This window comes from Carassius gibelio, chromosome A3, assembly GCF_023724105.1.
Source record: "Carassius gibelio isolate Cgi1373 ecotype wild population from Czech Republic chromosome A3, carGib1.2-hapl.c, whole genome shotgun sequence".
Lineage (NCBI taxonomy): Eukaryota > Metazoa > Chordata > Actinopteri > Cypriniformes > Cyprinidae > Carassius > Carassius gibelio.
In genome coordinates this window covers 23216123-23360301 of record NC_068373.1, presented here as the reverse complement: position 1 = coordinate 23360301, position 144179 = coordinate 23216123, and the positions used below count along the sequence as shown (strand labels likewise).

General features: G+C 36.9%; 7 protein-coding genes and 1 long non-coding RNA gene across 13 annotated transcripts in view; 6 read left to right on the top strand and 2 right to left on the bottom strand.

The window, feature by feature from the left end:
* Nucleotides 1–28269: 28269 nt before the first annotated feature.
* Nucleotides 28270–78395, bottom strand: LOC127952418 (BAI1-associated protein 3-like). Of its 2 annotated transcripts, none has more exons than XM_052550850.1 (34): nucleotides 77994–78395; nucleotides 68521–68682; nucleotides 51545–51632; nucleotides 47277–47354; nucleotides 47039–47146; nucleotides 43625–43684; nucleotides 42964–43030; nucleotides 42232–42445; nucleotides 42109–42153; nucleotides 41943–42020; nucleotides 41699–41804; nucleotides 41492–41599; nucleotides 41006–41098; nucleotides 40817–40920; nucleotides 40475–40592; nucleotides 39348–39472; nucleotides 38883–38973; nucleotides 38159–38215; nucleotides 37798–37895; nucleotides 37430–37481; nucleotides 37166–37317; nucleotides 36861–36984; nucleotides 35626–35769; nucleotides 35377–35472; nucleotides 34873–35088; nucleotides 34518–34586; nucleotides 34356–34435; nucleotides 34061–34169; nucleotides 32813–32884; nucleotides 32650–32733; nucleotides 31856–31976; nucleotides 30968–31091; nucleotides 30691–30896; nucleotides 28270–30180 (listed from the first exon to the last, which is right to left on the bottom strand). In XM_052550850.1, exons 2-34 carry the CDS (start codon nucleotides 68673–68675, stop codon nucleotides 30077–30079), a joined length of 3546 nt encoding a protein of 1181 aa, XP_052406810.1. In that variant the 5' UTR covers nucleotides 68676–68682; nucleotides 77994–78395; the 3' UTR covers nucleotides 28270–30076. The 2 variants fall into 2 exon arrangements, with proteins under 2 accessions (XP_052406810.1, XP_052406802.1); XM_052550842.1 differs by lacking the exon at nucleotides 77994–78395 and adding an exon at nucleotides 71401–71549 and having other exon boundaries at nucleotides 29571–30180.
* LOC127952426 (uncharacterized) lies at nucleotides 53287–56373 on the top strand. Its single transcript, XR_008152939.1, has 3 exons — nucleotides 53287–53388; nucleotides 54193–54253; nucleotides 55613–56373. It is a non-coding gene; the product is annotated as an uncharacterized LOC127952426 (long non-coding RNA).
* Nucleotides 78396–85825: 7430 nt separating the features above from the next.
* Nucleotides 85826–90674, bottom strand: ube2ia (ubiquitin-conjugating enzyme E2Ia). 2 transcript variants are annotated; one of them, XM_052550821.1, is made up of 7 exons: nucleotides 90501–90674; nucleotides 88189–88283; nucleotides 87676–87759; nucleotides 87364–87436; nucleotides 87162–87271; nucleotides 86789–86868; nucleotides 85826–86697 (listed from the first exon to the last, which is right to left on the bottom strand). In XM_052550821.1, the coding sequence occupies exons 2-7, from the start codon at nucleotides 88252–88254 to the stop codon at nucleotides 86637–86639; spliced, it is 474 nt and encodes a 157-aa protein (XP_052406781.1). In that variant the 5' UTR covers nucleotides 88255–88283; nucleotides 90501–90674; the 3' UTR covers nucleotides 85826–86636. The 2 variants fall into 2 exon arrangements, with proteins under 2 accessions (XP_052406781.1, XP_052406790.1); XM_052550830.1 differs by having other exon boundaries at nucleotides 90614–90658.
* A 545-nt stretch (nucleotides 90675–91219) lies between these two features.
* il21r.1 (interleukin 21 receptor, tandem duplicate 1) lies at nucleotides 91220–99291 on the top strand. Of its 2 annotated transcripts, none has more exons than XM_052550807.1 (8): nucleotides 91220–91491; nucleotides 91820–91943; nucleotides 92076–92259; nucleotides 92371–92567; nucleotides 93192–93337; nucleotides 93437–93693; nucleotides 94570–94663; nucleotides 96613–99291. In XM_052550807.1, the coding sequence occupies exons 2-8, from the start codon at nucleotides 91841–91843 to the stop codon at nucleotides 97282–97284; spliced, it is 1653 nt and encodes a 550-aa protein (XP_052406767.1). In that variant the 5' UTR covers nucleotides 91220–91491; nucleotides 91820–91840; the 3' UTR covers nucleotides 97285–99291. The 2 variants fall into 2 exon arrangements, with proteins under 2 accessions (XP_052406767.1, XP_052406775.1); XM_052550815.1 differs by having other exon boundaries at nucleotides 91224–91491; nucleotides 92151–92259.
* A 4482-nt stretch (nucleotides 99292–103773) lies between these two features.
* LOC127943075 (interleukin-21 receptor) lies at nucleotides 103774–110067 on the top strand. Its single transcript, XM_052539214.1, has 9 exons — nucleotides 103774–104025; nucleotides 104884–105034; nucleotides 105124–105232; nucleotides 105373–105530; nucleotides 105623–105774; nucleotides 105958–106123; nucleotides 106254–106341; nucleotides 106485–106569; nucleotides 108769–110067. Exons 2-9 carry the CDS (start codon nucleotides 104965–104967, stop codon nucleotides 109246–109248), a joined length of 1308 nt encoding a protein of 435 aa, XP_052395174.1. The 5' UTR covers nucleotides 103774–104025; nucleotides 104884–104964; the 3' UTR covers nucleotides 109249–110067.
* A 1992-nt stretch (nucleotides 110068–112059) lies between these two features.
* Nucleotides 112060–124435, top strand: LOC127952379 (3-phosphoinositide-dependent protein kinase 1). 2 transcript variants are annotated; one of them, XM_052550793.1, is made up of 14 exons: nucleotides 112060–112189; nucleotides 117930–118154; nucleotides 118326–118368; nucleotides 118458–118595; nucleotides 118716–118860; nucleotides 118952–119049; nucleotides 119334–119409; nucleotides 119501–119569; nucleotides 120010–120106; nucleotides 120194–120367; nucleotides 121131–121327; nucleotides 121632–121689; nucleotides 121888–122040; nucleotides 122895–124435. In XM_052550793.1, the coding sequence occupies exons 1-14, from the start codon at nucleotides 112166–112168 to the stop codon at nucleotides 122985–122987; spliced, it is 1590 nt and encodes a 529-aa protein (XP_052406753.1). In that variant the 5' UTR covers nucleotides 112060–112165; the 3' UTR covers nucleotides 122988–124435. The 2 variants fall into 2 exon arrangements, with proteins under 2 accessions (XP_052406753.1, XP_052406745.1); XM_052550785.1 differs by lacking the exon at nucleotides 112060–112189 and having other exon boundaries at nucleotides 116446–118154.
* Nucleotides 124436–126156: 1721 nt separating this feature from the next.
* Nucleotides 126157–138024, top strand: LOC127952372 (BTB/POZ domain-containing protein KCTD5-like). The gene is made up of 6 exons (XM_052550773.1): nucleotides 126157–126465; nucleotides 128261–128369; nucleotides 128560–128651; nucleotides 129453–129548; nucleotides 134049–134174; nucleotides 135751–138024. The coding sequence occupies exons 1-6, from the start codon at nucleotides 126244–126246 to the stop codon at nucleotides 135778–135780; spliced, it is 675 nt and encodes a 224-aa protein (XP_052406733.1). The 5' UTR covers nucleotides 126157–126243; the 3' UTR covers nucleotides 135781–138024.
* A 2345-nt stretch (nucleotides 138025–140369) lies between these two features.
* Nucleotides 140370–144179, top strand: part of LOC127952363 (ubiquitin carboxyl-terminal hydrolase 31) — a 19704-nt gene continuing 15894 nt past the window's right edge. For both annotated transcript variants that reach the window (XM_052550760.1, XM_052550749.1), the window contains exons 1-2: nucleotides 140370–142130; nucleotides 142980–143117. In XM_052550760.1, the coding sequence (XP_052406720.1) occupies nucleotides 141603–142130; nucleotides 142980–143117 (666 nt within the window). In that variant the 5' untranslated portion in view covers nucleotides 140370–141602. The remainder of the gene's footprint in view (nucleotides 142131–142979; nucleotides 143118–144179) is intronic.

Sequence of the window (144179 nt, the reverse complement as noted above, 5' to 3'; positions counted from 1 at the left end):
CTGTGGCACAACAGTGGGAGACTGTCCAGAAACAGCTGTGTGTCTCCATGTTTCATAATGTCCATTCTCCTCCTCTGATCCCTTCACCCTAGAGCAGTCGCGCAGCAGGATCTCCCAAACTCTCAGAGCAGCATGGAAGCTCTTGAGGAAATCGAACTCTCCCTGAAATAACCTCAGTGGTGCTTTCCCTGCGGAGAAATGGCACTCTAATGAAATGCCTGGAAGCAGATGTTCTGGATTGTGCACCAGGCCATCCCAGATGAGGGGGGGCATCTGTCTGTGGTATGTTTGTTAATTAATTCATGACACAACCAACCCCCAAATCAAAGCAGTCTGAGGGGATGTGTAGAATTTAGAACGCCACTCACAATCAGAGCTTTGTGGTGATGTTACCAATGTTGCATACGAACCTTCTTGTGACAATTGCAGTATCCGAATTGAAACTAATAACAGATGTCTGAATAAGATCAATGCAATGTTGTTGGAATGGCTGAACAAGCAACCCTTGTTCTGGCACCATTAGCAGGTGAGATCTAATGTCATGCCACCATAACATGCTTCCGTCAGCTCACGGTAACTGTTACTGGCAACAAAAGCCGAGAAACAAAGAGTCCCTCCAATGGAAAATACATCATGGCATTATGTAAGGTAGCCAAAGTTGGGTAATTCCAGTCATTTTGTAAAAGATAAAAGTTTTGCAACGTGGCACCGGTTTATATGGCTTAAGGCCTGGATACACCAAGAGAAATGTTCATGTCTGATAAATATTATGAATTGAAAGTTGATGCTGACGTGAACATCCACATGATATCAATGCATCCTATTTTTTATGGATAGGTGTTAATCCCTTTTCCTTCACACTGTAAATAATGCTGTTAAAACAATAAGGTTTGTGCTTTTAGTCATATGTGTACCAGGGGTTTATAGTAGTATAGAATATATACCACCCATTGCCAGAGAGTCATTTCATTTAGCCTTTCTACCATTTTTTTTTTGGATTGATTTGAATGTGAAAATTGGGCTGAATTTTCATACCAAACATTCTTGTTAGTGTTAATAGATCTTTAGTTGGGTATGTTTGTTTTCTGTCTTGAATATTCAATTCAATTTTTATCATAAAAAAAGAACAAAACAAAAAAACAATTAAGAGAATTAAGAAAGCCTGCTTTGGTTGAAAACCAAAGAGCTCAGAGAAAATATGTCAAAAGTTGATGAAGACCAAAGAGCTGCGAACTCCATAATGTGCCTTTAAAGATTATATATATATATATATATATATATATATATATATATATATATATATATATATATATATATATATATATATATATATATATATATATATTTTTTTTTTTTTTTTTTATGTCAAATGCATGCTCAGCTGTTATTGCATATAATTAAGCCTATATTCTGGAGTGTTGTGCTCTGGTCTGGGTCTCATTTAAGATATTCAGTGCTGTGAGGTTACTCTGTCATAAAGCCCATTCCTTGTGGCCCGCTATCCGCAGAAGAGTTTGCCAAAGGGTGTGTGTGCTTGTATTTGTGTCCATAATGTGTAAGAACTGGAGAAAGTAAAAGTTATAAGCTTCAAATTTCAAATAATTACTGTTTATAATCATTTGTGGTTTTCAGTGCATTTAGTTATAGGACACTGATTGAGCTTTGTTCAATCAGCTGATAAAAGTGGTGCACTAGAGCCAAGCAGAGCAGTGATTTTCTTAAATCATAATCATGCTGATCAATATGGAGGCTGAAAAATACAGAAATTAAAAATAGATAGAGAGACAGAGAGAGATCCAGTCCTTGCGGAGCTCCAGTGATTCATTGGTTGAGAGCTCACGCAGAAGCATCAGCTCAAACTAACGATAGAGATCTGAGTTTGCTATTGGATGAATCAGATCAAATGGAGAGTTCCAAGATATTTTCACAGATTCACATTATTATGTCAAATTATTTCTTAGCGACTGAATTCAGCTCTGACCTACATAGGCAAAAGTCAGAACTCACTGGAGTGTGGAACTGAAAAAAAAAAAATACTTTAAAGATTTTGATTTGTCCAGCCAAATTAATTATAGTTAGGGCACTGGAACTCTGGTAATTAAATGTTTTAGTAATTACAATTATCTACATTAAAAAAAAAAAATTATGAGCTTAAACTTTTTTTACATCTATTTTGAAGTTACTGTACTCTGCCTTTGAATTGTCTGCAAAAAGTGAGAAGTCACACCAAGGCAAAAGGCAGTATCTTCCACATTATCAATATCTAGTTGCTGATCACCATTTAAAAAAATCATTATAGTAACACCTGTATAAAATCTAGTGATCATGGGCTACAACATTTAGTAATGTGACTTTTCTGACTGTAAAAACAAGACAAGTTAAACATGTAAGTGGAGACCGTTTGGCAACTAATTTATTTGCAATGTTCACTAACGTAAAAGGATGAAAAACTTAGCCTAATTGCCTAATTACATGGAAATTATTTAAAATAACCTGACCTAAAATAACAATATATGGATTGATGTGAATGCCAGCAAGTGGGAATAATTCTCAGGATGATTGTGGATTAAAAGGTATGATATGGATTAATTGTGAACTGTTACTAAATTTATGTGTGATACATGTTACACTGTCAGGGCATTCAAGTCCACACGCATGCTACTAAAATTGGGCTGCCCAAGACTAACAGACTGGCACTGAGTGAATAATCTACATTATAAAAAAAAACATACATATTTACATATTACAACCTATTATTTTCTCAAAAAATATACATTTTCAACCAAAAACAAAGTTATGGCCTTCTGCCTTTGCACGGCAGAGTTCCTTGTCCTCACAGTTTTCTCATTAAGCCCAGAACCATCAGCGTTGTTGATGAGATTCTAGGTTGATGGCACCTAGACACAATGGGTGGAGGTTTCAAAGCTGTGTTCATTTTGTAATCACAGAGAAAATCTTGACTCCCAAAAGCAATGCTTTTTGGAAACACGGCCCAATCACAGATGGTTTGTTCACAGACGTGGAGCATAACAGATGTTTTGTTCCGTCCATTACTTCATCACTATCAATCACAGAAATGACTCGCGGCACAATTTAGGGAATTCACTCACGTAAGTTTTCACACTCATGTTTGTTATTCATGAAACAGTATACGTGGACGTTTGGTCCTTTCAGACAAACAAAACTTTTCTTCAAATTGTGAATGGATTATGTAGAAAAACCGAGAAACCGTCACTCCCCTTATAGCACAGCTGAATGTGACAGTTGACCGGAAATGACTGAGTTGGCTTATCTAAAACCAGGAAGTACCCATGCATATACATAGACAATTCAGTTGCTATAAAATAATTTGACATAAAAATGTGAATCTGTGAAAATATCTATGAAAATTGGAACTCTCCAGTTGATCTTGACACATCCCGTAGCAAACTCAGATCTCTATCGTTACTTTGATCTGATGCTTCTGTCAGAGCTCTGCAAGGACCGCCTCCCTCATTTCCATGTTGCACACAGAAAAGTAAAAAATTAAATAAAAACAATAAATAAATAAATTTGGAAATAAATACATGTGGGAATAAATAAATACATTTAAGAATTAAATCAATGAATAAATATGTATCAAAATAAATGAATAGTTGAAATAAATATAAAATAAAAATGAAAGAATAAGAAAATACATTTTTAAAAGAATAGAAATAAATGTAGAAATAAATACAGAAAAAATAATAATAATTCAGGATTACATTTTATTATGAACTATGTTTTATCAAGGCATGTATTTCTTTCTTTCTTTCTTTCTTTCTTTCTTTCTTTCTTTCTTTCTTTCTTTCTGCAGGTTTGGTTCTCCCTAGATCAACTCCTCACAAGACTGTCTTATGATGTGTGGGCTCACCTCAGGAAGCTCTGTGCACTGAACATGTCTATTGTTTGTTTTATTGATGGCTTTTGGGCATTAATATCCTACGTCAAAATGCACTGTAAATCCACCACCACAACTGGGAGCTGCAAATGAGTCGTATGACTGCACTTTTTCTGATGATCTTCAAACAATCTGATGATGCAAACGTTGTTCTAAAAGCTAGGCAAATTATACTGCCTCATTAAGGTGTGGTCATATTGGCAACATTTTGGTAAAATGTCATTGGGGAAAAAAAGGCCATTGTAAATAGTGTAGCAATCTATGAAGCAAATGCATCAGAAATGTACTTATACAACTGTTGATATAAATATATTTTTAAAATGTTATGTTTATGACCATTATCGTATTCACTTGTGAGTTGAGTCTCTTTTGCTTTTTCCTAATTCCTGAAGTTGCTTCTCATGTAGAGTGTTTCAAATTAAGAGTTTTAAGTTTAGTTTTTTGCTTAATATAGTGGTCAACTATTGAATTTGACCCCATCAGTTTAAAAAGTTGACTGTTGTTCAACTCATGTTGTTGAGGTTTGCATATGAGGAGGTTGGCTAAGAATCTGATGGTTGTTTTGTCCAGCACTTGTCTTCTCCAAATTTAATAGTCAGATTCAATATGCAGAGATGCTTATGTTATATGTTGTTTTTTTCTCACATTTGTGGTTAGAATGGTATTGTTTGTGATGGATAAAAAGCTTATTTGAAAGAAAGTATCCCAACTGTCTATTGTCAAGTGTCTCTGTTTTAAAATCAGGGATGACATCAACTGACCACATCCTTCTTAAGAAACCATTGCAAAATTCTTGCATAAAAGAAAAAAGGAACATCTTAATTAGAACCTTGAAAAACAGTCCTGGAGGTCTTTTTTTCCTCAAACAAAGACTCCTTGGTGAGGCATATGAGACATTAAAACAGCCAATGCCTTTGGCTGCCTAAACTCAGCCTGTAAACAAAAAAAAAAAAACAAACAAAAAAAATCAAGTGAAGTTAAGTGAATTCGATCCGTGAGCTTTGACTAGAGAGCCATTTACTTTCAGTGTGCTTGTGGTGATTTATCTTGCTAAATTGGAGGCTTGGTTGGTCGCTGTGAGAAAGGCGACTCTTAACAGGAGTATCTCAACAGGTACTCCATATTGATTTTCCCAGAAGCCTCTGAAATCATAGTACTTTAAAAATCTGAAAACATGAGCAACAAGAGAGCAAAATACCTTATAGTGTAGATCTCACAGCTTATTTTATACTACCAATAAACATGAAATACAAGAATGTGTGTAACTGTGTATGGAACATGATCTGACCTCTATAACACATCCAACCAGGGGAAAGGAACAATCTGAAAAGTGGGGGCCACACATTCTAAAAACTAGATAGTTAGGCCCCGATCAGACAGAATGCATTTTTTTGCTGAGAGAGGCACCTTTTTAAAATTGTTTTCTATTTGCAGTGAACGTTTTGCACGCTGTTTATGCACCCAGAGCGCGATGCGTTTTAGCATTATTTTCAGGAGTACTCTAAGCGCCTGAAATTGAAAAAAAGCAACTCTAAGCAGAAAGTGCCTGACGTCATTCACGTTTTTTTCCCATTGTCCATTCAAATGAATGGATAGGCAGGCCTTCGGGTTGTGACTACGGAAGCTAGAGTTGATGGGAACGTCCGTAGACTGCAATGATGGAGGAGAAACTTGTGGTAGCTGTTGAGGGTATTATTATTTATTTATTTTTAGTTTCTGATAATATAAGTTTACTTAACAGCAAACCAAAGATTTGCTATATAATCATTGATTAGACTGACCGGACAGCTGACTTGGTGGTTGCTTAACAACATTAAAAGAAAACCTGCAGCGCATGGCTCTTTTCTGAATTAAAAAAGTAAAAAAAAAAAAAAAACATATTTTAAAAATAAAAAGGCAGTGTGGTACTCTTTGTGTTTTCAAACCTGAAGAACACATTCTGTGTGATTGCGCCCTTACGGATTCTAAATCAGCTTGGCTCATGAATATTAATTAGACGACCTGATGTTCATCTTTTGCTGATTTGCTGAAAAGCAAATTTAATGAAGCTCTTAAACATAATTGTTGTGTTTATCTAAACAGCCTAAATACACCATCCAATGCAAGATGGATAAAGTGTTTGGGAAACCTGTTTGAAAACAAATATATTATATATATTTTGCCATACAAAAATGTTATGATCAAATTATTTGTATACACTGTATTCATTTACTAAAATGTACCATGGTGTTATAATGTGTGTGTGTTCATTTTATTATTACCTTGCTGTTTTTTTTACCCAAATACCCAAAAGCACCATGTACATGCTATATGCAACATAGCATATAGCAAAGTACCATGATAACATCACTTGCTACCACTTTTATACCATGAAACCACCAGTACTTATATGTAAGGATTGAAAGACTGATTCTGCATGTATAAATGTTATTTTATTTAGCTGGTATGTGCACGTATGGAGGAAAGGAGTTGGTGCAACTGGCTGTAACAGCTGTAAAGGCAACATAAATCTACTGGTTACAGTCTCTGCTGTGCATTTACTCATTCGTCAGAGTGTTCTCAGACAGATCAGTGGTTTTATGATTTTACAGGGTGCTTAGGCTGAAGTGAACCAACACTGTGAAAACATTCTCATGTTCTTTGTTCTTTTGCCTGAGAAGGTTCGTTGCATAACCCCAAAAGACTTTATGCTTTAGATTGGTTCTGTTCAGGCTTTTTGGTAGAAATGGATTTCATTTCCAAGCCCTACCAGTGTCGTATCCAGTTTTAGCCAACATTAGCTTTAAATGCATGTCACTGTTAGTCCTGAACTCATCCAGCGGTAATGGAGGAGCCACCCTGGCACAGCATAAAAGACACTGGTAACTTGAACAGACTTGTGACGCTACCCCATTTATGTTCACTTCTGTCGACATCATGTCTTTAGTCTGCTTCCAGTGTAAAGACTTTATTAGTTTGGGATTGATCTGAACCGCCTAAAAGTGTATTGGGTATCTGAGTCTCATGCGTGTTTGTGTTGTACCGGGTGATCCGAGATGAAAGGCTCTAAAAAAGCTATTTGCAAGTGAAGCCCCCTTGGTGCGGAGTTGCATAGGGCCTCCTGCGTTCAATCTTAATGGAGCAGAAATTTAACCCCCCTTCTCCACCCCAGTTCCACAAGCTGGACCAGCCCCAAGTTGCCATGGGGCCCCTTGATCAGATAACACCAACACTGTTCTGCTCACTGGCCCAAACTGCATTGAAAGCAACCTTTGGCTCCAGAGCAGCACGCAGGCGTCTGAACATCTGTGTGCTGCACACCGTCTAAGCAGATTTTTAAAGGCGTGATGTTTATCTTAGAGATATTCCACCCTCAGCATCCATCAGATAAGACTGTAATCCGTGTCTCTGACACAAATTGTTTTAACTGCCATGGCTGTGTTCCCATTTCAGTGCAACAGCAAAGAAGTGCAGCATGTCAACCCCCATTAAAAAAAATTAAAATTAAATTTAAAAACTCCACCTGGCCATCCATTCAGAAGTGTTGCTTTCTGGAATACAATGGTGACAATTTTTTTCACAACATGTTTCCTTGTGCGAACTACCTTATATGCTCTTACCACAATGTGCGGTAACACTTTAGAATAAGGTTCCATTAGTTAATGTTAGTTAATGTATTAATTAACATGAACAAACAATGAATAATACATTTATTACTGTATTTATTCATCTTCGTTAATGTTAGTTAATGAAAATACAGTTATTCATTGTTAGTTCATGGTAATTCACAGTGCATTAACTAATGTTAACAAGCACAACTTTTGATTTAAATAATTCATTAGTAAATGTTGAAATTAACATGAACTAAGACTTATAAATGCTGTAGAAGGATTGTTCTTGCTTAGTTCATGTTAACGAAAGTAGTTAACTAACATTAACTAATGGAACCTTATTCTAAAGTGTTACTCAATGTGCATTTTCTGCTAGGTGCCTGCCATTCATTATGGATGTCAGTGACTTTGCCGGCAAAGAAACAAAGATAAATAAATTAATTAATAAACAAATAAATAAAAATATGGTTGTTGTCATGTTATATTTTATGACTATACGCAAAGCACGCATACAGAGGATGTGATCTTTGCAATGCCCAGATGTACAAAACAGACCTTCCATCTTTGTAATACACTACAGATGTTAGTCCCGTCCAAGTCCATACGTGGACTCACAGACGTCGAATAATAAGAGCTGTAACTCAAACGTTGTTTAGAAAATAAGTCCCATCCGAATAGGGATTAACGGTGGAACACATCCTCTATCTTATCAGCATGGCTCATGAATATTAATCACTGTACACCAACAAAATAATGCTAAATATTAAATAATACATTTCCATACATGGTAACTAGTGCTTATATTTTGCAATTTAATGCAATGTATGCAGGTACCATGTATGGGTATAGTAAAAAATATAGTAATAAAGACAAACTGCACTACATTTTCACATTTGTGAATTGAAACATATTCAAAAAGTTTTATTTCACTTTTACGCATTTCTTATATGAAAAATTATTATAAAAATTATATTAAAAAATTATTAAAATGTTGTGGTTTTTTTACTATTTTTGTACAATTGATGTCTTGTTAAAACATAGCAACATGGTGGGTTCATATAGTATGTACTGTATATACACACACACACACACACACACACACACACACACACACAGTACATGTTTATTTTTGGACATGCCAACGCAACATATTCCCTCTCATTACCACAAGTTGGACTTCCCAGGAACCTCATTTTCTAGGATTAGGAAAACATTGTGTTCAGCTTTATTCCAGAAACACATCTATGTCACAGATTGTTAAATTTGCTGAGCTTTGTTCATACACTGGATGTCATCATTACAGCCTCAACTTTCCCTCCCAATTTCCTCACCAGATCAAATGCATCAGTAGTTGTTTTATGTGGGACATGCTTCTGTATTAACATGCTTGGATATTGCGGTGCACCAAAAGAGTGCAGTTAAATAACCAACATTTATTACCCATTAACATGGTACCCGAAAGCAGGGAACTTCCATATGCTTCAGTCTTCTCACATATCATGTTTGGCTACAAAATGTGTTTACATAGTCTAGCTCAAAGTCATCAGTGTGATATGGGTCAATGCAAAACACAGAGGAAGTAGACATGCTGAAAAAAACAGCAAACAAGTCAACTTTGATACGGTCTCGCTTCGACTCCAGTATTTTTGGCATGTTGAATTTTTGATTTTCAGTTAGGGCTACACAAATATAAATAATTCCTTCTTTTAAGTACTTAAACATTAATCCGAGATTGAAAAATAAAAGGAGGAACAATAAGAAATTCAACCATGGCTATAGATATATTTGGTGCAGTAAAGTGATCAAGGGTTGCTGTGGTTCTATTTAAACCAGGTACACTTCAGAACCTAAGATGTTTTCTGTTTGGCAGCAGCTGCTTTGAAGACAGGCACAACTGGAGGAAAAGATTCAGTGGCTTGCAACAGCGCTGTTTTCTGGCATCCGCGCCTTTGCTTGCTCAAAGCTGCTCTGACTTTTCTGACATTGACCTGTTCTTTTTTATTAATAAACTCTGTGATCAGATGGCAGATTTACAGAAGTGAGAAAGTTAATCTATCTGTTTTGTTGGATTTGAAAGTTCAGGGAGTATTTATGAAATAAGTGCCGTCGGAAATGTTTAGGTTCAGTAATTTCACTTTAAGTACAATGTATAGGTATTTTCTATGCCATTGAAGTGAAATAACTGAACATAAATATAAGAGCCTGATAAAAAAATTCTAATTTTAGATTAACATTTCAGATGGCACTTCGGCTTTTGCATCTGAAGTCTTTATATATCAAATGGGTTTGGAACAATATGCGGAAAAGTAAATAATGAATCAATTTTGGGTGAAATGTCCCTTTAAGGGTCCTTTATGAGAGCTGTGCTAGAAGAAGTGAAGTCACCTTTATTTATATGGCGATTTAAACAAAATACATTGCGTCAAAGCAACTGAACAACATTCATTAGGAAAACAATGTGTCAATAATGCAAATGACAGTTAAAGGCAGTTCATCATTGAATTCAGCTATGTCATCTCTGTTCAGTTTAAATAGTGACTGTGCATTTATTTTTAATCAAGTCAATGATATCGCTGTAGATGAAGTGACCCCAACTAAGCAAGCCAGAGGTGACAGCGGCAAGGAACCGAAACTCCATCGGTGACAGAATGAAGAAAAAAACCTTGGGAGAAACCAGGCTCAGTCGGGGGCCAGTTCTCCTCTGACCAGACGAAACCAGTAGTTCAATTCCAGCTGCAGCAAAGTCAGATTGTGCAGAAGAATCATCTGTTTCCTGTGGTCTTGTCCTGGTGGTCCTCTGAGACAAGGTCTTTACAGGGGATCTTTATCTGGGGCTCTAGCTGTCCTGGTCTCCGCTGTCTTTCAGGTATGTAAAGGTCCTTTCTAGGTGCCGATCCACCATCTGGTCCAGATACTGTACATACTGGATCCAGGTGACTGCAGTGACCCTCTGATCTGGATACAGACTGGATCTGGTGGCTACAGTGACCTTGGACTAAGAGAGAAACAGACAAATATTAGCATAGATGCCATTCTTCTAATGATGTAGCAAGTACATCGGGTGTTATGGGAAGTGTTTCCGGTTCCTGTTTACCTAATTAATGCACCTTAAAAATCCTTTAACAGATTTGTATTAGCATATTAGTATGTTATGTGAAAACCAGGTTAAAGAAATGGGTCTTTAATCTAGATTTAAACTGCAAGAGTGTGTCTGCCTCCCGAACAATGTTAGGTAGGTTATTCCAGAGTTTAGGTGCCTTAGAGTTTAAGTGGTTTATAACATGTGAATGTGGAACATGTATCAAATTTCAACCATGTTGTAAAGAGTTTTTACATATAGTAGTTTGATTTTCAGTCTGTTGAACCGTTTTGCTGTTGAGCATATTGTAAAGGGTTTTTACATACAGTGGTTTGATTTTCAGCCTGTTGAACAAAGAGGGATCATGCCTAAGATCTTAGTTTAATCTTCTAAAGGTTTGAGATGTTTGTATTGTGATCAGGTTGTCCTCGTGCTGTGTGGCCTGTATGTGCTGGAGCCCTTGCGTGGGCCTCTTCTGCAATGAAGTCCTGCTAATCTCTATTGTTATCTTGGTGGGTGTGTTCAAAGAGAGCTGTCAATATCAATAGAATTTGGCTCCACCCCAAACCCAAACCCACCCACACCCACACACACAAGGACCTCTCCTTGTAGCATGAGGCTACTCTGCTCTGATTGGTCCGATGACCCAGCCAGTTGTGATTGGTCCAGTACTGCATTACGGCTTATTAATAACTGGAGAGAGAGCACAATGTATAGACCAAGAAGATGGCATCTGTTTTACACTTATGTTAACGAACCAGACCCACAGCTTGGTAGTAAAGACCCAAACAATCAATGGTGGTATATGCAATAGCCGAAAAGACAGGGAGCACTGATAAATCCTTGCAGTTTCATAACCAAAGTATTGCTCAATGCTTTTTCATGACTCTAAGTAATAAAAATGACAGACATTCTATATTAATCGACACATTTCCAAACAAAAGAGGGCCAAAGCTGATTAGCAGAACCGTTTAACGAATCCCGAGTTGAACTCACAGAGATTGGAGGTTCGCAGGTTTTTCAAAAACATTTAAAACATTTATCCCAAACATTTGACCTTTATTTTTTTTCCAAAACAATTTAAATCCCCAGGTTCTTGACAGATTTAGATAACTTCTGCAGACTACTTTTCCTATAAAGTATAGTTAAGTAAACCCATGCACACACAGCTTTTCACATAAACACTATCAGACACACAATTGTGACATACAAGACCAACCAATTCAATCTTAAGCACAAACACACACTCATATGTATGTGCTTCATACATCCTACAGCTAGATTATCCACTCGGCCTGTCCCTCAGGAACAAATAAACTAGCAGATGGCTTAACCCTCAGCCCATAAAAGAGTTTTGTTAGCTGTACACTGTTCGCTCTCTGTAGAGATTAGTCCTAAACCTTGTTTTCTTTTTGGGAACCAGGATGATTTCATGTTGAGTTTGCAGAACTGGCTGCAGTCCATGTGCACAACATATTTGATAAAAGAACGGTCAAAGCTCTGAATTACTGAGAGCTTTTTGAATTTGGACCAATGCCCAAATCAGACTCTTACATGTTGAAATGTATCAGATTGCTGTCTTATTGAGTTTTGTATTAAGTTTGGTTTTGAACTTGGGTTAGGGTTAGGGTTAGGGTTTCAAATATTTCATGTCATTTGAAAGATGTACAGTAGTCACTCAATACATTTTGTGCCAAAGCAATGATAAACGATCTGCAGTTTAGCCCACATTGAGAAATTCTTCCTTTCAATTGTACAAATCTCTAAACAGCACATAACCTGTCCAATATGCCTCATCTTACCTTATTTAATGTGGTTTGTTGAAGTTGCTTTGATCAATGTTAAGATTTTTACTGGGCAGATGATAAAAGTTGGACTCTTTTGACTTGGGGCAGTAAGTAACTGTATAGCAATACAGCAAATGCCACACAGGAACATCCTGACAACCCCCCACAAAACCCTAGAAAAGCTATGAAAGGTTCTATAAGCTCCACCAAGACAGAGAGGGTCTCCAGTACTGTGAGGTCATAGCTGAGGTGGGGCCCATAGAGAGGGAGAGGATCATTAAAGGAGTTTCTGTTTTTCACTCTGCTCGTCGAGTCTGCCAAGAGCGTGTCTCAAGAATGGAATTCTGGTTTTGTCCACACTGTAACATCTGAGAGAGGCAACACCATCTGAGCAGCAAACCGTTCTAGTGCTGCTGTTATCTTGTGATCTTTTTGGCACTACAGTTATAGCAGCTTTATAATTTTGATTTTTCTTCCGGTCATGCAATTTTCTTGAATTTTACATGATGACTGAAATCATTTAAAGACATCTGTGGAGGGAGTTCTGTTGTATTCAATAAATAAATAATGACTTTAAATAAATAATCAAGCAGAGAAATACAATCAGAGTGTGTAGTTTTATGCACACATTACCATTCAAATATTTGGGGTCAAAATATGTTTCTTTTTTTTTTTTTTTTTTTTTTTTATGGTTACCAAGGCTGTATTTATTTGATAAAAATTCAGTGCAAAGTCATATTGTGCAATATTATTACACTTGAATATAACAGTTTTCTATTATATTTGAAACTGTAATTTCCTCCTACGATGCAAAGCTGAGGCATCATTACTCCAGACTTCAGTGTCACGTGATCCTTCAGAAATTATCCTAAGATGCTGATTTGCTGCTCTTGTGTTCTTAATTTAATGTTAAAAACAGTTATGCTGCTTAATAGTTTTGTGGAAACCAAAATACATTATTTTCTCAGGCTTCTTTGATGAATAGAAAGTTCATTTGAAATAGAAAACCTTTGTAGCATAAATGTCTTTACTATTACTTCTCATCAGTTTAATGCATCCTTGTTGAAAAGTATTTTAAACGGAATTGTATAATATATAATATAAAGTGAAACGTAATGTGTATATTTAACATAAAGTTATATATTGTATACACTTTATATATAAATATTTACACAGCCCTTTATTGATTTGTAGTTTGTCTGCATTAATTGAAAACAGTAAATTGAGAATTTTGAGACTTGCCATCAGTCAGGCTGTGTGTGATACTGTATCAGTGAGACAGCAGTGTGCACTTATCCCTGGAGCCGAGGTGTCCCCTTTCAAGCAGGCACAGTCAGCCTGTTTAAGAGCTGGAACAATGGCAAAGCCTGAACCTCTCCTCACAATGCATCAGATAAGAACAAGCTCTGAAAACAGACACAGAGTAAGTCGAGCATTCCTCTCGGCCCCACACAAGGAGCTCTTTGTGTGCGCTGTCATATTTGTGTCCTAGATCAGACAGTGTTGCAGCGATGCATGTTATTTATTAGATTGCAGAAGGCAGTGATCTCCTGCCCCTAATTGGATCCTCTCAGGAAGGGGATTTGATTAAAGCCCATATATTCAGTCATTAATAAGAGTTTTCCCCCTGGGCTGGGAGGACCACCCACCAGGGATGCACTAGAATGGTGTTCTTGCAAGCACCTACAAAGCTGCATTTTCCACAATCCCTACATAGGCTGTTAGGAGAATTTTATACATGTTCATAAAATACAGTGGTTGGAGGAGTGTATGCATGAGGTGAACATTATCTTGGTCATTACTTAATGTTAACTTATTAAGATAGCTTTAGTAAAGCTGAAGTTTTTCCCTGTGGAATATTGGGAGAGGTTAGGAAAAAATGGTTCACACTGTTACACGTTTATTCCAGTTTTAAAACCAACATTTCAAACTTTCTTAAGTTGACTTAGATTTAAAACTGGAAAACCACATTTTTAATTTCTGTTTGACAGAGGGTTAGGACAGTGACAGTTCATGACCTGGTCCTTGCTGTTTTGGTACATGACGTTATGATCACTGTAACATTTGTTTCAGACTATCTTGAGTTGCTCAGCATGAAGCAACATCTCTGTTTTCCCGATGGAGACGTGCTTTCAACAGAGTGTGTAATACTTTCTGCATCATTCGACAGAAGGGAGTACCATAGACGCACATAATAACTATGACTACACAGCATTCCTATGTCACTGATTATAACTTGTTAGCAAAATTATTGCGTCCACCCTGTAGTGCCTGTTTTCTGTCAGAATGCTGAAAGCATAGAAAGACCAGACCAGAAAATATGGATTTGATTTGAAATGCCTTTTAAATTGTGATTTAATGGTGATTAATGGTGATTTAAATTTTCATGGTGCCATCTAAATATCCAAAATATATGTTGGGGTAATGAGAAGACCTTAAACAAGGTTGACCATTTTACAATTTATTATGATTTATCATAGTGTTAACGGTCATTTGCTAATTAGAAAATGAATTTAATGCCTGTATTTCTACAAATAATCATCTTTCAATAATAATAAAAAAAACATGATTTGTACTTTAGTCTGAAAAACAAGGCTAAATAGTCTTTATTCAATTGGATGTGGACGGAAGTAAAGCTGTGAGGAATATCAGTACAGTTGCTTTAGTCATTCAGTTTCAGTAATTCCAAAAATGAAACATTGATTACACAACTTATTTTCCACTGGAAATTCCTTGAAAACGTATCAAAGTTTTGTGTGCGCAATGATCGACATCCAACATAGTTACTGAAGTATGGAACAGACTGTACTTCCATACCTCACAGCTTTTTCTTTTTTTGTTGTCACATTAAATATGCTGTCTTCTCTGACTAGATGAAACCGTTCAGGGTGGAACATAAAGTTCTGTTGCTGTCATCATCAGAACTCTTCCTACAGTGAATGGCGGATGGCAAACCTTCAAAGACATCTTGAAGTATTCGCAAATTATTTTTCTCCTTTGTGGTGTAATAATCGCGAAGCAGGCTATTTTTGTCTATCTCTGCATTGTGAGCATAATCCGAATGTGGACATCGTTATTGTTTATGGCAAGCAGGGGGAAAATTCAATCATTTTGTTGAAAGACTTCTCGCCAAGTGATGCAGAATGTTTTGGCAGCGTATGCAGCAGCACTAACTGCTGGAGCGCAGCCAGAGTTTGCACGAATAACTACATGGTTACATGTAACGAATACAGTCTTATAGCAGCCATGATCCAGAGTCATGTGTGACCCCTGCTTATTAAATATTATCCACTTCTTGTGCAAGTCCATGCTGTGTACTGTTTCAAAGTGCAAAACCTCCAGTTTGCTGGGAAAGTGCTGTCACATTTATGTGCACAATAATGATCTTGCAGCATCTTTACGCTCATAATCTTCCTTAATGGCTTTCCTTTAAAACGGCCACATGTTTAGGACAATTAAAAAGAAACAGACGGGGCCGTGCAATGAGCCAAAGCAGCATTTTTTTGCTTTTTCTTTCTCTTTGTGCAGTTGGAAGACAGCAATTTTTACTTTGCCAAAGCAGAACTGATTAATGAGCAATACAATAAGTCAGTGAAGTCATCTGCCTATGTGCATTTGTGCGCGCATGAGACAGTCTGTGGTTGTAATCTGCTGTAGAGTATGTCAGAGATGTCATAGCACCTCTGCTTCAGGGAAAGCAAATAAACCGTGGAGGCAGACCTTGGCACTTTTTTACTTCCCTGGAAAGCTTTTAGCCTGCGGCCTGCTTTTTCATGGAGTGATTCCAGAGAAGCAGAGCATCTAATGTGTTTTTCTGTAACGTTTCCCATTAGGTGAATCATCCCTGCTGGGACTTCCTCATCTAAAAGTCCCCCATTGAGGAATAAAAATAGTTAATTCTACACTTTATTTTTATGCATTTAATTGTTTGATAAAAAAAAAAAAAAGAAAAAAAAAGTTTGATTTATTACACTACCATCAAAATTTTCAGTGGGTCCAAAAGTATGAGATCACTTTGAAAATCATGTCATGTGTTGCTCTCATTAAAATCAAAAGGGGGACAAAATAAAATAAAATTCAAATTTTCACTACTGCTTCTTTCATTAATGCAAAACATTTTTTTTTTATAGAAAAATGAAATAAGACGACATATTTTCTCACATTTAATTATTAACTAAAAAGTGTTGTTATGCCATATTTTATACTGCCATCAAATTTAGAGTGAGGTTCAAAAATATGAGATCACTTTGAAAACCATGTCAGTTTTGATTTTAAAATTTACATTTACGCTGAATACATTTTGTTAAAAATGAGAAAAAACTTGACTTCCTCTATTTCACTATAGTGCTTTCATACTTTTGAACCACACTGTATACTCTAACACATTGTTTGTTCCTCCAGCTGCACTGAATAGTGTGTCTGGATGAGTAATTGCTATTTACAAAGTGTGCAGTAATGAAAGAGAGAAGTGGAACCACGAGGAGCAGAGCACGTAAAACAGGAGAGGAACAAAAGGGAGGAACGAAAGAGACCATCTGAGGGTTGTATCCAGACTGTGATGTGCTTTCTGACAGCCATTGAAGTGCAAAGGGACAGTGCAGGCTGGTGTTATCCATTAACAGTCATCTGGATCCAGTTGCTCTCCCGGCTGGGCTACATCTTCCGCAGGCGGTGCACCAAACAAACATCTCCCCTTTGATAAGAACCAAACTTGAACACATACAAGCTAATTCCATGTGTGCTTGTCAGAATCACAGGTTTAACAGAGGTTACATCAGGAGTGGCCTCAGCTGGAGTTGACCGATGCCACTCTGGGACTTTCATCCATTAGTGAAACTTATGGCTAAGTTTAACCTCTGCTCTGTGGTTTCTGGATGCTGATTGGACGTGAGTAGAGAGCTGTTAGTGTAACCTTGAGCGTGTCTGAACATGATGGATGGAGTGACAATGTCTCTTACTGATCTGAATTTGCTATTAATGGAAGATTGCTCGGAGTCATTGTATTAATTTCACAGAGAGCTGCCTTTCTGACAAAGCTCCTATTTTTGATAGATGGTGGTGTGTAAACAGGTCTATTAAAGAAAATTGTTTGCTAAAGCTCCTGTTTGTCAGCAAGAACACATTAGGGGAGCGAAACAAAAATCCTTTTAAGCAAGCAATGACAGTAAATGAGAGCTTGAGTTGAATGAGTCATAATTTCCCTCCAGTTTTACAGAGGGTTATCGTCTAAACAAATGCTGTGCCAGAGAGGGGACAGAGCGTTGCTGTTTGGTTGCTAGAGTGTTCTGAGTGGTTGTCAAGGGGTTGTTATGTGGTTGCTAAGGCATAACCAATATAGAGTGCAGCAGTCGGGTTCGGTCGGGAAGTTTCTTTCACTCTTCCATTTGTCAGCAGATCCAAGCACTTTGAGAATATCAGAAACCGAATGTGCTTCTGTGTAATGTATCCAGTGCAAACAGCATCAGTGTTTATAGTTTCTTGCGACACGACGCTCGTCTTTGGTGTAAACAAGTCGTTAAGCGACTGAATGCCAGTGGGCAGGGCCTGTGGTGAGACAGTGTATAACTATTTGTCGATGTCTTGGAGGCAGTGTATGAGCAAATGTTTGTGCGCTTGTGACGTCACATGCCACCCCATTTCTAAATGAGCTATTTTTGGAGCTTGATTAAACAAATGCTTTGTTTATAATGAGGAGGACGTTTTAAGCTATGAAATTTGCAAGATGTTTTAATGGTACAAAGGCCTCTTATATATCAAAAGATCAAACCAAATGTGATTACTCATGTCCTGACCTCTTTAAAGATCCATTGTGAGCTCAGAGGTTGTTAATCGGGGTTATATGCTTTTGTTGGAGCCATCACTTTGTATTATTTCAACTTAAGTTTTAAATAATCATATTTAACACCAGGATTCCTTGTGAAAACTACATTACCCATGATACTGTGCAGAAAATTCCACCAATTAAACTTATAATATATTATTTCTGAATATATAGACATTCAACAACTTCAAATGGATAGTTTTAGATTTTGCCATAGTTTTTAAATTGATTATGTCATACACAGTGAAAGTGGTTCATGGGACTAAAAGCCGTAAAGTACACTGTTTTGCACCCTTGCCTTTAATTTTTTTGACTAACTTCGCAGCTTGTTGGTTTGTTTCTTTGATCATAACGATATAATGAAGTCTTTTTTAAATTCCTTTGGTAACAATAATGGAAAAGAATACTTCTGGAACCAGCGACGCTGAAAAAGTTGGAGGGCGCTAATGCACTCTGTGGCTTTTAGCGAGTTGCTAGTAGGGTGTTCTGGGTGGTTACTTACTGACCCGAATCAAAGGAGCCTACCTTCAAGCCTCTTGATATCCAGGTCCCTTCTTCAGTACACTTCAGTACACAGTACTGATCACTTAAAAAAAGCTTCTGTATTTGAGGTATCATTCATGATGTGGGATGAATTAAATTCTTGAGTTTAATATTTAGGATTAGGGGTTTTGGATAATCCAGTAGTAAAAGTGATGCTTGCATGAACAAACACCACTACAAATGAGAAGGAGACAATAAAGACATAAGAGTTAAAGAGAAAAACACATGCTCCCCGTGAGGTTCACAGAATCTAAGCTGGGGAGGAGGAACAGCTGAGACAATGCCACATGTTGTTGAAATGGTATGTTTCTATGCATTTTGAAAAAAAACGTTAAGATAACATTTTAACAGCTGCTCAGTACCCATCAAAACACTCCACTTGCTCACCTCCTGTAGTGGAGCATAGGCTAGATTGCCTCCCTCAGACTGTTGGGGCCAATGGCAGCAGGGCGGTTTAGAGGCCTTTGTGAGTGGTGAGGAGGGCAAATGCCATGAACTGGACCCTTTCTGTGCGGTTGGACACACAGGGTCTGAGAGAGTTGCTGACGTCCTGGCTAACCCCTAATATACAAGAACACTGTACCCACAAGCCCTCATGACCAGCAACCCTTGAGGAATTTGTGTTTCTCATACTCTAACATCCCAAGTGGGAAGTCTCCCTACAAGCATTCCCACAGTTACTCAGCAACTGGCTGACCAGGAGATAAAGAGGTCAGAGGGAAAGAAGAAAGATGGTTTATCTGAGCCTGCGCCTCACACCAGGGGACAATTTATGGCACTTCTAATGAAGTCGTAGGGAAGTACAGTAATTTCATGGTTGCCCTTGAAAAATATCCTAATAAGCACACTTATTTCAGCATTTTGATTTGCAGGAACTTTCAAGCAAATTCTACTGACTAGTCTGGCTATTGTGGTCTACTCACTGTACTGTGTACTCTGTAGTGTGTAGTGTGCTTCACTGGAGATATAAAGTCACTATGAATGTGTGTATATCTGTGTGTGTTTTAGCTCTGTAATAGACTGGTCATCCGTCTAGGGTGTTTTCCTGCCTTTGACCCGAGACAATAGACTCCAGCATCGTGCGACCTTACACAGTTTGCTTTGGAGAATGGATGGATGGATGGATGGATGGATGGTTGAATGTGATATCACTCACATACACTTTTTTTTCCAGTGGACATGACAGACTGTCACCCAGTGTTACATCTTCACATACAGTTCTCTTAAAAGCTTTAGCTTTTAATCAAGATGTCACTTAATCTTGAAGATGTCAAATTTAAAAAATAAATTAAATTCCAGCAATGTATCAACCATTAAAGTTAAGATAAAGTAAAAAAAAAAAAAGAGGGGAAAAAAAGAGGGGAAAATACTGTATACAGCATTTACAGTTTCATGTGTGCAAAGCGTATAAGCTAAAGATTCAAAAAGAGAGATTACACAAATGACATTTTTTTTTTCAAACCTTATTTTAAATGATTGACTTATTTATATTTGAAAATGTGTGTTTTTTCAATGACAACTGAAATTTATGTAATTCTGAGGCATTTAGTTGCATCAGACCTGTATAAATCAGGTATGTAAACCTGGGGAGGAGAGGTGTTCAGAATCTTAACAATATCATAAAAACTCTATTGTATTGTGTACTGAAGTTAAATTAGGTCAAGGCTATTGTGCAGAATATCAGCACCAGTTATTTCATTTAGTTTATTTAGTTATTTCAGTGCTCCCTCCCACTGCTTCACTTAACAATATAGGTATATAGCTTTTACGTTCAATAGCACAAGGTCAAGTCTGATAATCATTGTGAGTGATTAAACATAGGTGCGATCCATGAACTAGCACCACTGTACCATTGAGCAACACAATAAGCCTCAGTTTGCTCAAGAGAGACTATCTCTGTAATAAGTAAACTGTAAGACTTGGTTAATTTGTCTGTGATGATAAAGGTCAACTGTACTTGTTATTAGGGAGCATTGAAGGAGGCTTTGAAACTAAAGGTGTAAGTGTTTATTCATTAAAATGTGCCGAGTTGTGCATTGCACACAGAGAAGTGGAGGAGCTCCAGTGACCTTCGAATGAACCAGGAGACTGCATCCATGGCTACCGGGGTCATTCTTTTTCTTGCTCTGCTGGTGGTCATGGCTACCATGGTCTTTGTTACTTCACTGGTCATGAAAGACATCAAAGGGAAGGAGCTGTGGACACTTTGGCTTGGCGACTGACCACTTGAACGGCAAATGCCCAGTTTTGGGGAGTCATGATAGGAAATTAAGTATACTGCAATGCGGTGTCACAGGATTCAGGGGGGCACTTCTGTATTAGTTAAGCCTCTGATGGTATTAGTGCATGGCAGGAGAGAGAACAGCCGGAGGGGTGCACACATAAGCAAACAAGTGCGGTGGACCTTTACTTTCAATTAAACCTTGTGCTGAGTAAACCTGTGCTTCTTTTTGCTTACCCTTGTCCTTACTTTAGATTGATAACCTATGAAAGGTGAACTAACTGCATTTAGAGGTCTTTAAATTATGAGAGACAAGTTCAAAAATGTATACTGAGACCTTGATGTATGTCTATGGTTCGAGTTATGTTACATTAGCTATGGTTGATTTTTGTTACCTACAATTTGAAGGAATTTCATATTTGAAATCTGGATTTAGATTTGCTATGAGAAATTCTTTTTCATCTAATGAATGAGGGCAGAGCTTTTCAAGCTTCAACAAAAAATAGAGAGAGAAAATCATACCCGTATGATTTGTGTACTCTATGATTCAGACTAGTCTCAAAAGAACACTCTTTAATGAACAGTGTTGAAGTACTTGAGACTGGTCTTGAGTCCAAGACCAAATTTTCAGGTTTAGCACACAAGCTGAATGGACTACTTTATGCTGCTTTTGCGTCATTTCATTTTTGAAGTCTGAATACCTCATTCATTATTCCTGCACATAAATCTTTTGTGTTCCACAGAAGAAAGAATGATCGAAATAGCTATTTAGGTAAATAAATGATGATAGAATCTTCATTTTTGTGTGGACTAAACCTTCAATATGAAGTTAATAGGAAAGTTCTGGTCCACTTGCTGTCATTTGAGTCCATGTGTGAGGCTTGCTCATTGGAGCATTGATGTGTGTGTGAGGAGACTGCAGAAGAAGGAGGCAGAATGTCTCAGTATGCAGAGCTGTAGGCATAAACAGATGGTTGATGTGGCCCAGCCGCACCACAATAATGGGTACTGTGCAGTTCCCCCTCTGCTCCACCCAGCAGAACAAACATCCACCGCATTAGAGCGCTCCCAAAATGAACATCTCAGGCCTCAGAAAATGCTCCCAGAGTGGGTTAACGTCACTCCCCGACTGTCCCCCTCTTTTGTTGGGAAGGCCTTTCTGCTTTTATCCACATACAAAATTGCAAGCGGTGCTCAAATTTGGCTGAGGGCAGGGAAAACAAATGAGTCCGCCAATCTGATGTTTTTTGATTGCACTGAAGGGAAGTGAGCCAACCTAAGCTAATTAATTGCCCAAGCTAAAGGCCCATGAGACTATGAAACGTATGGACTGTTTGGCTCCTCTCTACAATGCTGGCTTAATGCCATTCTGTTTCAGAGAACAATATCAACAGCAGAAACACTAGGACAAGGGAAAGAAATCAGATTAGGCTCATGTGATTCCCTGCCAGTGTATTTATGGAGTCAACGGTTCCAGAAATGTTGTCTCCTAGCATTATAATCGCTAACAGTTCTTCATATATGTAAACCCCTTCCAGTGAGGCAACATATAGAAATGCCCTGATCTTAGTGCATAGAATGTATCGTTTATATTCAGGATTGACCTTTTCCCACTTCCCAACCCTGAAGCTCTCCACTGGTGTCAGCTGCTCTTTGTAATTCTTATCATGCGTTTTGTAGAATGCTGTTTGTGACTAGATGTTACTGTGACACACAGTGTTTAAAGGGTGTTTACGTTCCATACAATAGTCCTGGGGTGTTCAGTCTCTAAAGTTCCTTTCCAACAAAGGTCCCAACATAAACAGTTTCACACAGCGGTATTTCTAGCCTTTCAACAGAGGACAGAGGCCTCACATCAAGAAAGTGGCCCGTATAGTTTTTTATACTATTTTGGACATTTGGGTATAACAAGCTGTACATGCAATGATCATGGAAAATTATTTTCAGGTTGGTATACAGTACATTTCATTGAAAGACAAGACTTTATCAGTAAAAGTAATTTGATGGGTCTCACACCCGTTAAAATCTAGAAATGCCCCTGCATTCACAAGCCAGTATGAATGGCCATGAAATTAAATGTGCAATGTGAAATACTCATTGTGAAATTTCAAGTTTGCAGTGATAATACCTATAAAGGCAAGAAAGCATAAATCCTAACTGGTCAGTACCTGAGCAGTGTCTGAGACACTGTAGCATCCCTGTGACCCTACACAAGTGGCATGGAAATGGGTGGTTGGAGAAAAGATGAAGATGATCTACAGTACTTCTGTTTACCCAATTCATCAGCATCATGTTGTTGCTGATTCTGTTTTCCGCAGTTATGATCGCTGTGTAAATAATGCACATTTACAAGGTATAAATGCTTTTTCTTGGTATGGACAGAACAATGCTATATTTTTTGGTAATTTATGCTAAAATATCTTGGGTGTGGATCTGGGAAACCATGTGCTGCTCAACGATGGTCTGCTAACATGGTGTGATTAGAATATCTTCCTTCTTCATTTTGCCCACTCATTGTATTTCCCTTCTCTTCAGTGGAGATAACAAGAATGACTCTGCACTTTCAGAAGTCCTCTGAGGCGAGAGGGACAGGGACAGAGGAAGGGGTAGAGCTAAGCCCCCATTGCCGGTCCAGCTGCATTCCTCAGGGGCGAGCTGTCCAATATAATTTCTGCTCCCTTTGACTGGAGCTCTGGCAGCCACAAAGGAGTCGCTGTGCCGGTCTATCCTCACCCCAGCTCTCCCAACCTTATTTTCTGAAATGCTTAATTACCCCGACGCCACTTCCAATCTGCAGTCCACCTGTGGTTTTCTGCCAAAGGGCATTTCAACAGGTGCCTCTTTTCAGCTTTTATCTGTGGGAATCTAATTATGTGCTCTCAAACAAAGCAAAAGATTTAACACAACCTTTTTTTTCTAGAAGTGTTTGCCAGGAACTTTCTTTTCGGTTATTGGTTTGACTTTCATGGGATATTCCAATTATTTTGATACTGTAGATCTGATGAGCTGTGCAAAATATATACATATATATATATATTTTTTTTTAAGAGCAGATCAGTTTTCTGTGCCTTTGATGTCATTTTCTTTGACTTGCTGGAAGTCTGGAAGTTCCCCGTGAGAGGATTTTGGCTTTCAGACAACATGTTTTAACATGAAAGTAATAACGCGAACCCTGAGGTTAATGACAGCCCAGCATGCATAAATCTCAAATGGAAACATATCCCATCTGATATTATTACTAATCCTGAAATGCGGGCTGCTCAGGTGAAACAGAGGAACATGCACGTGTAACTCTACGGTGGGGCCTTGGAGGGGTTGGCCTGCTATTGATGAAACTCTTCACTTCTACATTTCTGTGGGAAGATTAAGGCTGTGAGAGAACAGATAAGGGATGTGAGATCAGAGAGCTGTTAAATGTACCTGACTGAGCCAGATCTAAACTGAGACCCACCCCTAAGCACAGCCCTCTGCCAGCATTCCTCTCTTTCTTTCTCTTAGACACTCTCCACACACCTAGATGTGTGTATATATATATATAGAGAGAGAGAGAGAGAGAGAGACTGCAGGAGTTTCAGGCCCTTGTCTTGCTTTTAGAAACAAGACAAACTCTTGTTTATACAGGTGGAGTGTTTAATTTCTGTGCTACATAAAATGGAATTGCAAAAACAAAGACTGCTTTTGAACAGGTGTCCCTATTTGTTATTAGTTGGTCCAACAGAAAGCCCCACCCCAAACTCACACTATTGGTTGAGCCAGTGATCCTGTGTAGGCTTAAGAGCAGCTCAATTTGGAATAGCATGATGGCTGATTCCAAATATGCATTCTTCCTTTATATATAGTAATCACAAAACAGTATGTGAACAGAGTAGTATGTCAGAATTCACGATGTTCATTAAACAGAAAGCAGAAAGTACACAGATGACCAACCTGTAGTACTTCTGGCGAAATGCTGAAGTGCACACCTGATGGATACTTAAGTCCTAGAGAGGATTTATGAAGGGCAGGAATGTGATGAAACTGATGCTGGTTGGTCATATGCAAATGACAACATGTCAGCTGTAGTACATCCAGATCATATTTATAATAAACGCATTTATACTAGGACATATGTTTTTATTGTCAAAGTGTATGTACTTATTCAAAAGCAGTATGATATTTTGGAATAAGCCAAAGTTTGTTAGCAGCATAGGAGTTAGGAGTGGTATGCTAAAAGTAATATGTTTGTATGCTTTTATTTGTATGGTTAATTTTTTATTTTATATTATTTTTCTGTTGAAGCACTTACATTGATTCCTAAAATTTGAGCTGCTAAATTGAATAATGCATCCTTTTAGAGGGGACTACTTTTCTAAGTGGATGAACTTCTCATAATATCATTGGAGTTGGCTTCGAAGCAGGCAATGCTTTGTGGATACACTCAATGTATTATGCAAATACATTCTAAAGCACATTTTAAGTGTTATCATTTCGAAACAATAACAAAAAATTGCCTAACAGTTGCATAACATTTACTGCATTGCTAGAGCATTAAAAAAAAAGAGTAAATGTGTTTTCACTACTGAAGGATGGAGCTTTTTTTTTCTGTGCTAATCATTATCGCTATTCAACCCGGAATAATCCTTTAAGGCATAAAATCCAACTTTCTAAATGAGTTGAAACAAAACAAAAAAGTGCTGATATTATGGTAGTTCAGAGAATTACCTCGTGTTTGTGAAGACGCAGTACTGCAAGTCCCCTGAATAATTCACGAAGTTCAGCAGGACGTGGGCGTTCATATCAGCACATTCTATCTTATCAAACATGCTCTCGTTCTGTGCCCTTCATCAGTCATTCTATGTAATATTTATAAAGGATTGACAGTGGATCTGCACTTCTCTCCTCATCTACCCCTGTCATTCAGGACAGTTCCCCACTAAGCCGTTACTCTGAGGCAGGCATCCCAAGCACCATGTGGCCCTCACACATGCACTCAGAAGAGGGTCTCGCTCCCAGGATGAGTGCTAAGGGGGATACAGAGGCCTGCAGCATCTGTCTCTTTTAACAACACTAGGTCTAGGACGTCCAGGCTGGATGAGGACCATGTGTAAGGAGATGTCCATCACGGCTAACGTGTGATAAGTGGAATGGGAATGCAATTAGCCCTCCCCCCAACACCAGACACAGCTAGGCCTGTTATATGTTATTAATAATGCAATGTAATGGTCATACAGATAAAACAGTTCCTGTTCGTGACATCAGGAGATCTCACTTGAGTCCATTGCTCTTTCACAAATCATAGTTGGCTTCCTAGTGAGGCCAAATTTGAAGGAATCATTACTTCTTGTTCCATACATGAAATATTTTTGAAAAATTCTTTATTACTCTGATTTACAAGATACCAGATTTTAGTCCAATTGTTTGCATATGCAGCAGCAGTACATATATTCTTTATAGGGATTGCCTACAATGTATTGCCATGAGCTCCTTAGTGGAGGAAGTGCACTTAATCATATTATTACTTCACATCATTTATATATATATATACACACACACACACACACACACACACACACACACTATTTAAACACACTGAAGAATATTATTTACATAATTACCCTCTTGTACTTTTTTATATGTTTATTTTTTACATGGGCTGACTGGAAAACAAAAATCCAAGATGCTGGAAAAAACAAGCAAATGCATATACCATCATCCATTTATCTGTAAATAATGTTGCAGTGTAATTCAAATAGATTTACCTGTTGTATATATTTGTATATTTATTCTATATTTTTCAATTTATTTAGCAACGTGTAAACAGCAAACTCTATTTCAGTCAACTGCAAGTCTAGTCTCCCATGTAGAGTGCTGTATCTGTCCAAACAGAGCGTTCCAAATCACTAACCTGTGAAGTGCCATTACAGCTGCTGTCTTAAAAGACAACTGACTAGTAGTCAGTGAAGTGGTTTATTTGGAACAGAGACCAGTCTGTTGGGTCCAATCAGGCCCACACACCAGGTATAACAGTCCACAGAGCCTGACCATCAGCAGGAGCCACTTAGAGCTTAACAGCCCATGGTTGGCTTTATGAGATGCTGCCAGGACACAAACATGTGCAAGGAGGCTCGAAGCGGACATTTCAGGTCACTTTCCAGCTGAAGGCATAAGCAGGAGTAAAAAAAAAAAAAAAAAAAATGGTACCTTGACAAATACCATTTGACTACACATGTAATGTGTGAAATATCTGCTAATATTTTCATGATGTAATAAATACTAGTATGCAATGCATTTTTTTTTAATAAAATGGGTAAGCTGCTATATATATATATAATAATACATTTTAAGAGTGAGATATGACTCAAGACATGACATTTAAGAAGATATCTGAGGTTCACTCACATCATCTATGAAATACCTCTATCGCTCGTTTCTATTATTATTATTATATGCATGCAAAAAGGTTTCACAATAGCCTAAAAGCCAAAGCAGTATTAAAACACATTTAATTTTAGCAGTCTAATAATACATTGCAAACAATATGAGGCAGTGTTTCCATGCTAGTTTTGAACTAGGACTGGTCAATTATAAGTATACCAACTATATGTAATAAGTGGAGTTAATAAGTAGGTGTCTTCTCAGTGCTTTAATGGTGTGTTCGTAATTACGATGCTGCAACGCAACACAGATCAGCTTCCCACCTCTTCCAGAGGGCGTGATACACTTTCGACTTTTATGATACTGTTCTTTGTCCTTTAAAGAGGCCTGTCAGTTATTAGTAATGATGGGGGTTAATAACGGACTATTTAGTTTGAACCCGTCTCACCTCTTAATACGTGCCATCTATTGTCCAGACAAGGAACTAAAGGAAGTAATACTGAAATCTGTGAGGACACCTAGGGGTGGACGTGCAGAGCTTCTCCTTTACCTTCCAGCTATTTTACAAAAAAAAAAAAAAAAAAAAAGAAAAAGAAAAAAGAAAAAAAGCTATTTTTGATATTTTTACCATTTACTGCACTTCGTTATTCTTCTAGTTATTTACCTAAAGGCTAATTAATCGTAAGTCTCGGATATATATATATATATATATATATATATATATATATATATATATATATATATATATATATATATATATATATATATATATATATATATATAATACGTATGTATATATATGTAAATTAATTTAAAATTATATTAAAATTATTTTTTATAATTTAAAAATTATCAAATAGAGAATTAGGCTATATAATAAAACAAGGGTATACAACTGCTGTACTGTTAAACTCTGTTGTAATTGTTATGAATTGTAACTTAATAAACACGTCTCTTTAGTTGTTATCATCTCTTTATTGAATTAAAAGTGCACGCAGCCACACAACGTGCATGCACACACACACCATATAACCTACACCATTACTGGAGTCACAAAAGAGACAGAGTTGCTGACAGTATCACATTCTCGAGCGTGTTTCAAGTGGAGCAATAATATCAGTGTTGCTGGGTGCTATGGTATGTTTCAGCAGGCTTGGCCTTCATTTGTTTGCCAGTGGCTTATTTCGGGTGGTTTTAACTCACTGGGAGGTGAATAGCACATGATAAGTGTGAAGGTCAGAGGAAGAGAGATGCTGCTGAGGAAAAGTAACAGGCTGTAGTTATAATAGCTGAACAGGAAGTGGCCTGCTGAGTGCTATTGGTAATGTACAGATGGGAAAGAATGTAAAAGAAGAGTTCATAAATCCAATAAACCCCCATATACTGCACCTGCTTCAGTCACAAAAGTAGCCAGACATTCAAAACATTGTGGTGAAAAGCCTTTGCGGTGTGAAAAAGTCCTACGTTTTACCCTAATCATTTACTGGCAATAGAAACAAGTAATTTGGCAGAGAAAATACGAGAGAAGAGAACCATCTGAACATTAAACCCGTAAATTGATAGACCACTTGGCATAAACGAATACATTCTTTAGGAAAGACAACATCTTACAGAAATGCTACGATAAAATCTCAACACAATGCAGTGCGATTCAAGGACAAATACTGAACGTTCACAGTTTAAGATAAAGGACTTTTCAGAAAGTATTTTCCTTGATAAGAGTGAACAGAGAACCCTTTCGATCACTGATAAGGTAAACATTATCATATCGGCACTGCTGTATGATTACATGAAAAAGTCATCAACATTCTGTTGCCTTTTATGCTACATGTAGGCCACGTACACACTACAAAGTTTTGGGAGTGACAGTGAATCCCTTCTCTGTGTGTGTGTGTGTGTGTGTGTAATGCAGGAGTTGCTGTATAAAAAAAAAAAGAAAAAAAAAGAAAATCAACATTATCCATCTCAAACATTTTCTGGGGAAATATTAAAGGCCAGTTGAAAATGACATTTGATTTATGTGTTTGGAGCAAATATAAACTTATGAATCTCTCTTGCAGGCTGGTAGCTTGAAAAACTCAGTTAAGCCATTTTTTTTTTATAATTTTAATATCTGTAGACATACACTACCATTCAAAATGTTTGGAAAAAAGTTTTTCCTGTATATATATATATATATATATATATATATAACACCTATGAGGTAAGAAAAAGAACCTTAATTTGATATATTCTCTGAAAACAAATTTTATTTGTTATTTTGGACATGTTGACTTAAAAACAAGTAAAAATATTGATCAAGAAAGGATATCTTTGCAGTGAACCATATTTATCTGCAGTGTGTATGTGGCCTTGCAGAACTGCTGCATGGACAGAAATTCTGTTACTCTTATAGTGCTTGTTGAAAATCCTCAAGTAAACATCTGTGTTTATTTCAAAGTTCAAGTCACAATCTATAGCTCAGGTAAGCATTTGAATTCAATTCAACTGATAAATGTTTCTTTCAAAATAGACCCTTCTACTACTAAATGCATACAATTCTATCAACAGTAAGCTCCATCAGAGGGCTTCGACATCAAAACAGCACACATTAAGTGCTGAACAGTGATAAAATACTGATCTTCAAACATGATCATTTACCTTACCTTTTTATCTGGACAACAGTGAAAAATACATTTCAAAGAGTTTGCTTTTAAAGAGTAAACATAGTACAACATGTAAAAAAGACCACCATCAGAAATACATGCACTGCAAGGGACACATTACTCTTCCTCCATTGACTTCTCGATCTCTTTCAGCTTTCGCACGAACTCTTGAGCCTCTCTGTTTCCTGTTCTTGCCTCCAGCATCTTCATGATGGGCTTCTCTGTATCAAAAGAAGCAACTCAGTCAGAAATGGATCCATTAGACCAGACACGACAATATTGTTGAGGTGGCGGTCTTCTCAATAGACAATGACACTTGTAATGGGAAATCTTTTCAAGAGGACAGGCTGCAACAGATACTAAACACCAAGCAATGCAATCGAACCAGTAATACTTTCCCTTTTCTCTCTGAATCTAGAAATAATCAGCAGTCTTGAAATAATATGTCATATTTGCTGAAAATAATTACACATTATTCCACTGGACTCAACCCTGTTTCTATAAAAGAGTTGATTTTGTATGTGCTAGCTTAAATCAAGTCAAAATAAAGCTCTTCAGCATTACTAGACAATTACCGGCATGTTTTTAAGATCTAAACTAGATCTAAACTCTACAGGAAGGTTCAGTAGTTCTTCCAAAGTAGAGTGGAGTACCCCTGATTTAAGATTTGTATGGTTACTCTTATGGAGAAATGTTACGGGTCAGTGGATAAAATGGATAGATTAGCATACCGCTTGGTTTTTGGCGGGACAAGTGCAGGATAATGGGTTGAAGGGTCTTTCCAGCAGGTGTGGCACTCGGCCTGCCCGGCCAGCAGAAGTCACTCAGTGGGGCAACAGCCTCGCCAGCGAAATCATTAGTGGACAACCAATCATAGTCCATCACAGTGAAGGTCAGACAGGCACACCTGTGCCTGTACTGCTCAGGGCTGACATGGCTGTGAAGAAGCAAATGGGATCAAAGAGCTGTTTCGGGTGCTGCGACCCAAGCAGTTGGTGTGGTACTCACAAGTAAAAAAGCTCATCAAAAACAGGATGCAGGGTTTTGAGCTTCACTTGGGTGCGCTGACTCCGAGCCGTGGGGAACAGATGGTGAGGACACAGTTCCACGATGACAAACGGGTCGCTGAGGCCTAGGAAAGAACGAGTTTGGAGACAAATCCAGTAACAGATAACAACAGAAAATATCAGTAAGTAGTTAGTTTGGGAAGAAATACCAGTGCTTGGCCAGCAGCAAAGAAATAGTGCCAAAGTTTTAGGTAAACTTTCCCGTCAGAATCAACACACAATGAAATACTGTATTTGCAGTGTGAAATTGGCTATGAATGGTTGAAATATGCAGGAAAGCCCAGATGTAAGGAACACCAATAAAAATTCAGGACGCAAATGTTATGAAATCATCTCTCTTGATGCTGAACAATGTCAATGTTAGTCAACAGGATATTTTAATTTATAAAAAAATGTAATCTTAAAATTCTCTCTCTCTCTCTACAAATATGTAAATACATGGAGTCTGTAAGTTTAAATAAATTGTGTTTTACATGCAATGTATTTAAATTAGTAGGCCTAAGGGTTCACAGTAGAGATATTTGTAGAATATGGATGCACCAATTTGAAATCTGTCAGATATTAAAATTCATACCATTCTGTCTGAATAAATGAAATTCCAAAGAAAAAAAAATTAGTTCTGAATGCTATTAAAAATTTAGGCATCTCAACATTATAATGCATCATTTTAAGATATGCTAAATATTACATTTGATAGTGTTTTTACATTACTATTATATATATATATATATATATATATATATATATATATATATATATATATATATATATATATATATATATATATATATATATATATATATATATATATTAGTAGATATATATTTACCGTTAGCATCCAGGGCAATGAGGTCAGCTGCATGCAGTATCTCCACAGTGAGTCTTTGCTCAGGGGCATCATAGTAACACTTCACACTGACGCGACCAAAACGACTGTGCTTTAAGATTCTCTGTAAAGCAAATGTGCATCTGTTAAAGATTACTATCTCAAGCTTATACATTTGCTTCTAGTTAAGAACTAATAACACATTAGGGAGTGCAGAGACCCTACAATTGCTTTTAGTGAAAATGTTTGGAACATTATTTATTTTGTGTGCATTTGCTGTGCTATTCGTGAAGTAAAGCTAAACAGAAACACCACTCATCTAACTAAATTATGAGGCTACACATGAAAAAGGAGTTTTTCAGACACAACGTTTTCATATTCTAAGCAAAAACACCTGAATGCACAAATCAAGAAATTTTTAAATTCATAAGAACATAAGAAGATCTGAAGGCACAATTATACGTTATTAAACACTAAAGTAAAGTTGCTGCCTGTGAAAAGCAGTTCAGATCAGACATTAAAGTTGGGTTTGGTTTTGTAGCATGCTGGTTATGCAGACATCTGCCCCCATAGGCAGCAGACATCAAGTCAGCTTAGCAGGATTTGAGACACAGTCAGAGACTGCGAAATCTTACTCAGTGCAAAGAAAGCTTAGTCAAAGAGGAAATGACTGATGTAAACTTTTAATCATCAGAGGAGGGAATGGTATTTGTGATGTCTTAGCTCCTAATCAACACCTCCTCTCTCTGCAGGGCTGGAGCTAAAAGTTGTGGAGGCCCCGCGGGACTCCTACCCACCTGCTGGGAGATTTTCTCCAGGAAATACTGTTCGATCAGCTCAAAGGAGGAGCATTTGTTCAGACGCAGCTCCTCGTCCAGGGCCTGATGTGAAGGAAGAGGGAAGGTGGATGAAGCCATGCTTATTCATTTCGTCAGCCATATTGATTAAAGGTGAGAATACCTTATAATCTCCACTTTTAAGATCTTCCAAAAGCAGCCCTTCTCCATCAGCATGGAAGAACCGCACCAGTGTCTGCACAAAAAGAGCTGGTTATTAAGGTGTCTGATCACTTCCCAACTGACAGTCAATACAAGTCACTGTACTTCATGCCTTGTGCTCTTTCTTTGACTGTATGGACTCCAGCAGACATGCAGAGAGTCTCGTAACACACTCTTGTGACTTGTTATGCTAACAGATCAACTATATGGTGAAGGACATGTTCAGCTCACACGCTTCGCTCAGCACTTCATGAGATTTCATGTAAATCTGTAGTGAGTTCCTGCTAGTTCCTCTCCGTTGAAATACTGGATCTTACATATTGATATGCTACTGAGCACTGGCGAATATCTGATGTGCTTCTGACGGTTTCAGGCATGATGTAAAACCGTGACTGTGAATACAGGCTGAGCGATACCGGACATGAGGATCGCTGCCCTCTGCAGTCACAGAGTTCTTCTAATAAACCACCAGCTAGCAAAACTCATCGTTGGCTTTCAGGAGCATTTCTAACTAATCTAGTACTCATTTTCCCTCAAAATGCTGGAGCTGGAGCTCAGGCAAGACACCTGCCAACCTCTCTCAAAACAGACTCTGATTTTTTTATCTTTAGATTATGATTCCATCCAGTCATAGGATATTAAATATTTTTGATCTATGAGTGGTTTGCATGAGTGGAATGGCTGCCAGGAGGTGTTGCAAATAGGGTCATAGAGTGAATTGATTTTATTTGAAAGGGAATTTGTGATGTTCATTTGCCACTTTTAAACTGTCGGCCCGAACAGTTCTAAGAATGATAAGGAACAGTTACAGTTATATTTCCACTTGAGCTTGGTTCTGGACGGCACGCTACTCAGCCTGTAACCATGCTGGTTGACTATGTGTAATGATATCGATACTCAGGATTGGTCACTGGTCTGTTGTCTGGCTACCAGTTTCTCTCTCTAGCTGGCCAGATGTTATTTGAGCATTGTAAACAGAATTATCTGATCATCCTCCATATCGCAGTCACTATTTACATCTCAAACTGTTTGTAAAAACTTGCATTACCAAGGCAGTGACTGATGCATTGTATTACGAGCTCTGTTAACAGCCCCACAGTGGAAAATGAAACCATATCTGTACTGGCTGAGCTGGAATTGGCACGGAATGGAACGAGAATGTTTTTGCCCAACTGTGGAAAAGCAGCAGTTGTGACTCATCCGTACTGACCTCTACGGTGTACTGGAACCTTGTGTAGAATTCCACCTGGACGCCCCTGTTTTCCGCCACAGTGTCCATGATCATCTGCAGGAGCAGCTCCCACAGACTCTGCAGAACCCTGGGGTGCACAACAACCAGAAAGATCACGCTCACAGACACAGCGACTTCCTCCACACACAGTCAGTCGATTACCACTTTACAGAGCCCAGTCTACTTGGAAAACATGCTTCAAAGGATAAATCTGTGTCATTACTGTTATCGCTACAGTATGTCCCTCTTATCACTAAATGAAGCAAGTAATTACCTTGTTAGATTCTCTTTAACCAGTGACTCATTGAGGATGACTACAGTGTCATCTAGGTACTTCATCAGGGGAGCCACAGCCTGGAGCCGTTCATCGAAGAAGACATAAGTTGAAAAACACATTAGGCCATACTTTATTTATACTTATTTTATTCATACTTGCCTCATCGTTGTTAATGGAGTCTGGGGATAGGCTGATGTGTTGAATGCATCTTCTGAGTTCAGGAAGCATCTGAGTAGGACAGATTTTCATGTGATTGACTTATTACTCCAGAAACTGTGGAAAGCTAACCAATCAGGGGTGTTATTGCTCCAATACTTTTGTGACGTCATTAATGACAGTCTATTACTGTTAAACCAATGCGGTTCAAACAACGGATGAGTGACAAAGTTAATATATTTCCGTGAAACAGACATGACTAGCTTTTACAGAAATAATCTGCCATTAATTTATTTCTTTTTAATCTGACATAAGGTCTATTAGCAGTTGAACTGTGCTTTTGGATGCATGCCATTACCCTATCAGTAAGGTGTGCAATTATACGTTTGGCCTCCCTTTGCAGGTCGATATCAGCATTGTAGAGCTGCCCATTGAGGGACTTGTTGACCTGGTCCTTCCCTTCCAATCCGCAAGACTCCTCCATGGCCTGTTCGACCCCCCGCCAGTCCAGCTCCCGCGGTAGACCTCCCAGGTAAACACGCACATGCTCCGAGCTGTTCAGAGCGACACAAACCTGCGCCAAAGCAGCAGCCAGGAAGAAGAGGAAGGGAGATCGGAAATGAAGCAAGGATAGGTAAAGAGTGGAAAGAACAAAACGGTAGAAAATAAGGAGGTCTAAATGGGGTGGAGGGAGAGAGAGAAAGCATATAGTGCAAAATGAAAAGGGGGGCGCTAACGAGGTCAGACACACCGTGACACAGATGCACCGCTGAGACGTCAGTGTTGTCAGGGAGAAACACTCAACGCTGACATTTACTTCGCTTGTAAAGAAAGCCAACCCTCCCTTGACCAAAAGCAGTACCTGCATGATGAAACTCTTGTGGTCTCGTCCCAGCTGGTCCCTCTCAATCTTGCGCTTGATCAACTCAGCGTAACACACCGCCTCACTGCAGAAATTCTGCCACACATCAAGAAAAAATCAATTCACATAAATTCTCCTTTCCATTACGAGAATGCTTTTTATTTTCAGTGTTTTTGACCGCCGGTCCCCAGCAGTGCAAGCTTAAACTGTATGCTTTTAAAGTGGAGCTTAGAGCTAAGAGGCGCTCACATCCGTCAGGCGTGTGATGAAAATGAAGGCTCCTGCTGAATCAGGCCATGCCAGCTGGGCCCAGAACTCCTGCACCTGGCTAAAGCATGTAGTAACGTCCACCGCCGAGGAGCTGTGTTTGGTCTGTCTCTGGATCGGCTCCAGCTGTGTAATTAAAACAGACACGTTACACTATGCAGCCAACACACACCGACTAACACACTCTCAATACTCAATACAGTAACTAGATTTTTGTAGGTCTTCTCAATAAACACTTAAAAATAAAGGGGGGTTTTGTAGCGATGCCATAGAAGAACAATTTGGTGTTCCACAAAGAACCTTTCTGTGAACAGATCTTAAAATAATTATTTCTTTCTTAACATAAAGAGAATTATCTGCAATAAAAAAGAACTGTGAGTAGATTATAGAAATTATTAACAAATTCTTTAAATTATAGGCTGAAGTTGATCCCAAAAGCATTGTAACAAGTACTAGAAAGTCTGGAAACTGGAAAAGTTGTGCAGGAAATCTCTAAAAATATCTCTAAACTTAATACAGTTGATGCTACTATTGTTATATATGTTTCTTTTTTCCATTTAAACAAAAACATTAATATTTAAATTCGAAAAATAAAAACTAATCTATAATTAAAGTGAAATAATAAAATAAAATAAAATAAAAAAATTGGTGTGGTCAACCAATGTTGGTAAAAATAATGGCGTGACTATTGCAGACAACTATATGAATAATATTTAGCGGGAGTGGACATGCTGTCTTTAGAGTAGAAACGGTTCAGTCAATAACTCACTGGCAGGCATGTAAACCATTACACATGTCTTGACTTGTCATCATGTCGCCCCACACCATCTTCCTCACTTTCCATAAGCTATTTCTTTCTGTCTACTCATCTGCGGCATTGCTATATTGATGTACAACACTTTAAATACGTTTTTAAAATGATTCTGCCTAAAACACAGCTTCCACCTTATTGTTCGCCCCACACCTAGAAAAAGAAGTGGACCAGGGTCGTGATGACACAGCCTCAATGTTATTCAGTTAGGTTACAATGCAGATATTGATAAGAAGAGCTTGTATGTTCATGTCAAGTCAATGTTCAGGAGCTCTATTTGGGGTAACTGGCCCAGGCCAATAATCTGTTGCATTTCATGCTATTCTTCACTACATCACTATTGAAGAACTCTGATTGACTGGGCACGTATTGTATTGGTAGCTATAATATATGCTATAATGCTCACCTGATCCATTTCCACAGCTTTGCGGATCCTTTCAGTGGACTTTTCATGTACAATCTCCAGCCATTTATGAATAGAAGTCTTGAACCAGTTATGAAATCCAGTTAGAGCCAACATCTTAGTGTCTCTGAAAAGAAACGACCACATGTGAATCACAAAGTCATATTCAGGATCACTCAAGAGTAGATTAACCTTTTCACTTATTGGTAAAATCATTTATCTATCAACCCTCATGTAAAATCCCTCTTTATATAATTAGCCTAGCCAATGAATTAGCTCTCTTGCAGAATAGGAACCCAATTACTAACTTGAGAGGCAGAAACTCCCTGAAGCGCTTGAGGGACTTAAGAGACATGAAGAGCTCAAAAAGGGTCTCTCCCATGGTTTGGGTAAGCCGTGAACTCTCCTGTTCCAGGTTCCCACACACTCTCTCCATTGCTACATTCACGTCATCTGCCACCTAGAGACACAGCAAAACATTAAAGCTCCCTCGCGATTGCCTGACTCTTGTTTATCGAGGCAAACCTTATTTTTAGAGATCTGTAAGCATTGCCAGGGGTGCTCAAACTTACAAGCTTCTCTAACTGCCGGTAGGAGATGCTGAAGAAGTCAACCTTCACAGAGCTAAAAGACAAGACACAAAAACAAGTTTTTTTCTATGTTTTGTTTTAAGCTTGTTTAATTGTTGTTGTGCCCCAATCCATCACATTAAAAATGAAGTGTGTTTTAAATAAACTATTCATTGGTCGGTTTTCCCAAAATGTGTAAATGCTGTATCTCTGCGAGGCAATGAATCAAACCATTGTTCTGTTTGTTGTCTGACTTGCCGTGAGTTTGTATTGGGACTGACTGACTAATGGTAGGCAGGGAGCATGCTTTGAAAACCTGTTTGAAAATAGTCATTATTTTTGCAATTCTGAAATTACATGTCAGAAGTTACCTGTAATAAAGTGTGTTGTAGACATTTTGTCCTTTCTGCACATCAACACATACCGCATCCACCACCATAACCAAACGCCTCAGCTGCTCCTCTAGAGTCTGTAGAGATGTGCAGACAACAGATACATCGGCTTCAGTAATGCTTGACCAGTGCTTTCCTGTTCAGTTATGAGCAACAGAAAATCTACAGATGCTTTGGACAGTACAACATGCTCTGTTTGTTCCTGTTTTATACTACAGTATATGCTAATATAAATCATAATATAAAGGGCCACTGAAACTAGGTATTTATTTTAGTTTCCGAGCTGTCTTTGTGCTGTAGCTAAATGGTTGGAGCTACATTTGAAAACATCAATACTTACGCCTTCATCTGGTTTAATGTTTGATATTATTCCTTCATACCACTCAACTGTGCCTTTCTAAAGTCAGGAATAAACAAAGAAACCCACAATTACAGACGGTAATAATATACAAATGCATCCATAATGAAATAGAATATTAACTATTTGAAATCACTGTGTAGAGTGGACCAAAAAATATTTGGACAATTTTGCACACAAAAACCCAACAGAATTTTCTGAATGTCACATTCAATACAAAATATAACATCAAGTAGCATCTGCTATAGCATTTCTCAGAACTAACTTAGGTTTTTGTGAGCTGTGACTTACATTTAACCATCTGGGCTCTCAAGATGAAACGTGCATGTATGAAGTCATACAATTAATGTAATAAAAATGATCCATCACAGGAACTATATTCTGTTGAAAACAGCCGTGCTCCTAAATACTTTTGAGAAAACTGTGATCAACCACCATCCAACCCCACCCCCCAGGATTTTCTGATGAAACTAAAAATGTGAAAAATAACAGCATTTCTTTGAAATTGTAAAGCCATATATGATATTACAACACATTTCTGACAAATTTGGTCAATTTAATGTTTCCTTACTAGATAAAATTCTTAGTTACCCCAAACTTTTGAACAGTTGTATGTGAATATTTTTGACAAGTCTGGCTTCAGTGTCCAAATACCTTTTGGGACCAATATATGTCTCACTGTTGTATGTCTTTATCACTTTATTACCTTTATAACTGTTGCTATTTCCAAGTGCAGTTCACTGCGGTTTGAGCACACTGCTCTAAAGGCTGCCATTGCCTGCATGTGACCAATGCTCCTAAAGCACACATACACAGAAGATCAATATCCAAAGAACGGTTTCAACAACACCATGTGGAAACTGCATGAACTGTTTGTGTGTATCTGAGCTCAGTATACAGTACTACATTGTAGTAGCAACACTAGAAATGCCCACAAGATGTCAATTTTTGAGTGCTGCGCTCCCCATAACAGATCTACCCATAGAAGTTTGAAAGGGCAGATCACCATGAGTTCCCAGACACAGCTGCTGCAGTTGATTGCAGAAATATCTGAATCGCAATGGTTTTATTTTGGTCCTTTGGCCAGGGAATCGAACTCATGAATGTGGGTTTCTGTGGACATATGTGTGAGTTTATGAGTGAACCTGTGTGTGTGTGTGTATGAATTCACCTCAGCATAAGCTCGCAGCGTATGATGGCAGCAGAATTGTTGCAGGGGAATACTTGACGCATACTCTTGATTTGAGACAGGCAGTAATCACAGTAAAGTCTGAAGCTCTCTGCCAAGAGACACTCCTGCACTCAGAAACACATAATTACAGACTGGACCCAGATGAAAAGAATTAGTTCCAAACTAGAGCCTTAGTGGGGAATTCACAGAGAATTAATTACATCCGCTGATAGCGCCGTTTATTTGCACACGCTAACTGCGTTGTTTTAGCACCCGATTCGCTAAAAGAATTATGCAGTAAATTAGCACAAATTAGAATATGCAATATGCCTACCAATCATGTATTTTTCTCTCTGTAGTTTAACAGAACATGTAAATGTGACCAGCTCTGTTGAGTTAAATAAACGACAGAGATATTGAATTTATGATCCATTGTTAGATTTTTTTATTACTTGGGTTTTTGCATAGGTCTTATATAGAACTTTCAAATCATGTTAACTTTTGGAACCTTATAAAAAGGATTCTATTTGGCATTATATGGTTCGGTTATTGTTACAAATGAAGAATCCCAATTTAGTTCTGTTTAGAAACATTTTACTTAAGAGTGTACTTTTTTGGTCACTAAGTATGCCTACATATGATTTTATCTCCCCAAAATTGTAAACACCGGCCAACTCAGATTTTCTTTTCACTTCAACCAATAGCGAGAGTTTAGGGCAAGGCTACTGACAGACAATGGGTAACAAAATGGGTGAATTGTGCCAGTGCTTTTACAAGATGAATTGAATTTGATGGATTGCTTGGGTTTCAGTCGGGACACCAAACTTGTGGAGCTTCTTCTTGACAGGTAAGCTAAACTCAAGTTTAATTCAAATTCTTTATTGTCAAACCCAGATCAAACAGCAAAATATTTTAGGGATAAGAATAACTGTTGGAAAACGTTGTTTGAAAATATGACAGCAGTAGCACTTACTTTACCTTTAAGCAAACATTTTAAAGGATATTCATACATTTTACTGAAAAAAAAATGAGTAAAACTCCAAAAAGCGCTGAACCCCAGACCGAATTCTGGTCTCTGTGCTATGTGCCCAGATATTCAGGGTCAGCGAGCTGTTGTAAAAACTCACCAGCTCCCCGTGAACAGCGGTATCCTCCCACTCTGCCTCCACAGTTTTCAGCAGCCTGAGGAGCAGAGCGTAGCTCATCCTCTGAGAGCGGTGATGGCTGCTGTAACACTGCCAACGGCTGCAAACACATGCAAAAACATCCGTTTTACACACTAGTGTCAGTCTCACTGTTGGCAGGCGTGTGGAGCTGAAGCATGCAGCGATTATCAGGATGGGTCTTGGTGTTATAAGCATTTGCTGTATTCATGCTGTTGTGCTCATCCTGTCAATAAACACACCGACTGCGTGGTCGCTTCGCATTTGAGACATGATCTCACTACAGGTTTGATGTTTAATACGCACATGATGGCCTGCTGCAGAGGGGAGAGGTCGGCCTGCACTGCATGATGGGACAGCACAGTCCATGCAGCCGCACACACTTGTCCATTCCAGTTATAAGGCTCTTTCTGAAATTAAAATGCAACGATAATTATTTATGAAAAGCTCTAAGCTTAATGCAGATGCATGCAAGGCAGATAAAAAAAGCACAACCTGAATTTGATTATGCTCATAGTCCAGAATCTGACTTAACATCTTCTTGTGAATGGATACATTGGAGGCCATTTTACTCAGTGCTGTGTCTCTCTGTTGAGCAGAAGGAGGAGTGATTAATAAATACTATGAAGATTTTTATGTAGCGTTATAAATGTCTTTACAGTCACCTTTGAACTATTTAATGCATCTTTGCTGGAAATCAAGTCCTAATTTACTGATCCCAAACATTTGAACAGTAGAGTACTAGCTGCTCTTTTTCCATTTAACGCATGCAAATATGGATCTGTGTTTTCGAGTTTCAAAATTATTGAACAGCATGCATCCCCCATTGAATAAGTAGATGGAAGAGTGAAGCCAACATATTCTTCAACATTGTACTTTTGTGTTCTAATAGTAGAATGCAGGTCATGTATCATATGGGGGTGAATTAAAAAAAATGATAATAGAATTTTATTTTGGGGGGTTACAGGTGAGCAGCAGTACCTGAGTGGTGAAGAGGCGAAGAATCAGGTGACATTCTCCTTGAACTTTAGAGGCACTGGATCTGGGCTCTAGCTTAAACCATTTATCATAACCAACGACCGGGATCTCCTAGTGAGAGACAGAAAGTGATCCAAAAGTAGATTCAATGACAAGCACAATGAGTTGCCTCACTGTTACAGAAACTTAGTGTGCGGAATTAGAACTCACATTCAGCGGAATGTTGATACAACCCAGGAAGTCATCAGCATTCTCCTCACTTCCTGATGCAGCGGCCCCGTTAGCCCTCACCGATTTGGCAATTTGCTTGAAATATCTAATAATATGATGCAACAGTTTGAGTCACACATTCAGCATGCATTTGAGCCAGTATTTGCAGAGAATATGTCAGATGTCCTGTATCACAGGCTCATTTGCTTTAGCTTAGATAACAGATGGCCAGTGTGTGATCTACCTGCCCATTCCTCTGAATCCACTGATTTCATTCAGCTTCTTACAGGCTTCCGCAACAGAAACATCGTCATCATGATCCCTAGGGTGGAAAATAACAAACAATTTTTCAGTGAGAAAAGCAGAGATGACTGTTCTCGTTCTGAGGGACATATGTTGATTAATTTTACCATATGTCCAGATGGAGTAGGTCATTGTGAACATCATCAATGTCACTGTGGAAAACAAAACACATTTTAAAAAGCACAGATAATCTAATATTATCTATTCATTTCTAACAGTAGGATACTCACAAAACAAAGTGTTCATTCCACACGGGGTTAAGAGTCTCCGGTTTGACTTCGGTCACCTGGATATCTCTACCTGCCAGCACTTCCTTAACACTGGAGCGCTTCTCTAACTTTTCGCGTCTCTTGCGAAAACTGAACTTCCTCTCTTTCTTCTCCTCAGTGTCTTTGGGCGACTGTCCCAAGAGGATTCCCAACATGCAGTAGGGGTCACTGTAGCCTATACAGCACCAATAAAAAACAAATACACAAATTAATTCAATAAAGGTCAGTATGAATAGTTTCAAAGCAGATAAACAAATGGTCTGTTTCACTGGAAGGTTGTTGGTTTTTGTGTTGTCTTATTGTTTGATCATTTATGCACTCGCAGAAAGAAAATTACAAAACTGTCACTTTAGTAGGTAAATAAGGTACAAAAATGTACCTTTTAGATTTTGTACCTTAGGGTACCGAGTTAAAGTTTTGTACCTTTTTTTTCTTCCTGAGTGTGTGATGTGAATTTTGGCTCAACAAAAAAGGCGAAAAAACTTTGCAAAAAGTTTAAAGTCTAAAACTAATACATTTCTATGATTCTTTAATATATAAAGATTTTTGAAGATTTTCAAAGGGTATTATGTCTAGATGTGAATGTTTTGCCTTTTTGTTCTTTTCTCCACAACGAAAGTCAATGCCACTGATAAAATCAAAAAGTCATGATACTAGAAGCGAAACACAGAAATAATTCGCAAAACATCTTACCATTGGCATCTTTTGCCATGAGATTCTTGCCTTTCATCACAGAGACCCTGAGAGAAAAGCTGGCTTTCTACAAAGGAATGTTTCAGACATGGATTAGAACGCATCACGCCGGTAATAAAAACTGAGCATGTTTCATTGGCTGTTTGACATGGTGGCAGCACCTCGAGTGAGTGCACAGTAAAATAAATGCAAGCATGACATGCTGTAGTGCCAAGGCCTGTCGAGAGGAAAGAAATCAATAGAGGTTTTCAGATGTTAGAGGTGAGTATATTATGTATGACAGGCAGTGGGAGACAGCTGTTCCAATGAAGGTTCGGATCATTGTGGTGCACATTCAGATAACATAACATTTTTCTGTTCTCTTCAAAGACTTTTAAGAGGTTACAAGAGGTAACCAGGGCTTCTTTCATTGTCTTGCAAAAATAAAACTGCTTTAAATTGTTCAGAGAGGCTTTCTACTAGATATCAGTATTTTCCACTTGTTAAAGAATTATTTTACCTTTACCTTGAAATCTGTCTATAAAGAAATAAGTTGGCTCTTGGTATGAAGCTGGCGGCAGATACCACTATTGCTGTGATTGTCAGAACAAAACATTGAGAAGAAGAGAGACATGTTTGTAGTATCAGACAAAAGTTCACAAACTCTATGTGTGTCCCTCACCTTTGATTCTCTGACTCGCTGGAGGATGATGTCATGCTCCTCTTGACCCATATCAAAGACCTGAGCGAGAGTGATCAAATAAAAGATTTATAGAAAATTTGCATTTTGTATTTATTTCTTGTCTCATCATCAGTTTTTGTTCAGTTGTCATTGCTAGAAAACGCTTGTTTTGTTTACTGTGTTGAGACAAGCTGAAGTGGTGTTTGGTATCGCACTGTATCACGTGCCTTGTCAGTTTTGTATGCATTCTTATTCTTATAAAAAGGTTAGTATACCGCGGCAGCCCTTGAGTGAAGCTCTCCATGTGTGAAAACAATGTAAAGACCAGCAACCCTACCTATGTGACTTCACTGAGCAAGAACAAAGCCAATGGACTGAAGTATTGCTTCTTATTCATCCTCTTTCGTACAACTTGTTTCACACCTATTTCAGTTTATATGACCATTCTTTACTATATACTTTCAAATACCTACTATTATTAACATTTGCAAACAACATGTCACACACTGTGTAGGCAATGCAATCCTGACAACCTGCTCAGTACAGGTTATGCAGGTAATGATAGAAATGTCAGTGGTGGGGGGAGGGGGGGGGGAGGGTGAATGTACAGAGCTCTCTTCCACTCAATACCACGACTGAGGTGAGACCCTTGAGCAAGGCACTGAACCCCCAACTGCTCCCCAGGCACTGCAGAAATATGGCTGCCCAGTGCTCTGTGTGTATGTCCACTACTGTGTGTGTGCACTTGGATGTGTTAAATGCAAAGCACGAAACACTTCACTTTGCCTATGTCCGCTAATATTCTACTTTCTTTTCCTATTGGTCTCTGGAACTGCCAGCATGTAGTTAAAAAAATAAAATAGATAGTAGAAAAAAGTAGATTTCATTACATCTATTACTAGTCATTCAAGGCTCAGCTTCATGACCCTGACTGAAACCTGGATCAAATCAGAGGACACTGCTAAACCTAGCCTTTTTCAATAGTTTCTAATTTGTTTTATCAAAACAAATATTTGTTATTCACATATTCTTATTCTGTGACAACTTATTTACATTATGTTATGTTTTTTTTAAAAACAAATATATTCTATCTATAAAATATTTGAAATGCAAATACTTTGAAGCTCAATAATTTATAATTTATAAATTTATAATTACACGGTGGTTAACTGTCAAACACATCTTGTAGACATCATCATCATCAAGATCAGCAGATGATTAATGCGCATCTTGTCAGTATAGCCGGTTCTCTAATCAGCAGTAAATTCCATCAGGTGCGTGATTTCACATAGAGCAGCTGTTACTACACAGAGTCGTTGTTAACTGACTAACTTCGCAAATAAACACTGAAAATGAACGTGGACTTGCACAGCTAGTCAGTTAATAACGGATCTGTGTAGTAACAGCTGCTCTATGTGAAATCACGCACCTGATGGGATTTACCGCTGATTAGAGAACCAGCTTTACTGACGAGATGCGCATTTGATCGGCCGAAATCTAGCTTCTGGGGTGCCTCAGGGCTCAGTTCTTGGACCACTTCTCTTCTCTATCTACATGGCATCACTAGGTTATGTCATTCAGAAACATGTCTTTTCATATCACTGCTAGGCTGATGACACTCAACTCTACCTCTCATTCCTTCCTGATGATCCAACGATAGCTGCTCGCATCTCAGCAAGTCTAACATATATATTTTTTTTTCTGGTTGAAAAACCATCACCTTAAAATCAACTTTGCCAAGACAGAACTGCTTTTCGAAAAGTGTAGAGGTGTGACCTCGGCATTCTGGCCAAATTCACCCATTGGCCTTTAACCATCATGGCCTCCTAACAATCTCCATACTGATTGGCTTCATTACTCGGTCTCCTCTTCACCAATAAGCTAATGTGTGGTTTTGGTTAGTTTTGACTCCTGTCGTATCATCCAGGTGGATGCTGCACACTGGTGGTGGTGAAGATACCCCCTGACGATGTGAAGCGCTTTGACTGCTTAGAAAAGCGCTATATAAATATAAGGAATTATTATTATTATTAGTTTCAGCGAACCCAACACTTCATCACAATTTCTCAATCCATCAAGGACAGCCAGGAACCTTGGAGTTGTGAGTGTGCTCTGTGAAATTTACCTGATCATTATTGCTAAAACTGTTTTCTACTTGTTTTCTTTTTAATTATATAAAATAATTTAATAATTATAAAAATAATGACAACATTAACTCTTTTTATTCTTTATATATATATATATATATATATATATATATATATATATATATATATATATATATATATATATATATATAAAACTTGCCATGTGTACTGCGTTAGACTAACCAGGACTTGTCTCACCACTTAAATATTGTTTTGTTTGCATCTATTACAGTCATTTCTAAATTGCTTTGGATAAAAGTGTCTGCTAAATGATTTAATGCAAATGTAAATGGGTTAGACCCTACACTGAAATAGTAGCTAATGTATTCCCCCCAAGAGGCTTTCCCATAACTAAATTCGTTCCCAGTTATTGCGGTGCGAACAAGCCAGAAAGGAGGTACTTTCACCAATAGTTATAGGAATTATAAAAACATTCGGAGCAAAAGTCCCTTATGTGGTTCATGGGTCCCTAATTTGGAGTCCAAGTGAAGTATCAAATAATTACTTATGAGCACAACTTGTTTCAGAAGCTCTGGTTCTTAGTGTCTTTCTCAACTTTCAAAAACTGCTAAAGAAAACAATTTAACTGCATATATATGTCTTTGTTCTCTTTTAAACTCTTTAAGAAATAATTTAAAGGTTATGAGTGCTGACAAACATGATTCTTGAGTATTGAGAAAAGGGTCTTTGCCTTTTGAAGCAGTGATAGGAATCATGGTTATGTCAGTGGTTAGGGGAAACATTTTTTTTTAAGAAAAAACATTACAGATGAGAAACTTCAAACGTAAGACCTGCTGCACCTCTGTGTTAGAGGTCTCAGAATGGAATCAGATTCCTCTGGAGTGATGGGTTTCATGGGTGTGATATAAGCACCAAACATCAATCCCCATTGGGAAAGGGCTTTGATGTTAAATCATGTCTAAGTCAGTGTAAACAAACCCCCACCAGCACCTAAGCACAACCCTCTATTCCCCCACAATCCCTCCAAAGATTATCTTTTTTTTTTTTTTTCAAAAATGCAAGCATTCAATCTTTAAATTCAAAAGATCAAAATATCTATATCTATATATATTTATTTATGATATATATTTCTGTATATTTCATTTTTATTTAGAAATCAATCAGAGTATGATATTTATTTAGGTCTTGGTGGATTTGAAGTGCCAGAGGTACAATATGCATTGTGATATTTGTGTTGTTATGGAGGGATGCGGGAGTGTTTGAAACATGTACTATACAATTTATTGAGAAAACAACAAAGTTGCACCTTCTGCAGGTAATTGAAAATGTCCCCTTCGTTGGTTACATATTCTGGCGACGGCACCCCAACGCGATTGACCATGGTGTAGATTGCCTCCTCATACAACAAATCCAGCTAAAACAGAACGATTTATTTCAAAATCGTGTAAGGAGAAAAGCTTAGGAGAAAAACTGCAATGTACCACAAAACGGAATCATGCTATCTGAATCACTGCTGCTTTTGAAAGGATGACCTGGAGACTCACCTCATCCCTGGTGGATCTCTCAGGAACAAAAGCCTGGTCTTTGCACTCCGGGGGTGGAGGAGCACAGCTGCTCTCCTCCTGTAAATGCATGAGGATGGAGAACCAATAGAAACAAAGATGACAGGTGAGGTGATCAATGAAGAGTGGGGAGATCATTAACTGTGTTTAACAAAGAGCTCAAAGCATCTCTCTAACTGTGTAGACTCAAGGGCTTCACTGGCTGAGAGCAATGAGCTGGCAAGAGCAGAGTTTATGAGCCCCTCAGAACGATCCTTTATAAGAAACTGATAATTTGATCCAAAATATGAGCTTATTTTCATTTGAGTTGGGCTAATAGTTTAAGAGGATCTTGACAATGGCACAGCAATTAACTCCCACTTTTGTCGATGAATTTCATTTACTTTATAGTTACAACGCAATCAGTTCTCAGAGAGAAGTGATTTGATTCAGATGTTCTAATCAATGTCTCCACACTCAGCTATTTCAGGGAGAATTTGAAACAAAGAATAGAAAATAAAACTCAGACACAGAGGTTTTCCTACCATGGATTATTACTAATAGTAGTACCACTGTATTCTTTAGAGCACTTTGTGATAGTTACCATAAATACCATGGGCCATGAATAAAGCACTCAATCGGTATCAAACTGTTATTAATGAATAGCCTCACTGTGCTATGTTTGTGTTCTATTCATAATTAATTCAAGATTTTAAAATAAAATAAAAAATTCCATTGGAATTAAATATTGATTTTGAATCGAAATAGCACAAAGAATGCAGAATTGCAATTAAAATTTACCTTCACCTACAGTAAATATAGTTGTACTTAATTTATATATACTTGTGTATATTTAACACATTTATTGACAAGTGTGGAAAAACACTTTATTTCCCAGAATGCCATGCCTGTTAAATTTTCCACTTTTTCAGCAGCCTTGTTTCTGGAAGTTTTTTCATCAAAAAGTTGATTTATTTCACTAATTCCATTCAAAAAGTGAAACTTTTATAATATATTCATTCATTACTTACGGACTGATATATTTCAAATGTTTATTTCTTTTCATTTTGATGATTATAACCAACAAATACGGATAATTCAATATCTCAGTATCTCAGAAAATTAGAATATTACTTATATTCTTAGAATATAAGACCAATACAAAGAAAGGATTTTTAGAAATCTTGGCAAACTGAAAAGTATGAACATTAAAAGTATTAGCATGTACAGCACTCAACACTTAGTTGGGACTCCTTTTGCCTGAATTACTGCAGCAATGCGGCGTGGCATGGAGTGGATCAGTCTGTGGCACTGCTCAGGTGTTATGAGAGCCCGGGTTGCTCTGATAGTGGCCTTCAGCTCTTCTGTATTGTTGGGTCTGGCATATCGCATCTTCCTCTTCACAATACCCCATAGATTTTTTTATGGGGTTAAGGTCAGGCGAGTTTGCTGGTCAATTAAGAACAGGCATACCATGGTCCTTAAACCAGGTACTGGTAGCTTTGGCACTGTGTGCAGGTGCCAAGTCCTGTTGGAAAATGAAATCTGCCTCTCCATAAAGTTGGTCAGCAGCAGGAAGCATGAAATGCTCTAAAACTTCCTGGTATACGGCTGCGTTGACCTTGGACCTCAGAAAACACAGTGGACCAACACCAGCAGATGACATGGCACCCCAAACCATCACTGACTGTGGAAACTCTACACTGGGCCTCAAGCAATGTGGATTGTTTGCCTCTCATCTCTTCCTCCTGACTCTGGGACCCTGATTTCCAAAGGAAATGCTAAATTTACTTTCATCAGAGAACATAACTTTGGACCACTCAGCAGCAAAAAACCAGTCCTTTTTGAAGCGAGACGCTTCTGACGCTGTCTGTTGTTCAAGAGTGGCTTGACACAAGGAATGTGACAGCTGAAACCCGTGTCTTGCATACGTCTGTGCCTAATGGTTCATGAAGTACTGACTCTAGCTGCAGTCCACTCTTTTTGAATCTCCCCCACATTTTTGAATGGGTTTTGTTTCACAATCTTTTCCAGGGTGCAATTATCCTTATAGCTTGTACAATTTTTTCTATCACTTTTCCTTCCCTTCACCTCTCTATTAATGTGCTTGGATACAGAGATCTGTGAACAGCCAGCCTCTTTTGCAATGACCTTTTGTGTCTTGACCTCTTTGTGAAAGGTTATAGTCATCAAAATTAAAAGAAATAAACATTTGAAATATGTCAGTCTGTGTGTAATGAATGAATATAATATACAAGTTTCACTTTTTGAATGGAATTAGTAAAAAAAATCAACTTTTTGATGATATTCTAATTAATATGACCAGCACCTGTGTGTATATATATATATATATATGTGTGTGTGTGTGTGTGTGTGTGTGTGTGTGTGTGTGTGTGTGATACAGTCTTTCATTCACTGCTAGATAATTTTACCCAACTACAACAAACCCAGAAATGTGAAACAGGTCCATTTAGTGCAATTCTCCCACTTTGATTTGGTGGAGATTTCTGGTAAACTGTAATCTGCTGTTAAACACAATTATTAAAAAAAATAATAATACAAGTGAAATCAATTAAAATGTTCATCTTACAGTACGTTTGTTTTTAAAAATGTATAAGTAATTCAAATCAATTACGCATAGGAGAAAAGAATGGGATTTTTATTTCCAGGATATTGACTGTTAAACTCATATTGTGATACAGTAAATTACAATTCCTGTAATTCCAATTCAACTTCCTGTGGGTGTGGCCAATTCAATTAAAATTTCATAAACATCACTTGATCATAAAATCCCAGGAAAACAGCCATCAATTTGCTAGCAATAACTCTAGCACTGAACGCCGTCAATAGCTCATGAATCCACTGTAAGGAAAACACTGAGCCAGAGATGTGCGTGTGGGAAGTTATTAAGGAGGGATTCGCTGCTCGCCAAAAGAACAGTGCTGCCTGTTTCATCTTTGTTAAAGACCACCAGAATGGTCTACCAGGGTGAAGAGATAAAATTTGAACTTTACAACATAAATGGGAAAGTTATTTTCGTCCACAGCAAAATGGTGAATTCCGATATCAGACCCTCACAGCAGACGTGCCATATGGTGGTGGGAGTGTCATGAATTACAGCCTAAGAACTGGATAGCTTGCAGTCTTTGTGGGCATAATGAATCCTAATTGTACTCTTCATCTCCACAGCAGTACCGCCGGCTAATGTTTGTGAATTTCTCTGTCTGCTTTGTATCCAATCTCACTAGACATTGTATTTCATTCTGCACTGCATTTAGTCTCTTTGCTTGCATTATTATTTGTCTGTCAATTACGTTAGCTGACATTTATTACCATTATTATGTGACATTTCCTCCTATCATTTCCATTGTCGCTGTAAGGTTGTGGAGGAATTGCATTTAGTTTTTCCTTACAGATGGACTATAATGAGAAGAATGGCACTAAACCTGACTTGACTTTTACAGAAAAATATACTAGTGAATGTCAGGATATCCGCCCTCGAGGTGAAGTGCAGTGTGTAGGTCGTGCATTGCAATGCTAATGATCTTAAACACACAGGTAAATCAATAACAGAGAACAACCAGAGAAATTCTGTGTTTCCCAATGGTCAAGTTCTGACCTTTAGCTGAATGAAATGTTGTGGCATGGCCTGTTCAAGCAAGACAGCACCAAAATCTCAATGACATAACGTGAAGGAAGGATTTGCTTAAGTGCATGCAGCCTTTGTTCAGACCTTCTTAATATCTATATAAAATGTCAATATTATCTCATTTTCCAAGTAAAAATTTAAGTTTGCACAATTTTCCCCGCAAAGATGGTGAATGTTGAAACACTGTGATCAATAACAAAGTGAAAAAGCATACTTTCATGCATTAATTGCATGATTAGATCTTAAGTATGCCATTTCTATAGGATTCTTCAATAGTGAGTATACAGTACTACCCATTTTAAGTGTTAATGATGTTTTTATTACCCAGAACCACTTGAAGGCAAAGTCTACTCAGGCAGCATTGATTGCTGTCCTTTTCAACATACTGCTAGAACAGTGGGAGAGGAACACTCTTCAATAAACATCTAATTCAAGCACATTAACTCTGGTGCTGTCTTTATATGAGGGGAAGAGGGAGGGTGAATTTCTGAATCCCACAGCAATGCTCAGGAGAAAGAACTACTTTAATATGACCTGATTCTTCAGCACACTTGGGAATGTGGTGACAGGGATACACCTTGGTAAAAAGCCGGGATGCAGTCTTTTTGAAGAACGTGGTTACCTCAGTTTGGCCAGCAGACAGCAGACTATCCTGTTTCTGGAGGATTTTATTCATTTGGTCAAAGAACTCCCCGTTTCCCCTGGCAACCCTGGAAAAAAGAGATGGATTAGTTCAGATGTGGAACATTTCACCCTTGTTTACATTTAATTACACAGTGGGGCTTCAAAAAGGGTTTCCCGTCCAGCCGAGTCTGGGACATTTTTTTTTTCTCTGCTCTGCTTCACTGTAATCACTATCACATATATGCTGAAAAGCTCATCTGGACCTCTAGAGTGCTGCTCATTCACACTAATAAAATAAGATGAGCAACATTGAGAGAGCTATGACAGGAATCCAGCAAACGCTTGTGTTGGGTTGACATGTAATTACTTGAGCATAGATAAATGGAGAAGTGGTAATAAACTGTCAGATTTAGACTGAAACCGAGAGTGGTGTTGACATACGACAGGACAAGGACAAATCAGCATGAAGCTTTTACTTTCAGATAATGCTTAGATTTAAGAGAAGTAAAAAAACATTTTGTAATGACAGTAAAGTTATACTTCTCTATTCCATGTGAAAATTAATATAAACAATAACACTTAAAGGAGCACTCCACTTTTTTGAAAATAAGTTCAAATTCCAACTCCCCTAGGGTTAATCAGTTGAGTTTTACCCTTTTCGAATCCATTCAGATGATCTCCGGGTCTGGTGGTAGCACTTTTAGCTTTGCTTAGCATAGATCATCGAATCTGATTAGACTGTTAGCATCTCACTCAAAAATGACCAAAGAGTTTCTATATTTTTCCAATTTAGTAGGTACACTGTGTACTATGACTGACGGAAAATGAAAAGTTAAGATTTTCAAGGCCGATATGGGTAGGAACTATACTCTCACTCCGGCGAAATAATCACGGAACTTTCACTTTGCTGCCATACCATGGATGCAGCAGGCACAGTGATATTAGAGCCAGGGCCGCATTAATGCACGGGCTTACCTGGGCTGGGGTGGGCCCCCATTAATGCCGAAAAAAAAAAACAACAACAACAACCGCATTTTAAAATAAGTTGATAGTCCCTTTAAAATTAGTTTCATCGCTTTGCTTCGAGAGTCCGTGCATGATTGCAGTTCCCTGCGCAAGAAAATCTCTCACTTACTGAACCCTGCTGAATGGATTCGAAAACAGTTAAACTCAACTGTTTAACTCGAGGGGAGTGGGAAAATTAGCCTATTTTCACAAATAGTGGAGTGTTCCTTTAATTGCAGTTGATACGAGGGATGTGCCAATTCTAAATACAGTACCACAAATAATGACTTATAACAGAAACAATAATAAAAAGAAAATATTAACTGAACCGATTATCCAACGAGCATCATAAATAAGCACCCTTTTTTTCTTCAAAAAAATAAAAATAAAATAATGTCTATTAAGCCTAAAGGTTTTAAACCTTCTAAGCAACACTGTAAATTGTAATAGCTTTCCTGACTCACATATACTTAGTTAACTTTACTCAGTAATATAAAATACATACTTCTTACTAGGTTTTGTTGAGTTACAGTCAATTGCAGGTTGAAAATAACAATTTACTTAATTGTTTGAGTGACGCTTACTTGAAACAAGCAAGTAGCAACAAAGGATGCTATGACGTTATTACACCAGTGAGAGGCAGCAGTGCAATAAAGCGTGCCTAAGGTGCAGAAAAAAAAGACGAAGAAAAAGAAGCGGCACTGCAAGAGCATGCGTAATTTGTAGGTCTCGGGCTCTCGGCGCCAATTCTCCAGATGTGGAAAGACGTTGACAGGCCACCTACGTTTTTATCCGGAGCTTCGTTACTTTTTTTGAAAGAAAAAGAATAATAATAAGGTAAGTAATCAAGCATGCAACATTTGAGTGAATGTTTTTTTACTGTCTGTTGCTAATTGTGGCTGAGCTTCTTAATGTGTAACAGTTACCAAATAATTTTGATTTTATTCAGATCTTGAAGATGGTTTGGCCTGTTTTTTTTTTTTTTTTACATATAAAACTATCAGGTACCACAACGGTTCCTGGATTGACTAAAAATTAGTTTTAATTGTTCCAAATACAATTATGGTTTTCTATTTTACCATTTTCCCTGATGCATTCCCATCTGTTGGCTTTGGTTTATAAACGATTAACGTTACAAAGCTGTTGAAATGGCGACATTTACTGTTATATTTAACAGTTCATGCAGAGATGACGTCTGTGATTATTTTTTATATGTTTTGTGATTTCACATTAACATTATACTATTATTTTTAAATTCAGTAAATTAAGAATATAATACAAGCACTGTAAAATGTTTCTTTACTCAAACTCAACTGTTTTATATCACTGCTGATATAATGAGCCGTCTTCTAACATAAGACACATAGTAATGTTAAAAGTGATGTTAAACTAAGAAATCTTAATATCACATGAAAGTTTTTTTTTTTTTTTTTTTTTTTTGTACTAGCACAACATTACTGAAAGTTATCAGAGGAAACGCTGTTTTAAAATGGTCTGTACTGAAGTCACACATGCATATTTATAGAACTGCGTATTTAAAGGTATATTTTCTGTAATGCTTGTAGAACATGCACATATCAAGGAATGTGTCTTTAACTTTGCAAAGCAGAACCTGTTAAATAAATTTTGTTCTTTTTTTAGAAGAAGTCCTTCTGGCAGCTGCCTCCTGATTGGTCTTCAACACACAGGTCTTGATACACTGGTGAGGAGTTTATATTTTGTTAATATTTTGTTGACTAAACCAACTTAAAATATATGTCCACTTCAAATAATCTCTTGCAGATGCAGTGGAACTGTAAGCACTGTATTTTTTCTGCAAACAAAAGAGGACTTTTGTTAAAACATTATCGTCTAAAACATGGAGGCTTGGTCTATGGTGTTAAAGCATTTACAAATTGACAAACCTCCAGCAATTAGTTTAAAGACTGTTAAATAGAAGGACAAAATAGCATTCATATGCAGCCTTGCATCACAAATAATCAAATAAAATGATGACAAAAGGACAAATTATAGGAAAATGCAAGGTAATTATTATCAACTTTATAATAAACTTAAATAAATAACAATATAGACAGCGATAGATAGATAGATAGATAGATAGATAGATAGATAGATAGATAGATGAAATGTTCATGTTCTAATTTGTTACACTGTTAATTTATGTTATAACATTTGATAGTGTTTAATATTTGATAATTTTTTCTTCTATTATACACATGTTTTTTATTATTGTCTTATGTATATATGCTTTGCCAATATTGTATTATTTACAGTCATGCCAATAAAGCAAATTTGAATTTGATAGATAGATAGATATATTGATAGATAGAGACAGGCAGATAGACAGATAGACAGATAGATAGATAGATAGATAGATAGATAGATAGATAGATAGATAGATAGATAGATAGAGACAGACAGATAGATTGATAGAGACAGACAGATAGATGGATAGATTGATAGAGACAGACAGATAGATGGATAGAGACAGACAGATAGATGGATAGAGACAGACAGATAGATGGATAGAGATAGACAGATAGATAGAGACAGACAGATAGATAGAGATAGACAGATAGATAGAGACAGACAGATAGATTGAGATAGATAGATAGATAGATAGATAGATAGGTAGGTAGGTAGATAGAGACAGATAGATAGATAGAGACAGACAGATAGATAGAGACAGACAGATAGATAGAGACAGACAGATAGATTGAGATAGATAGATAGATAGATAGATAGATAGATAGATAGAGACAGACAGATTGATAGAGACAGACAGATAGATGGATAGATTGATAGAGACAGACAGATAGATTGATAGAGACAGACAGATAGATGGATAGATAGATAGATGGATAGAGACAGACAGACAGATAGATGGACAGATAGATAGAGACAGATAGATTGATAGATAGATAGATAGATAGATAGATAGATAGATAGATAGATAGATAGATAGATAGATAGATAGATAGATAGATAGATAGATATGATGTAAAACTGTGGATTTTAACGTTTCCCTGTTGTAATATTTTTATTGTTTGGTTTTATTCAGGCATGTGATGTTGATGGCTGGCCACAAGTGTCCGTTGGGGTGCTGACTGTTATTGATGAAGAAGAACCTCTCATTCCAAATAAACTGTACCTTGACCCAGTGTCTACTGCAGTCATTGTGGAGGGAGGTATAGTACTGGATAATCAGCAGAATCTGCCTCAGGCAATTTGCATCTTGTTTGGTCTGTCTTATGCTTTAAATTTGAAGTACCCAAAAGGCATTATCAACAATTTCAACTTCATTCAGAAAGTGATGCTTGGTTTGGGACAGAACAAACTGCCACCAAAACTACAATCTCTAAAAAATCTCCTGTTGAGCTGAGATGTAATCAAATGTGCAAGAGTGATGATATTTGACATTTGATAAAAAAAAAAAAAATGTTCTGACAGTGGAATAAGAGTAGTTGATAGAAAAAAAAGGAAAACTAAGGCACTTGTTTAAACTTGAGCAAGTTAAGAGGCTGCCAGTGTAATCGACGTGTGTCAGAGACATTGCTTTTGGCACTTGTCAGCTTGTTGGTTCTATCAAGTTTGGTCTCTGAAATGTTGTTGATTTAAAGTTGTTATGATTCAAGGTATGGCCCATTTACTTATATAGATTTTATATACATGTATTTAGATTTTTGTATTGTAAAATATTTTTGTTTTAAACATTTTAAAAACCTGACTATTTGCATTTTCTTTTTACCCCAGTGCAAACTTGTGTGTACCATCCTTGTGTCAGTTGTTAAGAAAAATAAATATATTTACCTTTGAATTGTATCATTGTCTTTAATTTGTTTGTCCAGTTGCAAAATTTATCTTTGAAAAATTGTGAACCTATTCTCTGTGATTTATAAAAGATGATTGTTAGCACTTAAGTTATTTGAGTAACGCTTACTTGGTTTTTTTAAGGCAATCGGTTTGCATGGTTTTAACAAGTAAACTGGATTGCCTTTGAAGTAAAGTAAACTCGGTAATTCCAAGTTGTATGCAGAAAACATCACCTTAGCACAACTTGCATAAATAAGTTAGGAATACTCACAAAGTGAATTTTACTTGAAATTATTTAGTTGTTTAAAATAGTAATTCTGAGTAGTCTATACTAAGACAAGTACATCTAAAGTAAATGATTAAGTATACTATACAAATTTGTTTTAAGTTTCTGGAACTCTCTTGTAAGTGTACAATACTAGACAGGCACTTGTTAGTTCTACATACTATTCCTATTTCACCTTACTTGGTTTTTTCAAGGCAATCGGTTTGCATGCTTTTTTTAAGTAAGGTTTACTTATTGGATTTTACAGTGAAGTTACATTCTTATGTGTCTCACTTTTTTTTAGCTTTATTTTTAAGGCTGTAATAAAAAAGGAATAAATACATTTTAATTAACTTTTAATCCTTGCCTACATTCTGTTCTCTCTGAATACATAGTAAGATAATTTTGTCATTCCAACAGATCAACACTCTAAACGCAATTTGTAACTATTTTATGTTTTGGCTAATTTTATTTTGTATGAATTTGATGAATCTTATTTGTATGTTTTCATATAATCTGCACACACTCCACTGGTGATTAGGTTAGGGCAAGCTTAATATTTTCTATAAAAATAAATAAATAAATCATATTGTACAAATTCATATGAAATCAGCATCTTAAAATAAAACAGTTACTTTTTTCCCATTATATCAGGTTACAGGAGAAAAATGCACAGATAAATACTGTTGTACCTTTGCTGGTTTGTTATTATAATCAAATGACTTGACCAGCCTCTTTATATAAATTCCACTGATAAACATTTTATTTTATTTTTTCACTAGTTGGCTAGTACCAAACTAGCACTAACCTGTGGTGTGCTTCCCAAACAATAGCTGGATTTCCATCACCCTGCTTTTATGCACATTTTGAAGTATCGCATCAGAATTGAGTGATTGAAACGTTACATTTCGAATAAAATGCCTTAATGCGCCAAAAAAGTTTTTACGCTCGCTTGAGGTGTTTTTTTACTTGTGCAAAAAAGGGTTAATGCAAATAATGAGAGATGGAAACTAATTTTGCAAAGACATGTGACTTTGCACTATGGGACGGTAAATGCAGACTAACCAGCGGACCGATCTCATTCCACAGCATCTAAAATGTTGTTATGGTCATTCGGAAATGCCAGAGCAAATCTGCCATCAAAGTATTTCTGTATAATTGCCTCCCAGAACTGTTAAACGACTACCTCTCAAACAGCAGCATCCACCTCCGAAAGCAACAAATGCATTTATTGTGTTTCGTCTGCTCATTCTGAGGTGCAAGTAATTTATTATATAGGAAAATTATTATATTCAGTACTTTTCTTAGTGATGTATAGTGGCAGTTTATCAGGAAGTGACGATCTTGTTCTCTTTGACTCTTTGGATGGAAATGGTGCTTGTCCGCAAATGCGATATTCCAATTTTGCGCATAAGTTCAATTTGCAATTTTGATGGAAACCCAGCTAATGACATTACCAGCAGCTTAACTACCATAGTACAATACATTGATGGAGAAACTAAAAAGCTAGTCACAATTAGTTTTCAAACCACGTTGGTTGAAACACTGGTTAAGCTGGTGGAACAAGAGTCAAACAAACATGTATACTCCTCAAAAATGGCACTTTAGTTCTCCTAAAAAATACCAGAAATAGATTCAAATTTGTAAATGTATGGAATTACAGACATAGATTGTACTGCATATTAAACGGATAATTTTGCTCAAGAAATTATGTTTCTAACCACAGGTCGAGAGCTGTAGTTTTAATCACACAAGTTTGTGATGCTGTTTGCAAACGTTCTTTGGACCTATGGATTCACGAAACACCAATTATGTTTGAAACGACAGATCTTACAATCATAGTTAGCTACACACTTTTGGAAAAAGCACCCCAGTCTGGTGCATAATGGAAATTAATGCTAGTCTTTTCAGTGAGGCAGATAATCCGTTACTTTACACATCTGAAAGAATGGGATCAGATAGCAGATGTGGCTCTTGCAAACAGAGCCAATCCTCCCTTCATGCAAAATATGCAAGTTGTGTAGGGCCCCCGAAACACCAAGGGGCCCACTTGCTCTCGAAGAAAATGTAATTTTAGTTTTGTTTTTTAATTTGGCCAGCGGTTATGAAAACATTAATTATCATTTATTTTATTGCGGTGTGCTGTCGCCTTTATGTAAAAATCAGTTAAATCATGTTATGTGAATGTCGTAGAGTCTTGCTCGAGACTAAAAAAATAATTTCAAAGCGTATCGAGTGGTGGAATGGATACTGTTTCTCAAGCGCTTTCCACGATTTAAGATGGCGTGAAACACTGACAAATGCATTTCATTCATTTCATCCCCCTGGCCAACACAGTTTTGAGTAGGGCCCCCTGAAGTCTAGGACACAAACAAGCTTGGGAAACACTGACAGCAGAAATCAGGACTTGTTGTGGACCTTGCTGTTTCGAGGTTATGTACAGAACGCCTGTGCTCACTGGGAATTGAGGTGACAGGCCTCCTCGTCCCTCTGACAAGCCTGAAAATCAACAGCTTGAAGCACGTCCCTGAGAAATGGGCTCCATGGTGATAAGAAAATGATGGACGTTTTCCATTCTCATTAGGCTGCTTAAACATCATCAATGCAACAAGTATACAGTCTCATATTGCCGCTTCCGATCAAGACTCTTACACACTGTCCAACTTCATTTATCTTATCGCAAGGCGATCCAAGGAGGGGGTGGAAAGCGTGTATCTCCCGCAAACTGGGGTGAACTCCTGGACCCCTGCCACTTGCTAATTTTCCAGACCCGGTAGTCATGGTGATGATAGCCCGTTCAATGCAGGATTGGTTGGCAGAGTGAAGCACCTAGGGAATATCGCCCCATCTCTCCTGCTCTGCCCTGCCTGACTTCAATAGAGTGTGGAGGAATGAGCGGGGAACGCATTAGTATGGCCATACAGCTGTCAGACCCCCTCGGTTGAGCTCCAGCCCCCCATATTTCATTATTTATCCAGCCCATCCACTCCAGACCATTTCTTTATCAACACCATCACAGCAGATGAGCATTATATATCTGTGACCCCAGATATCCAACAGAGCGCTCCTGGGTTTCCCTCAGGAGATGAATTAGGGATGACACTTTGAGTCTGCATTCATCCATATTAATATACTCTCAATGAGGCCACACATTATATCATTGTCTGATAAATCTAGGACTGTCTAGACCATTTTGTACTTACCCATGAGAAAGAAAAATCACAAATGATACAGCTTTAATGTATCAGTTGATTATCATAGATGGCATAGAGATAAAAAGATGTGCAAACGTGTATCAGTTTGCTCATTTCAAGAACACACTCACTGTCCAAAATCCCAACCTCCAAGAACATGTCCGCAAACCCCAAGGTTGGGCTGGTTATCTTAGCCTTGTAAAGGGGTGGTAACTAGGGTTGGGCTGATATATCCATTGCCAATGGCTGATAGACATCATAATGTTGTGCCTGCATCGTGATGACCCCAGCTTGAAACACGTCCCCGAGAAATGGGCTCCATGGTGATAAGAAAATGATGGACGTTTTCCATTCTCATTAGGCTGCTTAAACATCATCAATGCAACAAGTATACAGTCTCATATTGCCGCTTCCGATCAAGACTCTTACACACTGTCCAACTTAATTTATCTTATTATATATATATATATATATATATATATATATATATATATATATTTATATATATAATAAATCTCCATTATAGTTCAGTGGTTCTATAGTATTTTGACATGTGTTGACAGGGTGTTAGGAATTTACTGAATTTACTATTTAGGGAACTTACTGCCTTTAGAAGAGTTTACAAGGTATTTTTCTTTTCATCTTGCCTCAGTAGAATGCATATTAAAGTTCATAAGTGCAGCACTAATTTGTTTACAGCGGAAACGCTTTGAGAGCCACCTGCTGGCAGAGAGTGAATATGCATTTCATTCAGCTTATCTGCCGATTCTGTTTCATGTAGATATTTGTATGTATAGTTTCACAAGACTGAAGTCAAAACATTCTGTTTTAGCTTCAAATTTCGAAGTTATACAATCTAATTTAGATTTAAAAAAATGCTCATGTTGCATGTACGCAGCATCTTTTTTTGGATCGTGATTAAAATCCAGTGGTTGCCTCTAATTTTAAAGGTAAAGAGCACAAAGCCTTATTTTGTTTATATTATTATCTGCTATATTAGTGAAAGTGACGTGACATATAGCCAAGTATAGTGACCCATACTCAGAATTCGTGCTCTGCATTTAACCAATCCAAAGTGCACACACACCCGGAGCAGTAGGCAGCGATTTATGCTGCGGCACCCGGGGAGCAGTTGGGCAACTGCAACCTTGCTCAAGGGCACCTCAGCCGCGGTATTGAAGGTGGAGAGAGCGCTGTACATGCACTCCCCCCACCTACAACTCCTGCCAGCCTGAGACTCGAACTCACAACCCTTGGATTGCAAGTCCAACAACTTCCCCGCTGTTTTAAGAAACGTGCAGCTTTTTGTCCAAGCAATAATAAAAGGACCCATTTAATTTACAATTTGTCAAAAAAAGAAAAGAAAAGTAAATCGAATCGTGAGATCAAAATCGTGACTAGTTACATCCCTACATTATAATATAGTAGTTTTACCAATGCTGATTCATTTGCATCCAAAATCATACTTAGTAGATTAAGTAGTATGTCTGAATTCATAGAATTCATGAAACAGTAGACAAAAGGTAAGTCCTCAGGAGAGGATTTGTGAATGACAGTGTAGCGACACAAAAGACGCTGATAGGTGACATGACAATATCAACATAACAGATGTGGTACATCTGGATTCCATTCTTCGACACACATTCATACCATATAGAACATACTTTTTTTAATGTCTCTAAGTATGCACTTTAAAAAAAAAGAAATATGTACACAGAGAGTATGTGATTTTTGCATGCAGCCTTTTTCCCTGTCTTTGTGCTGCCATCAGCTGATCAATGTTGTCATGAGCAGCTATATAGTGATTAGGTCACATGAGATTTACAGCTCAGGTGATTGGTTCAAATAAGTTATGGTCCCATGAGCACAGATGGCAGATATCAAATCACGTCTTTGAGGTATTATAGATAATATTGGCAACCATGCAAAATGACTGACAGACAGAGAAAGTTTCTGATTGGCTAGTTTCAGAGGCTGCTTCTCTCTCTATTTTCATCTGGGTACAGAGCCTAGTACTGTCAGATAGAGACAGGTAATGATATAATTCAGTGATATCTTTCAAGTAGTAAAGACATTTCATGCGTGGTATTCAAAAACACTGCTTAAAGCCCATTCAAGTTGCCTGTTTCTCAGATTTTGTCTCCTGGGAAAAGACCTTAGTCATCTTCTCTAGAGTTTCACAGTGTCAAAACTGTGCCAAGACACAAAAGTATGCAATCAAGTATCCTGATATGAACTCTTAAACACTTCAGAATGTCAAATTCCTACGAAACGAACTGATCTGAGCTCTGTTATCTGAATTAATTTTGTAACTGTATGCTTTTACTGTATATCAACAGCTGCCCCATTTGTTTCTGTTTTATTTCTCCTCAGGAATTTTAAAGGCCGGGTAAGCAATTTTAGAGAGGCTAGAAATAGCAAGTTAACTTTGAAAGCATACGATCCCATCCTCCCAACAAATCACTCTCCAAAGTATGTATTTCAAAATTGTTTCTAATACTATATAAATTACAAAGGTTTAATTGGCATCTTTATTTCAAACGACCCGACCGACCACGACCCGAATATCATTAAAAATATTTTTGAATGACTCATAACAGCGGGAAACTGCGGGTGACTGCAGGCACCCGCTCATTTTGGATCAACCCGCACATCACTGGTTTGTCAGTGCAGACAGGTTGCGTGTAGGTATGCAGATACATACATTGACAGGAAGGTTCGACAGCCTATCGTAGTCCTCGGACAGAGCAAAATGATTGGATGGAAATGTATGGCCCTATGCCTTCCACAGATGATATAAATACATATAATTACATTTAGACCACTTAGTGATTGCTATCAGGACGTGAAGAGATTTTCAACCAGCATAACAAAAAATATTTTTTTGAACCAAATCACCTACCCTGCCTTTAAGATAAACATCTGAGACATAACTGACAAAGCTAATAAATAGTAACCTCTGAGCTGTAATATTTTACTCTGGGTGTTGCTGAAAACCAATAAGCTTGCTGTTTAAAAGTCAAGAACACTTTTGCATCTGTGCTTGGCTTTACATCTCAAATCAAAGCTTTTAAACCTTTCTGTGCTGTTATTACTTGAAAAGTGATTGCATGGGAGGCATGGATTATTACAACTTCTGTGATTTATACGAATGCAAGTGTGACACACACACACACACACACACAAATAGGCACAAAGCTTATTTGGCCGTCCATGTTCATGTTGCTAGGATACAGACCTTGCCATGAAGCTTTTTATTATTTTAGCAATATTGTTTATTTTCATTATTCAGACTTCAAAGGTTGTATTGGAGACCAAAAAAATGAAAAGTTAATAATTTACTGACATATCACAAACACACACAGATACAAGCGTATGAATGCAGGAGCCTCCCGTTGACTGGACTTCAGAGGCACAGAATAAAAAATACGGCTTGGCACTTATGAATCAGATGAATGCCCAGCAAAATTAAATGTTAAGTATGCAATAATCATCCTTTGGTTAAGGCGACATTTAGAGACAAATCGTTTTGCCGAGTTCGTGCAGAAAATAAAAGTAATTCTCAACCACACAACAGGAAATAAAATTCTGAATGGAGCTCATTACCTCTGATTCCATTCGGACCCTTCAGGTCATACTGCATGTGATTACACTAATTTCTAATGCTGCCGCCAATCAACCGTATTCCTCGTATTTTCCACAGCGTACTGCGGGCGCATCATAATACAAGATCTTTCTCTTAACCAGGTAATTTAGATGACTGTCACAGCTATACCAATGTTACACATCTAGACTCCTACTGCTGTTTGTTTCCCAACAAGGTGATTATATCAAGTAAACATGGTGCTGAACTACTGCTCCTTCATGTTGTTGTGAAAGTCTTGATTCTTGTGGATCATTAAGAAGGGAAAATATTTAGTCTATAATTTAACATAATTGTTAGATTTTTGTAGTTTGCCATGTTCTGTTCCAATAAGATGGCAATAAGACACTAAATCTAAATTATTCTGTGAATGATTGAAGTGTTTGAATGATTTGTGTTTATATTAAAATACTTTTAATATTTATATTCAATTCGAGTCATGTATGGGCTAAAATAATCACTTTTAAAAGAGAGAAAAATATAACACACTGGTTCCAAAACTGAATTATCAAGCTAGCATCCTTATAATCTAGCTATATACTCACTTATAGATCAGAAGTACATAGCCAATGGTCATGTAACGCATCTGTAATCATGTGATTCAATAAAAAGCTTGGGATGGAGAAATCATTCCACCTCTTTCTCCTTTTAAAGTGATGACAAATTCTCTCTGTGTATTCGTATGAACTGCAGTCTACGGTCGGCTTGACAATACAAAATAAAATCTCCTATTCACTGTAATGATCAACACAAATTAGTGTGCATGATTAGATACTACCAAGACAAAAACACTATTACAAACCGTCTGATCTAATCAATAACAAAATATAAGGGAAACCTTGCTCTGATTCTGAAGATATGGAACATGAATGGCTACAGAACTGAAAAACAAGCGTATTTTCCTGCAAAGAGAAATTATTTTGGATTTACATAAAAGTTCAGAGGTTCATTTAGTCCTGTTTCTCCGATAATCTCAGACAATGCACTTTTATCGTCCTGCCATTCAACATGGGTCAACACCATCAGATACACAAATGTTTAAGATTAAGAATGAGACTAAATATGTTTAAGCTCCTACTGGACTGCCACCACAGTCAGACTGAAAATCGTATGGTGATGACAAAATAACAATACATAATATTCTGTTCAACCCTGTATTTACTGTATTCAGCAGCCATGTTGCTTTTCTGGTGTCGCTACTAATAGGATGTACAGTAGTTAACCATTATTCTCATTCTATTATATTGTATTATTATAAATTATCTAAGAATAAAAAAAAAAAATGTGATGTAGATGACATATTTTAAACTTTAATATTATTTAATGGACCTGAGCTGACACAAACTACCAATGAGCAATGAACTAACATTAGCAAAGATCAACAAATATTGAAACAAATATATTGTTTATTGTTAATTGATGCATTAACTAACTTCAGCTAAAAAGACCTCATTGTAAAGGGTTATGCAAAACATAAACAAAATTGGATCAAATTATGAAAAGAGAAAAAACAACAACATTTAATTAACCTGTATACAACCAATTAGAAAAACTCTGTGTGACCTTGTTGAACATGGAAATAAGACCTACTCTGAATGAAGAAACTATGAGGATTTACGTTTTTTTTTTTTTTTTTTAATTTATAGTAGGCCTAATAAATGAGTAATAACATAGTAATATATAATATAAAAGATATTGGGATCTTATTCCACATAACCGTTTTTAAACGTTTCCATTGATCTGTAGATCAGGGTCTCCTGTGATGTGAATAAGTACGGGACGCTCTTCCAGCTTTGTATCATTTGCATAATATTAATGAGTGAGTATCTGGGTAACAGGTATTAATTCTCTTTGGTGCTAATGAAGGAGACAAACAGCTTCCTGCAGACCTAATGATGGTAGACATATAGCCCGAGGCAACAGCGGCAAACGCACTTCGCAGTCTCATAGGAGGCTGACTGAATCCCGTTTTTTTTCCAGCTGCTAGTTAGGAAAACAATGGCGGGATTGCATGCATTGACCGCTGCTAATTACATCTGGTCAGTGATTTCAGCAATCATGTACAGTATTAAAAACATTAACGAAGAAGGGGACATCAAACCAAACGCAAAACAATCACTTAGTTCAGTTCTGCACGTAACAGGTGTTTTTCCCTCCTAGACAGAAGAGGTGCAGTCATTAAAAATAAAGCAGCTCATATTTTAGGAGCAGCTGTGATAAACAGACGTGTTTCGGTTGCTATAGAAACCTCAAGGTTCATATGCCCATCATTACGTTTGGCTTTGAAATCATTCAAAAAGGAATCAGAACATGACAGACAGAGAGGACGGCGGAAAAACAATTGACTTTGTTTCCCTACAACAGTGAACCCGTTCACAACATACACGTTTGTGGACATGAAGTTGATCATATAGCATTGAACAATACCTACCTAGGACTAAATAAGTCAAAGTAATGTGTTTACAAGCATATAAACCTGTAAATACACCAGATTGGGTGAATAACATGTTCTGTTCTTGTAACACTGTGGAGGTGCACTGGAAAGCACATCAGCCATGTTTTATTTATAGCCTCTAGTATTAGGACTTTCTTCGACTTGCATTATCATTCATCGCTAAACAAAAGTAACCAAACCACTTTTATCTTTGCTGCCTGAAAATTGTCTACAAAAAAAAAAAAAAAAACCTGGCATGAGTGGAGAAGAAAAAGTCTACTGCACTGAGCCAGGAAGGTAATTGTTGCATGATCCACACAAAGGCCTTCTTGTACTGAATTCTTAACAATGATAAAATTGAAATGTGATAGAACAAGGTGTCAGGATTGAGTCATTCTCAAAGCATGAATGTACTATAGACGTAGTAGGCGTTCAAGAGCTAATTGAGTCACTGGCCTCTTCGTGGACAGTCATGCCACCATCTGCTAAGATCTGGAAGAAGTTGATAGATCAATATAAAACTCGAAGAATTAAGAACATTGCAACAATAACCCTCCATTTGTTAAAGGTATTAACCTCTACTATATCACTATGTAAAATAATGATCGTTAAAGAAATTATTTTCTGAATCGAAGTATAATATTAAGGCATCCATTTTTAACCAGTTTACACAAGAGGTAAAAGCCTCACTTGACAAGCTGTTCATGGATGAAAATCACAAAGACATTTTCAAAATGAATATATTGCAGACTCTTCATCAGCAACCAATTTGAGAAATTAAGTTAAAGGTGGGGTGAAATGCTATTTCATGCATACTGAGTTTTTTACACTGTTAAAGAGTTGGATTCCCATGCTAAACATGGACAAAGTTTCAAAAATTAAGTTGTACGTTTGAAGGAGTATTTCTGTTCCAAAAATACTCCTTCCGATTTGTCACAAGTTTCGGAAAGTTTTTTTCGAGTATGGCTCTGTGTGACGTTAGATGGAGCGGAATTTCCTTATATGGGTCCTGAGGCACTTCTCCCGGAAGAGCGCGCGCTCCCGTATAGCAGAGCACTGAGAGCACAACAGACATTCACTGATCAGAGCGAGAGCATCGCGAAATGTCACAAAAGAAGTGTGTTTTTGGTTGCCAGGGCAAGACAACCCTGCACAGATTACCAAAAAAAAAAACAGCATTAAGGGACCAGTGAATGGAGTTTATTTTTACAGAGCATCAACGGAGTTGTGCAAGTGTTTGTGTTTGTTCCCTGCATTTCTAAAATGCTTGTTTTACAAACAAAGCCCAGTTTGACGACGGATTTGCGTATCGTTTATTTCTTAAGGATGATGCAATCCCAACGAAAAAGGGTCACGATCGTGTGTTGGAACCACAGGCGGTGAGTAAAACTGCTTAAAATATCTCTGCCTCCTTGTTAGTGCGTCCGCCTCCCATCGGAGACCCGGGTTCGAGCCCCGCTCGGAGCGAGTCGTTGCTGCTTCTGCTGCTCTAGTTCATTTTCAGCCTTCACAGCTGTCACAGCTTCCAAACGCTCTCAACGCAAAAGTTTACTCGCGCTCGTGATTCTTTAGCTCCGCCCACACGTCACGCCTCCAGGCGCTCGTGTTTTTCCAGGAAAAATCGGTACAGACTATCTTTTTCTTATGAATATAATAAAACAAAATACTTTTTGGAGTTATGAAGGATGCAGTACTACTCTATAGGTACTCAAGATTAACCGGATATTGAGTGAAAACGAGCATTTCACCCCCCCCCCCCCCCCCCTTTAAGTACACGCCAAAATACCATGTATTACTTCTGCTTTTAGTTAGGTAGATGATGAATTATAAATGTGCAATCTAAAAAAGTTTGGGTTCAGCAAGTTTTATGTTATTTATTTATTATTTCAATAAATTTAATAACAAGGATGCATTAAATTGAACAAAAGTAAAGAGATTTACAAACATGGTCAAGGTTAAAACCTAATAAAACCATTGACACTAATGATAATAATATGTTTATATGATAAATGTTTCTGAACATCAAAGATTCAGCATATTAGATTGACGTTGTAATACATAACATGATGCTACATTTTATGTTATGTTATATGTTTGACTGCATTACACCTGTTTTCATTTAAATTTGTACAAAATATGCTTTGTATAAATGTGTTGCCAATGTTGCACACATGTGTAAGTATTAAAAAGTGGGTCTCCACATCCATGGTTCTTTTCAAGCTTTCTTCCCCATTTCCCTTAACATTTTCAGCTTTTCCACTGCCACATTTGTCTTTCTCTCTGCGAGGTTTCAAAGGCACTTTTCTTTGTAAAGCAGCTTTGGGACAATATATTGTGAAAAGCACAATGCATACAAATAAAAAATGAATTGACTTCATGGTTCTTTGGAGATTAGAACTATTCTCTTCTTTAGAAAGCCTAAATCTTTGTACTGGTGCTTTATGGCAGTTGTAGTTGGGTTCCACTTTGCCTATAAAGTAACAAGATGCTTTCTAAAGTACAAACAGATTAGAACTGGTGAGTATAGAAGTGAGTTCAGCAGCTTTAGGCTGTAAAAGCCTTTTAGGTTGTAATGGAAGCTTTCATTTTGAGACAGTGTGCTCTCATGGTGCAGACTCACCTGTGTACGATGGTGCCAGAGCGGCGTGCGAGCGTCGGGGGACTCCCTCCAGCGCTGGTGCTGGCCGGTGGCTCCCTCCTGGTCCTCAGGGACTGGCTCCTCTGCACCTGCCTCATCACACTGCTCTTCAGATCCAGCAGCGTCGACATGCTCATTCACTATCTGCAGAAAATACCACATACTGCATCAGCTACGCCGCAGGAGGGGTGGAAAGGTGACAGAATGAGGGGACGTGTGGGGGCCATTATCAGAGAGCATTTCTCAGAAAGTCGGGAGAGGCGAAACAATTAACCCTGCGTCCTCCTCTAGGGCCGACCATTGGCTATGCTCACAACGGGAACGATGAGTAATTACAGGAATCATTCCTCCCTCTCATAATCCAGTTATAAACACACTTAGCATAGGGCACACGCGGCTGCTGTCCAGTGTTAATTGACGCACGTGTCAGGCACATTTGTCTTCAGCCGCAGTGAGCGGTCATCGGTGTGAGAAGCGATTACTCTCACTGTCAAGCCAGCGACAAATTTTTCACCCGACAGCTCAGATGTGGTGCAGATGGAGATTGTGAGAGATGGAGTTCGGTACAGACTCGTAATTCTGTTATGACTGGAACCAGAGGTTTAAACACTATGCTCTTAACCCAAGGAACCTGAGAGCGAAGAACAGCCACTTCTGAGAAGAGACTGAGAGTGACTCACTAGTGAGCCACATTCAGTCACATCTCTGGGAAAAGCAATGGGTCTATACAGAGAGAAAGAATCACCGGGTGAAAAAAAGATTCGTAAGCGATTGACAGAATGAGTGGCGGATGATCATTCTGATTGAGATGTCACATGCAAAATGTACAAATGGTTCTTTCATCTCATGACAGTCCGCTTTTGTCAAATCTCTAAATGTTACGAGGAGGAGTTCTGAAGCCCACTGCCGTATCAGTTGTTTCATATACATCAAACACATACAAACAACTTTAGGTTTACATGTCACTGGTACAATATTCACAAAACTGCATTGAATTGTCAAGTTTTGGTTAAGGGCATATTTTTCCAAAGATTTAGCATATTAAATCAGTGAAGAAAGCACCATAGACCCGCTTGGGCCGGTTTATATTGCAACATATTTTTTTAGAGCTGTTTACTACAGTCCAGCTTGATCAACTCTCGTACATGACAAAACCAGCATGAAGGTGGCCCAAAAGATTTATGCTGAGTACCAGTTTAGCTTTTCTAGCAGACATTTGCAGCATTGATTTCATTGCATTGAAGTCCACACAGCTGAAAATAAAACATCTTAGCCCTGTCTACAGCTCTAATTTGCTCCTGTCTGGAAGTTTCTAATGATCCTGAAGACCTTGATTAGCTTGTTCAGATCTATTTAACTGGTTGAAACCAAGCTTTGCAGGACAGTGACATTTCCAGGAGCAGGACTGGACAGCCCTGTTTTAGCCTAAGCTGGTTTGCTGATTGTAGCAGGTCTCTGAACCTGGTCGAAATTGTCTTTTGACTGATTTTAGCAAGGTTTTGGTATTTTATTACTATTAGTTCTTTTAAATGCAATGTTTATATCCACCTTTTTCCTGAACGCGGAAGTCTCGCCCGACTTATACTGGAACGATGCTTTACATTTCTAGTCTCTGGAGTTTCTAGTCATATTACCATTTTCTGAGCTGCTAATATAACATTAAACCTATGAAAAAAAATTAAAAGCACATGGTGACATAGTTTTATCACTCTGTAGAGTTGCAATGACCATCTTTTTGCAGTAACTCACCTGTCATAGTTTAATGAGAGAGTAGATGGCCTGAAGCAGCTGCACTGTAAACAGATGAGTGCACATATCGCAACACATACACTGAGAGATTTGCTGCTGCACAAAACAAGTAGCCTACTGTACAGGAATTCCTTAGGTTTATTGCTGTTACTGTGACAGCCAACAACCTAAAAGCTTAAACCTGCTCACATTTATATGGCCTAGTGGTTAGAGAGTTTGACTCCTAACCCTAGGGTTGTGGGTTCGAGTCTTGGGCCAGCAATACCATGACTTAAGTTAGTGAGCTAGGCACCGAACCCCAAAATGCTCCCTGGGCACTGCAGCCCACTGCTCTGGGTGTGTGTGTGTGTTCACTGCTGTGTGTGTGCACTTTGGATGGGTTAAATGCAGAGCACCAATTCTGAGTATGGGTCACCATACTTGGCTGAATGTCACTTTAATTAATTAAGTAAATTTTATCCTGTTTTAACATTGATTTCAATGGAGATTGGAACACAGCAGCATCCTAACGGAAGTTAGAATCCATCATGGCGGCACTCATCATTTACTCAGGAAAAAGGTAGATAATTGAGAAATGTTTGAAGACTACGTGCCAATGTTTTAAAGTATTTACTTATAAAAAAATAACAGCATTGCAGTAGTTTTTGCTATACTGAAATTGTACCAGAGAACCGTGGAACATTTTACAGGTAATGGAACCGCCTACTGAAATGTAGGTACCGTGACAACACTAATGTCAACTCAAATCTGCAGACTGGCTCTGACTTTCAGTAACTAGCATCAACTCATCCAAACTGTAAACAGGGGCAAACATTGAAACAAAAGTCATATTAGTGTATTTCTGCCTTGATTCTGCTTTAAGGTTTTTCTTTTCCAGAAAGGCAAGCTCATTTATGGTTTCTCTCAGCTTGAAACGAGGAGAAGACATTCTTGCTTTTCCCCTTCTTTTTATCTAACCAGACGTGCATCAAGAAACGTCGAAAAGATGAGACAAAGCAAAGCAGTCCATCTGAATCCCAGCACCTTCCCGACTCCCTCCACAGAGCAAATTCCACCAGTCGCTGTGCTGGAATCGAGTGTAGTGCGCATCGAACAGCACCGCGGCGCATTCACCTGAATTCTCAGCTCTTACTGGCGCCAATTAGCACCAGGCCACCGAGCAGCTGCTTCCCAGGTAAACTCATTTCAATCACTCACTCCGCCATCTGAATTGAATGTCACTCCGTCTCAGTCATCAGCTCCCATGAAAGGCAAGAACTGACACGCTACCAAACACAAGACAACAGCTGCAGAGGGAGCACTGCCATAGCCGAGAGCGGGAACATCGGGTCCTTCTCACCGGGTCGTCCCCGCTGAGCCTCTGTCCCTCACAAAGGTTCTTGGGCCATGTGAATGACATCGCTGCTCAATAGAGAGACGGTAAGTCTGGCAGTCAAAGGCTTCTCCGCTGGGGATGGAGGGGTCTCTATGGTAACGGCTGAGCGAGAGGAACCGCCAGTGCAGGTACATAGGATTCAACAAAAGCTGCACAAATTTATCATATCACCTTGTGTTGGGTCAGTTAAACTGGCAGTAGTGACCAAGGGAATCTAGGAAAAATTTCACATCATCTTCTATTCTTACACTGGCATGTAAAAGTTAAGTGCACCCCCATCAGATAAGCAATACCTTATTCTCTCATGGCTTCAGATTTATCGATTTCAATTCTTCCAATTGCTTTATTGATTTCATAATCTTCCGTTTCGTAGATTCCTACTCTCATTCATATACAAAGGCTGAGCGACTGCTACAGCACATGGATTTTTATTCTCATTTATAGAGATGAGGTAACCTTCTGATCTTTGTCAAGGGAAATGAGGCAGGGCTGCTGTATAATGCTTTCACCAGCCTGACCGGTGCCTATTCCTCAACCTTCATTTACTGTGGCAAATTCTTTCTGACAAAATATGCCATCCAAGGGAGAAGACCTTTCAGACTACAATGAGGTTGTCCAGGTCAGTATTTATGCCTTCGCTAACCATATTTAACTATATAGACCATCTTGAATGATTTTGGCATCATTAGATGTCAGATAAAGTTCTGTTTTGCATTATTTTTTGTGATATTTTAACATTAATCGCATGTGCTGTGAACACTATTTCCTATTTATTCTATTGCTCTCAGCCCACTAATCCAACAGGAACACTGTTTTCATAATAATTTGTGATGGCAGGCCCTGTTGATTGTCATCGACGCAATCACAGCTCTCTTTCAGTCTTTCTGGATAAGCACTGAGAGACGGCCCATAACCGTGTCTCCAGTATTTCATAAAATTGGAGAAATGTCAAGTATCCTTCTCATTATGAAGCTCTGAATGGTGGGGTAAAAGGTTGCCGATATGGGTGCCAATTTTTTTCCACTTCAATAATGAAATGATATACACATATATTTAATATTTTAACCTGCCTAGCTACAGTGTAATCCAATCAAATCAGAGCCACAATCCTTTCTCCGAATGTGTCATCTATATTATTTGTGTGGGTATAGAGTACCCTGAGCTTTTTCTCCCCAAGCGAGAACTTGGAGAAGAATCTATGTCTAACCTGACTTACAAAAAAGACAAACGGAGCTGCGGATCATTCAGTAGAGGGGCAGAGAAATGGGAACGCTCAACGCTATCTCACGACCAATTCGTACATATTTAACGAGGTGGCTTATTCGTACGAATTTGTACGACTTCACTCGTACGATTTTATACGATTTGTCTAACGGTTAGGTTTAGGGGAGGGGTTAGGTGTAGGTCATTCGTACAAATTCATACAAATTGAGCAACTCGTAAAATACGTACGATTTGGCAAAAATCTTATGAAATTGTACGAGTGTGGTCGTACGAATTTGTACGAATAAGTCACCTTGTAAAATATGTACGAATTGCCGTGAGATCGGGTTGGATCGCTCAGTTAGTGGGTGATTCCATGGGAACCTAGAAAGATTTCTACTTCTTAAAAGAAATCATGAGAAAAACTTTTTTAAACACACCACATATATTATTTTAATAAAAAAAAAATATTAAGATATTTAAACATATTAATATTTTTCTTGTAATTAATGATACACTTTTTAATGAAAGAAAAGAATGGTATACTATCTTTAATAACAAGGGCCTAAAATTAAAACTTGCCAAGTGCCAAATGCATGCAAGTAATAATCAGCAACGGCGAGAATATGACACAGTGTTACTCGCCAGATGGCCGGTAACTTTTTTAAATTAAATCTAACAACGTCTGAGAACAATCTGATTTAGCGTGATTATCAAATCGCAAAGACTGTGTGGTAATTGTATAAATAAGTAATTTGATTCACTGCATGTCTTTTAATGATTCACAGTAAATGCGGATGGAGTATCCCTTAAAGTAAAATACTGTCTTATATAATATTGATGAATTGGATGAATTGGTACTTACTACTACTGATGGGATGCTATGGCCCTGTGACAAAAAAAGGTTAGGAAATATTAATACGGGGCAGGTAGCACAGGGGAGGAACCAGGGCTCATATCATTATGATCTCAAAGCCGATAAGACCAATAATCCTCCAGGCTGTGATAAAGGTGTATGGGGCCATCAGGGGATCTATGCCAGCTTATTCCCCACAAGCCCATACTCAAAGAGCCAATCTGCAGTGTTGATCAACATTAGCATCAGGCATAATACCACAGACATTTTGCAATTGAGATCGATCGGACTCGAAACCCTATTGGTCTCTCCAAAATGAAACTAAATGAGAATAGCTATAGTTCTGTCTCCGTCCAAGCTGCATTTGAGATGTTTACAGGCGCTTACACTCACCATGTGATGGAACAAATCAGTTAGACGTCCAATGACACAGTCTTTTACACCGAATGTGTTGTGTCACTGAATGCTGAACAATGACTGCTAGTGAAATAGCCCTGTTCCAAAATCTAGTAATCTGCCTCACTGCCTGTATACCATGGACAACTTCCTTCTAAATCAGCGTCCCGACCATTATGGCGCCTCAAAAGATTCTTACAAAATTCGAAATAAGCTAAGCACGTACTACAAAGCTGTCATGTCACTCCTGTCATGTTGCTGTTAACACAACTGATCGCTGACTATAAGTGCATCAGTTACGAGATCATTACAGCTCACAAACAACATGTCCCAAGTCATCTCACAAGTCATCTCACTGGAAGAACTTCAGCAAACAGCATGCACTGCGATCTGTGACTTCTTGTAGCAAGCTAGCCATCAACTTGAATCAATCAAAGGCAACATGCTGTAGTCCTGTAGTACACTATTTGGCTATAGGCCGCAACACAAATAGCACTCTGCATAGGAGACTTGACACACACAATTGATTTATACGTTGTTGCTAAGGTAACACTGCAATACTCTTAAAGGGTAAGTTCACCCAAAAATGAAAATTATTTCATAATGACTCACCCTCATATCGTTACAAACCCGTGAGACCTCCGTTCATCTTCGGGACACAGTTTAAGATATTTTAGATTTAGTCCGAGAGCTCTCAGTCCCTCCATTGAAGCTGTGTGTACGGTATACTGTCCATGTCCAGAAAGGTAAGAAAAACATCTTCAAAGTAGTCCATGTGACATCAGAGGGTCAGTTAGAATTTGTTGAAGCATCGAAAATAAGTTTTTTCTGATGCGCCCAATAACAAAGATAACACGTCAGCAGCGTCACTGCAGTGTTGTGAATGCGCTCACAACAGACACGGAAGAGAAGACAATGCTGAATAAAGTCATAATTTTTGTTCTTTTTGGACCAAAATGTTTTTTCGATGCTTCAAAATATTCTAACTGACCCTCTGATGTCACATGGACTACTCTGATGATGTTTTTCTTACCTTTCTGGACATGGACAGTATACCGTACACACAGCTTCAATGGAGGGACTGAAAGCTCTCGGACTAAATCTAGAATATCTTGAACTGTGTTCTGAGTTATTAATGGCATAATTTTCATTTTTGGTTGAACTAACCCTTTAAGCATAAAAAAATATGAAAATGAAATGTTTGATAAATTATATCCCAATATTTAATTTAATTAAAATTAAGGGGGTCGTTAGTTGTTGTTGTTTTGAAGTGAAATAATATCTAATATTTAATTTATATTTATATGTAAATGGAATTAACAAAGGAACCATTTGTCTGATTGATCTGAAAATTGGCATGCAAATCTTTGTCCATGTGCCATTATTATTATGATGATGATTTTATAAGGACATCCACTTATCTTGAAAAACCTGGCTGCCATTGGCAAATTAACTTTTTTATTTTAAATAGTAGACATAACATTTTAATTGATAATTTTTAGTACTGAAAGTTCTAAAGTATAAAGTATTTCTCATGCATCTGTATTTATTTCTTTTTTACATGATTTTAATTATTTTTTATTTATTTAAATTTTGTTCACAAATCATTGCAGTGCATCCCGAAATCGCCTTCTCCACAAAGGATGCATGCATTGCTGCACTGAAATTTGGCTAAAAGAATGCAGCTTGACAAGCTTCTAAATTTAGTATGCTTACTTCTTGAAAATGAGCAGTTTATCTATATTTCTTTGGGGCTAATGGGATCTTTCAACAATTTTTCTTTTAATTCTGTTGTCATTTCCATTATTACCTTGTCCACTAACATTAAGCTCCGAACATAACAAAAATGTAGCTATATACAAGTCTTCTGCAGCTATACAATATAGTTTAGTGGTTCTCATTCAACTCACTGATGGATTGTCAGTGAATAATGACTTAAATTTCAGTTTGTTCATCACACATTGCTTAAAATGACTTGAGAACACTTAGAATAGAGCATACAAAAACGATGAATTGCATGCCTTTTTTAACTTTACTAGACATGGTCACTATAAACTACCAACATAAAGAATAAAGCTGTGAAGTAAGGGTGAGTAAATTATGAACATTTTTATTTTGGGGTAAATTATTACCATCTATTACACATATTTTCCAGTTGTCAGACTGTGTTGTCCACTTTATATCAACGGGAACTGATCTTGTGCTGCTTATTTCATATGATAGAATGAAACAATAACACTGCCTCGATTTATTTGACATTTACTATGGTTTACTAACAGGTTACTTTTCAAATAAACAGCAACTCTCAAGTAGTCTTCTCAAATTAGACAGGGAAATTTTACTCTGCTAAAGTAAAGCAGCTGATTATTGGGTAACATAAATGGTAAATGATGACGAGCTGTCATGATTTTAGAGCGAAATGAAAAATGGATTGACATTTGCAAGCCAAAAGCTCTAATAAAATACTGGTTACTTTTAAATCAAAAGACTCTTAAACTCCAGGACAGCATCTGATTGCAGCCCATTAATATATATATATATATATATATATATATATATATATATATATATATATATATATAGCAAAATATATATATAAAAAAAAAAACAAAAACAAAGAAGTAATAGATTTCCACTTGTTTTCTATTGCCGTACTGAGACGTTCACAGAAAGACAGATGAGAGAATGGAGTGCTGTCTTTCACCTGTGGCAGGAAGCTCTGCTCACACGTCTGCTCAAGCCCCATTAAGAACAGCAAAGATTTAAACTGTCAATCACACACCAAAGGGAAGACTGCGGAGCTTTCACATTCAATTACAGTGGGACTAGCTCTTACGTTTTTCTCTGATTCCACCCCCCCTCCTCCCCTCTTTGTACTAAAAAGTTTTTGCACTCCAAAATTGTGTTTAAATGAACATACTACACTTGATTTATAATTTTCTTCTTGGATTTTCAACCTGGTCTTGTGTCTATATGTGTTGTTGTCTTGGCAACTAACTGGCTTGTGTACCATTGCACCATCAACCTATTACTCAGGGGTAAAATAAAATATGTGTTCGCATTTAAATTAAGATTTTTATGGGTACCCCATGTAATCCAGACACACCTCATTCAATTATTTATGCATTATTTGTACTTTTTTTTTTAATCTGCACTCTTAGATTTGAAATTTGAACAAAAAATGTATTTATTTAATTTTTTAGTGTATGAAGCCCTTTTATACTATTTAATCCATCATTATTTCACCATCTAGACAAATGAAAGTGAAATGAAACACTGCTTCACCTAATACCTAAAGCTTATTGATGTAACGTTACATCACACCACAAACAGTTCTACTTCTGTCTAATGACTGCATACTAAATAAGACAAAAGCAAAATGATAGTTCAGTTTCAAGGCAAAATGTTCTGTTTCATTGTCAGGCAAATAAATAATAATAATAATAAAATAAATTGCGCCCTCTGAGAGCTACGTTACCACCCATAACATCTGTTGAGACATATCTACAGGTGTTAAAGTACTTTAAGATATAAACAGAGACTTGCAAGCAGCAAAAAAGCGTAAAACCATTAAATCAAATGCTTAAAAAGCCCAAGCAGTCACTAAAACCCAATTCAAATCCACATAAGCCATTACGCAGATTAAATGACAAAAATAATGCGACTGAGTATATTGGAAAAAAAATCCCGTAACCCTATAACGCAAGTGTAAAGCAAGACTTAACAAAATGTATGTTGACTTGCACTCACAGAAAATAGAATAAAGCTAGTAATATTTCCCACTCAGGCTTATTAGACTATAATTCACAATGTTAAATAAAAGCATCCCGTTCAGGCAGCACAATGCACGTAAAAATCCGTAGAAATGCGTCTCACCTGTGGATTTCTCATTCACTGCTGTGCGATGCTTGCTCGACTGTTTCTGTGCGTCTCTGACTTTTCTTCGCCCATCGAAATCTACGCAACTGGTCGGTGGTATATCCCTTTAAGACGGGAGATGTCAACTAAGCAATAAACGTTAATTTGTCCTCATCTGATGACAGGAAAACGTTTTAATTTCTCCGAGACGTTTCCGTCTGCTCTCTTGCGCGCCGGTAAGATCCATATATGGTCAAGGGAAGTGCAAGACTACTTTGCATGCCACGAGCTGTTGCTGAGGGGCTGTCAGCTGCTTTGCAAAGAAAGAACAGCTTTTCGGCGTTTTATACTATTATAAAGCAAGATATTTTTTCGTTTTTGTGTGTAGATCATGTGCTGCAACATAAAATAAAATAGACTTCGTTATGCAAAACAGCTATAAACGTCCAAAAAGTGTGAGTATTTGGAGCTACAATTCATCTGCTTTATATAGAGAATAATAGATTCTCTATAAGGGTTGCATGAGTGTTGCCTGCCAAACAGATGAATATCACAGTCTGGACAGCCTACAATTTTATAAATCATCCCAATAATTGACTCTCCCTTACTGTGGGGTTTGCCAGCCTCGTATAACTAGGGCAAATTTCACAAAACCACCATCAAACCTCTAGGCTATTGTTTTCAGAGCTTGGTGAAAGAAAGCCACAGACGAGACTTGGCATTTATGTAGGTCTCCTCTATTTTGTTCCAATTAGACAAACCAGTAGGAGGAGGTGCTACCCTGCAGACAGTAAATCTGAGACATTTATTAGTTTGAGGGAAAGCGTGGACCCGAGCTCCCAAACAGTGCGGTGACTCATGCTGTCACAGACCAAACGTGTGAGAGCCTTGTGTTCATGCACATGTGTGTGAGAATATGAGCAAACATGATGCTTTAAGCGCTCAGGGCCGGAAGAAAAAAAACTATAGCACAGAACATTGAGGAGTCTTTCTAGATCACAAGAGGAAAACGACCTCCACTCCAAGAACATCGCTGAGATATGAGGTGTTTTCTCCAGATAGGTTTAATTTAAATGGGTGCATGTGACAGGTTTCTTTAAAATTGGCCTACTTCTTCACTGATATAGGCTGATGTTATTGAGCTGTGGTTATTGATTACCGGTCTTTCAATGTGGGAAACTAAATTAGATTAGTGTCAACATAGCTATTGGACTAGCTAACGTCAGTCTCAAAAAACAGATCTGGCAAGTCAGTTCAGGAAATTAAATCCCTATCTTTGCCAAATGCCAGTTTTTCATTTTGTTTAAGCTTTTAAACTCAAGCAGAGACCAGGTGATTCTATCACGGGTCATTTTTGTTCAAAGAATTATGGAGAGCTAAGAAAAAAATCCTGTAATGCAGGTGTAAATATATATATATATATATATATATATATATATATATATATATATATATATATATATATATATATATATATATATATATATATATATATATATATATATATATAAAACAGTTTTTTTTATTATTATTATACAAAATGTAAAAAAATAAATGTTGCTGATATTTCTGTGGTCCGAAGGTATGTTGAAATTCTAGCTTGTAATGTAAATTATTGTTATAACAATCTCATTAACAATAACAATACTAATATAAAATAAATAATAAAATCAGTATCTCCCAATAAATCTCTTAGATGGTTTAAATGCTTAGTTTTATGATGAAAGTTTTTTTTTTATTTAAAATATATGCAATATGAAAAAAAGAAAAAGAAAATCATATCATATTTGATGCTCACATTTAACATGAAATTACAGAAAATGATGTGTGGATAATCAAGTAAGCCTAAGTTGCTTCAGTCCAGTAAGTTTTGATTCTTGAAATATTAATAACAATGTGAAAGTAATAAATGAGTATCATGACATGAAGAGGGAAAGTTTTAGATTTATATTAAAAGGTATAAAAGTATAAAAAGTGTAAACTGTCAGTCAAATGATAATTTATGTAGTAGGTTGTGTACAACAGCTTTTATTTTCAGTCATGTTGATAGTCTAGAGACCTTCGAAATTTGTGTATCAAATACAATAAAATACAGTTTATAGAGTTAGCATCTCAATTGTTTACAGAAATGAGATTTGATGGAGACACTTAAAGACACTTGTTTGCTTTTTCTCCTCAGAAAAAGGTCTTGAAAAACACACCAATCAAAAAGCTATGTATCAAACTATGCTCTGATTTGCTAAGTTTGCTGCATTCAAATGTCAGATCTGAATATGAACTCTCATCAAATTCTTCCAAATCAAATGATTTATATGCCATCCACGTCCATCTTATAGCTCTTTATCAACAACTGTCTATTTTTATTGCACATCAGGAATTGTAGGAGAAATATCTGAGACAAATTTGATACCTAGCTGAAAAAACAGAACTGCGAAGTCTGCAAGCGATGAAAGAGCAGCTACTGAGTTCTGTTGAATTGATCTCAAACAGTGCAAACGCTCTCAAGAAAAGTGCCTGACAATAGTCGGCTGGTATTTTTTTGTACAAAATAGGTTAAGGTAGAAGATCAGATGTTTCTATAATCGGTACAATCTGTGTCTTTTATTGCTACATCAGACCCTGTCTCAGGACATTTCACTATTTGCCATCCACATATGAAGCCTCAGAATTCATAGAGAAGAGGCAACGCAAAGTGTCACTTCACCCCCTCCGGCTCGTTCCTTATACCCCACCACCAACCCCTCACCCATCTACACCACCCACGTCTCCACTGCCTTTCCTCGCTATACTATAAATAGCCTCGGACACATTAATTACGTAGCTGCTGGGGTTAGGCGCCTCTCAGTATGCTGATATTATTCTTTAGCAGCTCCATCTCTTCTCAGCAATGGATTTCCAAATGGCTGGAAGAAGTTCTAAACGGTTTTACCTGCACACAAGAAGGTGAGGATGGGAGAATGTGTCTGGCGGGTGTTTACTCTGAATGATTTCACAGCTGCACCGAAATCGTAGCACCTGGCTTCAACGCTGGAATGGATTGGGATTGTCGCCATCAAACATCTGCTGCTTGTCAAGATACAAGCGAACCATATAATTAAACAAGCTAGTGTACTGAACAAGCAGTTAGGTATTCTACAAGCTACAAAAAATATGTTTGCTAGTACAAAAACTGAGGATTTAAAATGAATGAGATCAGTTAGAGAGAGAGTTTTTAGTATGGGAACCAAACTTTGAAACTGTGTCAAGACAATTGTCAACACATCTATAAATTATGTTATGCAGATGTTTTGGATCTAAGGGTTAAACCTCTTAAAAATACTCTTTTTTTTTCATGTCTCACACACTTTTGAGTCAAAATGTTGTTATGCAAGCTTACTGATGAACAATCAAAGCATCACATTATTCACATAGAGGTTTATGAAAGCAAAATGTATTAAATTGATTGAAAAATATTTCAGAGTAATATTTATGTTGGTCTGATGTTGTTTTGTTAGACAAAAAAAGGATATGTAACGTTCATAAATTTGACTCTTTTTGAGCAGTCATTTCTTAAAAGGTTCAAAGGAATCTAAATCCAGTTGATACTGGTAATTCTTAAATTATATTTTCATATTATGAAATAGTGATTTCTTTTTCTGTAGTAAACTTTAAAATTTTCAAAAACTATAAAGGGTTAAATGTGGCATTAACGTTGAAATAGCTCATATGGTAACATTTAAATCCTTGACATTTTTGCAAATTCTCTCATTAATGAGAAGTTATTGATCAGATACAATACGGTTTTACAAGCTGTTGTTCAACTAGGTTCAAACTTATCCCAGAACGCCAATGTTTATGCAGATTTTAAAATGCATTACGAGGGTTAAAAACCAGCTCGTTATTGGAAAAGCTGCACTAGTTTGAACACAGTTAAATTAAACTACTTTTGCTAATTTGGAAGCATCACTACCTTACTCCCTGACACAGAAAAACTCTATTTTTATATACTCTATTTACAGCTGATTCTGTTGGCTACTATGCAGAATAGTTAAATTTAATATGTCAATTTTTTTTTATTAGATGGATTAGCATCGAAACAGACTTTCCACAACAAATAAAGCATGCTAAAACTCATTAAAAAAAGAAAACATAATTAAGAGCCACTGTTGTTGAGCTATAACCCAATGTACTACCACACGCAGGTTCTTTTCTTTTTGAGTGCATGCTAAGTGGTCGGGTCAGAATGAAATAGATTTGAACAGGATGCTACCGTGTTGTTTTCCTGCAAACACTGAGTGCTTGTAACATGGAGAATTAAGGCCCGCACTTTATAAATAGGCGTTTGCCACAATTGATGGATCCTTTGAAGCTCTAGAGGTTTCCATTTTCACCACCCCACTTGTGGTGCCGCGTACTGTTTTGTATTCAAATATATCAGAGTTTGAAAGGATCAAATGGAAATATTTCTTTCAAGCTTCCCTAATAGACAGCACTCAAAGCTTTGCATGGCTTGAATCGTCATCGCACAGGCGTCTCCTCCTTTTGTGTAATCGTGAGCATTTTATATATTACGGGGTTATTCAGTGCTGCCACAAGTGATCATATTATTGTTTATATATATATATATATAAATAAATATTTTGGTTGTACAAAGCATTTGTTTATTACAAATACAGCAATGCCAAATGTTGTGCATGTTGTTAATTGAATAAGTCTGTTATTAATAGCTGCATGCAGCTGAAATCACATTTCATGAGTCAGTCATGTAGAAATGTAGTTAATTTGAGTGATGTGCAACAAAGCTCGGCTCTATAAACAGTCAGGCACAAATACAGGAAAGTTATTTCTCGATATTAAAATGACTCATCCAACGCACCATATACCATTCAGTTCCCATCCTATGACAGCTTCTAGACATTTTAGTCTTTAGATCCATTATATCCTATATTCCTTTTATTATAATGTGTGATAGATGCCTTAGTGGACGACTGCAGATATCTGTTGGTTTTTGATCAGAGGAAAGGGTTCACAATGACCCTTTCATCTGTTTCCATGGGCACATCATTAATACCCTGCTCCAGCTAGATCAGACTATTTGAAGTATCTACAACACAGCAAATACAGCTTTACTTTAAAGACGGATAGAGACACAGAGCAGGGACTTTTGATTTAAACATGCATTGGGATCTAACACGGACAAGATCTACAAATGAACAGCATTTGGAAAGGGAATGCAATAATGCATCAAAGGTATTTCCCTTCCTGGTCTTTGACTGTGACATCCGAACATGTACAATTTCCCCATTACATCCGGTGATTACCAAATGGATATTAGATGCAGCGATTCTGGATACAGAGGAAATAAGTCATTTAGAAATGAAGTTGCTGTCAGGAGTAAAAGGTCTCTAAATGGCAATCAGCATTTATGAAACGTGACTGAGAAAAATAATCAACGCCACCTTCCCAGAAATGGGGAGAGGCATGAAATGCTTCGGTGTCGAGGATGTGGGTAGAGCACTGTTAATGATTTCATTTGCATTGCAGAACTGTCCTTTGCATTGTGTTAATCTTATTTAACTTGAAGATGGCAATCAACAAGATTACTGTAAGAAATCCCTTAAGACACACAAAAGGTCCCGGTGACATTCTTGTACCATACGTAATTAGCAAAATGCAGACTGCTGCATATGGTTTCAAAATCCTATTGTGTCCTATGAAACTCACAGAGGACATTCATATCCAATTAGATTTTTTCATGCAAAACAAGGCAGCACAATGATGTGATAAGTGCATTGTTATGTGTTTGGAAAGGTTGTTAGCCCTTTTTTTTTTTTTTTTTTTTGGTGGATGCTAGATGGCTACTTACTTACCCAAGCCAAACAGCCCATCTTTAAGCCACTATGATATTCGGCCAGTAGAATCACCTGCAGTGAATGGGTGCCGTCACAATGGGAGTCCAAACAACTAATACAAAAAACATCACAATAATACACAAGTAGACTAATCCACACCAGTCCATCAATGAATGTCTTGTGAAGTGAAAAGCTGCATGCTTGTAAGAAACAAACCACCAATATGTTTTTAACTTCAGACTATTGCTTTCTCTAAAAAAACGAGTGGTCTATCCATAATATTGCTTCTACATCATGGGTGGACTGGGGTGGAGTACATGTTCAGAATGTATTTTTTTCATGAGAATTCTCATAATTAAATGTATAATAAAAAATAAAAAATTAAGGTTTTTAAAAATATTTAATGCCAATGAGTAATAGTAGTAGTTTGCCTTCACAGCTACCACGAATTATAGTGTGTCTGCTTTAATGATGCTGGGATTTTGGATTAAATTTGAAGTGCATAAAGTTAAAAACTGTAAAATATCAAAATACGCTTTCAGAAGAATTCAACCCAGTAATTACCAAGAAGTTACACTCTAGCAATCTCCTCCTGCAATTAACAGAATAACATCTTAAGTGGGTCTTTCTGTCTCTACAGTAGTGACATGATATCCTCCCTAATAGTTTCCAGCAGCTTCCTACAGCTCAGGCTGTAGAAATCATGCAGAAAATATTCATATTCATAATTGTGCTGACCCCCGAGAGAGGCTGGAGTCTATCAGAACAGCCTTGACAAGCTCACAGTATCTGCAATTCTCACGAAAATAAGAGCAGTATAAATACCCAACCAAGTTCATGTCAGAGTGATTAAAAATTACCTTTGTGAGGAAGAATACGTAATTAGCATGGAAATTCTCCTGCTTTAACATCTCATTTCAATGAGGCGGCTTATCAAATTCAGGGCCAGCCATTGTTACACCTTTAAAATACAATGGTGGGTATTTTTCTCATGGGTATCTGGCTGCTCGATCCCTCCAAACAGCCCAACAAAACACTGAGCTTTCAAGTAGAGGTCCTGGTCTGCAGCTGCTAGGCAGCATCGACCCTAGAGATCTTCTGCCGAATCTGACAGCTATAATAAATGAACAGCTTCATATTTAATCTTGGTATAGCAGTAAAGTGATTATCCAATTTTTCAGACCAGGTACCACCATGACATAAATTTCACCTAATCACATACATTGCCTCTAATTTAGAGAACTTAATCTCACTCAGAGCACAAAAATCGAATTATTAATCATCTACATTCCTATAGTTATTAAATAATTGTGAAGACCATTGCACAATATCATGTTTGAGTCAAAAGCAGGACTTTACAAATCATAAATTTTATATATATATATATATATATATAGACACACACACACACACAAAACAACTTCAAAATTAACATTCATACGACTAACACTGTTTATTAAACAACTATTAATAATTTAATGAAATGGTTGATTCATACTTTCAGTTGTATGATGTCTACTACAGTTGCATAAAAAATGTTAAATTTATCAAATTAAGAATTTTGTAATTCCGGTCACTTGACATTTTATAAAACATTACACATTTTAATAATCAAATCATATTTTCAATCTTTTCTTAGTGTCTGCCTAAAATGATCAGATCATATCTTCAGGGGTTTCAAATTTCTGCCCATTTTCAAATGTAACATTTAACAATAATAATAAATGTATATTACTATTAAAAACAATAGTTTCCAGTGTTGTCACATTTTTTCTGTGTACACCTCCATTCACTATCTATGCATATATATATATATATATATATATATATATATATATATATATATATATATATATATATATATACATAACACACACACACACACACACGCAGGATCCATTCCAGTAGCACAGCAATCGTCAAACATTAAAAAGTGACCATGATCAGGAACCACGAGTAGACTTACCTTTCAAGATGGTTGCAGTCGATCCATTCGTGTGAAGAACATGTAGTCATGACTGGCTTTGTATAAACACTTTTATTTACTCTATACACTTACATGAAAACACCATATAAACACAAAGAGACTGATGCAGCGGTTAACTAACCATTTGATTCAGAGGCCTTTTACGTGACGTTTTTGTATGTTCGTTTTTTTTTTTACTTTTTTTTGCAAAACAGACAGCCCAGGCAGCACAACGCCATCATACTGAATGGTACATGCTTAGTACACTGCCTGCATCAGGAATGGAAATCTCTCTACTGACACTAATCCAAAGTAAAGAAAGTATAAAAGTATCGTTTTACAGCAGTTGAAATACTGACATTAATAGCAAGTTTTAAATTATTAAAACCATGAAAGAGACTAAGGAGGCCAGTCTGAAAGAAAAAAAAAGATTAAGCAAAAACGAAAGCAGTTTCAGGCTCATACCTCTGCATCGGTGGAATATAATTTCTTCTGCAGGTGGATGATGTATATTGTGCCTTTTTTCTTTTTTTTTTCCAAATATGTAGCACTGTTAACAAATAACCTCACCCCTCCAAAAAAGAAAAAAAAAAAACAAGAAAACCACACCTCACTACTTTTGGTGAGCTCCTCTGCTGCCCAAATGGCAAGGAAAAAGATAATATACAAAAGACCAAATTTAAAACCCCCAGGAAGAGTTTGTTATGACGAGCATCAGTGGATTGACAATGGCACGACACATTCATTTCTTCAAGCCCAGCAGTAAATTAGCATGAAGTGGATCTGGTTTGTAAGGGGGGGGGGGAACAGGGGCGAGGAGACCTGGTCAAAACCCATTTCCAATACAGTGTGAAATCTTGAGGTTTACGGCGAGAACTTTTTGGCTTGTGCTCGGACCCTTTTTTCATACTCCACTCTGTTCTGGCTGAAACAGAAACGCAAACAAGATTCACAACAGAGGCAATAAGCATTTCGGCCTCCACAGGTAAGACTATATTTGAGCTGGAGGTGCGTACCAGTAAATCGTGTATGCTTCAGCCTGTGCGGGGTCCTGGATATTTGGTTCATTAAGGAGTTCTTGAATTCCTAGCAAGATCTAAAAATATAAATCAGTTGTGGAGCTTTATGAGATAACACTGCCCTCTTCAGGATTGCACTGAAGATTTGGTTTAAAGGGGATTAATATGCACCGCAAATCAATTGCATTAAGTTCAAATGGTCAAAAAATAATAAAAAATAAGTCACTTGAAAATGAAATCCAATGAAAATCATTTATCCTTAATCTTGAACACTTATTGTTATTGGCTGCTCCATTTAAAGACCTTTAACAATGCGTCGATCAATTTACAAAGCAGTGCAACCTTTAAGGATCCAATCTTTAGAGCTTACCTGCTTGATTGTAATGGCAGGCCTCCAGTCTTTGTCTTCCTCTAATATAGACAAGCATACGGTACCAGACGGATATACATTCGGATGGAATAAAGGAGGCTCAAATTTACCTGAATTTAAACGATAAAAACCAGGGAGAATTAGTGCAAACATTGTCTTTGTCATATGCACAATGATAAGATCCACTGAACGTCTGATTTACACTTTGGTGGAGAGGAAGGATAGTCGTCCTTAAACAGCATGCGAAGTTTGAACAAGCCTCCTTCCCACGGAGTCTGAGAAGGGGGAGAAAGAAAAAAAGCACACACACCAACTCTTATCATCTTCTTAATATCAAAAAATTAATTCAACAATAAACCCAAGGGCATAGAATGTCTGAAACATGCTGGGAGATGAATGCAAATACCATATGTAAATAGTAATGAGTCTCTGTACTGTAAACCATCACCTTACAAAATTAATGTCATATTCATAACACAAACATTAAATTCAATGTTCTAAATTTGGCACTTACCCCTTTTTTTCCAGGGATGGCACACTCCCAGTTCATCAAGTTCATAGTTCCATCAGGGTTTTTTGTTGGTACGGCTACAAAACCCTGAGAATAAAAAAAAAAAAAAAAAAAAAAAAAAAAAATTCTCTATATATATTTTTTTATCCTGTGGGTGGGTGGCTGCAAAGGTTTCAAAACGTCATACTCTGGAAACTGTTTTATCTGTGGTTTCTTTTGTGAGAGTAAATACACCCCAACAGTTTCAACAGTGACTTAACAACAGAATAAATTTAAATAGTGACATAAGTGAAATAAGTTTCTCCTCCATAGATAGAACATACTCCCATTCATTGCTTTTCCTCCGAAGGTTAATACCACAGTTTAATATTATATTAATTTATTAATTCTCTGAAAAGGTTGTTTGGGAACTGATAGACATACACAAACCCCGTTGCACCTCAAACACTTAAACAAGATAAACAAGATCTCTGTATACCAGCTGCACATCTATGATCGGAAACATCTCATACTTACAAAAGGATGGTCTTTCCGCCAAGCCTTCCGTTCTTGTGAGAGACGACTCAATGCTATACCAGACATGACTTGTGGCCCACAAAATGATTGAAAATCTGAAAAATAAGGATGTTTTTCTCTTTAAATATCTGTAAGGCTATACACAGCCAGCGTGCCATTTCAAAAACTATTGTCAATATTTAACTCGATATTAAGCCTTTACAGGTTATTACAGGTTAATAATGGTTAGAAAAAAAAACTCCTTATAATATTCATCAGCATTTTCTTCCATTCTGACCTTTAATAAAATAACTTCATAAACTAACTAAGACTGAAATATCACTGGTTTCACCCGACTGGTTGAGACTGCCATAAAAGGTAAATCGTAATAACATCAGTTTCACACCAGTAAAGAAATGTCACCACAGTGTCTGAAACACAGGAGCTTTTACGTTTCTATTTTATAAGAACATGCAGCAGTGAAGTTGTAGCAGTGGTGATAAGCAACACTACAATTGTGATTGTGAATTGTAAAATCTCCATTAGTGAATGAGCCGACAAAATCATCCAAATAAGGCCTTTCTCAACAAAGTTATTGGCTATTATTATGTGATTCTTAAGTACAGTAAATGTGAACTTTACTTTCTAAATGTATCAGGAGTGATTAATAGGTTGTAATATGTTCACATAACATCAACCATTTAATAGGTTTCCCTATTTAATTCATTTATAAAACCTGGTGCTCTGGGATTTCTGAAAGGAGGAAGAGTCCAGCTCTCCCTTCAATGCAGTGACATGAAAAATAGTAAATTAAAAAAAGAAAAGAAAAAAAAAGGCCAATCAGAGCTGGGCATGATTCACAATGCTTACACTTTTCATGAAAACCAAAGCAGTGGAAGAAACCAGTTAAAAGGTTAAGTGGAAGTGGAGAAGGATGAGAAATCCATGTGCATTATGCAATAATCTAATATTGTACAATAACATCTGAATATTACTGTAATAATATCCGAATATTACTGTTTCATCTGAACCAACTATGTGACATTTTAGATACTTCCACTTCAGGGGTTATTAATGTTATTAAAGTCACAATGTAACAGAAATAGCATCATATTTTCATCTGTATTGTGACAGAGTAAAATACATGATCTAAAATGTAGGATGGAGCTTGGTTCTATAAACTGGTTGTCGATTGTATATTGAGATGTAGACATTGCACTTAAATGAATGCAAGCTTCAGGTGGATTATTAGAAAGGGACAGGGTTTAAGAAGACTAAATGATCTGAGAAATTGGTTTCACCTGAAGATTGATGACATTTTATTGAACACTGTGGCCCAAAACATATGCACGGTTTGCACAGAATATGCATAGCAGAGTTCACAATAACCCCTAAACTCCTCTTTTTTTTTTTTGCCAGGACATTATCCATTAACCAACTAATTTTACTGACATTCCATTAAACCTAAAACACAACAAAAGCCTAAAATATTAATTCTGTACATTGTTCCTTATTTTTAGTGTGCAAATATGCATTTAGAAAACTGATGACGTGAAATTCATTTCATGCAGACTACAAGGCGACTTGATGATTATAAACATGTTAATGTCGGTTATTTGCGGAAAACGTATGTAACTTACAGTAAAAATCTGTAAAAGGAGAAGCGAAAATGAAAAAAATAAAATAAATAAATTATGCATGGTTCTCATATCCAAGGAATTCGAAAATTACCATTTATTCCGAAACTTTGACGGGCAGATAACTTTAATAAAAGGAAGCGATAACCATTACCATACAGGTTCATTAAATCGCGGGAAACTATTTGCAGACATTAAAAATCTATAAAAAAAAAAAAGAAAAAAAGAAAAAAAAAAGACAGAAAACAGTAATTTTTTGGTATAAGATCAGAGCATGAACGGGAAAGCGCGAAGGCATATGAAAATTACTTTAGTTAGCGCAAACAAAGCAGTGTACTATAATGAATATGGTCTCCTATGTTAGATTAGAGTGAATAACGCAACGCGAATAGAATGAATCGACTTGCGCAGTTTTCAGCGCGTTGCCGCACACCAGCACCCCTCACTGAGCACTTTAACCGTTCAATGTGGTCAAAATCGCAGTTTTTTTTTACCATGTGCCTGAGTAAACACTACATGTATGAAATGAATGCAATTACTGGATTATAATGCATGCGCGCCGTATTTGTCGCGTCGCGTGTGTGGGTGAACTGTTAGCCTAGCATAGCTGGCTAGCTAACAAGAGCCGCAAACAAAAACACCGCAAACTACGGTAAGTGCTCACAAATTAACTCTTCTATCTTATGCCATACGTACCTTTTCGGTGAAGACGAGTACAATAATTTAGGCCAATCACCGTTTTAGTATGAATTCAAGTCAAACTCGGAGCCAAAATTATCTTCTGTAAAAAAGAAAACAGAGACATTTACCCAAGATAATTAGGACCCGTGAGCACACACGCCAGATGCCTGTGTGAAACTTTCTGCAATGCCTGTACGTCCTGAATCCTGAATGGATTGCTTTCTTTCATTTCAAGCTGATAGGTTGAAAGTTTTTTTTTTTCTATAAAAACAAGCTGATGAGAGTCACCCGAATTTCCAATTTAAAGCAAACAACGAAGACTTCACTGATTTAAACATAATAATTAATAGTATGTGCAATAACAATACATTTCAACTTCCGTATTGCTTGTTTTTACAAACCGAGTTAGAGAACCCACTGATTTAAGATCTAAAGATTTAAGTCGGGCATTTCTCAGACACCTATGGGATCTCGTAGCTCTTCAATGCACATGTTCTTGTCTTGCACATGTCTTGTAAATATGATAGAGGAGATAAGGTTGAATAAATATTCGAGTCTAATATTCAAAACACACAATCTAATCTGATTCAGAATTGTATATTACAGCACCAAAATATAAAAGATCACACATTATCACTTTTCTCTCTCTCTCTCTCTCTCTCTCTCTCTCTCATTTATATTCATTCATGTATTTTTTTTTATCTGTTATCATCTGTCTGAATTTGATGACATTGCACTTTTAGGCCATTGAGGACAGCACCTTCATAACAGGAAATGTCCTTAACTGGCTTCGCAGAGGGCGAGGCGTCTTTTGTTTTAGTCATAACCACATCCTTCAGTCATATTTTCGTCACAAGCACTCTGACTGTGCATGTAGATCAGTAGATTGGCATATTAATGGCAATGCTTATGCAATGTACAACTGGTATTTGACTGAGAACAGAATTTTTAATTTTCATTCAAATTGAATATTTTTGCAAACCTGTTCAATGGGAATATTATCAAGGTAAGTCTTAAATTTCATCTTCTTTTGGAACTCTACAATCTCTTGTTTAATTAAAACAAGCTGATTATAGACTAAACTAGTCTATATATGATGATTAAGAGGACACATCTTTAATAAATGACTGTGATGTGTTTGGGCTTTTTATAGGTATTAAAATGTTTGTTTATTTTTTATTACATTTATTGTATTTATTGTATTTTTTTTTTCTTTTCTTTTTTTTGTGGAAAAATTAAAAATAAATGACATTATTCATTTGAATTACAACAAATTCATTTATTACACATTAATGCATAATAGCAGGACAAAAACATGTTTACTTTCATTGCAGTTTGCATGTGGGCTCTGTACAATGCATCTGAGCAGGGCTGACTGCAGATTCGTACCTTGTTCCTCCATGATGGCTTTATGGCAAGCCCTAGCCTTGCTTGTAATTTGTGGACTTACTGAGTGCAGTAAGTGTACATTTATTGCAATATATCCGTTCCTCTACATCATGCAGCTTGTAAAGCAAGTGTAGATGTGTAGCATTTAAAAAAAGTAAAAGCAGAAAAAGTGATTTAGCTGGTGTCCTTTGACCTATTCAGGTGTTGCTTTGAGAAGAAATGCTACCGCTTCTGTATCTCGACCGACCACATTTCCTCTCACATCACTGTTTGCAGATGATGGCGTGTGCACCGTGACCTGTACCACAGACTTCATCTCCACGCTGAACTGCTCTAATTCTGACTCGGCAGGAGCAGCTTCGTGTCTCGTTGAGGCTGATTGCAGGTACAGATCTAGCACATCAGGTTCTTACTTGGAGTACTGAAGACATTGTCCAGCCTACTCATTGGTTTTGACCAACATGTTGTTGAATTAGCACATTTTCATGTTTTCCAGGGATGAATATTTTTCGACGAATGGGAGCTGCAGTATCAAATCCCCACAATCCTGGTGCACAATGGAACCAGACGATGTGGATTTTATTATGTCCTATGATACTACCTGCTCTATCGTAGTAACACAAATGGCCAAACAAGGCAACATGGAGATCCCTGCAAAGAGTCACTCTGAAACAATACTTTTATACAAATTTGGTACGTCCCGATATCTACTCGATCAACGGTGTAAAGAGTGAACATCATGTCCACCTCATTTTTAACATAAGAGCACGGGCGGACATTGTTCAGACTTCTGGTGTAATTCGCTTCAGGTTGTTTTAGCAGCAGAAAAACACTATTATGCTGATTTATACTGCAAACCGCTGTTTGTTATCAAACAGGTAGTTTTACCGTTAACCGCACTGTTTTCTTATTGTGGATGATGAACAGGAATTTTTGTTTGTTTACAGAAAATCGCTCACTTCTGCTTTGCGAAATAAGGTGGATACAGTGAGATCCAAATGTCTAGGAGCACTACTGCTTAGATTTTGTCATTTAATGTGATGATTTTCACAATCTCATAGTATTCGGTTTATCCTCTTTTGCTCAAGCTACATGAAGTTTGCCTCAAACCTAATGCTTATGTTCTCCAGCATGATTTGAGCTGCATCTTGAGCTGTAATGGACGAAGAACATAATCCTCAATCCTAAAATATTCTGGTTGAAATTAGAACTTAGTCCCAGAGATTTTAATGCAAATGCAGGCTCCCACTGTAATGTAAACATGTCTTGTTTACTTGTGTACTGTGCACTAACATTCGTTTTCTTTTCATTTCATAGTTAAGCCAAAACAACCTTTCAACTTAAATATACAAAAAATTGATGATGCTTTCAACCTCACTTGGGATGTGGCTTATACGGGTGACGATCTGTGTACAAAATTATACTACAGAGTACGATTACGATCTAAAAGTGACCCAGATGAGGTAAAAGCTTTTTTTTTTCTTTATATATGTATATATATGGAAGGAAAATCAAACATATTTAGCACATTTTTTTCTGAATACCATGTAATGCTTCCACAGATGGCGAAAATTTTCCCGCTGCAGCAGAACCAACAATCAATGGTTATCATCAGTAAAAAGCTCCTGCCAGGAAGGCAGTATGTGGCAGACGTTCAGGTTGCTGTGGATCCAAAATGGTTCACATCTATGTGGAGTGAATGGAGCAACAGTGTTGAATGGACATCTGATTCTGAACACCCAGAGTCAGAACAGTACTATTTCCTGCTGTTGGCACTTCCTGTTTTGGTGGTGGTGCTACTTGTGTCCAGTGCGAAATTGTGAGTACCAACCATACTTGTTTTTATTATCCCATAGTTCACATTGTTTCAGTTCAGTAGTCTGAAATAGATCTGTTTACTTGACAGACAAAATTGAAATCAAGAAGTCTGGCTCCTTTATAAAGGCCATGAGGCACATTTAGGGAATTGCACAAATTGTACAGAAGTCACTTTCTGGAATATGGAGAAGTGAAGAAAACTCAAATCTCTTTCATTATGACCGTTAGTCCGTTTATAAATCACATGAGTCACTTTATTATCTCTAAGTCGTAAGCCTTTGAAACCTGCATTAACCTTTCAAACCATCGAGATCAGTTCATTCATGTTCCTAAAAATCTGAAAGATAATGTATTGAGAAGTTTAGCTGATATCCCACAAAGTGGAGGGGGCTTAATAAAAGTCTATAGATGAGTATGACCTTAAATTTCAACAGTGTCTCCTCTAAATGAGTCTTCCAGTAATCGAGATGACAGCACTTACCGTATATGAATAGTCCCACGTTCGCGAAAACCACAACAGCAGCAGAGATGTTTTTGCAGACAGACGATTTTCATGTAGGTCTAAAAATGGAGGAAGTCAGACCGACAAGCTCTGCAAGTGCATAAAGAGTGGCATTTCTCATGACAGCTGCTGTTTTTCATTGCTTTTTCAGCACATGTTTATCAGCATATGTTTACAGCAGAATTTCGAATTTGCCTTATTTTTGAAGTGTACATAATTGATCCTGTTACTTTCATGTTTGAATGATGTGCGAAGCAGTCTCTTTTGTATAAAACACTTAAAAAATAAAGCTGACTTGACTTGATGTGTCCTACAATAACAGCCTGTTTTTAATGAATCCACCAAGTCCTATAACACTTTGTTTTGCATCTGCAGAGGGGGCATCAAAAAGCTATCCTTATGGCAACACATCCCAAGCCCTCATGAGTACTTCACACCACTCTACCATACATATCAAGGAGACTTTAAGGTATGTTCTCTTTTGTCTTTCAGCTAGCTGTGTGTATAAATCTCTGGTACATAAGCAGAAGTTTCTGTGTGCGTATGTATGTGAGCCTGAAAACAAGTCTTGTTAGGGGAATTTCATTTGTGCGACATGCTTAACCTCACTTGCAAGCGGGGAATGAGAAATGTTTTTCAAATGAGTCAGTCTGTAGGGGCTTCAAAGGAACAGGAGGGCTTAAACGTGATTGCGTTAAACGTAAAAACTGAAAGTAGCAGTTTTCCCCTCCAATGGAAAGTACTATGAGTTCAAACTCAAACTCTGGTAAGGTGGGTAGTTATAAATAGTTGTTTTTAACTAAAGGGGAATTTAGTAAATATTCCGCTGGTAATGTAAGATGAAAATACTACCCTTAATCTCAAGGAGTTTGAGAGCTACTTCTTAGTTATTTTTGTCCATCAGAGAACTCTGACAAGATATTAATACTAACGGCAACTCTAAGCTTGAGGATTTCTGTAAAACATCAGCGTTGTTATGAAATGTGGCAGTATATTGAACTCGGAAGACTTGTGGCACCAGCTTTGTTTCATTTAACAGTTACTGAGGAAATGTGGCGGTCTTATGATTTGTATTTTTTTTAACCTGTAAATACACCCATATTCCAGTAGAGGGCAGTAACACGCTGCATTAACGACAGCGAGAGCTGTGTGACGTCAAATGGAACGTAAACACTATTAACCTTGAAGCGTCATCTTTAACAACTTTTTTAAATAATTCCAAAAGGACATATTTAAAAGAGTACAATTTCCCTTACAGTGTCAAAACAGTAAGGTGTAAGTGAGATAAGTGTTCTGATCTGGTGTAAATTGTTCCGTTACAGCCTCTGTATTTTTCCAACCCCTCTTATTCTAATCTATAGAATAGATATCTCAGAATATGTTACAAAATTAATGACCGACATAACTGAACATTGAATTTTACCCTATGTATTTTTTTTTTTTCGTGTAGTTGGGCTATTTATTGTTTATAAAACTATTTTACATTCTGTGTGCACCAAAAGACCTGATAAATGTTGTTTTGTGGTTCATTGTTACTGCAAGAATCGAAAAACAATTACTAACCATCCATACAGATAAAAAAGCATTCAATGAATGATTTTTCTCTCTCTCTCTTTTAATACCCCTTTTTTTCTTTTCTTTTTTTTAAGTCAGGAAACGATGGTTACAATGATAACAGATGTTATTTCTGCAAGTAGGCTTTGTTTGTGATGAAATGGGTTAATATCAATCAGTGTTTTAACAAGTTCATTCACTTTGAATTTCATTCAGCTAAATATATATATTTATATATATTTTTTAGATAAATTATTTTTTTTTCAGCAAGGATGCAGCAAATTGATCAGAAGTGAAATAAATGACATTTATCATTTTATAGAAGATTTCTTTATCAGATAAATTTTGTTTTGAACTTTTTATTCATCAAAGACTCCTGAGTCGATCACAGTTTACCACAAAAATATTAGGCAGCACAACTCTTTTCAATATCAATGATAATGATAATAAAAATTTTCAAGCAGCAAATCATCATATTATAATTATTTCTGAAGATCATGTGACACTGAAGAGTGTAGTGTGTATGAAATCGAAATAAATAAATTACAATTTATAATATATTACAAAAACAGTTATTGTAAAGTGTAGTAATACTTCACCAGTATTACAGTTTTCACTGTATTTTTGAATAAATTAATCCAGCCTGGGTTAGCATGAGAGACTTCTTTCAGAAATATTAAAAAGCCTTGCTGATCCCAAACTTTTGAATGATACTGTATATGTTTCACATCACCAATGAACTTGAATATACCTCTTGTAGACGAAAATGTTTTTAAGAATTGAAATATGTTTATGTTTCAGGGGGCATAAAGAAATACATTTTCATGACAAAATGAAAAAATATCTACTTGTGTTTTATTTCAGAAATGGGTAGGACCAGTCCTGACTTTCAACAGCTTTGATGTCCTTGAGAAGAGCACCACTTTGCAGGTGCTTTGTGAGAAGCAGCAGAATGAAAGCTCAGAGGAACCTGCTAACAGTGGTCCAGTGGGTCAAAACTCATCTAAACTCTACTTCCTTGGAGGCAACAGTCAGAGCATCGCACACTCCAGCGGCCACATATCGATGGACACCGTTACAGTGTCCGGTCAGGAGGGTGTCGTGGCCGACTGGTCCGGTGACAGCCACAGACTAAGCCTAGAGGACTTCCTCAACGACAAAGACGCCAATCAGAGACCGGCTGAGATCGATGCAAGGCAGCCTCTTATACCTGACGGCAGGAGGAGTTTACAGGGTTCAGACTGTGATGACTGGCATCTACAGGAGCACGACCTGGAGAACATTGAGCAGGTCTCGCTGGACTCCTACGTTTCTAATGAGCAGTCCGATGATGGTTACCCTCAAATGGGATTGGATTTGGACACCATAGACAGTGGATTTCAGGAGTCAGACTGTTCCAGCCCCTCAGCATTTGATGGGAACGAGCAAATAGACACTTCATCACTGGATGGCGTGGGTCGCTCCCATTCAAATTATGTCAAACAGTGGGTGACTTTTACATCAGTTCAAGTTGATGCCCACAGCACTGGAAACTAGCTGTTCATGGGTGCTTCGATTGCTACATCCATCTAAATCAATCACAACTGAATAATGAACAATAGAAAGTGGAAGCATCTACAAAATGCATGAAGACCTCACTGGTTGCACCTAACTTGCTCACAGTTTTTTTGTTACACTGAACTGTATTTGTGGCATAATGTGCATAACATAAATAGACTCATTAGACATAAGCTGTCTGGTTGTTCACAGGACATTGGTCTACTGTATATTTAGACTGCAGGACAGTATGTATGGCCTTATCTCAATTTGCAAACTATCATTCCTTTAGGCCTATAGACATTGGTCAGGGTAGCGCCATATTTCATATTTTACAGGATGAGTAGTGAGAGACTGAAGTACAGTGCTTTCAAAGGATTGTACTGTTTTTTAACAATTTAACAATTGTTCAGCCAACGAAACATCTTAACGGAAAAATCTAAGTTAACCAAAACTTTATAAAACCGTTTTCAAATTTGTGAGTAGTGCTGTCAACTGATCATTCACAATTAATCGCATCCAAGCAAAAGTTTTTGTTTACATATAATATGTGAGTGTACTGTGTATATTTATCATGCTTGTATATTTTTAAGAAAAATATGTTTTACTTATATATAAAATATGAATGTTTATATACGGGTACATCTCAATAAAGTAGAATGTTGTGGAAAATTTCATTTATTTCAGTAATTCAACTCAAATTATGAAACTCATGTCTTAATTAAATTCAAATCACACAGACTGAAGTAGTTAAAGTCTTTGGTTCTTTTAATTGTGATGATATTGACTCACATTTAACAAAAACCCACCAATTCATAATCTCAACAAATTAGAATATGGTTACATGCCAATCAGCTAATCAACTCAAAGCACCTGCAAAAGTTTTCTTGAGTCTTCAAAATGGGTCTCAGTTTGGTTCACTGGTGATACACAATCACGGGGAAGACTGCTGATCTGACAGTTGTCCAGAAGACAATCATTGACACCCTTCACAAGGAGAGTAAACCACACACATTCATTGCCAAAGAAGCTGGCTGTTCACAGAGTGCTGTATCCAAGCATGTTAACAGAAAGTTGAGTGGAAGGAAAAAGTGTGGGAAAAAAAGATGCTCAACCAACAGAGAGAACCGCAGCCTTGTGAGGATTGTCAAACAAAATCGATTCAAGAATTTGAGTGAACTTCACAAGGACTGAGGCTGGGGTCAAGGCATACAGATATGTTAAGGTATTTGGCTACAGTTGTCGTATTCCTCTTGTTAAGCCATTCCTGAACCCCAGACAACGTCAGATGGGTCTTACCTGGGCTTAGGAGAAGAAGAACTGGACTGTTCCCTAGTTGTCCAAAGTCCTCTTTTCAGATGAGAGCAAGTTTTGTGTTTCATTTGGAAACCAATGTCCTAGAGTCTGGAGGAAGGGTGGAGAAGCATATAGCCCCAGGTGCTTGAAGTCCAGTGTTAAGTTTCCACAGTCTGTGATGATTTGGGGTGCAATGTCATCTGCTGGTGTTGGTCCATTGTGTTTTTTGAAAACAAAAGTCACTGAACCCGTTTACCAAGAAATTGTGGAGCACTTCATGCTTCATGCTCTTCACTTCCTTCTGCTGACCAGCTTTTTGAAGATGCTGATTTTTATTTTCCAGCAGGATTTGGCACCTGCCCACACTGCCAAAAGCACCAAAAGTTGGTTAAATGACCATGGTGTTTGTGTGCTTGACTGGCCAGCAAACTCACCAGACATGAACCCCAGAGAGAATCTGTGGGGTATTGTCAAGAAGAAAATGAAAAACAAGAGACCAAAAAATGCAGATGAGCTCAAGGCCACTTTCAAAGAAACCTGGGCTTCCATACCACCTCAGCAGTGCCACAAACTGATCACCTCCATGTCACGCTGAACTGAGGCAGTGATTAAAGCAAAAGGAGCTCCTACCAAGTATTGAGTACATGTACAGTAAATGAACATACTTTCCAGAAGGCCAACAATTCGCAATTTTTTAAATTTTATTCATTATTTTTTTATTGGTCTTATGAAGTATTCTAATTTGTTGAGATTGTGAATTGGTGGGTTTTTGTTAAATGTGAGCCAAAATCATCACAATTAAAAAACCCAAAGACTTAAACTACTGCAGTCTGTGTGCATTGAGTTTATTTAATACATGGGTTTCACATGGACTGGGTTGTATTTTTTCAGTCATGCTCTATTTCAGTTAATTTCAAAATTTTGTAACACTGTATTTCTAATGTGACTTTGTCACAAGAACTTCAAAATCCCATTAATCATTATTTTCAAATCCTACCTTTCCTGGTATGTTTTGCATTTTAAAAAATTTCTCCCCTTTCTTTCACTTCTAATCACTAAAACTATGGAAGGCCATTTTCAAATTCGTCCCCCGCACTTTTTCGGGCAAGTGTGTTCGTATAGAGGTTTACAAATGTGAATAATCTAATAAATATAGATTTAAACTCAAAGAAACAGGATAGTCTGCAAATGATCTAATGTTTTTTTTTCTGACCCAGAAGGCGAAATGAACATCACGGAGCGCTAAACAACACTCCTTCAGTGTCTGTGTGTGTGTGTGTGTGTGTGTGTGTGTGTGTGGGCATGTTTTTGTGACATATCAGGACACAACTCTGTATAATGACATGGGTATGACACAGGTATTACAAGGAGAGGCTGACTTATGAGGACATAACCCATGTCCCCATTTTTCAAAACGCTTATAAATCATACAGAATGAGTTTTTTTGAGAAAGTAAAAATGCACAAAGCTTCCTGTGAGGGTTAGGTTTAGGGGTAGGGTTAGTGAATGGCGATAGAATATACAGTTTGTACAGTATAAAAACCATTACGCCTATGGGATGTCCCCACTTTTCACAAAAACAAACGTGTGTGTGTGTGTGTGTGTGTTTCATTCATACTCGAAGCCGGAGGGCGCTCTCGCACAGAAAGCGTCCACCTATCGCTGTATGAAAACAATTGTTTTCGGTTTTGTTTTTTGAAAGTCCAAAAAAATCTCCAGCAGGTGATAAATAAAGTATATGAACAAGTGCTAATAGCATTTATTACAGTATAGAAACTATTCTGCCTTATTACGTGATAAAAAGTGATTGTAGTATATAAACAAATCATTATTTGTTATTGTCCAGCAGTTATATATTTCTAAGCAAATTAAAAGCTAGAAATTAGAGAAAAATTAAAGTTGCCTATAGTATCCACTACCAGTCAGAAGTTTTTGAACAGTAAGCTTGTTAATGTTTTTTAAAGAAGTCTCTTCTGTTCACCAAGCCTGCATTTATTTGATCCACGTACTGCAAATCAGTGAAATTTTGAAATATTTGTACTAGCCTACTTAAAATAGCTGTTTTCTATTTTAAAATATTTCAAAATGTAATTTATTGAGATTTCAAAGCTGATTTTTTTCATCATTACTCAAGTCACACAATCCTTCAGAAATAATTCTGATATACTGATTTGCTGAAAAAAAAAGAAAAAAAAAAAGAAAAACTTGTATTATGATAATGTTGAAAACAACAGAGTAGACTTTTTTCAGGTTTCTTTAAAGAATAGAAAGCTCAGAAGAGCAACATTTATCTGAAATACGAATCTCTGTAATAGAAATCATTGTAAAATGATGTCTTTATCTTCACTTTTGATCAGTTTAAAGAATCCTTACTAAATAAAAGTATTAATTTCTATCATTATAAAAAATTTTATAAAAAATAAATAAATCACATAAATGCTGATCTGTGGATCCTTCTAGTTATCAAAGAATGCTGATTTTTAATTTTTTTACTCATCTGTTTTAAATATTGATAATCAGCAAATCATCATATTATAATGGTTTCTGATTAATGTGACACTGAAGACTGGAGGAATGATGCTGAAAATACACCTTTGATCAGAGGAATAAATTACCTTTAAAATTCAAATAGAAAACAGTTGTTTGAAACAATAAATATTTTGATATTTTTGCTGTACTTTGGATCAAATAAATGCAGGCTTGGTGAGCAGAAGAGATTTCTTTCAAAACAAAAAAAATCTTACTGTTAAACTGTTGACTGGTAGGCTATATAGATTACGGAAATGTTATATCGTAATGTTTTATGTGTCTGTGTGTGTGTAATTTCTGTCCCCCTCACTTCTGAAAAGATGGCTATGCCCCTGCTTGTTTGGTTAACACAACCTCTGCATTTATTATGCAAGAATAGATTCAAGCAGGGTTCCTCAAATCTTGCCCTGGAGGGCTATAAAGCGCTTCAGAGTTTAGCTCCAGCCCTGATCAAACTCACCTGCCTGTGATTTTCTAATGATCCTGAAGATACTGATTAGCATGCTCAGGTGTGTTGGATTAAGGTTAGAGCTAAACTCTGCAGGAAAATAGATCTCCTGGGCTAGTTTTGAGGAACCCTGATTTAGTGCATCCCAAAACATCGACTTAACATCCTAACTGAAAATCCCATGCTTAGACTTCCTGGGTGGTTTAAAAAAGATAAATCTGTTCATGCTTTATAAGTTAAAGGTCAAGATTTAGTCACTGAAAAAGCAATACTGTGATCAACTAATACTTTGAATATTTGCAGGATGTGTATAAATGTCGAACCTAATATATGCAAGTTATGAATTTAGCGGCATGCAAACACAAACAGTACATGACAGGCCTGTGGTGATTTTATGATGTGGTTGTATGTCTCAATCCCAACACAGCGTCTAAATACATACTCAGCCACAGCTCTACTCTCCCAGCAGCACATGAAGTATGTTAATTTAGCGTGTAGAAGACGTATGGGATGTGAGGTGCGACCAGTGTTTAGGCACTGATAATGAAATGAGGTAAGACTGAGAATTATGCAGTTCGTGACTTTTTTTCGTGAGAAATGCCTGAGCTGTGCAGTTTTTCTGTCTTTGCACACAATGTTGCAGTTATCAGAGTTTGCTCAGAGCAAGATAAGGCATGTGTCAGACAGATCTACAGAATGCCAGCTACCTGATAATACTACGGGTATTTCTACATATCAGATCTTTGGTATAAATCATGAGCTCAGCAGATGTGTGGGTGGTGTGTGTGTGTGTGTGTGTGGGGGGGGGGGGTGTTAAAGGGGGGGACTTTGGTGCTTTTTAACCTATTCTTTTTTTTCCATTAATGCCTACATTTTCATGAAATTATCAATGCACTTTATTTTAATGATCTGATTATTTATTACTTAGGAAGTATGTCTACTTCCTATGTAATAAATAATCAGATCATTAAAATTATCTGATGATTAGAGGAGCTTACTGACTTTATTTTTCAAGCAGATTGGACTGTTTGAAAGCAAACTTACATTACCTTACATTTTTTGTCTTATTATTGTACAATTCGTTTTGTTTAAAAGCTATGCTGTTAGTATTAAAAATCACGTTTTCCTTCTGTAAGACACCTCAACTTACAACATTTGTGGACTTATTTTTGGAGTTGTATATGCAGGAGCACTTTAAACATTTTCTGCAGCATTAGAAACTAATTTTTTTTTTTTTTTTTTTAACACCGTGACATACAGAAGGAAACCACAAATAAAGGTTCATATTTCTAACTTGTTATCTTTCAAATCACGTGACTAAATGTCAGCTCAGTCATTTATAGAATCATTCATGCATGAGAAAAGTCATATCAAGATGTTTCTGACTGGAAATGTTAGTACAATTTAGAATAATAAAAATAAAACAAATAATTATGTGCCTTTTATTATAGGCCTGTTCAAAATGCATTCAGATCCTCCCTTTGGTATAATACCTGTATGTGACCTCTTCTGTAAAACTTTCTCCTTGCTACACTGTTACACGATGTTATACTGTACATACTGTTTAAAATCTCCTAGACGGTTGTGTTTACCTGCAATATTCAGTTTGGTAACACTTTATAATAACTTTAATTAATAAATCATTAACAAACATTATATAATGCTTGATGGATCATTAGTTAATATATTCAAAGAGTAAGAAACGTGAGATAATGTGTTTGCTTATGTTTGGGTTTGATGTTTGGTTAAAGGGTCAACAGGGGGTCGGTTTGATTTTAAGGAAACATAGTTCAGTCTTCTGATTATATATTATATTATATTATATTATATATAAAACATTACAGTCTGTTATGTCTTTAGCCAGTATTTGCATAAACCTTGTTACATAAGTCCAATGGCCATAAAAATACTAAATGATTAGTAAAAAATTTAAAAACATTTACAAATGATGAATAGTTTTCACTTCAGAATGGCTACTGCAAAAACATGAACAGATAATTAATAGATTATTAATTAAAGGGTTAGTTCACCAGAGAATGAAAATTCGTCCTTCTATTCACCCTCGAAGCATCCCTCACATGGCTCCGGGGGGTAAACAAAGGCATTTTTGTAAGATAAATATCCAGATTTCAAACTAATAAACACTTTTTTTTCTCACTTCTGCTGACTGTGGGGATCCGCCTGCATGTCTTCCGGTTCCCAGCAGTCAGCAGAAGTGAGGAAAAGAGTGTTTATTACGCTTGAAATCTGGATATTTATCTTACAAAAATGCATGGATTCATTACAGGGGGCCTTTATTCACCCGTTTTATTACATTTATCACATTACTTCAAGTCTTCTGAACTGTTGACATCAAACACCTTGCTTAACACACTGAAAGGATTGGAAGAGCAAGGACAATTTTTAATATAACTTTGATATGATTATTCTGAAAGAGGAAAGTCACATACACCTAGGATGCTTCGAGGGTAAGTAGATGATGGATGGATTTTCATTCACGGGTGAACTAACCCTTTGAGATGTATAAAGAGAGGTCTACACAACAAACAAAGACCAACAAATGAAGATAACATGAACCCGAACGTTTACTGACATTTTCAAGCATTTCCAGTTAGAGTAAATAAATATCTGTTGATCATTAGATAATGTTTAGTAAGTTCATTAGTAAACGTTAGCAGGAACATTATCTCATATTTCTAGCTATGTGCATATATATTATCTAATGATCCGTTAAGCAGTATATAATGTGTGTTAATGATTTATAAATGAAGGATATTATAAAGTGTAACCTTTAATTAACGTAAAAGACTCACGTATGATAAGTAAGTGAGAACCTCGAGATGCCATCTTCACTAATGAGAGATTTTTTAGATAATGTTGAGGTTTAGACCTCCTACGTAAACAGGAACACTTCTCTGTATATAAAGCAATCTTGATGCCCTTTTCTGCCACAGACTTCAGCTTTCTTGCTACTATGTAATATTTCTCTAATGCTTCAGAATCAGTTTGGTGAGTTGCTATGTGTCTTCTTTAAAATTAGAGCATAAATACAGAAATGTATGATAGATACTTGATTTTTAAGCATCTTGGGTGTTTTGACTGACTTTTTATTTTTATTACAAATAAATGTTCAGAATAAGCACCCGATTTTTAATCACTTAGGATTTAAATGAATGGCACCTGAGTGGCTTTATATTGAAGGTATTTCTTTAGCAGTTTAAGATGAATCGCTTGTATTCCTCATTCGTTAGTCGCCTTTAACGTCTGCTAAATGATTCAGTTGTTGCCTTTGTGGTGAACATTTTATATGAGTCACTTCTTGTCAGGTGCATGTGCTGACTTGTGTGAGTTCTGAAATCTGGAAATCTGAAATCCAGAGGAGCTTGTTCATTCAGTCCTGCACAGGAATGATGAACCGCACGGGGATTTTCTTCATTTTCTTGGCTTTTTCAGTGCAACTTAAAGCGACTTTACAAGGTAAAACATGTCTCTTAAATCTGAACTTTCAGTCACAATGGATTTTGCAAAAATATATGATCATTTGGTTATTTCATCTCTGAATAAAGGGCACATCTGTGTGTCAGATTACTACTCTACCATCAGCTGCTCTTTAAAACTACCAGTCACATCCACTAGAAACATATCATACCGACTGGAAGCTCACTCAAAAGAAAAGTAAGTATGCTCCAGTTATTCATTGCCATTGTCTGTTTAGTAATTCATGGACTGTGTTTCAGTTTTCATATGCGAATGGTATGAAGTATGCATTTACAGTACAGTGTAAGATTTTCCAAAACATGGATTTTCACACACAGGAAGTACGACTGCCAACTGCAGAGAGTACGTGAAGATCACATCTGCAGTTTAACAGTATCAGAATTCAGGAGTTTTGATGAATATAAACTTTATTATTTGGAAAATGGAACTGAGAATTCAACTCTGTTGGATGCATCTTTTAAACCAGTAAAAAATAGTGAGTAGATTTTTAGATTTGTAATCAATGAAAAAAAAAATATATTTACACAGTTTATATATCGCATACATGAAACTTCTTTCTTTTCTCAGTTAAACCAAAGGCTCCGTTTAATCTGACGTTACAATATGCAAATGGAATGTATAATTTCTCCTGGAAGAGCGGATATGAAAATCATGTTTACCGAATGGCTCTACCCATCATACACCAATTCATGTACTACAAAGATGGGAATCTTACAAGTGTAAGATTGATTATAACGATGATTGAATTATGAATGTCCGCCATTCATTGGGCATGTTCTCTGAGAACATCCTCTGTTTCACCCACATCAAAGAAACTTATATAACACCATCTATCTGTGTATTCCTGTTTTGAAAATGAATGACTTCTATGAATGGCTTAACATTAATGTTACTTTCTCAAGGCGGTCAGTGTTCAAGCAGGCAAAGATATTCAGATTGGTGAAATTAACTTTGATCCGGGCACTACATACATTGTGATGGTGAAGACTATGATAGAGAATGGAAGTGTCTACAGGGGAATGTGGAGTGACTGGAGCAGTGCAGTGAAATGGAAAACAGCACACAAAGGTGAATACTGGTGGTAGCTACTGCTTCACATTTACACACTCATGCAAATTTTGATTCGATCTGTTAATGTAAAAGTCAATCCATTCATGTTTTTCTTTTTTTGAGTTGATTATTTATTATTTTGTACAAGATGAGCCCAGTCAAGTCAGCAAGATTGCCATTGGAATGTTATCAGTGGTTGGACTTTTAATTCTGCTTATGGCGATTCCTGCTACAAGGTAATTGTTTATCATACACTGCTATAGCAGTAAATTTACTGCGTAGGTATGCAGGACATGGGACAAATATACAGAGCTAGTGAGCAACTCAGGTGCCACAGGATAGATAACTGGAAATAATATGTGACATTTCTGCATTACAGATTTAAGATGAAAGAAATTTCATGGGTGCCGACACCAGCAACGTACTTCCAGCCACTTTATCAAAATCACCATGGCAATTTTCAGGTAACATTTCACACTTCAAATAGACTAGGGTTTTATAATGGAGAGTTTGAACATTCTGGGGTTTGATTAACTGAGTAGAAATGGCTTGTGAGACAGTGGGTACTTTATAATGTTTTGGGGTCACATGATCCTTCAGATATCATTCTAATACGCTGATTTGTTGCTAAGTTATTATTGGAGTTATTATTATCAATACTATTAGAATTAAAACGATTTTGAAATGAAGTTATAATAAAGACCTTTATAATATGTATTTAAAATAAATGATGTATGATGATGGGGTATTGATTATATATCAAATAAACAGCATTTATACAAATTATAAATGTCTTTACTATAACTTGTAATCTTTTTAATTCATCATTAACGAATGCAAATATTAATTTGTTTTGAAAAAAAAATGTAAAAAGTTTACTGCTTTGCAACATTAATAATAACAATAAATATTTATTGAGAAGCAAATCAGAATATTAGAATGGTTTATGAAGGATCATGTGTAACTGAAGATTGGAGTATTGATGCTGAACATTCAACTTTGCATCACAGAAATAAATTACATTATATTCTTATAGAAAATTAGTATTTAAATTGTAATACAGTCATTGCCAAAAATATTTGCAAATATGATCAAAGAAGGCTATGGAAATTCATCTGCATTGTTAATCTTCAATCTTTTGATCTTTTATTTAAAAAATTCACAAAAATGTATCCTTTCATTGGATAATTAGAATTTAAAATGTGGGGAAATATCATTATGAAATAAATATTTTTCTCTAATACACATTGGCCACAATTAATGGCACCCTTTTATTCAATAACCTCAATTTACCAGTTTAACAGGTCTAAATTTTCTCCTATAATGCCTGATGAGGTTAAAGAACACCTGACAAGAGATCAGAGACCATTCCTTCATCCAGGATCACTCCAGGCCCTTTAGATTACCAGCTTCTCCTCTTCAGTTCACTCCTCTCATTTTCTACAGGCTTCAGGTCAGAGGACTGGAATGGCCATAGCAGAAGCTTGGTTTTGTGCTCAGTGACCCATTTCTGTGTTTTTGAGGATTGTGTTTGGATTACTGTACGGTTGGAAGATCCAAACATAGCCCATTATAAGATTTTATATAAGAGTCACTTACTGATTTTTTATCTGTTGGTATTTGATAGAATCCATGATGCCATGTATCTAAACAAGATGTCCAGGACCTCCAGCAGAAATATATGACCACAACATCACACAACATATTTAATTTTACACATAGGGTACTTTTTATCCCTGTGTGCACCAAACCCATCTTGAATGTTTGCTGCTAAAAAGCTCATTTTTCTCTAGTTTCATCTCACCATAGAAGCCATTCCCATTTGAAGTTCCAATCATAGCTGATAACTGAATATGCTTTAGTTTGTTTCTGGATGAGCTAGGAGATTTTTTCTGGTAACCCTCCCAAACAACATGTGGTGATGTAGGTTCTGTTTGACAATTTTTCTAAAGGTTTTCTGAACCACGAGATTCAGCTGTGCTCCTTGGAGAGTCTTTAGCCACTCAAACTCTACTTCTAACTGTGCATTAAGACGATATAGACACACGACCTCTTCCAGGCAGATTTGTAACATTTTATGTTGATTGGAAATTCTTAATTATTGTCCTGATGGTGGAAATGGAAATGTTCACTGTTCTAGTTCTTTTCCTAAAGCCACTTCACTAATTTGTGAAGTTCAATTATCTTTTGCTGCGCATCAGAAATATATTCTTTGTTTTTTCTCATTTCGATGGATGTTTAAGGTAAATTGGGCTTTGTTTTCCCTCCTCTTTATATTTCTGTGAAACAGGAAGCCATGGCTGGATAATTTCATGTTTATAATCACGCTGGAGTGTTCAAAATTATGAATACGAATGGGAATATTCTTCAGAGATATATTATTCATAAGAATTTCTAGGGGTGCCAATAATTGTGTCCAACGATTATTTGAGAAAAACATTTATTTCATAATGATATTTCCCCCCATTTTAAATTCTTAATATCCAATGAAAGGAAACATTTTTGGGAATTTTTTTAATAAAAGATCAAAAGGATTAACAATGCAGATTAATTTTCACAGCCTACTTTGATCATATTTACCAAGGGTGCCAATATTTTTGGCCATGACTGTATATGTCCATATATTCATTATATATTCATATTTGTCCTCCTTTTTTTATTAGTGTTGGGTTTTGGCAAAAAGTCCTTTACAAGATTTTCAAGTTATGGAAGACTTTTCAAAAATCGACAAGATTTCCGAGGCCATAACCACACTACAGGATCAGGTTGAGAAAATGGGCATGTATCCCACAGCACAGTGCCCCACACCTTATGTGGGCCCCACAACTGAGGTCTGGGCCCCGTGCCAAATGACTGATACGCACAGCGAGACAAGCATCTCGTGTGAGGATTTTTCTTTGTTCTGCGAAGAGTTGCCTGAGAAAGTGGGCAACCTCATCCAGTCTCTGAACGTGACTTGTCTGAGTGGGGATGTTCTGTCTCTGAAGAACTCGGCTCTTAGTCTCGAGTGTCTCGAGGACTGCGAGGCTTCCGAAGCACCGGTTGTCATTAACCCAGTGCCTGTGTGTTTCAAACAAGACTATTGCACACTCACCAACACTCCCAAAGGACCTGTTCCCACCTTCAACAGATATTTAGAGTAGGATGAAAACAGTTCCAATGATTAAACGCAGGAAAGCATTACACAAAGAAAATCTACAGATATGTGGACATCCTCAATTGATATCTAAGACTGATCATTAAAAAAAAAAAAATAATAATAATAATAATCTAGCCATTCTTATTCCTCAGTAAAAACAAGTTGTCCGGTGGTAAAGTAGCTCTGATATACCTTCTATACTATGGCTTACATTCCAAGCGAGGTTTGAGTTTTTGTGTGCAGTGATTAAACGTTTGCATTTTTTCTTTCATTCATTAAATGATATTAGTGTTGAATATATTTCCATTTGTGATATTTGTAGTGAGAAGATTTAAACTGACTGCAATTTCAAGATAGACATTTTGCTGTTCACAAGTACTGTATTTACACCAAGATAAATAAAGGAGTTTTCTGCTATCTTGAATAGGGTGGATCTTATATACTGCTTACAAGTATTGGGCACAATAGTCATCAGGTCACTTTTTTCCCATGTTAACAGTAACCTGATACATTCCTGAATCTTGTAATTGCAGTGAGGAGATGTGGAACAGACTTACTAGGATTTTTTATAAACAAAATTATTGTCTGCAGAGAGTGAAATATGTTGTGGGAGGCCACCTTCGTGATTGGTTGGATATCTGCCTGTTGCTGAATGTATGGAGCCAATGGCCAATATATTGTTTTGATCCATTCTCTTAACACTTGGCCGAAACCAAAGCATTATCTGATATTATAATGTTGTGATATTGTGACTTGCATGCATATGGTACTTAATTTGAACTGAGCAGAAAAAAATTGATGTGCGAATTTGACTTATGCACATGAGAATAATAATAAAAAAATCTCTCTCTGAGGAATTAATAATTATCCATATATCTACAATATTTAGAGATTGCATATAGTGTCTTAACATTGAATCAGATTTAGATGCCGGATATTGGCAGTCTGACTTGGTTGTTTATCAAGCACATTGTCCAGCATACAGCTGAAATCACCTCCAATAATTACATTTGATTCAGAAATACTGGGGATTAATTTAAATTGTTTTTGAAAAAAGAGGGGGTCATCATAATTTGCTGCATATCAATTAACTAAAGTAATTTCCTTTGAATTTATAGAGCCCAACACAATAATATATCTACCATTTATATCAAAGGTAGTCTTATGATGAACCAATGGTACATTCTTGTGTATCAAAATAGCTTTGATAGAGAATGTAGATTGATACACTTGTATAATCCAATTAGACTTAAATCTATTCCCGCTTCCCTGCTTCAAATGTGTTTCTTGAATAAAACCTAAAGTTTTGAGATGTAAAATAATCTTTCCATGCTTAACAGGACTATTAATACCCATGACATTCCAGCTGATGAGCCTAATATTGAACAGTCTATCACTGTGATCTTTATTATAAGTATCAGTCGAAATTATGTAATTACAAAGAAGAACAAGAAGAAAAAATAAAACAATTATGAAACCGTACTATAACCAAAACAGGAACAATTGGGCCTTCTTCAGAACTTAAACACAACAAAAAGAAAACCCACAAGTTTTTCCCCCCGCCCACCTTGTGCTTCCAAGGAGGGAACTATGAAACCTAGCTCCACCAGTTCACGGAAACCGGTGACTGTATACTTTGGCCACCTACACTCCTCTGTAACAGTTCAATATACTGTCCGCTTTAAGGACACAGAATCCTTAATAAATGTATCCATATTCTGAAACTGCTTAGGTTTCCTCTTTGTGCAAATTCTCTTAATGCTTGGGCAATTAGGATTAAAATGAAAAACTTTGGGGGAACAAAAAGGGAAGGCCCTTTTCTGCATCTGTGCCCCAGTGCAAAAGGCAAGGTCCATAATGATTGGATGAGTCCGAACACTTTTGGGATGAACTGGAATGGAGATCGTGAGCTAGGCCTTCTCATCCAACATCAGTGCCTAACCTCACAAAGTCTCTGCTGGATGAGAGTGCAAAAATTCACACAGAAACACTCCAAAATCTTGTGGAAACTGTTATAGCTGCAGGACAAACTCTATTTAAAGGTCTTTGCATAAAGAATCCGATGTCATTAAAGTCACTACTGGGGTAATGATCAGGTGTCCCAAGACTTTTGTCCATATAGTGTACATTTAATAATACACTTATATTTAATATACTAAACACTTTCAAATAAAAAAGTAACTGCAAGTGGACATTACCAGGGTAAACTTCTACATACATGTAGGAGAACATACAATAGATAGATAGATATATAGATAGATAGACAGACAGATAGACAGATAGATAGACAGTAAATAAACAAAATAAATTCACTGTAAATAAACTTTAAGAAAGTAAAGTTCTACACAGGTAAATGGGAGAGTGTATAACAAATAGATACATACGGAAGTAACTAGAAATACCTTTGAACAGGTAATCTAAACTACTAAAGAGTTATATAAGAGAGTGTAGACGATAGATAGATAGATAGATAGATAGATAGATAGATAGATAGATAGATAGATAGATAGATAGATAGATAGATAGATAGTGAAACTAACTATAAATAACCTTATAAATAACCTTTATTTCTATATAAATAAATGGTAGAGTGTAAATAAATAGACAGACAAACATAAATAAATAACAGAATAAACTTCTATAGAGGTATATAAGAGAGGAAGACAATTTAGAGAGAAACGTCAACTTTGAGGTGTCTCCCTGATTCTCTGTGCTGTGCTGCCCTCTGCTGACGAGAGAGAGAGAGAGAGAGAGAGAGAGAGAGAGAGAGAGAGAGAGAGAGAGAGAGAGAGAGAGAGAGAGAGAGAGAGAGAGAGAGAGTTGTTGTGGTGTGACGTCGGAGCTGGAAGGAGAGAGGCAGCAAGCGGCCACATCCACTACTAACAGCTCTGTAATGACAACATTACTGCCTCAAGCCGTCCATGGCCAAGACCAAGAGCCAAGCTGTGAGTATAGGATGAAAAATACAACATTATATTTCGAGGAACCGCATCTTTATTTGCACTCTTTAAATTAGCCAGTTGCTATCTTCTTCTAGCTAAGCAGCTTAGTGTTTTGGGAGGGGTTTTACTTTAGTAAGTTTTATTCTGTAAATATAACTTAACTAATTTAAGTGATTGTTTCGTTTTAGAAGACGAAGGGCACGGGCTTTTTTTTGTTACAGCATTCCCAATTATTTATGTTATGTTATATATAAATAAAATGTTTTTTTTTTCTTAATAAAAAAAAAATCCGTGATTTAACATAGTTGATCGTTACTGAATGTGGTAATGTCATTAATTTATATAGAGTGTCATTTAATTTTAATTTCTGTGGTTGTTTTGATATGTACTTTGTCAGCTGACAGGCTAAAAACAAACAGCGCTCGTGAACATGCCAGAGGAAGTGACGCAGCAGCGCAGAGTCGGTTAATGATGGATTTGTTTAATTTGTTTAAGGTGTCCTTAGAACAGTCACCTCATGAAACGGCTCTCACTAGAGACCTGTTCACCTGACAAACAACACCATCAAATTTTACCATCCCTACACAAGATAATGCAACTAAAAAGGCAACTCTGACAGTCTCCAATGCTTTACAGCAGAAGAGAAATGTAAACAAATAATGTTTATCATTAGATCGACACAATTATTAAGCCCTTATACAGATTCTAAAAATGAGGAGTCATACTAGAATAAAACAGCAAAACAGGCTACAAAACGAAAGACAATTTGATTGTTTTTTATTTTTATTTTTTTTACTCTCTTGGCTGTTACTTTGATTAAAAACACAATGTCAAATAAATTAGCATGATTTTTTTGTTTTGTTTGTTTTATCACCAAAATGTTTAGGTGTATATTTAGGTGTAAATATATATATTTTTACGGAAACCTGAAAGAGTCATGGAAATGAATAACATCTTAAATAGTATCCTGTAAATTTCAATATTTTGTTTTTTTAGAAGTAAAAAAAAAAAAAAAAAAATTAGAATGGAAGCCCATTTCTGCCACAGCACTTAAATCCATTGCTAGATCATCTTTACTTCTTTCTCAACTGAAATATGAGATACTAAGTCATGATATACAAAACAAATTGAAATTATTGCAAATCTAAATATACTATATTAAGTAATGGTGACAAAGTTCTTTTATCTCATAATTTAGACTTTTTATCTTCTCATGATTGTGGTTTCATATCTCATAATTCTATCTTTATATGTTGAATGTTGTTATAAAAATGCTAAATATATTAATTCTAAGATTTAACTATGTAAGCAATAGCAATCTACACAATAATTTTTAAACTACTTATTACGTGTCACAAATGAACTCACTGAAATTTATGGGCCAATAGAAAAGACCTTGTAAATATTTCCTCAAGATGAATATCCTGCTAATAAATACTAAAGTTAATTAGACCAATGCAGCTATAGTAGGAAAAGAGTGTTTCTAATCTGCTTAAGAGTGTTGTTTATGTGACCACGTATTTGATAATGAGCCACGGCACATGCAGGAAATTCGAGCTGCATCTCTTACCTACAAATGCACTGAATGAAACAGTCATTGTGGCTGTGTGTGTGTGCTAAACAAGTGTTTACAGTCTTAAAGATATTATCAGACATTTGCAGCTTGTAACAGTATGTGTCAACACATTAGGAATCTACAGAGACATTGTCATTTAGTGCCTCACAAATGTTTAACTGCAATATGCAGACAAGCTAGACATTGTCTGCGTGTATTATAAGCTGTCATGTGTCTTTTGCTGTGTTTGGTTATGATTAAGAGTTGTTTTTTTAAAACATAAAAGCACTTTGTTTAGACCTTTATGTACGTGAAGGCACTTTATGACCAGGCCTTACGACTCGTTTGCGTTCATGCTTAGTTTGGCAGCCTGTCAACCTTTACTATAATGTTCTCTCATGCATACAGTGCCGCTATTTGCTTTTTAAGTCACCCTGTGCTGCCTGTTAAAATGTCATCTCAGGGTATTGTATTTGTTGATCAAAACCTGACTTCCTAATCTAGTTTTAAATGCGACGTCCAAGAAAGATGTCCATTGTGCGATCAGATTACAACATGGTACTCTATTTTGAATGCATTGATCCTGAGGGAAGCGGAGGACTTATTCTGCAGCTTGTAATCAATCTTGTTTTAGCCATTGTGTTTATATATTGAATCTTATTTATGTAATTAATGTGTAATAAAGCAGATCTATACAGTGCAACCATTTCAGTTGCATTCGCGACTGAAAACTACTGTGTGCCACTATGAAAAATAATTAGAAGCACCAGTGCGACTGACCCGATCAGCATATTTGCGTTTGCACTCAGGGGAGCTTCAAAGGTTTCTACTCGCAACTTGTTCTTGCAGGGTTGAGTAATGCATCACAGACATATCTGTTGATTCCTTGAACACATTGTTTATCAGAATCCACTCACCACTAGTGTTTTGTTGAGTGCTGCTGAGTTCCTCAAGCTCACGAATCCTCGAAGAGGAGACACGTTGTAAATTAGCGATTTATTATGCAGTGTAGAGAGCTTCGTTGATTATAATGGAACTTTATGAGGTCGCGATGAACTAGTGTAAGGTGACTTGCACCGACTAATCAACAAGTCGACTTCAATGCTCTGCCATAGTTGCTGGTCCTATAGAGGGCGCAACAGGATGAGAAATCTTTGAAGGACTTCCACATTTACGCTCCGTTTCCACAGTTAAAATGACAAAGAAATGCATACTCTGAAATCGCTCCATATATTACTGGATGCACAAAATTGAACGGGAGAATGCGCGTTTTAAACAGCTTATTGAACAGGTAAGTTAATCGCCGTTCTAGTCTAATGCGCTGCTGCACTGTAACGCACACATGTAGGCTACCGACAGTAGCTTGAACATCTCTGCAGATCGTGTGCACAGAATCATTCAGCACGGAAATGTATTGTCAACACTGTTCTGTGATTTCACAATAAAATAGAAACTGAAAAGTTCAAGCATATATTTCTTAATAACTAAATTCCACAGCTTAACTACGAGTAGAGATACGCTGCCAGATAGAATTAATTCACACATGCAATCGCTCTCACTAATGCATTCATATATTTAGTCTTTACTGTGCTACTTTTTATATCTGATTTAGAACAAGCAGAAATCTGTGAGAAATATAATGACTCAAAGGCAAAGTAACTGATAAATATGAGCTGTTATAGGAGCAATAGTCATGTGTGACAGCTCCGGACTGATTTGTTCATTAAAAACGTAATCACTAGTCGACTTCGACTCAGTTGATTTAATAAATCAGAAGTCGTTCAACCCCTAAAGGTGAGTGACAGCTTTTAATGATTATTAAGGGAGTTTACAAATGATATATTGATTTAATACAACAGTTCAATAAACAAGAAGTTAATATTAAGTGACTCCCATCCTTCATGAAAATTATTTTATAAAATATAAAATAAAATATATAAAATATAAAATTATTTGTCTAACCACAGTTTTACCACAAATACAACTAACAAACACCTTTTAATTTTGTTATTGATCAGAAGGGGTTGCTGAATTTTTTTGACTGTGCTCCTAAAAAGAAAAGTAAATGCAGAGCCCTGTAAAAATAAGTGATGTAACCTGTTTATAGTTGAGGTGTCTGTTCAGATAAGTGATCCAAACAAAAACGACCAGTCAAGTTTCATATTGAGTTTATATTCTGACAAATATAACGTCGACCCAATACTTTTAAATAAAAACCTTTGGTAAAACATAAAAATGAGAAATTATGAGAAAGTAACTCATTATGAGATAACATGTCCAATCAGATTATGAAATAAAGTGGAATTATGACACAAACAGTTCAATAATCATTAATGACAGTCAAAATTATGACCTACAAAGTAATTATGACCTTAAAAGCTATACTTTTTATCTCATAATTGTGACTTTTTAAAAATAATAATTATAATTAATTATTTTGAGATCATGTGGAGGAAGTGGCTTTCATATATTTGAGATATTAACTGACAATAAACATTTTGATCATTTAAATACATAAATGTATAATTATAAGAATTAAGATTATTTGGACTGACTTGTGAACCAAAAATGGCTGAAAATCATCACAGGATGCTCTTTTTGTCACTGCATAATGCACTTTTCGTACTATGGATGATTTCTAGAATATTTTTTGAAAAACTATTATTCAGAAATGTTTAAATAAATATAAATAGTAATAAAAAAGAAGGTGTTTGAAAACTGGTGCTGCACTTCTGTCTTTTTCACTGAGTGCTGTTTGCGACCAGTTTAAATTCCTTCTGCTTTTTAATATTTCATTAAGCTTTGTGTATATGACACGATTTCTACTTTTTCAAAAAAAAAAAAAAAAAGCTCATGTAGCATCCATGTTGTCAGTTACAGGTGGGGGGACAGTCCTTTTTAGTTTCTGTGGTTGAGTGTGTTTGGCAAAGTGCTATTGGAGAAGTGCCTTATGTAGCAGGTGTCTGGAAAGTACCAGGGCTTTACACTAATAACAGAACCTTTTACAATATGTTTTTTTTCTCTCTCCTCATTTCTCATAGTAAACAAATGAGGAGGTGATCAACCTGCTGTGGGGAAACAGGTCTTTCTTTTATTTGCATGGCTTTGTGTGTTAAAGCTAAAAACTGCCTCATGTTGATACAGACATAACCTTTTATGTATATAAGAGATTTATTTGTCTTTAAGACTTAAGCCTCGCAGGCCACTAAACAACAAACTCTTAATTGGATGGCTGAATTATAGTTAGTCTAGTCTCTCAGATTCCTCTTTGTGAAGTCATAATTATTAACACACTGATAGTCTATCTAAATGTCATATTGCCCCATATAAACATAAAATGGCATTTGCAAGTAAATGAATAAAGAGAGACATTTGCCTACAAGAAAGAATCCTACTGTACTAGCTTGCTCAGTAATAGTTCCTCTGCGGTGAATGGGTGCCGTCAGAATGGGAGTCCGAACAGATGTTAAAAATATCACAATAATTCATAAATAATCCACATGAAGTGAAATGCTGTGTTTTTAAGGAACAAATATGTTCAATGCTTTTTTCATGAATCGGGAGAGAAAAATGCACAGATCGTGCACTGTATACAAGCGAAGCCTTTTCAAAAGCAGTTCCAAACAAAATGTGATGGATGGATTTATTTTGATGTGAGCGGACAACATGGGACAGCCTTTTTTACTAGAGGAAGCATTATTATGGATATATTCTGGCTCGTATTTTAGCCAGAAGCAGTGGTTTAAAGTTAAAATGCTTTAATGATGGTTTTAATTTAAATTGGAGACTGGAGTGAAACTATTTATGTGTAAAATTATAAATAAGTAAAAAAAAAAAAAAAACTACGATCACCTCATGAGTTTTGTTGTGGTTAGCATTTAAAGTGTGGTTACACTTAACAGTGCCACTTAACTGAAACGGCGGTGCAAAAATGATGTTTTCGTAACTTCAACAGGGTAAATATTTTGCGTTCTCTGCAATGTAAACAAAGGCAGGTCTGAGTGAATGAATTTGAGTACTCGTAATCCTGGGTGAAAACAAACACAGCCCTCCCCTCTGCGGAAGCTCTACTGTACTTTATCAGCTGCTGGTTACTGCCTCCAAGGTGGTTTTGTTCCTCATTGCACTTGTACCCGCATGTCTGAGTCTGTGTCATGTTTGCTCTCTCTGTGTGTTTTGCTCGTTCAGTACGATGCTGCTTCCATCCAGCCTAGCGTGGTGTTGTGCTCCTGTGCTTCTTCATCAATGGTAAGGACTCAGCTGAACTCCAGCCTTCCTCACTGTCTCAGTATGGAGGTCCGCGGGGGTGAGGCAAGCGTGCAGCCAAAGACGTCTATTATCAAGCCTCCACAGTCACGCAAGAAGGAGGACTTCAGCTTTGGCAAGATTTTAGGGGAGGGTTCCTTCTCAACAGTGGGTGCAATTTTTGTTTTTTTTAGTAGCCTAGTCGTCAGAGGATTTAGCAGTAAAATGTTTAATAACTATTACACAATTAACAGTATTTAATTCAATTAGTTAATTCAATTTGCAAGTGAGTTTCGGTAGATCGATTTGTTGCAATAGCTCAATGCGTTTGAATTGCAGGTTGTACTGGCAAAGGAACTGGCCTCAGGAAAGGAATATGCAAGTAATGGGCATTAATATATAGTATTGCATTGTATTAAATATTCTAAATAAAAAATAAAAAATAAAAACTAATGTCAATATGTTTTCCAGTGAAGATTCTAGAGAAGAATCACATCAGGAAAGAGAATAAAGCACACTATGTGATCAGAGAGAAGGATATATTGTCAAGCATCGATCATCCCTTTTTCGTAAAGCTCTACTTCACGTTTCAAGATTCACATAAACTGTGTATCCTTTTCAGAGCTGAACTGTGGTGTCGAGCTGTGAAACTGTGAAATGAAATCAAGTCTGTGTTTGTTAAACTCCTTATTACTTTGTCAAAAACGTTCTTAACGTCTAATCCATCAGATTTTGCCCTCAGTTATGCAAAGAATGGAGAACTGCTTAGATACATTCGCAAAATAGGCTCATTTGATGAGACTTGCACAAGATTCTACACTGCTGAGATAGTTTGTGCACTGGAGTATTTGCACGCAATGGGAATTATTCACAGGTAATTTACACTTTTTACTAGTTAATAGGACTTGAATTGAAATACATTTGTGATGCGTTTATATATTTATTTATTTCATTTTTTTATTTAGGGACCTTAAGCCAGAGAACATTTTATTGAGTGAAGAGATGCACATTCAAATTACGGATTTCGGGACGGCAAAACAGTTGTCGATGGACAGCGCTCAAAGTAATGAACAGTTATTTCATAGAATTGCTTTGCTCTGGTTGTTGATTGTTCCTAAAGTCGTTAACTTCCTTCAACCCCCTTTTAGGTCAGGCGTGAACCGTCTGTTATCTATAGATACACTCACAACAGCTTTCAAATAACATAAATATAGGACATCTATTATTTCACTTCGTGCACATATATGAGGTGTCAGCGAGGTTACGGTCACTATAGATATTTAATTCTGCTTGTGCCTTCCTGAATCTGCTGTCTGTGTTGGTTAACGTCAAGATTTGTCTTTCCAGCAAGAGCCAATTCTTTTGTTGGCACTGCACAGTACGTTTCTCCAGAGCTGCTGACGGAAAAATCAGCCTCCAAAAGGTTTTAGCATTTAATGTGCAATATTGCCAGATTAAAATGTTTATAAGTTGCTTTGAAATCGTTTTTATTTTCGGTGATGTTTCTCTTTTAGTTCTGACCTCTGGGCACTGGGTTGCATAATCTACCAGCTGGTGGCCGGATTACCTCCGTTTAGAGCTGGGTAAGTTTCTGATCAGTTTAGTTCGCTTAGTTAGTTTAGCTTTAGTTCAATTAAACATTCAAAACAATGTGGTGATGGTGCTTTGCGCTTCAGGCGAAGTACTGGTGGTTGATCACTGTTGTAATCGCAGTTTTAAAAAACATGGTGTGAAATAACAGGAAGTGTTGGCTTTGGTGTTTATGACTTGTTTGTGTAGATAGTACAGAGGGCTTCTGAGGAAACCCCAACCACTGGGTCACATGACCCGCTTGCCGTTTTGGTTACATTACAACCAATGCATTGGCTTGGATGGCAGTTGAAAACAAAATGCTCAACCATGTGACTGTTTCTTAACCCTTTCTTTCTCTCAGCTGATTCAGAGCTCTCTGCTAGTGAGACTACAAACCATTCAGTTGATATTGATTTAGTTCAGTTGGTCATTTACTTTTGCCGTTTAATAGGAATGAGTACTTGATTTTCCAGAAGATAATAAAGCTGGAATATGGATTTCCTGAGAAGTTTTTCCCTAAAGCTAAAGATCTGGTGCAGCGACTGTTGGTAAGAGTGTTTGTTTCTTTTACATATCATCACTTTCAGTTGCACGACTGTGTTGAAGCACGCTCATTGTTTTCCTTCTGATTTCAGTCTTTGGACCCTAGAAAGCGGCTAGGATGTGAGGAAATGGGTGGATTCAATCCACTGAAAGGCCACATGTTCTTTGAGACGATCTCATGGGAGAACTTGCCGGTTCAGACTCCACCCAAGCTGACCCCTTACCTACCAGCCATGGCTGAAGATGATGAAGACTACTATGGCAACGTTAGTTAGATTCGTCATACCTTCAATGCACAATACTTTGAAAAATGACTTATAAACAGTGTTTTGATTTGTTTTGTTGTTGTTTTACGGTTTGTATTTTTATTTTTTATTTTGTTGCTCTTCTTTGGGGGGGGGGGGGTTGTTTTGTTTGGTTGTTTTGCTCTCTATGTTTTTTTAGTTTGATGTTTTCGTTTGTTTTGTTTGGTTGTATTGTTTTTTGTTTTGATTCGTTTTTTAAATAGCCTCATACACTACCTTTGAAGAAATCAAAACTGACCACTTATTAAACCTATAAAAACTGGGTCGTACATTACAGAAACCTTGATCGTGTTTCTTTGAAGTCTGGATGAGATCAAAATTTATCCTATTTACTTTGTTAGCACAGGTTACTATTCTTGTAGCGAACAAATAATCCGAGCAAATTAATCGACAGAAAAATACTTAGTTTTTTTCCGTAATCTAGTCAAAAACTGAAAATGTGCTTCCCCTCTAGAATGGGGTATCCTCTAATGACGTCAGCAGCTTATTCCCTCTCTTCTGACCGTCTCTCTGCTGTGAGCTAGAGATGGTGCTAAAATCGTCTATTTTCTCTCATTTAATATTTTTTTTCACACTTGAGATACAAAGTAAATTCGGCCATGACTTGAGCTTAAACTGAAATATTTAAGTGTGTAAGGTCAGTTAAAGGTAGAGACTGTGAGCTAATAAGTGCAGGCTCGCTGGGTCTTGTGTACTGATTTGCTGTTTTATTTGAATCCCACAGTATGAAGATCTCCTCAGTCAGTTCAAGAGCCTACAGGTGGTCGCATCCAGCTCATCTCAGATCGTCCCACTGAGATCCTGCAGCAATATTGAGCAGTACATCCATGACCTGGACAGCAACTCTTTTGAGCTGGACCTACAGTTCTCCAGTGAGGAGAAACAGCTTCTGCTGCAGAAGCAAACAAGTGGCAACCCTTGGTATGGCATAAGCTTCATTCAGAAATTTGTTGATTCTGGTTAAATATGAATTTGTCATCCTGTAGTGACAGTGCAGTTTAAACACATTCACTTTGTTGCTACACATAGTAATGGAGATAATAAAGGATTGCGTGTGTATGTGCTAATAATTATCTTTTTTATCTCTTGCATTTCCTTTTAGGTTTTTATAGCATGTCGTAAAATGAACTCTTGATCATTATAGTTATGTTTTCAACAACACAAATAGCACTAACTGCCAGCTTGTTATTCATTAACATCTGTTATTTTATCTGCTATCTTAAAGGCACCAGTTTGTTGAGAATAACTTGATATATAAAATGGGACCTGTTGACAAACGAAAGGTAAAAAAACATTTCTCCCCGGTTCTTATCTTATTTGGTATCTAGAGTTAAAAACAGGTGCATGTTTTTCTCTTTTTTTCTTCTTTTCTTTTGTTTTTTTATAAGTTGAGTACAAAAACAAATGGCACCCTCTTTTGGCTGCAGTTGGTAGTGACAGTAAATGTTTTTGACCCTTTCTTGTTTGTCATTTTTTCGCAGGGACTGTTTGCTCGACGCCGTCAGCTTCTACTGACAGAAGGGCCACATCTATATTATGTGGATCCTGTGAATAAAGTACTAAAGGGGGAAATTCCATGGTCTCCAGAGTTGCGTCCTGAGGCCAAGAATTTCAAGACGTTTTTTGTCCATACGGTAAAAATTATATATACTTTTGTAGGTTATAAATGGAATAGGTTACCCAAAAATGTTTAGTTACTGAAAATGTATTCACCCTCAGGCCATCCGAGATGTAGATGAGTTAATTTCTTCATCAGATTTGGGGAAATTTAGCATTACATTACTTGCTCACGAATGGATCCTCTGCAGTGAATGGGTGCCGTCAGTATTGAGAGTGCAGCCAGACACAATAATCCACAAGTAATCCACACGACTCCAGTCCATTAGTTAACGCCTTTTGTGGAAAGATACATATTTGTAGGAAACAAATCCATCATTAAGATGTTTTAACTTCAAACTGTCGTTTCTAGCTAAAATATGAGTGATCCATCCATAATATTGTTTTTTTTTCCAGTGAAAAATTAATCTTTTCTGAAGCAGGATTTGTTTCTTACAAACACATAGCTTTTCACTTCACAAGACATTAATTGATAGGCTGGAGTCATGTGGCTTATTTGTGGATTATTATGATATTTTTATCATCTGTTTGGACTCCCAATCTGACGGCACCCATTCACTGCATAGGATCCATTTGCTTAGCAAGTGATGTACCGCTAAATTTCTCTAAATTTGTTCAGATAAAAAAAGAAAAAAAAGGATCTAGGATGGCCTGAGGGTGAAAACATTTTCATCAAATTATCATTTTTGTGTGAAGTTTTCCTCTAATAAATACATCATACTGGATGATTATTAAATATAATTTATATGACGTAGTATTATAAACATGGTGCTCCAAAGTTATATATCCAAAGAAAACATGGCAATATCATGCTAGTGATTGGGACTTTGCTAAATTCTGCTAAATATTTTCATTGTTTTATCGTGTGCAGCCAAACAGGACATATTATCTAATGGATCCCAGTGGTAATGCAGACAAATGGTGTAAGAAGATTCAAGAGGTGTGGGGAACAGTATATCACTAGTAAGAGACTACTGACATGCCGGGGCATCAGAAGACCACTGCAGTCAAGGCAAGTCTTGGGGGTCTGAGCCCTTCACCATTCAACTACCAATCAGGAAGTCAACAGCGTTTATGGGACTAATGCATCAATATTCCTTTTTTGAAGAGAAAATATGTTTTGTTTGCTATGTTTTTGTCATAGATAGCAGGTGTAATATAAAAGCAAGGTTCTGCAAAACTCAGCAAATCCACAATTTGTACACTATGTATGGGTATATAGATATGTATAGGAAGTATCCCCAAAAGCTTGGGGAACAAACACTCAATCTGTTGCCTTTTAAAATAATAAGGATAGCTATAGAGGACACTCAGATGATCCTACAGGTCAGGTAAATATTACATCGATACAGATATGATTAATATATTTATATTTATTCTCTAAATCATGTTGTTCACCTGTATAATATCATATTACATGGAATTATTATCATCAGAAAACAATCACCTTAGAGCTGTTTAGTGTGAGTAGTATTTAGTAAGAGATTTACCCAGCAATGGATTATTATAATAATTTTTTTTTTCTTGTGGTTTCACATGTGAAACTTGCACTGGGTTCCTTAAATCTGCTGTTTATATATGTTTATATATATTACATTTTATTTATGAACATGGTTTAGTTTGAATACAAGTACTTGATAAGGTACGTTACACAGTATACACTGCAAGCGGGCAGCATTCGGTGTTGCAACAAAAGCGGATGGCTGTCAACAGTTATGTTTTGTCATGCCGGGTCACTCTCTTGCAGTGTGAATATGGTGTTATACCTACGGGATTTGAGCTGTGAAGAGAATCGCAACTGTAAATAAGGGCCGTGTTTGCAGATACAGTTTTTGACCACTTTATTGTACATTAAAAAAAGATGTTGGTCCAGCACAGACAAATGGAAATGCTGTAACTAAGTGAGAATCAAACACAGAAGTGTGTTTTTCCTCTCCTGTTGTGTATTCTCCCTGCATTTTCTTTGAGGAATTGTTCAATCGTGTATTTATAATTCGACTAGGTTTGTCAACGAATGTAACTGTGATGTACAGATGATGTATTATTCAGAAAGTAACACAGTGTTACTGGATTTGCACCTTGTATAATTTTATTCTTATATAAGATTATTCGCTGGCAGTTGGCTCAGCCTGTAGTACCTAATATTATTTAAATTCTAATATTCAGAGATTTTAATTGACTCATGTTCAGGGGCCACGTGTTGTAAATATTGAAATGTAAAGCCTTCGAATGTGAATGATCGCTGTAATATTTTGCAAGAATTTTTTTTTTATGTGTCCTAATCAGGTCACTTAAATTATAGCAGATTCAATTGTTTATGCCCTTGGGTTTCTGAGCTCCTTTAATGATACTGAAGAATGTCCAGAAGAAAATAACGTTAAGTCTCATAATAAATGTGTATATGAAGAGTAACATCTTTCTGCTTCTGTTTCTGACAGAGTGTTGGTAGCATGTGCAAGACAGCAATGCTAAGACAACAGCTCCCTATAGACTTTTTTTATTTTTTTTATTTTTACATTTGGTTCTCTCATGCATGCTGGCTGTTTAGATTTCTAAACATCTTGCAGCGCTGAAATGAGGTCATACTGATTGAACTCACCATTCAGCTTTCCAGATCTTAGGTAAACATATACAGTAAATGAATGACCGCAGGCTTGCCTACACAGAAAAACAACAGCTATGAGAAACACAGCTCACTTTATACCGACAGTAGCAGGACTATCATGTGATGATAAATGCCTGCTATTCACTGTACTGTCATTTGTATGATCAGTCTTCACATGGCTCACTCACATAGTCTTCATTCGGTAATTATTGCACATGAGAACACAATCATGCACACTCTCATAGCACTGATGCATATGTGACCTACATAACTGTACTTAGCTTAGCCATTGAAATGTGCACTGTTCTGTGTACTTGATTATCAAACTAATCCATTGATATATTAAATGTTAGTAGTGTTTATCTAATTAAATCAAAGAAATACTACCTGTATAGTTATGGAAGCCCGGTACAAAAAGCTTTTGCAAATCATAATTATGACAAAAAAAGTAAAAATGATTATCAAGTCATGTTTCTTGAAAACTCATAAATATCTAGAGTCATAAATCTATGTAATGAATTAAACTTTCACGTTTATGTCCTTTTTTTTAATCTTTTATGAATTACGACTTTGTATTTTTTAATTGGCTTATAACAACTTCAAATTTTAATCGAATAATTATGACTTACTGGCTCATTATTTATTTATTGTCATATTTGACCTTTTATCTTATAGTAATTTATAATTATGACTTTTTTATCTCATGATTGACTTTTTTATCATAATATTGAATTTATCTAACACGTTTTCATAATCATGTGCTGTAATAAATGGAAAAAAATACTGGTAGTTTTCTAAAAGGACATTAATCTGATTAATCTGTTAAATTTACAGACATTTTCTTTAACCCTAAACACAATGCATTTTGACTTTCTATGTCATGATTGCTATTTATCATTGAGATATTTTATAATTTCAACTGTTTATCATTATTATTGACTCTGTATGTAATAATTTAGACTTTTTATGTTAGCTTTTTTTAATCACGTTGTTATTATTATGATTGACCAAAGCATGATTCCCCTCACTTATATCTTTATTTTTATTTATACAGCACATTTAATGCAACTACTGTTGCCCAAAGTGCCTCACACTTCACATAGTTTACTTATGTAAACCTTTGTAATATTAACAATTTGACAAGTGTTAATCTGACTGAAATACTGATTGAAATACTCTTTCAGATTTGTGTAGTTTTTTTCCATAGAGGCCTTAAGTACATCATGTGGCTGTTTTAAATACCCAAACAACAATGACGTCCTTGTCAGTCCACTTCTGCTTTTTTGTTATTTTAATAATTACATCATTTCTTAGAAGTAGAAAACATGAATAACAAGGGCAAAAAAAGAAGTGAAAATTCCTGTAGGGTATAAAACAGTCTTAACAGTTTGAATAAAAAAAAATCGAGCTGCCTAGATAGGTCATCATCGTTCTGGGCATCAAGGCGTGGGCACAGTTTTTGGTTGCTGACAGTGCGCGGTCTGGATAGTCAGCAGTGTGTTTGGAGACACAGCCTGTGTGTATCTGGCTGAAATGGGAGGGCACATCGACTCTCAAACTCCGCGCACTTCCTGCTCTCGCTCAGTTCTATCAGTAGCGGGAGAACAGTGGAGGGATGGCGGAGAAGAGCCCTGACCCGAGCGGCTCGAACGCCCGCAGGTGTCCCGCTCTTTCTCTCGGAGAGAGATTGCTGCCGTCTGGAAGCGACTTGTCCAAATGGGTTCGTTTGAACGTCGGCGGCACGTACTTTCTCACGACGAGACAAACGCTGTGCAGAGACCCGAAATCTTTCCTGTACCGCCTGTGCCAGGCCGACCCCGACCTCGACTCTGACAAGGTATGTAACGCCGCGAGCTCTTCGCTAGCACACAATGAACAATAACCGTCACTTCGCGTATCTGGACTTAAAACAGTCCAGTCAAACCCGGAAAATCTCATGACGGGTCTGCAGTGTTTCGTTTCGCTTAAATGATAAATTGTAGCTAGACGGCTAGCTGGTAAAGTTACTATGAATTGAGCTCCGCTGACTAGCTTAGCCTAACTGATAACACTTGATGTAACATTAGGATTGTTCGCCAAATAAAGTCAGATCTAACGTTAGTTAAAGAGGTGGTTTGCAATATATTTTGAATATCTTCAGCTCGTTTAAGCCTTCAACGTTGAAATGCGACAACACATTTATTAGTACAAACTTAAATGCTAACGTTACATGTCAAGTGCTAACTGAAGAACTTATAACTTACTAGTGTTGTTCTCATTAAAGCGGTTGTTTGAATGGAAACTTAGAAACTAAGTTAATAGTTATGAGCTATCTGATTAAACCATTGACATTTTGGTAACGCTTCACAAAACTGTTTAAAATCATAATGATAATAATAAACCGTACTCTTACAGCATTTATTAATATTGTTTATGTCTGCAAATGGTACAATTGTTTATTTTCACACTAGTGGTTGTACAATAGCTAACAATTCATGGTTATCTATTTATGACCAATTAACCAAGCTTATTAAATGCAGAAAAATTGACTTGTTGGTATGTTAGTTTATAATATCTATCGCATTTTTGTCTTATGTGAAGTTTTACCGAAATATAAAGTGTTCTTACTAGTGTTTATCTTAATAAACCAAAGATTAACTAGTGTGTTAAAATTGTTAAACTGTGCTATACCAACCCAGTTAAACTATTTTATTTGTTTATCAGACTAAACCGTAAAGATATGAACTATATTAATGTTACTCATTCTATTAAACAATTGAAAATAATTTTGCTAGTGTTTTTCTGGAGTAAACAATGAAAACCATTGGGTTGCTGGTCACTTTGTTTATAAACGAGTTTACTTCTAAAAGAGTATTACAAAGTAGGGAGATAATAAAATGTAATATTGTGTTTTGTCATTTACGTTTTTAAGGGAGTCATTCCTGTCAGCAAAATGAATAACTCTTTTAGTACTCAAAACACACCATAATTGGAAGGAACTGATCCAGAACCAGAATCCATTAAACTGGTTTCATTGGTGCTATAATATGTTATGCACCGAGTTTGATTATTTATCATGTCAAACAAGTATATTGGTCTTTTTTTATAAATTAATAAGTAGCTTCTTCTTTGTGATAGAAGAAGAAATAGAGGTTGCCTGGATGCTTTTAAACTTTTAAAGGTCGGTATGCATCATTTATTAGGGCACCGGCGGTTGAAAGCCACTAAAAACAAAGAAATTCTGCTGTCCGACAAAAATATTTCTTATAAATAAAAAAGTGTACGTTACAAACAGAAACTGTGTGACTTAACTTTACAGTTTAATTTGCCATTTGCTTTTGTTTGAGTGTATGTTTGTGGAATTAAGCTCATTTTTCTGACCTCAGTATTGATCCATGGTAATGATGTTGTGCTGGAGATGGATCCGCGTCCCTATGGGCTCTGCAGCTTGCATGTTAAATGTCAGCCACACCTTGTCTTAACAGACACTCTTCAGTACTGATCAGACTGTTTATTTCTTTATAAACTTTATTTAATAAAAACAAATCTATCTGATGAGGTCATTTAAGCCTGATTGAAAAATCCACATTTGAATAAAATGGTGTTTATTATGCTGAAATCCTTTGGACTGATAACACTCTTTCCCCGTCCAGGATGAAACAGGTGCTTATTTGATAGACCGCGATCCCACTTATTTTGGTCCGGTGCTCAACTATCTGAGACATGGGAAGCTGGTGCTGAACCGAGGCCTAGCAGAGGAAGGTATGATGGGAATGCGATCAAGAACTTCAAGATATGTCTGAACATGCTGTTAGATTTCTTTCGTTTTTTCCACTGGCAGCTAAATTCAGTTGTAACTTGTTTGTAAGCTCTACGCGTTCTTGACATAAAGCTTTTTTTTGTCTGTGATATGTGGTTTTTGATGAAATGATTAATCCGTTTCATCCATCAGGTGTGCTGGAAGAGGCTGAATTCTATAATATCACTTCATTGATTAAACTGGTCAAAGACAAAATCAGGGAGAGGGATTGTAAGATGGCTCAGGTAAGTCCATTTGGGTTTAAGTTATAATGGCTGTAATTTACTTGATTTTGTGTAAGATTGTTGTGTTACTTCACTTCTAAAAATCAACATAAGTTTGAGGTGAATTAAGTGTATTATGTACTATAAGAACAAAATTAATATGTAAATCCTAAAAATATAGAAAAAGAGTTATAAAAGTGTATATCCACTTGGGCTTATTTGAAAGATGAAAAAATGAAGAAATGCCAAAGCACTCAAATAATTGGAAACTTTTTTTTTTAAATTTTTTTTTTTATAAAGCTTTTCATTTTCAAATACTTGAGCAATACACTGTTTTCATAAATCTCATGTGATTTTTTTAAATTCAATTATATCACGTGTAAATCTACATTCTATCATCCATTAAAATAAATAAATAAATTAATAAAAAATAGAGTACATTTATTCATTCATTAAGCCATTCTTGCATAAATTGTTCAGTATAATTCAATCTAATTGTTGGAATAAAATTTATTCCGAAAGTTTGCTTTCTTTCCTTCACAGATTATTTATTATTGTTTCATGAATTAGGGCATTGATTTCAAACATATTACCAAGTCGGAAAGATGCAAACTTGTTTTCTACATGGGTTTGATGTGGAAAAAGCTCTTGCAGTATCCCATGACAAATGTGTCCTTTGAAATCTGCCTTCTCAGCGTAATCTGATGACTTTTATGGGTCCCCAGGAATGACCAAGTCGTTTTGTTGTTAAATCAGAGCTTGTGCCTTGCCTCTTCATATAGTATTCTTTTGTCTTCTCATACGTTTTTCCTCTTCTTTCAGCTCCCTGTGAAGCACGTCTACAGAGTCCTACAGTGTCAGGAGGAGGAACTGACACAGATGGTCTCCACGATGTCAGATGGTTGGAAGTTTGAACAGGTGATTAGAAACACTAGAGAGCATTGGGATTACTCTCGTTTCAGCTTTTTAGCAAACTGTAGAATTGCATTTGGGGATGCACAATATACCAGTACCTTATTGGTTACTGACTATATTTTTTTTATTGTATTTTTTGGGGGGCTGGAGGGGGGGCATTTTTTCAAAAATATATATTTATTGCAACTAAAAGTTTGATCATGCACTGTATTTTTGTTTCAACAATTGTTTAATTATTGCACTATAGCTTACACAGCGCAAGCCTGATTTAGTGAGCTGAATGTGAGGTTCACACATACTCTGTTTGTAGTGTGTATGTAGTCCATGTCTGCTACAGAAGCAGCACGGACTGTGCTTTCACTGTTTTTTGTTTTTTTTTGTTACTTGAGAATCATATTGTTGAAAAAGCATTTTATTTTTTTTACACAGTACAGTAATACAATCTTTCATCAATCATTCAATGCTTTTTACTTTTGCATTTACTTAGATTTATATAAAGTTGGTAAAGCAAAACATTTAAACCACTTTTCTCAAACACAAACATTCTAAAATTAAAACTTACCATTGACAGAAACGGTCAGCTCCACTGCCTTTTCTTTTGCATTTCAATCTTCATTACAAGCAATACTGCGGTTCATAAAGAACTTTAATTAAGAACATTACAATTATTGCCTCGTTTATCTAAAAGTGCTCTTTTTTCCTTTAAACCTCGCCAAAAAAACCATAGCCTATGAGTTAGTTGTGAAACACGGTAGACTTTAATTATATGCATTTATGGTAATTACAAAATTTTATTTTTTAGTCATGTTCATATTTACTGCAATGCGCTGTTACTTTTAATTCAGCGCATGCAGCGCAGCAAAAACAGACTCTGTGGAAATGATCTCTGCACTTATGCAGACACACACCGCTCCTAAATGCAATGACAGACCGCAACCGTGTGTGCAGTGTGAACGCTTTAGTCCATTAACACGAGCGCAGAAAAAATATGCCCCACATACGCACTGCAAACGGAGTAATGTGAACCTGGCATTATTATGTGTGTGTGCTGCAAGTGTGCATGAGCGCACGGTCTTGAGCGTCGAATGGTTAAAACACTGGCAAGAATTAAAAAGAAAAATTCAATTCATTAACTTTAGTGACGATGTGACACTGCCTCGACTGTGCAACATGCAGCTCACTTATAGAGCAGACTGATTTGAAGCCATTTGCATTTTGAGGAAGGAAGAGAGTGCATGGTGATTCATTCACGCTATTTGTGACATCATTTCTCATAGTGAATCTAGTAGTCATTAACTTATTAATTGAACTTCCAGCTGATTGGTCTGTTAATGAACATTGTACAATAGCATGTGGCTTCCAGTGTGGACGGACGTTAGCTGCTGTGGTCATCAGTTGTGTTCATTGTACACCGGGTCTAACAACTTTAATATGCTGTTCTTTTAAATCTGGTGGTTTGGACATCTGTGATCTAAAGCCAGTGGTTGAAATAGGTGCTTCTGCTGCTTTCAGTGGTTAGAAGTTACTTACGGATTCAAATTTGGGGATGCTCATTTTACTGCCCTTATGACAGTTTGCAAAACATTTTGTGTTGACCTGATGTCTGAATCAGTGGGCTTTTTCTTTCTCTTTAAACCATATGAACCAAACCAGCTCGGGTTTGTACACATTGGCATCCATCTATTGAAAAGTCAAAGCAAAAAAGTAGTGAATGGGGATGTCTGCTGTCTTTATGTGGTGTCGAGATGGTGTTGGCCAATCACTGTAATGTGTGTGTGGTTTAGAAGGGTTTTCCCCTGCACACTGATTTAGGTGTGTGTGCCCTCCTGATCTGCTTCTGGCTTGTATTGATGTGTTGCCTTGGCAGCAATAAGGTGACAGTATGACAGATAAACTTGAAAACGCTGTGCATAGAAATTGCTATAGATACAAAATTGTGTTGTGGTTTCCATCATTAGGTGTCACCATCCAACATAAGTTGATTTTTTTTTTAAATAGTTAGAAGTTTATATATATACATTATGGCAATGAATTTCTTCCCTCTTTTTAGTAAATCTTGGCCACATTGTAATTAATTTGCATATTCATTTTAATTCAGTCAAAACAAGGAAACAAATTAGTACAATCTGGCAATGTTTTACTAAAAGAAATGAACAAATTCTTAATTCATGGCCACAATTTAGCCAAAATGATGGAACAAGTGTATGTTATGGAGGGTTCGACATGTAGTCTTGACGTGCTTGTCCTGTCCTAAACCGTAACTAGTTTTTTGGCATAAATGTAATTTATTCTAAAGCAATGGTCTCGTCAATGCTTTATCAGGTGTTACTTTATATTTGCCTTATTGATTTCTATGACACTTTTTAACTTTATAAAGGGCAATATTTTATTAACCATATTAAATCTACGTGTTGACATTTGTCAAATTCGTACATTTTATCAATGCATTAATTAGAATATTAATATGCTGTATGGTTGTTACCATTCAGATGAAGTCAGTATCAACAAACTCCATCTTTCCACTGCAGAGGAAACACAGAAGCTACATCAAAAGTGCCATTTAGTTGTATTTACTCAGACTGTTTAATGAAGATAAGAGGTTCCATACATGCATTTACACAGTAAAATTGCACACGATTGTTATAAGATTAATGTTCTACTTTTTTAAACATACAAATCTGAAATGTTAGAAAAATGCAGTACTTTAAAATATGAAACCAAACCACCAGTAGGTGATGGAGGGTCACGGTCTTAATAAGTGTGTCATTGATTTAACCCATTTATTCAAACGGCGGATTCGTTAAATAAATGTCTTTATGAATGGCTCAGTGAATCATTGGCTAACCTGATTCGTTCAGATATGCTGAATCATTCGGTGACAAAACACTGTTGTGTGTTGCTCTGAGGTGCGCGACTGCTGTAGCTCTGCTTTGAGCTATTTTCATTAGCGATATGGAGGAAAAACAATCAATAACTTCTCTAACATGTAAGTCAGTATATTAACTACTTATTGAACTACTGTTGCATAAAGTCATTGTCACATATGCAATCGTGCTAATAGATTGGTTGTGTATTGTTGCTTACCTGTATCAGATATTATATAGAACATTTATCATTTTTGTTCTACCGTAGAGTGTATATTCATGTTTTTTCTTTGTGTGTGGTGATGTTCTTATTAAAATAGATTTCTCAGCAAGTCTTGACCATGATGCTGTCAATACATTATCCGTTATCAGTCACAGTGCTGTACTAGTTATTGTCTGTTATGAATGTATTAATTATTTAACTTGTCCATTTGAGCAAGTAAAATTCTCTTTCCCTTGGCCCTTCACAAAATCCACTTGTCTGGCACAAGTGGCAAGGGACAAGCATTAATGTTGTCTAGCAATATCTAGCAATATCTAGCATCTATGAGCAGGGTGTATAATTTTTTATTTATTTTTTTAAGTTTGCTTTTATTTGACTAGTTTTCTAAATGGTGTTTGCTTTTATTTTACATTAATTTACAAAAGTAAAATATTTTACATGTTTTACATTTTATTTTACATATTCATGCTCTTGTGGTGGAAGGGTAAGGCTCAGAAACAAAGTGAAGCTTTAACGCTTTGAGTGTTTGAGGGACAAGCTGTAATTGGTGCGATGGGTAGTGTCTGGAGTTCAACAACCTGTGCTGAGTGAAGCATCTAAAGGAGCGTCTGTTGGTTCAGTCTAATCAGTCCCTGAAAAGTGAAGAGACCGAGGCATCAGTACTCAAGTAGAGTCAATGAAAGCCTTCCTGAAATGTTGCTGATGAGTTTTGCTGATTTTCTTCATCTCGCTTGCCCACTTGACTTTTTCCGTAATATTGCTAAGTGCAACACAGACATTGACAATTCACCCCCCCCCCCCCAACTTCAACCCTCATGTATCCATGATTAGAGAATGATTTTACATTTAAATTTAAATTAAAAATTCAAATTTTTTTTGCTTTGTGATATAATTATATTAAAAAGTTGTAATTTATCTTTATTAAATCAGCATAAACAATCGTATATACATAGTTCAATAAAACAAATATTAACATGATGTAAAAATACTTGCAATGCAATTTAATTCATATATTTTTTATTATAGTTATCAATAAAATTCAATAAATTAAATATTACTAATACATACAGATACATGCCAGTTAATTTCCACAATACCACAAAATTAAAGTTGTTTTATGCTACGCAAAGGGTTTTAAAAATAAACTTCAATTTAAGCTAAACTTATTATTATTATTACATTTTATTTTTGGAATTTGTGGTTAAAATATGACCTGGACAAATGGATTTATTTTTTTCAAATGGTTCTTTGTGGTCTTTTTTGATGTAAAGCATCCCATGATTGGTATTTGGTTTTTGTGTGTACTATTTTACACACTATTACCAACCAAAGCAATGCAATTATATCTTATGCAGTCAAATCAGTTCACTTTGGAAATACTGTCGTCATGTGTTTTCCTTCCCTCTCTCCTGCCAGTTGGTTAGTATCGGCTCTTCATACAACTACGGAAACGAGGATCAAGCAGAGTTCCTGTGCGTGGTCTCCAAGGAGCTGCACAATCAGTCATACGGCACAAACAGTGAGCCCAGTGAAAAGGCCAAGGTGAGGCTGACAGAACCCTTCCCTCGTGCACAGACAGAAATAGTCACTTGCGCACACATCGTAAGAAAATATCCCAGAGCTCTGCTCTTCAGATGGTCACATGGCATCACAATACTCAAAGAGTTGATTAACCAGATCGAATGTGTTCATGCCTGAGTGTTTTGTTTCCCTGCATGTCGTGCACACTAAGGAGGTGGAAATAGTTAATTTTTTTTCGCCAGTGTTTTTTGGTGAGGAATCATTTACATATCACTTAAGCTGATAATTAGGTCTCTGCTGAATGCTGCAGGCAGTGGCACGCGCTCCCTCTCTCGCGCTCTCTCTCTCTCTCTCTCTCTCTCTCTCTCTCTCTCTCTCTCTCTCTCTCTCTTTCGCTCTCTCTTTCTGAATCTCTGTTACTAATACTCAGTTTGATGCATGTTGTCTGCCTGTACTCATGCCTGTTAGAAAGCTCTAGAATTCTAACCTCAGCTCATCTAGTCTGCTTTTGGATCCCAGATAATGATGGAAAACCTGCTCAATATTTAATGCTTCCCCATCAGATACTGCAGCTAGAATTTTCTTTCTGTACATCTTCTTCTGTGGCTTCATTTGGTTCTGTTTCAGTAGTTTTTTGAAAGCATCAACAGGGGTCATGTAAAGTAATAAACATGTTGGGATGACATCACCAGGGCATTGTTGTACACTTCCTGTGAGGTTCACACAATCACTTGTACAAATAAGCAAGGCCTCACTTCAGGGCTGGGTGATTATAGGAAAAACTAAAATTCTGATTCTAAAAGATGTTTAATATTCTTCTTGATATGAATTATTTTATTTGCTTTCTTGCTTGTTTACAGCTAGAAGTCAAACACAGTAGCAAAGGCTTCTTTTCCACACAGTTTCTTACAACATAGAGATTTAATTTAAATCATTATATATTAAGAAATGTATGTATATGTATATATATATAAAAAAACATTATACTAGTTATTAAATGTTATTTATGTGTGTGTGTAGTCATTCATAATGTGTATATATATATATATATATATATATATATATATATATATATATATATATATATATATATATATATATATATATATATATATATATATATATATATTAGTATTGAATACATTTGATTTTGGGTTATTATAGTTAACTAAAACCGGAAAAAAAAATATATGTTTAACTTAATCTACTAAAATAGCTAAGCATAAAGCTGAACTTATTTTAAAATGAAACAAAATAAAAATAAAAAATAATTGAAAATATTAATCAACTTCTAATATCTCAACATAGATGTTTTGTATACATTTTATATTTTATTCATTTTTATTTACATTTAATATTTAAATGAATGCTCTTTTAGATTTATTATATATATATTTTTTTATAAACAATGCATTTTTATATACAGCCATATATTTACACATTTTAAAGTATTTTCAGAAATATGTAAAATACTGTGTTTTTTCTATGTATACATTTTTAATCATATATGGAATATTTTATGTTTTTATCTGTTTTATTTAGACATGCTCACTTTCATCATCCAACACATTCATTATCAGTTATTCCTCTCTTGCAGATTCTTCAAGAACAAGGCTCTCGAATGTGAAACAACTGAGATCTATATCCTCCCGTCCTGTAATTAGGGGCAAAACCAGATGCACCATATCACACTGAGAGACAGACAACTGTCAAGCGGAATGACAACCTATTTGGAATGGTATTCTATTTTGTTTTAGATTAACTGACACTTGTTAGTGCCTGCACAGTTATACTGGACTGTTGTTTCTTGTCGTTCTGACATCGGCGGATCTATCGGAATCCTTTTGTTTGAAAGGTAGGAATATGCATGTCATTAGTAATCTGAGCAAAAAGGGCCTCAATCACGCCTGGTCCAATCATGTTTACTCAGGGTCTCTTATCAACTTTCTCAAAATATGTTTATCATGTCATCTGTGGTCCAGTGAGCACGTTTTGTCCAAAATAAAATAAACTGAAACCTGTATATTATGCCAGAAAGATAAACCTCATTAATAATTTTAATTAAGAGCGTGGAGTGTAAAAAAATTAAAATAAAAGTATTTTTTGATTAATATTACATTATTAAGGTGGCTTATATATAACATTGACTTGTAAGGGACGGTGGATTTTTATAGCAAGGATTTTTGATTTAGTGTGTTTGTAAGAACATATTTGATTGATTTTATTTATTTTATTATTATGATTATTTTTTTTGACTTGCATAGTGTTAGTTTTTTATACCAGGAGGGTGAAAGAACATCTGTAACAGTTTGCCTCAAAGTGTCCTCACGTTTTGTGAGGTTTTACTGTTGCTCCTTGAGTTGGTTTAAAACCGAAGAGAAAAATGTTGTCTTCCATCCCCACATTTATTCCACTGGGATTTTGGATAAACTGGAACTATTTGTAACTTTTTCATTTGTTGTCAAATGAAACGCGTTGACTTTGAGACAGAGCTAGATTTGGTTTAATTGAAGAATTAAGGCAAAGCCACGAAGGCATAAATGATTTGTTTAGGCAATACCGTTTCGAACAATGCTTTATTTACATGACAGCGACTGTTAATTAGTGGCGTTGTAGGCCTTATGTTCACACTTTGGTTAGAGATAGAGACTCTAAAAGAGTGACAAATTAACATCCACAGCTTAACACTGCAGTTTTTCATTAGTTTCGGCTCGACTTTTTTCAAAAGTTGATTCCAAATATACATAATCCAGTCGTTTATTTAAAAACATTTTGACAATGTTGCCTTTAATAAACCTACACAAGTTCTGAATTTCATTTGGAATTGTGGTCAGGGAAATAACACATAACTTTGCTAGGCTACAAGCATATCTATTTGAAATCATGTATATAGACTAAAGAGCATCATATTCAGTGCATGTTATTTTTCCTAATCCTCTCTATCTCTCTCACACACACACACACAAAGGGCTTTTACTAGTGGAATACAAGCTATAATTGTTTTGCAGAGATTCATCTGATCTCTTAATATTGCCTGATCAAGGCGAAGTTTACATGGCTAGTGTTTTATAAACAATAATACTACAAGTTTACTTACCTTGACTATGTGACAACACATCCTAGTTTGGTTTCAAGACCTGTATGTTTACATATCCTCTCAGTTACCTGGTTTAACGTCAACCTTGTGTCTTAGCAGCTAGAGAGGAGGTTTGGATTCTTATCGGTGGAGTGTTAAGTTGCTTGCTCACCGAGTCAGTGTCTCGTGGTGAAACGTGCCTCTGGTACGGCCTCCAGACAGTGCACTGAACACGCACGCCCCTCGCTCACCGCTGACATCCAGGCTGCGACACTGGAGAGTGATTGTCATCACTGTAAGGTGCTGCAGGCCTAAAACTTTTTTTTAACATCCTGCTTCCCAGATCTTGGTGGAGAAAGTAGGATGTGCACACTGATGCACCGATCTCACATCTCCTTTATGTCTGCTGGACTTATGTCAGCAGCCACGGTCTACATTTCAGTTGCCCGCTTGCATAAACTCATTTCTGATGGGCCCTGGTGAGTGTTGTTTTTTGGGGGGGCAGGTGTTCCACCTCAGATTTTTTTATTTCTGTGTTTCAAGCGTGCAATCTGCAAAATGTATTTTGAAACCGGGCAAATGCAGACTGAGATGTCTTTTGCTCCACTTGGTCACTGCTGTTCCTATACTTATTATTCTATAACATGTTTATGTATTTGTATTTTTCTTATGCTTACAATTTGTGTATTCACATAGTATATTATATATGTAATTGCAAGTTACGACTGGGGAAAATGTATATGATGGTAATGCTAGAACCTGGTCAAACTAAATAAACACTTTTGAACTCTGAAACAGTGTTTTTCTTTCTTTTGTATTTGAAGTATACTGATATGCATGGTTTTTTTTTACCTAAGCTTGAATGCATAAATGTATAACTTAAAAGCGTCTTAACTGTAATGACACAACTACAACAGCAGAGGGCATTTTAAGGTACTTTAAAGTTGGAACGGTGTTGTTTTATATATATATATTTATATTTATTTATTTAAAAATATTTTATTTTAAAAATTTGTTATATAGTTATTTTCTATTTGAATAATTAATAATTGAAATATTTCAATTTAGGATTTTCTATTTGTCCTTAATTTATCCAGGAAAATAAACTTTCTGTGATTTTAAACTTTTTATGAAGTGTTTTTTATGACCCCCCCCCCTCCCCCCAGAAACTTTTAAAAATAGTAATAAAAAACACTACCCACAATGTGCAAAGTTAAATCTCACTTAAAAATGTGTAACAAACTTTAACATTGCAAACTTTTAACATTACTTTGTCCCGAACTGATTCTAGTTTCTCTTGAACAAACGTGTGTTTTTGACTGCACAAAACATTCTGCTCATGCACATACAGGGAGCTTTGTGCAGGTGCGCTTGCGCAATTTCCCATGACATTTCAACATGCTGCGACACGCTTTTCTGCCTTGTTTATGTGTCTTTGCCTAACGGGGTGCATGCTCTGTTCAGCAGTGGCAATGCCCTGTCCCTCCGATGAGTAACTGCACTTTGACTCTTAGCAACAAGCCAGCCAATCCCTCCATACAACCTGCACCAAGCTCAGATTTCTATTGGCCAAAACGTCAGAAGAGATAGATTTATTAGGGAGCAGCACAACAGCTAAGCATTATTAAAGAGAATTTGCCCAAACAGGACAGCCCTGTTGCATCTCAGCCTGTTTCAAAGCCATTTATGTAAGAAAAACAGTGCTTTTGTAGGCAGAGAAAGCTTTCAAAGAGATTGTTTTCCCTCTTGAGATGGCATTCTGAATGTGCTGACGTAACATATATATATGTCTTTTCATGAAAAGGTGTAGAAAAGGTGTTAAATGACTTGCCTTTGAAATAAAGGAGTCATTTTCTGTTTCTGACCTCAGATGACGTACATCACGCAGTGCTTTGAGAATCCACAGAATTATCACAATCCACAGGGGAAAAAAGCTATGAAGATATAAATGAAGTCATTAAAGGTCATGCATTTTTAATATGTGTCCTATATTGAGCACCCCAGCTATTCTTTATTCCATGCAGAAGAGAACAGTTCTGTGTGTAGATGGAGTGTTATGCAGATGGATGGGCTACAGGGGAAGAGCAGAGAGCTTTCTGCCAGACAGAGATGCTGCTCTCATGTTACACCAGACCATAGTCAAACGACCTTGAATGTGTAACAACTGTGGTGGCAGGCCAAACCAATGCCTGATGGGTCACATTCAGTACTCTTCTACATGTACTTGTACTAAAAATTCCATAAATAAATATACAGACACCCCTTAGATAGCTAAAAATATACAGGGGGTGATACTTTTCTATACCCATTGTATATATAAATAACATAAATATGGTCTTATTGAAGAAAAAAAAAACATAATGAAGTAGTATGAATAACATCCAGTACCCTTTTATTAATAAATAAAAAAATACAATAATTTCTCCACAAATACTGGCTATGCAAAACCACTAAGTAGGCCACTTCCCAAAGCATAAAAGTCAGTTGGGTTAAAATCCTGTTTGACAAGATTTTCTAATTAATCTAAAACAGGTTTCTGTGCCGTGACCGCCTCAGAAACACTTTCCTCTCACATCCTGGATACCGTGCACTGCTGGACATCTAATGTCCTCAGTCTTTACACAGTTTTCTCCACTGTCTTTTTTTTTTTTTTTTTTCAAATAGTCTTTGAGAGAAATTGTATTTAATGTTAAATCTTTCAAAGTTTATTTATAATGGCCCTACTCAGAATGGATGATTTTTAAAACAGCCGAAAGCCTTTAGTTATGTCACGATTGCTAGCCAGTTGCAGTTTTTCGCCCACAATATTCATTATTTTTTACATGAAAGATAGTGCTAAATAGCTGTCCAATAAAAAATTAGTCAAAGGGCCACGTTTCAAGTTCGATGAAGTGCTACTTGGGGCTGTGAAGGTACAACAAAACCGTTTAGTTAACGGTTTTAAAACACCTTTATGTTATTGTCGTGCAGTACTTCACAGCTCGAAATCAAAGTACTATGACTCGCTAAAGGTTCAGGAGGACACCCCTAATTCACGAACACAACTTCACACTACAGTAGCTGCTAGAAACTACCTGAACGGACTACTGCTGGGCTATGACGTCACGGCGCACCGCCGCCCTCGCTGTTGCCAGGTCCGCGGTTTCCCCGCATGGATTGGGTTACTTTAACACTGTTGCCGGAGATGAAACCATAGACTGTATAAACGAAGCCAATAACGTGATATTTAATCCACGGAAGGCGAATTTTACCAAGGGAACCCGCCAGAAATGTGTATTTTGCTCCCGGAGTAGCAATAGGACAGGTTTTATTGTGAAAACCTGGCAACGCCCGCCCTGCAGTGTCAGTGATTTTAGAAAAGCGCTCGAGAACGAGACGGCCCACAGACACAACAGGACCACCATCGGAATCCACCAGACACCTTCCTACTTGCCGGCCGAAGACCAAACCGCCGAGTCAACGAGAACACGCGAAAACGTATGGGATTCTTGATGCTCGCCGAACTCTCGCTCGGTCGCGCGCAACTGCCGCTGTAGCATCGTGCTCGCGCGGGATATAGCGGTCTGTGCCTGCCGACTGTTGGATGTGAGATCCGAATAGACAAACTGAAGCATCTCGCCTGCGCGTCTGCATAATATTTAGCGGTCGGAGCGGAGCGTCATTGCCTGGGTGGAGTTGCAGTGCATCGCTCAATTATGCGTGAAGAATCGGCTAGCGCACTAGCATCGCGAGCTAAGCACTGTCCCTTGTTATGACAGTGATCTGTATGCCAACAGCGTTTGATCACGCGCGGCAGTCGAGCGCATTTGACTTTGATGCTGGTGCTGGACACGATCTCCGGTAGAAATCCACTTTTGCCCGTCATTTCATTGACATGGCAAACGGTTAGCCCGGGCAGGCCTAGCTAGCCACTGTGTTAGCTGGAAGAAATCACTTCACCGGATTAGACGAGCATGCAAACCCTAACGGTTTGTTTTTAGCGAGAGGGGCCAGTGATTGTATAATACAGTGTGTTATAGATGCGGAGCGAGTAGATGGCGGACAAACAGCAGCTAGTTAGTTAATAACCGACTGTAAGGCTACTGCCAACTTGACATAACAGGTTTTAATATCTGAAAAGTGGCAGGCGTGCGCATTTCACAATGCATTTTCTCGAGGCAAGTTCAGGTTGTGTCACTGAAGCAAACGCTTGGATAATAGAGGCACTGCCCCCGGCTAGCTAGCTCTCAGTGACTTTTGCGAAGAGAACATGCAAGATCTTGAGTCGATTTTATGCTCTAAATAAGCAGCCAGTGTTTGCACTCGTTTAGCCTCGACTGGCAATTGTAGCTAGATTCTCGCTCGGAAGAGGGGATGACCTAAACACTCCAAACATGTCCAGCAAAGCTTCGGGTAAAGAGAAGAAGTCCGGCTTCAGCAAGAAGCTGTTCCGCCGGGGCTCGGTGCGCTCCGTGGGGAGCTTCATGAACAGAGTCCTGAAGACCCTCTCCACGCTCTCTCATTTCGGCTCGGAGTTGCACGCGCCCGAGGGCGACAAGGACGATGGGGGATTCACAGCCTTAAAGAACGAAGGCAAGGGGTCCGTCGCGTCGGACGACAGTGACTGCGGGGGGTTTCTTCCCGGGGACAAGATCCCCGGAGTGGCCGGTTTGAAAAACCACGGCAATACGTGTTTCATGAACGCTATTCTGCAGTGCCTGAGCAACACGGAGCTGTTCGCCGAGTATCTGGCGCTGGAGCAGTACCGAGGTGACCAGACGGAGGACGAGAAACCCAAGACGAACGGGGTCGTGCAGAGGAAGGGCGGTCAGGACGGAGGAGAGGTGACCGAGCAGCTGTCGGGGCTGGTCCGAGCCCTGTGGACCTTCGAGTACACGCCGCAGCACAGCCGTGACTTCAAAGTAAGTTCACGCGGAGGGGTCTCGTGACGTCGCGGGCACGCCTGGGAATATTTTACCTGTCTTTAATGTCTCTACCTGAGAAATTCCACCCAAGATGTAAAAAATAAAACCACAATCGACATATAATTGCCATATCTTTAACACTGTATCATCAGGTTCTTTTCTCCACATGTTTTGGGAATGACCAGTTGTTGTTAACCTATGGACTCTTGTGAATTCTGTTTTATCCTTTTTACTACAAATTGATTACACTTCCAATCAAGGTTTATGTCTTTATGTCTTCTCAGGGACTATTCTAATTCCTGTATAAATTAATTCAAGAAATTGCACCCGTCTCTGTGACAGCTAGGCATGTCGACTCTTCGGAGTCGGATCTTTTCAGTGAATCATTTTAACTGATTCATGAATGTCGTTCACGAGTTGGAATGAATCAGTTCGAGCTGATTCAACTAACTGTGAATCGGTTATGTGACTTTATCAACTCGCCAAGATTAATTAACGGGAAATTACTGGTTTTGAGTTTTGAACACATTGGAATCATATTTTTCGAAATAAGTACTTTGTGGAAGCTCTCAAGCACACAAACAATGACTTTTTGTTGGTTACTTGTCAGCTTTAAGATATAATTGTAAATACTGTAAAAGTGCTGGTAGGGCAAGATGAGTTTTATTCAGTGGTATATTAACAGAGACTAGAATAGTTGGGAAATGAGCCTCAAACTAATTGTTGCACATGTTGATATTCACATGGCCAAAAAGTAAGATTTATCAATCTTGTAAATCAGTGAGATGTAGATTAGAATCATTCATGTTCAAATAATTGACTAATACTCTGTGTGTATTGTGGTAGAATGCTGTGGCCAAGAGTGCCCTGCAGTACCGGGGAAATGCCCAACACGATGCCCAGGAGTTCCTTCTCTGGCTGCTCGACCGTGTCCATGAAGACCTCAATCATCTTGTACACCCCAACATCAGAGCCTCTATAAAGGTATGGTTGATTTCTTAGTGAACTGACTAAGTTGGGTTTAATGACCGAATGTTTTGCTGATGCATGGCTGTTTGGTCTTAGGATGCCATACAGTACATTCATCTCTTTATGTCAGATGAACTAGAAGACTGAACCACTCTAGCAGTTTACAACGTTTACATAGTTTTATTTTCTTATTTTAACAGCAGCTCCATAAAAGCTTGGGATTTCAATCATTTAAATAGCAGAACAGGAGAAGAGCCAAACGTGGCTTGATTTATTGAGCCATTCAGGCCTGGAATGGCATCTAGGAGTCTCACATCAGACATCAGTCTGACAAAGATCAGGACACATGTTTAGGGAACTTAAATTCTCCCCTATATCAAATGCATGGGATGTTAAATCGCATCCTATGGCCTGTTCGGAAGAGGGCTCGTTGGGTTTCTTTTTACAGGCTGTGGTGTCTAGATCAGGGTCAGCCCCTTGCATGCACTCATGAGGTCATTCAGCTTGTCCGATTGATTTAGATGTACGTTGTGGCTTCCTGGAGTGTGTGCCAAGAAGCACCATGCTGACTGACAGCACTGCTCTGAAGAGCCAGATGCTCAGATGGATTCTTAAACTTATAGAAGAACGCCAGTCTCTCAAATTATTAATCACTTACAGTGTCTTGGCATAATATAGGGCTTTTATTTATTGACTCAAGCTCTACCCTTACGGTGCAGCATAATCATATAAACCTTTACTCTGCCTTCTGACAGCAGTTCTTCTGTGCACTTGGATTGTGTATATAGTGTTTAAAAAAAGTACTATTGTTTTTAGATTTTTTTCCTCGCTTAGGCTGAATTTATTTGATCAAATACAGTAAAAGCATTAATATTGCGAAATATTATTATAATTTAAAATAAATTTTTTTCTATTTGAATATAATTTCAAATGCAATTTATTTTGGTGATGCTCAGCTGAATTTTTCAGCATCATTACTCCAGTCTTCAGTGTCACATGATCTTTCAGAAATCATTCATATAGGCTGATTTGCTGCTCAAAAACATTTCTTATTATTATCATTTTTGAAAACAGTTC

Excerpts from the sequence above, each read along its gene's own strand:
- ube2ia (XM_052550821.1), bottom strand. The coding sequence starts at position 88,254 with ATGTCTGGTATAGCATTGAGTCGTCTCTCACAAGAACGGAAGGCTTGG. Across the intron at positions 87,272-87,363 it reads TCCTTCCTCTCCACCAAAGT|GTAAATTTGAGCCTCCTTTA; the intron begins GTAAATCAGACG and ends GTTTAAATTCAG. Across the intron at positions 86,869-87,161 it reads CTGCCATTACAATCAAGCAG|ATCTTGCTAGGAATTCAAGA; the intron begins GTAAGCTCTAAA and ends TTATATTTTTAG.
- LOC127952372 (XM_052550773.1), top strand. The coding sequence starts at position 126,244 with ATGGCGGAGAAGAGCCCTGACCCGAGCGGCTCGAACGCCCGCAGGTGT. Across the intron at positions 126,466-128,260 it reads CCGACCTCGACTCTGACAAG|GATGAAACAGGTGCTTATTT; the intron begins GTATGTAACGCC and ends TTCCCCGTCCAG. Across the intron at positions 128,370-128,559 it reads CCGAGGCCTAGCAGAGGAAG|GTGTGCTGGAAGAGGCTGAA; the intron begins GTATGATGGGAA and ends TTCATCCATCAG.
- LOC127952379 (XM_052550785.1), top strand. The coding sequence starts at position 117,879 with ATGTCTGAGTCTGTGTCATGTTTGCTCTCTCTGTGTGTTTTGCTCGTT. Across the intron at positions 119,410-119,500 it reads GAAAAATCAGCCTCCAAAAG|TTCTGACCTCTGGGCACTGG; the intron begins GTTTTAGCATTT and ends TTTCTCTTTTAG. Across the intron at positions 121,328-121,631 it reads CAAACAAGTGGCAACCCTTG|GCACCAGTTTGTTGAGAATA; the intron begins GTATGGCATAAG and ends GCTATCTTAAAG.
- LOC127952418 (XM_052550850.1), bottom strand. The coding sequence starts at position 68,675 with ATGAGCATGTCGACGCTGCTGGATCTGAAGAGCAGTGTGATGAGGCAG. Across the intron at positions 40,921-41,005 it reads ATGAGCATAATCAAATTCAG|AAAGAGCCTTATAACTGGAA; the intron begins GTTGTGCTTTTT and ends TTTTAATTTCAG. Across the intron at positions 36,985-37,165 it reads AGGGAGTTTCTGCCTCTCAA|AGACACTAAGATGTTGGCTC; the intron begins GTTAGTAATTGG and ends GTTTCTTTTCAG.
- il21r.1 (XM_052550807.1), top strand. The coding sequence starts at position 91,841 with ATGCATCTGAGCAGGGCTGACTGCAGATTCGTACCTTGTTCCTCCATG. Across the intron at positions 93,338-93,436 it reads CTAAAAGTGACCCAGATGAG|ATGGCGAAAATTTTCCCGCT; the intron begins GTAAAAGCTTTT and ends ATGCTTCCACAG. Across the intron at positions 94,664-96,612 it reads CATATCAAGGAGACTTTAAG|AAATGGGTAGGACCAGTCCT; the intron begins GTATGTTCTCTT and ends GTTTTATTTCAG.
- LOC127943075 (XM_052539214.1), top strand. The coding sequence starts at position 104,965 with ATGATGAACCGCACGGGGATTTTCTTCATTTTCTTGGCTTTTTCAGTG. Across the intron at positions 105,233-105,372 it reads GAAGCTCACTCAAAAGAAAA|GAAGTACGACTGCCAACTGC; the intron begins GTAAGTATGCTC and ends TTTCACACACAG. Across the intron at positions 105,775-105,957 it reads AAGATGGGAATCTTACAAGT|GCGGTCAGTGTTCAAGCAGG; the intron begins GTAAGATTGATT and ends TACTTTCTCAAG.